Source organism: Cervus canadensis, chromosome 12 (assembly GCF_019320065.1).
Source record: "Cervus canadensis isolate Bull #8, Minnesota chromosome 12, ASM1932006v1, whole genome shotgun sequence".
Classification (NCBI taxonomy): domain Eukaryota; kingdom Metazoa; phylum Chordata; class Mammalia; order Artiodactyla; family Cervidae; genus Cervus; species Cervus canadensis.
In genome coordinates this window covers 47,526,787-47,670,965 of record NC_057397.1, presented here as the reverse complement: position 1 = coordinate 47,670,965, position 144,179 = coordinate 47,526,787, and positions in this window count along the sequence as shown.

The following is a 144,179-nucleotide window of genomic DNA, read 5'->3' as shown; positions in this document are numbered from 1 at the left end:
TCACTTATTTATCTCCCTTTCATCAGGCTTTAGTCACTTTGACCATTTGTCTCTCCCTTGAAGCTTATTTCACCAATTGATATTTTTGACTCCTTCATGAAACACTCTTCTGAAAGCATTTTATATAACTGCTCCTGTCAATTCACATCTAAACCCAGTATTACCTCTTCAGAGAGGCCGTCCTTGACCATATGATCTAAAATAGACCCTGAAGAACACTTATATTTATGAAGATTCAATTTTGTTGCTTGCTTCCCATGACTAAAACATAGGTCCACGTACAGTGGTTGTGAAACTGCTGAGCACATGGTGAGAACTCAATAAATAATTGTCAAGTTTATTAACTTATTGAATATTAGCAAGAACTAAACAGTAAGTGATTATATAATTATTTTAATTCTTACAGTAAGTTATGATGAAGAGTTTAATATCTGAAGAACATAGGTATAAGGCTGTGTCTAATTTTTATTAGATCATTGATAGAAGCTAATATTCCAAAAAGTATTGGATAGTTACCTCCATATCATATTCTCTGTTTTAACTGTAGTCATTTGATCATGGGCCTTGTATATTATTATGTGCTTTTCTAATAGTTTATATTTAAAGAGATATTTATAAGGTGGAATTATAGCTATTAGAAAATAAAATAAAATTTAATTAAGCATGCTGTTATTTATAATATATTTCTCAAATGACTCTAAATTTTGGTAATAAAGAAATAATGAAATGAGTTAGAAAATGAAGAGGTAGAAGAAGAAAAGAGGGAAGAAAAAGAGGTGTAAAGAAAGGAAGAGAAAGGAGGGAGAATGAGATCAACAGGTAGTATAAAACAAATCAGCAACCAACCTGGAATGCTCAATTTTAAATTAATGCCCCTTAATTAATTCCATCTATACAACATTAATCAGTATAGTTTAAACAATTTCAGCACAAATTTATTCTGCGATGGCACTACTAGTATCAGTCCAAACTATTTAAAAATGAGTGTGAAGTAACAAAGAGACTTTTGCTGTATGGAAACTGAGTGGCTGAAATCAGTAGCGGTGGCAGTCACTTACATTACAGTGGCACATAAGTGTATCTGTGAAGAGGTCCATTCAGTTGTCTACCTGGTTAGCAGTATGACTTGCCAGGTTTCCCAGATCAGATTTTGGCCATAGTGTATGATATACTTAATTTTTTCTAACTTCATTGAGATATAGTTGACAAATTTTTATATATTTACATTGTGAATATGTTTACATTGATATATGTTTACATTGTGAACTATTCACAAGGTCTATTCATGTTACCTTCATTTACACACCACACACACAGACTACACCTTGGCAGACACACACCACAATGACCTTGTGCTCTTCTAATTTTTTCTAGATGTTCTAAAACAGATTCATCCGTATGTGTACATGTATGTGTTATATGCCAAATATAATTTTGGGTTAATCAGTGAGGTGCTTCCCTGATAGCACAGTTGGTAAAGAATCCACCTGCAATGCAGGAGACCCAGGTTCGATTCCTGGGTCAGGAAGATCTGCTGGAGAAGGGATAGGCTACCCACTCTAGTGTTCTTGGTCTTCCCTTGTGGCTCAGCTGGTAAAGAATCCTCCTGCAATGTGGGAGACCAGGGTTCAATCCCTGGGTTGGGAAACTCCTCTGCAAAAGGGAAAGGCTACGACTCCAGTATTCTGACCTGGAGAATTCCATAGACTATACTGTCCATGGGGTCGCAAAGAGTTGGAATGACCGAGCTACTTTCACTTTACTTCACTTCAGTGAAATCACAGATTGCATGATGAATTTGGCAGTGTCTTATCTCTTGGGTTATTATTCCAGAATATTTTCAGATGTAATTACTTATTAGCAGATGCTACACTCTGATTATTGCCAATATCAAGATTCATATTGTTTATGTTGACACTTCATTTCCTCATCAAATTAAAGTGTAAGGTTTTCTAAATGAGTATTATGAGTCCATGGTTGGTATGTGTATTTAAATTTCATCATTTTTGAAAATTGTTTTTAGAAGAAAAGTTTGGTTCATATTTCTGTCCATTTTATTTCTGTACTATTTTTCAAAGTATTAATTGAAAGCATGAGGTTATTAAAGACATTTTCTATTTATAGTGTTTTTAATATTATGAAATATTTCTGAAACTTTATATGAATATCAAGCAGATGAGTTCCAAGTTCATCTATAAATTAATTAATGTGTGTGTGTTTAGTCACTAAGTCATGTCTGACTCTGCAACCCTATGGACTATGGCCTACCAGGCTCCTCTGTCCAAGGAAATTCCTAGGCAAGAATACTGGTTGCCATTTCCTCCTCCAGGGGATCATTCCAACCCAAGGATCAAACCTGCATCTCCTGCATTGGCAGGTGGATTCTTTACTACTAAGACACCAGAAAAGCCACTTAAAAATATTTGGAGACACTATTCTGTGCAATACATTGTGTGAAACATTAAGGATAGCATTGTAAAAAATATGAACTTAGACTTTCCCATCATGTTGCTTTCACTCTACCTAGTAGAACCAAAATCCATGAACACTCAGTAAAACAAATCATTACATATATTACAGAGACAGACCATGGGATACAGACATATATTCACTTTTTTGAATTGCATAAGAAAATATAGTTTTTGTCAGAGTTGAGCTCTTGGAAGTTCTAAAGTTAAACTGAAATCTACAATTATAGAGAACCAGAGGGAACAATATGTGAGAAGATCTGGAAGGCTCAAAGTAACAGTAGGATTTAGAAAAATAATAGTTCAGAATGGCTACAATTAAATTTTCAGAGGTGGACATGGAAGGAACAACACATAAAGCTATTTGAAAAGGTAAAGGAATAGATGAAAGAGGATTTTGTCACTATGTTGTCTGGAGTTTGGTTTTAAATTTAATGGCAAAGTAAGGCCAAAGTTTATGCAAAGGCTTATGTGAACAAAACATAATGTAAATTTTGCTTTTAGAAGGATCACTAATGGTGATAGTTTTAGGAAAGGTTTAGGAAGTTGTGGCAGGTACCCAGTTGGGAGATGATGCTGTGTAGGGGTAGAGATAATGTAGTTGAAGACAATAATCATTCTCTTAACACAAAAATATAAACCACCAATTTTTAGACTCTGAGAGGAAGTTTCATATAACATAAAACTCAGGTTATTTTGTTCTTTTATTAGAGTCAATAATACTAGATTATTAAAAATAAGGCATATACAATGGGCTTCCCTGATGGCTCAGATGGTAAAGAATCTACCTTTAGATAGATGTGATTCAGGAGACCTAGATTCAATTCATGGAATGGGAAGATCCCCTGGAGAAAGAAATGGCCACCCACTGCCTGGAGAATTCCATAGACAGAGGAGCCCGGAGGTCTACAGTCCATGGTATCATGAAGAGTTAGACAGATGAGTGTGTAACATATGAATATATAAAATGTGAACTATTTTAATTATCTGTTCTAAGATGATTGCACTTTGCATATGTATAGTTTTGCTTTTCTACATACATTTTGAAACAGCATATCAAAATCTCTATATTCAAAATGAGGGATTTTCAAAATAAAAGAACAAGGACATTAAACAAATAAGCTGGTAGCTATTGTAGTTTTAGCTTTCTAACATGGGAAGCCTGCCCATCAAAGAATGCTTTCTGTTTGCACAGGACCTGACACTATGGTTCTGTGTAAATTAACTAAAATATCTTGTAATGAACAAAAGCTAAGGGCTTGACTGGGATTGGTAAAGTGAAGGTCTGGCAACTTTGATATTTTTCAGGTTCACTTTTGAGTTGGCCATGAAGGGCAATGTCCTTGGGAAAGCTGTCTATTTATATTTATATTAATTTCCTAGGGCTTCCATTAAAAAATTCCACAAAGTGAATGTCCTAAATATACACTATCAAGGTTCTTGAGGCTCTAAGTCAACAAGTTGGTTCCTTCCAGGGGTTCTAAGGTGAAAACTGTTCTTGGTAGTTTCAGACAATCCTTTATCTCCTCTAACTTAAATGATGTCCTGTAGGATCAGCTATTTATTAATATAATTTATTTTAGAAGGTAAGGAAGTAATAGAAGATAAAAATACATATCATATAAATTTATTCATAGCAAATATTGATGCATACTCATAAAAAATAAATAACTACTTATAACAATTAGAGTCACATGCTCATCACTAATATTTATAACTATTTTTATCCACTACCTACTTGATATTCCCTGTGCTCTGAGCAAGCACGTTAGTTGGTCATGGTCCTTTGCTTGGTGGATTGATCCATATTTTTGTTCCTGAAAAGTGTGCACCTTTAGTGGTCCTGCCTAGATTAAGTTGTAATTTTCTATTAACTTTACTCTTAATCTCCCCAATATTTGAGGAGGAATATCATTCAGACCAGGAGTTAGGCTTATTCATTTTGGAAGTAGGTGCTACCCAATATTCAGTTGATTACTAAACAGTGTGTGTTGACTACAGCACTGACTTATTCCGTGAATATGACTTTATTCTATATCAACTTCAGATTGGAGAAGGCAACGGCACCCCACTCCAGTACTCTTGCCTCCATGGATGAAGGAGCCTGGTAGGCTGTGGTCCATGGGATCGCTAAGAGTGGGACACAACTGAACGACTTCACTTTCACTTTTCACTTTCACGCATTGGAGAAGGAAATGGCAACCTACTCCAGTGTTCTTGCCTGGAGAATCCCAGGGACGGGGGAGCCTGGTGGGCTGACATCTGTGGGGTCGCACAGAGTCAGACAAGACTGAAGTGACTTAGCAGCAGAAGCAACAACTTCAAATAGTTACTTAAATTATATTTCCCATCAAGATGAACCTTACCACTATATGTAATATCTCTGCTCCCATATTTCTACTCCTCATCCCACATCTCTTTGTTTTTATCCATAATATTTACCATTTTCTTACATATTACATATATTATGTACTTGCTAACAGAAATATAACATGTCAACATAATTAGGGATTATCAGGCAAGGCAGCAAGAAACTGGTAGTTATTGGCTTAACTCTCGTATAAGGTAGATTGCCCATCAAAGAATGCATTTTGTGTTCTAACAGGTGCTATACCCCAGTCAACATATCACGCTCTGTTACCACAAGATTGAGAGTTTCTTTATTGGAAATTTAAGTTCTTGTATCCCTCAGTAATCAGTGTATCTATTCGGTCCTAGAAATCTTTTCTTTACATTCTGTTATAACATTTGAATATGGTATCAAAATATGTCCAATAAGATGTCATAATTTCCTTTACAAAAACAAGCAAACATCACTGTTAGGTAACACCAAACTTTCATCAGTGAAGCACATTGCTGTAATCATAGATTACTTTAAACAAAATTAATTCAGAGGTTCAGTTTATTCAGGGTTCTGATAATGCCATTTAACTAAACATATTAACTAGACATATTGTTTAAAAAAAGACCTTATTAAAATATTTTCTGGCATTATCTGAATCTTAAATGTACACTTTTAATTTCTCACTTCAGTAACTCATGTGAGTGCTATTCTACTTAACAATTAATATATTAATATTTCATTATGTCAAAGCAGGATATTTTACTCAATTCTTGTTTTTGAAAACATGCTAAAAACTCTGTGACTATAGTGTGCTCATATTATTTATTTTCATTATATTTTTCATTCTGAATAAGTAACACTAGAGCATTATTGCAGCAGACTGTTTTCTGTGACTAAAACAAATATATATTATCATCTTAGGACCACCCATTCTCTGCTATGCATAGAGACTCTACTCCACAAAGACTAATCATTTTATAGTCTAAATCATAGTTTGAAAAATAACTATTAAATAAATCAAAAAATTCTTTTATGACTAACATTGGATGTAGTGAAAAAAAATTCTAAACACTTTTCCTTTTCATATGAACTACTCATATGGCAAAGTCTAATTTATTCTTAGTCAATGTTTTTGTCCAGATGCAAATTAAACCATCTTCTAGCATGAATACATAATAAAATTGCTTTTCCACATTAGAGGCATTAATATTATATTAAGTCTGTCATTTGATAGAGGAAACTTGCCGATAGCTTATTCTGCTTTCTCTCTGAAAATACTATTTTCATTAAAATTATATCTGATTTTACTAACTTCTCAGAAATACTTTGACTTGGGCATGTTTTTCTACAAATAGGATGATTTTGAATGATGTTTCTGTTCTGGGACGTCCTCTTGCTCTTAGCAACAAAACTAATCAGTTTTGTATGGATGAACATTACTTTGATTTTTCTACTAGAAAATACACTATTTGGTTTTTAGAGTATTCTCTTTGCTGTATTTGGGGGAAAAAGAAACATTTTTGATGCTTCATGATGATATTTGAAGATTCATAAAGACAACATACTGGCCAATATTTTAATAAAAATCTAATACATTTCATATTTCAGATATCACAGTTCCAATTTTCACTTTTATGTTTTATCTCATTTTAGTTAAATGTTCAAAACCATCATATTTTCACGTTAGCTTATTACTTAAGGTAAGTTTTATATGAAAGTTCAGTTTTCTCCTTAACTTCATAAACATCATCAATGATATTTATTTTCTTCATTATTTTACCTTTTCATAGCAATTTATAAAATATTTGCCTAAATTTATTAAAGCTTAGAAGTATGAAAACTAAAAACATACTAACTTAAACATAGCAAAAGTAGAAAAGCATGTTATTGAAAGTAAAAATTTTAAAGTATGGCACCTAACTGTTGGCAGGACAATCTAATAATCTTTGTCTATATCATGCAGAGGCAAGTTTCACCTACATGTTTAATAAGGGAATCAAGATATTTTATTAAAAGTCATAATCCATCATATATTTAAAATGTTCTAAATGTCAGTAAAATTGTTATATTGCTTTTCTCTTTTAAAACTACCAAATAATCTGAGAACCACACAATAGACCGAACAGTCACAGATTATCGTCTGATAGCTCATTGGGTAAAGAATCTGACTGCAAACCAGGACACACAGCTAAGAAATAACAGTATCCAGATGAAACAGGAGAACAGTCACATTGAGATAGATAAGAACAATATCCATTTACCTATATTACCCCTTTACCCAAGCCAGAACAATTCAGAGCCTAGGAAGGTTGCTTTGGCTGATGACTTCTCCCTCAGGAGAAAGAAAGAACATGCACCCAAGATTCCTGGTTGTTTGGGGTGCTGCCCCAGAAGCCATTTATTTCTCAGCACATGAAGTGCAAGGGGAACCAGCAGAGCTGGACATCTAGAGCCATCCAAGAAGAAAATAAAGGGGTAGGTAGTTTACTGCAGCAACCAGAGCTCTGCAAGATTGGGAGAAAGCATACAACCCAGGAGGGAAGGAGAGGAGTGGAGCATACATCCAACAACACAGCCTTTCAGTGGATACTGTCCCAGTACTAGTGACTGGGTGGCTTATTGTGAGTAGGATGGCTGTGCAAGGTTGGGAAAAGGCACACAATCCTGACATTCTCCGCCAAGAGGGAGGGAGAGAAATAGAGAATGCATCCAATGACCCAGACTCTCAGTGCACTGCCCCACAGAAGAGGGGTGTGAGCTTACTGCAGCTGATGCAAAATCACTAAAAGTTTGCAATCAAGAGACGTCTTCTCTGGGAAGAAAAGAGAGTGTGGAGTATATTACCTGTTTAAAAAAAGAAAGACTGAGAATCTCTAGCTTGGCTGATTGATGAAGGTCTTTCCCTGTCAAAGCCAGTCCATAAAGACTGGGAGAGGTGTCTGCTTCTTCAAATGTACAGAGGTCGATGCTGTCTAGGGGGTATGTGAATATTCTGAGGAGTTTCTTTCCAAGAAAGCTAACTATCCAATGGGGGAAAAAAAATCAAAAGATCAATCATAAAAGCAGTGAAGATTTTCACAATAAGGCAATTCTCATGAAGCATACTAGTATGAATCCTTTGGCTCAGATGCAAAATACTAAAACACTAAAACATCAATTAGCTTTCTATTATCTCAATAAATCTAGACAGCATTCCATGAATAACAAACACTTGAATAAAATGAATTAAAAATAAAAATTATATCTGAGAAAACCAGATATTCTATTTTGTAGAATAAAAATCTGTAATGGAAAAAGATTAACCTTAGTATATTTGCTGCCCTGATCTCATCAAAGGAAACTGTGATTCTTCCCACGTAACTTAATTGCATTTTGGATTAAAGCTCAAGTATATTTATGGATGTTGTAAATTATTCAGAAGTCAACAAGGTAATATTCACAATGTTAGGCATCCATCGAAAACTTCTCAGGCATGCAATGAAGCCAGCAAATACCTCCCATAATGAAAGGGAAAAGCCAAGCAATAGAAAAACACTGAGATGTTATTCAAATTAGAGAATGTCAACAAGAATATTGAAAAGTTTATTATAACTGTGGTATAGCTATATTAGTTTAACTTTATTATGACTATACAGTTACAAGTCTTTTATGGAAGTAGAGGAAAGCTTGATATGATTAGTAGATAAATGAAAGTTATAAAAAGACAGAAATAAAAAATAATAAAGAATAAAAAGACAGCTTCTAGAAACAAAATTTACAATACCTGGAACAAAAAATATCACTGAGATTAATAGCATACTATATACTGCAGAACATAAGGTGGTGAGATTCATAAAGAGCAACAAGTATTCATAGTAAACTATAGGTAGAAAAAATATGAACATGAATATCATCAGTTGTGGGGCAGCATTAGTCAGTTATATACATGAAACTGGAGTTTCTAAAGAAGAGGACTTTAAAATATTTGAAAAAAATAACGGTGGAAGGTTTTCAAATTTTAAAACTGCACCCAAGAATAAAAATAAATCTCACTCACAAGAAACATAAAGAAAATTATACTATTTCATATAATTAAAGTACTCAAAACCAATCTTAAAAGCAGCCAGAGAAAAATGGCACATTATATAAAGAGATTCTAAAAATGATACCATACCTCTGGTCAGAAATAGTACAAGCCAAAAGACAGTGGAGGATCATCTTTTAATTACAGAAGAAAAAAAATCCACCAGATAGAGTTAAATATCCAGTAAAAGTATTTTCAAAAGCAAAGAAGAAATAGAGACATTCTCGGACTGCAAAAACTGAAGAAAAAAAATAAGAATTTGTCAATAGTGGATCAGTACTGCAAGAAACATTAAAGACATGAAATTTATACCCGATAGGAATCTGCATCTACATAAAGAATGAAGAGGATTGGAAATACTTATTTTTGTGTCCATTAAACCTGCATATGATTGAATTTATACAAAGTAAAGAAGTAAGCATAAATGTCCTGAAAAATGTATATCAAAATGTTTCTAAGACCAAAATTTGTCTTTAAAGCTGAAAACAGGGCAAATTAGCAGTATAATGCATAAATAAATTGGGATCTATTGATATGATTAAATAAATTATATATAAAAAGATAAATATTAAAATAATATTAAATGATGCTAAAGAAATATACGTACACTTTCATTTTCATATAGTTCAAAACTGTAAATACTTTTGTGGCTCCAGAAGTCAGAAACTGTTTACTTTTGAAGGATCTTGACTGGAAGAGATCAAAATGAAACTTATACATTCTTGAGTGTTCTATTTTATAACTCAGATATAGGTTATACAATACATTCCCTGTGCATTTATTATATGTGCATTTACTCTATATTATGATTAAATATTTTAAAAGATTCAGTTATAATTCACTTAGGGGAATAAAAAAGGAATATTGAATTGAAATGGCAATAGTCTAAATCCTTATCTTCAACAGTAGAACTTGAGTTTGAGCAAACTCCAGGAGATAGTGAAGGACAGGGAAGCCTGACATACTGCAGTCCATGCGTTCACAAAGAGTCAGAGATGACTGAGCGACTGAACTACAATAGTAATTAACATATTTTAAAGACACCAATATTAATATTTATAAATTTCTTTTTAATCTAAAAATAGTAGATAAATTATTGCAGACTTTTTACCTCTCTGAAACAGCAATAGGGAAAGATATAGTGAATCAGGGGACTGATATTTTTAAATACAATTAATCTACTACATTTGACTTTCAAAATATGTAATCACATATTGTAATGGATGGTACAATTTGAAGACAAGTGTTTAGTTCTTGTGGACCAAGCAATGTATGAGGGGGCATGTATGCTACATTTTATCATTATAATTTTTATAATACTTTTGTTTATTAATTCTACTCTTTGCAGATTGGAAATTGCTACATTAGATCAAGGAATTTGTCTGTGTTGTTTTTTGTTATGTCTGAACAACTCAGAATAATATCTGGCATATAGTAGCATTCTGTAAATACATGTGAAATGAGTGTATAAATAAATACATTAAGGCTAAATATCAGCCTGTACATTCAGGAAAAAAACCATGTTATGGCAATATAAATAAAATATGGCTTAAAACAATTGAAGAGAAAATGTTAAGTTTAGAAATTTGGGTGCAGTCAGAATGCCAGTGTGGGACATTATGAATGAACCTTACAAAAGAATCAGTGACTTTACAATTGCATGTTGTTTTTATCCTTCTTTTGCAGGCATGGCAAATGTGGAAAAATTGGCAGCATTTGACTCTTCTGGGCTTTTAGTGTTCATCTTTCTAGCTTTTGCATTGTTTAAGGACTCAATAATTCCTAAGATTAAGCTGAATGACTGGTTTTCAATGACAAAAAATAACCTCTATTTAAAACACCATGCATTGTTGTTGCTAGATCACTTACAGTAGATTATAGTTCTTGATTTTTCAATTATTTTTATCATTTCAAATCCTCTACTACTATCACATTTGCCAAACCAGTGCATGAGTCAGATATAACTATTATTCAAAAATTGCAGCCTTATTAAGCAGCTGATCTCTTCAGCAATTCACCTTCTTTACTTATCACGACATGTGAATTATACTAACACTTGGGATTACGTAAGGGATTCCCTGGTGGCTCAGATAGTAAAGCATCTGCCTGAAATGTGGGAGACCCAGGTTCGATCTCTGGGTTGGGAAGATCCCCTGGAGAAGGAAATGGCAACCCACTCCAGTACTCTTGCCTGGAAAATTCCATGGATGGAGGAGCCTGGTGGGCTATAATCCAAAATAATTATTAAATAAGTAACACAATCATAGATATTCATTTTCATTAATAAATGTAAATCATAATGATTAATAGTTGCTCAGCAATGTTTCTCAGATGATGTCCCCAAACTCTATTAAGTACACTTGGATTTAATTATAAAGTCAGCTGTGGGGCAACTAGGCATCAGTAAAGCAGTTGTTCTGATATGTGACCAGTTACACACCAAAGTATGCAATTTAAAATTCTAATCCTACATTTAAATTGTGTTATGCCATCATATATGAGTGAGATAAATGGAAAAATGATTACATTTAAAAATATGTTGTGAAAATTATATGCTACTTATTTTAATATTTTCTAATTGCAGGTTTATAATCTTACTATATTTCAGCATGTTTTTTAGATTTAATAAAAGTGTTTGTCTATGAAAACTTTGGTGGAAATAATATGAATTTCTAAGTTTGGATATTTCCCTGATATATTGTGGGCTTTCCTGATGACTCAGATGTTAAAGAATCTACCTGCAATGCAGGAGACTCAGGTTCAATCCCTGGGTTGGGAAGATCACCTGGATAAGAAAGTGGCAGCCCACTCCAGTATTTTAGTAGAAAATTTTAGTAGAAATAATATGCATTTCCAAGTTTGGATATTTCCATTATATGTTTTTACTTTCCTTAATCTATATCCTTTTACTATACTGAGACTATGAAATCCCTTTTACAGGAAAAATCTGATTTTCTTAAAATATGTAACTTGGCTATAAAATTAAAATTAAAATCTGAAATTACACAAATGAATTAAATTGAAAAATAAGTGTATTTGTATTTGGACAAGATTGTTCTAGAGATAGAAAAAATAGATTGAAAATAACTAAATCATAGTAGAGATAAAGTAATACTGAATAGAGATTCAACATACACACTATATCTGAGTTTATTTCTCTACTTAGTCAGGTTAGCCTAACAACATATATTTATTAAGCACACGTAAGCTTCATGCTTTCAACTACTCAATATACATCAATCAAATGAAAATAAAGTACAGCAAACAAAAAATACAGAAAAATACAGTTTTTGCTTACTATATTTGATAACAGCAGTTGTTAATAACTAACCCACGAGTATACAATCAATTTAATTGATTTTATTTTTTTTCTACTCTTTTTCATTGTTATATGATTATCACATTAAATTTTAATAAAAGTGGTAATTTCTTAGAAAATGACATTTTATAACTATTCTTCATAAACTTTAAAAATCTGATTTAAATATTATGATATATGATGACAATATGAAAAAAAAATAGTTGGCTTGTTATACAATTTTTACTAAAATTTACAACTTGTCTTATTAAGTTTAACAGTTAATTCTTTTGTACTCATTGTTTTCTAACTTTAATATGAGTTTCAGTGATTATTTGCCTTACAAAAAATTTTCATAGTTGTATCTAAGTGAATTATTGGTAACATATTGTGCATTTAGTGTGGTTTCCCATATCTTACATATCTCATATTTATCTGAAACTAAAATTGATCTGAAATTGATTTTTTCATATACTTAGATTTTACTAAAATTCATTTTAGCTCAGTATTTAACTTATGTTTACAGACTTAGCAAGAAACAATCTAACTAATATAGAGCTTCAACATTCTAATAAGTTCACTTGAACATTACCTACCAATGTAGCATCCTACTAATCCCCTTAACTACCCTAAATTTTCACTCTAATTTCTTTCAATTTCTGTCTTTGCTTGTTTCTTTTCTGTAACTGACCATATTCTTTCTTGCTCTATTCAATGTGTGGCTAATGCAATAAAACATTCCTTAACTATTCAATTTAGACTGAATTCACCCATGCTAAGGATAAATTTATATTTATTAGGATGCTTTCACTTTTATACGATATATTTAATTCTACTTGAAATCATGGTACGTACATACATTTTAGGATATTGAGTCACTGAAGCCAGGTCCTGGTTTCATTTACTGTTTAATAAAATTAAATGTGTTACATGTCATTTTAGCCCCTTGACCATTTTCCCAACTCTATCCCCTAACTTCTCTTTCATGAAATTAATCTTTCATACATTTTCTTTATCAAAGAACACTGGATAATTTATCACTTCTATTCTTTGTATAACTTGCATCTGCCCCGTGTTGATTACTGCCTCCCAGGTGATACTTTAGGAGTATTTTACTTTATTTCTTTAACCTTCTTCTCACTTTATTCACATTCCTGAGTGAGGTCATTATCCTGTTCTTGGAAGTTTCCACTTCCACACATAGATTGGTTGCCAACCTTTATCTCCTAAACTTATCGTGTAATGCAAAATTCCAATTACCTTCTGGAGATGAATGGATATCACACAGAAGGACAAATTGTGTCTGAAATGGAAACAGTTACCACCATCTCTTCCATTACCTCCCCTCCTATAACCTATACACGAAGACACATATAGGTTGATTTACTCTGAGCAAAGATTGGTTTTCAGTTGTCACTTCACCTTTCATATAATAATCAGGTTCCCCTTATACAGAGTGAAGTAAGCCAGAAAGATAAAGAACATTACATATATATGTGTTAGCATACTAACACATATATATGGAATTTAGAAAGATGGTAATGATAACCCTATATGCAAAACAGAAAAAGAGACACAGAAATACAGAACAGACTTTTGAACTCTGTGGGAGAATGTGAGGGTGGGATATTTCAAAAGAACAGCATGTATACTATCTATGGTGAAACAGATCACCAGCCCAGGTGGTATGCATGAGACAACTGCTTGGGCCTGGTGCACTGGGAAGACCCAGAGGAATCGGGTGGAGAGGGAGGTGGGAGGGGGGATCTGGATGGGGAATACGTGTAAATCTATGGCTGATTCATATCAATGTATGACAAAACCCACTGAAATGTTGTGAAGTAATTAGCCTCCAACTAATAAAAAAAATAATAATAATAATAATAATCAGGTTCCAAGTACTGCAGAGGCGATATTACACCCATCTCTCAAAACTTCTCTGTCTGCATCTCCCATCTATGTCTTTAGCACAACCTCATGACTTTTCCAACTGGCTCCTAAGTTACCACTCCATTTGCTGCTTCCACTGTTCTTTTTTTTTCTTTAATATTTTTATGTTTTTAATTCTAAATTTGAAATAATTTTTGATTTGCACAACAGTTGTAAAGATAGTTCAGGGAGTTCTGTTGTACCTTCATTTAATTTCTCCTTATATAAACATCTTACCTAATTATGGCATATGATTTCTGAGCTAAAATTTAAAAAAATAATAATAACATTGGTATATTACTACTACTGGGCTTCCCAGGTGACTCAGTGTTAAGAATCTGCCTACCAATGCAGGAAACACATGTTCCATTCCTGTATTGTGAAGATCCCCTGGAAGAGGAAATGGCAACCCACTCTAGTACTCCTGCCTGAAAAATTACATGGACGGAAGAGCCTGTTGGGCTACAATCCATGTAGTTACACACTTAGCAACTGAGCACATACACATATTACTACTAATTGCAAATGCTATTAGAATTTCATAAATTGCTCCCTTAATGTCATCTTTGTCTTCTAGAATCCCATTCAAGACATCATATTACATTTAACCATCAAGTTTCTTTGTCCCCACTGTTTGTGACAGTATCTCAGACTTTCCCTGCTTATCATGACATTGACAGCTTTGAAACATTCTGGTGAGATATTTTGTAGGGTGCCCATCAATTTTTTTAATGTTTTCTCATGATTAGGCTTGCCATTTTTAAGGAATTTAATGATGAGGTGAAATGACCTTATCATTACTGTATGTCAGAATGCAAATAATACAAACATAATTACCACAAATGTTATTAATGTTGATCACTTAAAGTTATATTTGCTAGTTTTTTTTCTGCTGTAAAATTACTATTATTTTTCCTTTTCTGTAGTCTTTGTAAGTAAGTTAATAAGTCCAGCCAACTCTTGAGAGGAGAGGAATTAAGTTCTATATCTGGAGAGAAGAGGATCTACATATATTGTTTGGAATGTTGTAAGGAAATGTAAAAGTGGAAAATCCTTTCTAATTTAATGAAACATTGTTTCTGTATTTTTTGTAGTGTGAAGTACACATATAGAAAGGTTACAAAATCTTTAATCAGATACTTCCTTTACTGGCTAATGCCATTAATGGATTACTCTCTTTTGTAGTTTGTGAAGACCAGTTACAGTTTGGTGTGATTGTACCATGATTTTCTAAACTATTCTTTTTTGCTTATATACATTTTGGAATGGCATATAACTTTTCCTATTATAATTTCTCAACATGCTCAGAGAGAATGGCCAGTAATTTTTGTATGTGTGTTACTATGTTAAGACTGTATCCTAATACCACATTTACCAGTGAAACTGAAAGTGTTAGTCCCTCAGTCTGTCCAACTCTTTGCGACCCCATGGACTTGCCAGGCTCCTCTGACCAGGCAAGAATATACTTTTTCCAGGAGATCGGCCCGAGCCAGGAATCAAACCAGCGTCTCCTGCATCGCAGGTGGATTCCTTACCAGCTGAGCTATCAGGGAAGCTCACTGGAGCGGGTAGCCATGCCCTTCTCCAGGGGCTTCCTGACTCAGGGACTGAACTGAGGTCTTCTGCGTTGCAGGCAGAATCTTTATCGTCTGAGCCACAGGGAGGCCAACATTTATCAGAGCCCTTAATATTATTTAAAATAATATACTCATTCAACACAACATTATAGTCTAGACACTGAAGGTATTTCTGTTAATACTTTCATTACCAGATTTCACATTCCCTTCCACAGTTGCACTCAGTAAGTGTTTGAACAAGCAAGCTAGTGGTAGGATCTTCTAGGTCCCCAAACATGTGATTTAACTGTATTTTTATGCGGTCATAGACAAAGTTGTATAGCATTCATTACAAAATGAAAATGATTATGAGGAAGTAGGAGGAAGAGGAAGAAGTAGAGGCAGAATTCCTTTCTACTTGAGGTTTCTGTGTTATTTTCTATCTACTTTCTACTCTAAACAAGAATTTTGTATATAAAAATTGCTTTTGCCAAAATGCCATTTACAATTGATTAAGTCAGGTAGAGTGGTTTGTTCCCAGAGCATTTTTCATTAGCATTTATGTTTGAGGATATTTGTGACTTTTACATTCAAGGCATTTCTAGACCATACATGCTCTGTGTCAGCATTTTTCTTGATTTTTCATAGGATGCATATTGCTGATTATTATCCCGAGAGAAACATTTGAGTGAGGTTTATTTGTGTTCAAATAATTCACTTTTTAAAAATACTGTAGGAAATGTCACTGCCATTGACTCTTTATCTCACTTATTTTACATTTCTTAGATTACATATAAATGCATCCTTTTGCAATAATGTTCTAGTAATATTTGTGAGACCCTTGAGACAATGCATTTGCTTTTGAAAACAGCATTCATGTTTATTGCCAAAATATCCTCTGTAGTTTTAAAATTTATTTGCAGGGTTATGAAATATAGTCTTTCACAATGCATTCCAAATACATTGCCCTGGCTCAGTTCAGTTCAGTCACTCAGTCATGTCCGACTCTTTGTGACCCCTGGGATGCAGCACATCAGGCCTCCCTGTCCATCATCAACTCCTGGAGTTTACCCAAACTCATGTCCATTGAGTTGGCAATGCCATCCAGCCATCTCATCCTCTGTTGTCCCCTTCTCCTCCTGCCCTCAATCTTTCCCAGCATCAGGGGCTTTTCCAATGAGTCAGTTCTTCGCATCAGGTGGCCAAAGTATTGGAGTTTCAGCTTCAGCATCAGTCCTTCCAATGAACACTCAGGACTGATCTCCTTCAGGATGGATTGGTTGGATCTCCTTGCAGTTCAAGGGACTCTCAAGAGTCTTCTCCAACACCACAGTTCAAAAGCATCAATTCTTTGGTGCTCAGCTTTCTTTATTGTCCAACTCTCACATCCATACATGACTACTGGAAAAACCACAGCTTTGACTAGACAGACCTTTGTTGGCAAAGTAATGTCTCTGCTTTTTAATATGCTGTCTAGGTTGGTCGTAACTTTTCTTCCAAGGAGCAAGTGTCATTTAATTTTATGGCTGGAGTCACCATCTGTAGTGATTTTGGAGCCCCCCAAAATAAAGTCTGTCACTGTTTCCACTATTTTCCCACATATTGCCCTGGCTCACCATGAAAGAAAATGAAAGTGCTAAGTCACCCAGTCCTGTCTGACTTTTATGACCTCACAGACTGTAGTCTGCCAGACTCAGTCCATGGAATTTCCCAGGCAGAAATACTGGAGTGGGTAGCCAGTCCCTTATCCAGGGTATCTTCCCTACCCAGGGATCAAACTCAGATTTCCTGCATTGCAGGCAGACTCATTACCATCTGAGCCACCAGGGAAGCTTGTTCACTATTTATCACAGTAATTGATCTTTTTTTTTCCCCCTGGCATTTTAATCATTTGGAAAAAACCTATTGCTACTTGAGCAGGTATATTTTATTTCTTTAGTTAAAAACTGATACAAATGAATTTTAATTTTGTAGCAATTTGTTGTAAGGGCAAAATCTCCATGAGTTGTCTTGAAATGTATGTAACAAATCCAAATGTTCAAATGTGCTATTTTCAATTAAACCTCTCATTATAACCATTAATTTTCTTAAAATTTATGTGAAAATACAGCTTCTTTTTTATATTCCTCTAAGTAAATAGATGTATTTAAATTATTCTATTGTTATGCAATCATGGTAAAATTGCAATCTCATTGTTTTATAAATTATAAAGCTATTTCTAATGATTATCTTTAATTTTCATTTCACTAGAAGCAGAAAGCAATATAAGAATTATAACTTTATAATGGAATGAGACATGTCTATATATGTAATTAATAAATATGGTGTTGATTTCAGTGTTTACAAAGAATAGTTGACACTGTATAGAAAGCTATGGGATTTTGTCTAAATTATATCTACCTGGTAAAATGTTATTTATTAACCTATGAATCTATAATTTCTTTCTGTCTATTTAGAGCAAACAGCCTTAATTGAGCTTTTTGAAAGGCTATTTTACTTTTTTTTTAAAAAAAGTATAGTTGATGTACAATATTACATGTTTCAGGTGTACAACATAATGGTTCACAATTTTAAGGTTATACTCCATTTATAATTATTATAAAATATTGGCTATATTCCCTGTGCTGCATAATATATCTTTATAGCTTATTTATTTTATACATAGTAGTTTGTATCCTCTTAGACCCTACCGTATCTTCCCCCATTTCCTTCCCTCTCCTCACCAGTAACCACTGCTTGTTCTCCTTACCATTTTCTTTTTTAATTGTACTTACTAGTTTGCTTTAATTTTTAGTTTTCACATATAATTTCAAAAGGATATTTTACTTTCAGTGGCTACTAAGAAATTGTGTATTTGTATGAAATTCAATCACAGGATATATGTTAGTGGCCCCATGAACGGGTTAGTTGAATAGCATATTTTGTCTTAATTTTTAAAATTTGTAATTAATAATAACTGTAAGTCACCAATGATGAGTGTTAAAGAGAAATAAGAATATTCCTCTCAATATTATGTTGTGAGAAATCCATATTGTTGCATGTGGTTTCTCATTTCTTATGGCATTTCCTTGTATGAGAATATATAAATAATTTAGCCCTACTACTGATAGAAGTTTAGTTTATTTCACATTCGAGACAGTTATAAATAGTGCTCTTCAATAGTTTTGTTCAGATCTTTGGGCTTTGGTTAAAAGTGTGTGTTGAACATACATGTATGTATATTGATTACTTTATTGTTAAGATTTGGTATAAACTTGTCCAATTAAATTAAAAGACACTTACTCCTTGGAAGGAAAGATATGACCAACCTAGATAGCATATTAAAAAGCAGAGACATTACTTTGCCAAAAAAGGTCCATCTAGTCAAGACTATGGTTTTTCCAGTGGTCATGTATGGATGTGAGTGTTGGACTGTGAAAAAAGCTGAGCGCCGAAGAATTGATGCTTTTGATCTGTGGTGTTGGAGAAGACTCTTGAGAGTCCTTTGGACTGCAAGGAGATCCAACCAGTCCATCCTAAAGGAGATCAGTCCTGGGTGTTCATTGGAAGGACTGATGCTGAAGCTGAAACTCCAATACTTTGGCCACCTCATGTGAAGAGTTGACTCATTGGAAAAGACCCTGATGCTTGGAGGGATTGGGGGCAGGAGGAGAAGGGGACGATAGAGGATGAGATGGCTCGATGGCATCACTGACTCGATGGACATGAGTTTGAGTAAACTCCGGGAGTTTATGATGGACAGGGAGGCCTGGCCTGCTGCGATTCATGGGGTCTCAAAAAGTCGGACATGACTGAGCCACTGAGCTGAACTGAACTGTCCAATTAAAACAAAAAAAGCATTGACAGAAACACTCCTATGCCAAAGAATACATACACTATGATTTAATTTATATGTAGTAGCAAACAGAAAAACTAATCAAGGTGTTAGAAGTCAGAATAGTATTTATCATAGGGTAGGGATGGTCGTTATATAGGAAGTAAGCAGAAAGGGTGGGTCCAATGAAATGCAGCTAATTATCTCTCAATTTAAGTTCTGGTTCATGGAGTATCAGTTTTAGATTTTTGCAGTTTTCTATATGTATAGCATAGTTTGGCAGCATGCATGCATACTAAGCCGCTTCAGTCGTGGCTGACTCAGCGACATTGTGGACCGTAGCCCGCCAGACTTCTCTGTCTATGGGAGTCTCCAGAGTGGAGTTGGTTGCCATTTCCTAATCCAGGGGATCTTCCAAATCAAGAGATCAAACCCCCATTTTTCATGTGTCTCCTGCATTAGGAGGCAGGTTCTTTACCACTAGCGCCACCTGGGGAACCCAATTTGATAGCATAGCACAGCAAATATGCAAAGTTATTCAATGAATAGCAAGAATGGTTCCTTAAAACCCCTAGATTTCTAACTATTTGATATTCCAAAATTCTTGCTGGCCTTTCCTCAATTTTTATTAATATATATGTGCATGAAAGCAACTCATTGTACATTATATATAATGTAAGACTTTATATACTTTCATTCAAAAATATTTATTGAGACAGCTGTGTGCTAAATATTCAGATACAAATATTGATTAAATGCAGTATATGCCAGGAAGACAAGATTATTACTGACTAATAGGAAAAGCAAGTCAGCCAGTCATTTGTACTGCTGTGTGGTGTCTGCTAAAATTAGAGTGACCATACATCCTAGTTTGCTCTGTTTTAGACTAATTGTCACTTGTAGTTATTGTTTGAAAAAATGTAAACCGTTTACACAGTAATTTGTATGATCAACCTAGCCATGGTTGAATTTAAGATCAAAGTACTATGAAAATGTTGAAAGGAAATTTATAAACTTTACTACAAAGTGGGATAATTTGCTTTTTTGTCTTGGAATGATGTAGTGGGAGTTAGAAAACAAAACTGATATGGGTCTTTTAGGAATACTTTTTCTCCTCACTCAAGTCATGGTTACATTTCTTCTAGTTGCCAACACATGTCTAATGCTTTTCACACTAAGTAGTTATTAGTCTTCATTTAATCCTTGTCTTAAACAGACTGCATCCCTTAAGGACAGAAAATTGATTCATCTCTGCAATTCCAGCTCCTCACACCGGAACTATCAGAAATTAGCCCCTCTATAATTTGTAGTAAATTGGTTAATCAGCTTACAGATTCTGTTGATGTTCAAGAGTTTATGTATGACTCTATCCACTGGAAAACTATAGAGCCTAGAATTAAAAAAAAAAAAAAGAAGATGTAAAGATTTTTGTCAGGATACCTCATAGAGCAACTTAAAGCTTGTAAGCTAAATACATAAAGCCATAAGATATATTCACTTTTTACAATATTAGCACAATTGTAACATTAGCACGGTGGTTAATACCTTCATCTATGCTTTTATATCTAACATGGAAATAATTTTTTAATTACATTTAACATTAGATTTGTATAAAGAAATAGTGACTTACTGAAGCAGGTGGTGATACTCTGTGAAGGCAGTCCTCGAACAATATTCATTCACTTTGAATCCATTGCCTTTCAATGAAAAGAGCTTGTGACTGCGAATTCTAAAATCCCAAATTGATCAATACCTACCAGTATTTAATTCTTCAGTGATTTATTAAAACTTTTTTGAGTGAATGCATTCTTCAAGTCAGTAAACTGCAAGCATGAATACTGGAGTGGATAGTCATTTCCTTCTCCAGGGGATCTTCCCAACTCAAGGATCAAACCCAGGTCTCTTGCATTGTAGGCAGATTCTTTACCTGAGTTACTCGGGAAGTCTGCAAGCATAAGCTTATTTCATTAATAAGTAGATATACATCAGCACCACATCACTTGGAAAAAACTGAGCTTATTAGGCAAGATTATCTCACTATAGAATTGCTGTCTATGCTGACTGTCTATGCCACTGCAAATTCAGTGGTATGCAGGGATGAAATATAATTAATTAGTGCTAGTACAGTTAAGGTCACAGTAATTTATGTCACCAAAGAACGAGAAACAACTTTTACTCCACTATTGATTGGAGAGTTGCTATGAATCAGATTTGATTCTTATCATGGTCCTTCAGTACATACGTTTTCGTGATTTTTTTCTTAAAAGCATAAGTAAAATGATATTTGTTAATTTTTTAAACATTTTTTGATGTATACCATTTATAAAGCCTTTTGAATTTGATTACAGTGATGTTTTTTCTTTAAAAATGTTTCCCTATATTAAGCAATGTTTAGGGATATAGGCACATATGTATCTTTTCATATCAGAACTAAAAAAATTTTAACTCATTTCCTGTATAAATGATGATACATTCCAAACTGTCCCCCAAATAAAAAAAGTTTGGTTGCATTTAGTTGCCTGGTATGTGTCAGAAAAAGTCTATTGTTACAGGAACTTAGGGAAACTAAGTCTTTCATGTTTCATGAAAGAAAATTCATCTACTGTGACCCATAAAATCAACTTTATTTTTCAAGAGACAAGTTGGTCAATGAAAATTATATTTTAAGTCTTAGCCTTCCAATGTAGGGGGGTACAGGTTAAATCTCTGGTTGGGAAGTCAAGATCTCATATGCTTTTTTTTTTTTCATTTATTTTTATTAGTTGGAGGCTAATTACTTTACAATATTGTAGTGGTTTTTGTCATACATTGACATGAATCAGCCATGAATTTACATGTATTCCCCATATGCTTTGTGGTGAAAAAACCAAAACATAATACAGAAGCACTACTGTAAAAATTCAGTAAAGACTTTATAAATGGTCTACCAAAAACAAGTTTAAAAATTAACAAATATTATTTTACCTATGTTTGTAAGAAAAAATAACCAAAACAATTTCCCCTTGTTTTAATATTAAAATGTTCTTAACTAAACTTTTAGAAAGAAGAAATGAGCTAGCAATGAGGCAATTATTATTTTCATTCTTCTTACTCTACCTAGTTTTAGACTAGGACTTGTTACCTGTGGAATGCAAAGAGACATATTCAAGAATATTTAGATTGCAAACATGCAACATAGGTATGTGACAGGACTGTTGACTGCAAACTACCTTATATGTCTTGAAAGATAATTTCCCTAAATTTTAACATTTTCTCTCCACCATGTCTGGATAACCTAGGCATAGTTTATCTATCATAAGGAATATTTCCCCTTTGCCTGTGGTAGCTGTGCATGCTCTAAGTTTTAGAAAGATATGCTTGTCAAGAAAAAAAACTATCTAAAATGTGAAAATCATTAAAAATACAGCAGGTTATATCAATGTTATTTAAGAAAAGATTTAGCAAGCTCACCTGAGAGTTACTTCATATTCTAGAAAATCTTAAGGGTAATTGATTTTGTGATTTAACATTTGAATAAACTAAATTTCTGTAACTTGTATATTTCTGTTAAGTAGAAAACATACCACCAGTGTTATTTTTCATTTCTTTTGCTATAAACTCTCTATAGAACCAGTTTTGTTTCTAACTATTCTTTTAACAGTTTTTTTTTTTCACAAAATGAGCATGAAGAGCCAGTTTCTCAAAATATTGCCTTTTTAATCAACTTTATCCTCTATAATTATCTATTAATGAATTGAGTAAAATATTTTATGGTGATTTATTCTATATTTGTATGAGAAGTTATGTTTTTAACTCTGAATATTATACCTTGAATGGCATATGCAAAGTGACCTTTAACCACAAATTACCTGTAGTTGAACAAGTTGGACTTGACTCATTACAACAAGGGAGCATGCATACCTTTACTTCTGGGGTGTTTCAGTGACAGAGCTGTAGAATTACAGGATCTGCGCTTTTGTTCGGTGACTTTGGAAGGACCTAAGGGAACAGGGCTTTCCCTTGGATTGGACGCTGTCAGGAAGCAGAGGTAAATTAATGATTTGGCTTCTAAGTGGATCTTATCTAGAAACAAAGGACAAAAGAGAATGAGGCTAAAATTATACTTGAAACAGAGGATTCAGACATTCACATTTCTTTTTCTCTAAAGAAAATAATAGCAACAATTGCTAATCATTTTACAATAACAATCCACTTTTCTTCTGACTCAGAAGACCATGGTAAAGAAAAGACAGAAAGCCTAGAGTGAAGACAAATGTCTCCCAACTTTGCATGTAGGGGAGTAGCTCCTTCAGAGCAGAGGCCAGGCAGTTTTTACTCCGTTGTGCTCTTTGGTATCACTGATACCTGGCTAAAAGTTTATTAGACTGGACCACCTTTACAAGGAAGGGATGTTTCTGTGCCAAGCCCTGGCAAACCAACCTCCTGTGAGCCACAGCCAGTCAGAGTCCATCAGGGACTGCTAAGAGGTCTTGTGCAAACCTGAGACCAGACCATTAACCTTTCAACCACAGATTCAGATTCCTTCCATCGATGTCAGCAGAGCACACAGTCCTGTGTTTATAAAAGGCAGTATTATGGGGACTAATTTGAGGTAATAGATGCCTTGTTCCAGAAAATGCTTTCCTCCCACCTTGGAATTGCATAATCTGCATTGCACACATGCATACACAGACACACACACACTCTGAGAGATTGAACCCAAGACACTGAACCTTTGGTTCATAGAACCCAAAGGTAACTATCTGACTGAACTGCTTACATGATCAGAATAGCCTGTAATAAAAATTCAAGTCAACATTGAATTATTACTCTTTTTGCAAAAAAGGGAGGTTTAGAGGAACAGCAAGCATATTGATATACTCCTTATCTGAGATACAGTGTGGAGTAAAATTTTGACCCAGGAAATGGCCTCATGAGACTCAATAAATGTTAGCTCTTGGTATATTTATTATATGTATAGTTAGCCACTTATTAAATATATAATCAAAGGAAGAATAAATCAATATCTATGTTGAAAATAATTTTATTGAATTATATTTAGCAAGAGAAATCCTGTTTTGCTATTTGTTTCTGTACCAAATTGTATATACAGAATTTTTTTTTTTAATAAACCAAATCTGCATGGCATAACATTACTGAACATTTAATTTTTTTTTTTTTAATTTAGTTTTGGCTGTCCTGGGTCCTCGTTTCTGTGTGTAGGCTTTCCTTAGTAGCCTGTGAGTGGGGGAATGTCTCATTGCCGTGGCTTCTCTTGGTGGAGCACAGGCTTTGGGGCATGCAGGCTCAGTAGTTGTGGCACACAGGCTTAGGGATGCAATCTGTGTCCCCTCCATTTTCAGGCAGATTCAACTACTGGAACACCAAGAAAGTCTCTAAGCAATTTTTAAAGCATTAGATTTTCATCATAAATAGATTACAGTAAATACACATGTTTTATCATGTATCCTTTTGTGCTGCAAATGATATCTTTGGAATTATTATAAAATTTAGTGACAAAAATGTAACAGGTTAATAAAACAAATGCTCTGAATCTACCAATCAGCTTAAGAAGTAAAATAAAATATGAGTATTTATGCTATCATCTGGATTACGACTCTTACAATTTTCTAAATATCTATCATATATTAATCATTATTTAAGAACTACATTAAATACATAGATATTAATATACATTTGCCTTCATTACTCAGCATTTCTCTTCTTGAAATTTATACATGTTGATGTGTAGATTTCTGGTTAATTGTTTTTAATTGAAATATAATGTTCCTTTTCACCATATTGCAACTTTCTTACCCTTTTCCCTCCTGTTGAATATTTAGATGATTTCTATATTTGGCTGTATTAACAACTTGAGAAAAACTCTCTCCTAGATATTACTGTTCAGACTCAAGTAAAAGAAGTTTTCCTAAGTATATAGAATACATATATTCATAGCCATGCATGTATTTACATTTACAATAAATTATCAAATTAATTTCCGAAGTGTTTTTGCAATTTAAGTCTCATCTATTATAATTCTGTTTTTTTTTACTACCAACCTTTTAAATATTTTGTTTCAGTCCAATTGTACTTTAGAATTTTTCCCGCCTAAAGTTTTTGCAGAAAGTTCATGTTATCATGCCTGTATTGCAAAAAGAAATATTAGTAAAACTATATTCCTCATCCGCCTCAGTTTAATAGTCACCGAGACGGATACTTTGATGGGCTACTCTTTCTCAGCTTTAATTAAAGGCAAACTATTTTTCCCCAGGGTTATAAGCCAATGGCTAAACTCCAAAGCAGCCTTTGTCTGTCAATACAAAGTAAGTAAGAACTTTATTTTGATTTTTATTTTGGATGGAGGTGGCACTAGTACTTTTTATCACCCACAAATGAATGACCATCAAATACAGTAGATGTAAATGTTGTGGAAACTTTAAAATGAAAACTAAGAAAGAGCATTGGCAATTCCTTAACCAAAGAGAAGATGTTTAAAACACCTGTTTGCAGATTTTTCCATAACTACCTATAATTTCTTTAAAATAATGAAAATTGTGATGTTAAATTCAGTTCCATTTGTTTTGCCATGGCACTTTTAAAAAGTATCTTATCAAAATCCTTTACACTAAAGAAAACATGGTAAATTATTACTGGATATGAATGAAAGCAAAATATGCTTAGGAAGGATAATTAGAAAGATTGTCTTTTTACATTATTCATTTACTTCTCCTTTGATGCAAAGTTTTTGAAAATGGAAATAAACTCTGAAATTGACATTCAGAGTTCTCTGATGTTTGGATTTTAAAAACTTTCTTTCTTTCTTTCTTTTTTTAAAAAATATCACAGAGAGGAAAATCCAAACTCCTTAATGTGGCCTTTAGGGCTGAACGGTGGCCGGCCTCTGCCTGTTTCTCAGACCTCAACTCATGTCATGACTTCTGCCATCAAAAACTCCAGTCACATTCCATGTTTTCAAACTGTTTTCCATTCCTCAACTATGAAAATATCCTAGTATACAGTACTCTCCCATTCAGCTTTCTCATAACTAACTCTTCTTTTATATAGATATTTAGAAAACTGATGCAATGATATAGTATTGCTTAGACATCTTATTTTATATCTTTTGGAAAAGATTCCTTGAAATTGGTTAAAGATTTTTCACACAGAATGCTTCTTTTCCCATTTTTAGATATTGAAATGTAATATGCATGCACTTATCTGAAAACTATACTGTAACTCTTTACTGACTATACAGTTTCCCACACACAGATTAGAACCTGCCATTGAATATAAAACTATAATGGGTGTCAGATAAATTTGAGACCTAGTATCATAACTGAATAAAATCAAGTTTCAAAAACCTAAATGATTTCTAGCCATTTCTTTTCACCCACTTTATTAGGAAATTATTGACAAGTAAAACTGTATATATTTAAGTTATAAGGGCTTCCCTGGTAGCTAAAACAGTAAAGAATCTGTCCGCAGTGCAGGAGATCTGGATTAGACCCCTGGGTAGGGAAGATCTCCTGGAGAAGGAAATGACAACCAGTCCAGTATTCTTGCCTGGGAAATCCCATGGACAGAGGAGCCTGCTGGGCTACAGGTCAAGTACAGTACAGCAAAAAGTCGGACAAAGCGGAGTGACTAGCACACATATTTAAGTTGTACAAAGTGATATTTTGACATAAATGTACATTGTGAATTGATTATCTCCATCAAGCTAATTAACATATCCATCACCTCATACAGAGTTTTTTTGTCTATTGGAGAGAACACTTGAAATCTACTCTCTTAATGAATTTCAAGTATTGCTATTAAATATAGTTAATATAATTAAAGATGCATATTCCACATCTGAGCTTTTGATTAGAATATTTTGTCCATATTTTCTTTATTATTTTGATAAATGTATTAGGTTATACTTACACATCATGCATACTCTTCTACTTTGCACTATTTTCAATTAAATACGTCTTCAAATTTATTATCACTTTTATACAGTGTCCTTAATTTAAATGGCTACCTTGAATTCTATTGAATGTTTTTATACTAAATTAGTTAACTAGTATCTCATTTATGGACACTTAGGTAATTTTGATATTTGATTAGAATGTTTATGTTACTATTCTGGCTCCTTAATTTATAGTAGGCCATACATACGTTACTTGATGATATTAGCATTTATTACATATTTATTTGTGATGATTAATGAGAGAACATGTTCAATGAATTTCACACAGTGGCAAATTAAGTACTTCACAATAAGATAGATTACTATATATTCTGTTCATGTTTCTATGTTTTGCAGCAAATAATTTAATAATAAAGGATTTTATTCTTTAGCTTTTCTTTTAATATATCTGAAAATTATTTGCTGACCATAATGACAAGATTACCATTTAGTGGCGACCATTATGAATTAAAGACACAGAAGGAAATGGCAACCCACTCAAATATTCTTGCCTGGAGAATCCCAGGGACGGAGGAGCCTGGTGGGCTGCCGTCTATGGGGTCGCACAGAGTCGGACACGACTGAAGCGACTTAGTAGCAGCAGCAGGTCCTTGCAAAATCGAAAAGGCCCTCAGAAATATCAAGTTTAGTCACTCTATTCTAGGACTAGATTTTATAAACATATTTTAAATCTGAAGAATGATGGTGTGTTAAAAGGCATCATGAGTTACAAATTCAGTATAACACGATCTTTTCATTCATATGTATTTGTTAAAATTTACTTTTAAAAAGGGAATACATACTGCAATATATTTTGGGAAGTAAATAAGAGGTAAGCAGATCTCAAAAGTCATATGTAATATGGAGTATATATTTAAGTGATCTTACATTTCAGAGTAGAGATGGGGTACAGAATATGATCATTTAACTTTTGTTGTTTAGAATTTATAAATATATAAAGACAGTGACATATACTTTTTTTTTTTTATTTTTGTCATACATTGATATGAATCAGCCATAGATTTACACGTATTCCCCATCCCGATCCCCCCCTCCCACCTCCCTCTCCACCCGATTCCTCTGGGTCTTCCCAGTGCACCAGGCCCAAGCACTTGTCTCATGCGTCCCACCTGGGCTGGTGATCTGTTTCACCATAAATAGTATACATGCTGTTCTTTTGAAATATCCCACCCTCACATTCTCCCACAGAGTTCAAAAGTCTGTTCTGTATTTCTGTGTCTCTTTTTCCATTTTGCATATAGGGTTATCGTTACCATCTTTCTAAATTCCATATATATGTGTTAGTATGCTGTAATGTTCTTTATCTTTCTGGCTTACTTCACTCTGTATAAGGGGCTCCAGTTTTATCCATCTCATTTGGACTGATTCAAATGAATTCTTTTTAACAGCTGAGTAATATTCCATGGTGTATATGTACCACAGCTTCCTTATCCATTCATCTGCTGATGGGCATCTAGGTTGCTTCCATGTCCTGGCTTTTATAAACAGTGCTGCGATGAACATTGGGGTGCACGTGTCTCTTTCAGATCTGGTTTCCTCAGTGTGTATGTCCAGAAGTGGGATTGCTGGGTCATATGGCAGTTCTATTTACAGTTTTTTAAGAAATCTCCACACTGTTTTCCATAGTGGCTGTACTAGTTTGCATTCCCACCAACAGTGTAAGAGGGTTCCCTTTTCTCCATACCCTCTCCAGCATTTATTGCTTGTAGACTTTTGGATAGCAGCCATCCTGACTGGCATGTACTGGTACTTCATTGTGGTTTTGATTTGCATTTCTCTAATAATGAGTGATGTTGAGCATCTTTTCATGTGTTTGTTAGCCATCTGTGTGTCTTCTTTGGAGAAATGTCTGTTTAGTTCTTTGGCCCAGTGACACATACTTTATAAATTTCACTGTCTTATTGTCACTGTCTAATTTGGGGGCCTAGGCGAGTTATTTAATCTCAAGTGGTTGAAGTTAATTATCAGTTCCACATATTTGTAAATTATAGCAATATTATAAGGATAATGTGATATGATGTATTACTACTTTTACAGAACAGAGCAAGCACTCAATAACGCTATTTCTCTATGATTACCTCAATATTTTACCAAGTCTACAAATAATGCAATCATAATAATTACTCTAGTATTTATTACCCTAATGACAATGAATATATCTGATTTTTATATACCACTTCTTAATACAATGATCTAAAGAATATGATCATTTAACTTTTGTTATTTAGAATTTTTGATTAGCGTGGTGGCTCAGACAGTAAAGAATCTGCCTGCAAGGAGGGAGACCTGTGTTTGATCCTGGATTGGAAAGATCCCCTGGAGAAGGGAATGGCTACCCATTCCAGTATTCTTGCAAGGAGAATTCTATGGACAGAGTAGCCTGAAGGCTACAATCCATGGTGTCACAAAGAGTTGGACACAATTGAGAGACTAATACTTTTAAGATATTAAAATAAAATTCATATATATTTCTTAAATTTATTTATTCATTAATCTTTATTGTCAAATTCAATTAAGGATAACAACAGCGACCTAAAGCACAATGTTTGTAATTAGATATCAAATGTTTTAGCTGTTGTTTAGTCACTAAGTTGTATCCAACTCTTTTGTGACCTTACGAACTGTATCCTGTCAGGCTTCTCTGTCCATGGGATTTTCCCAGGCAAGACTACTGAAGTGAGTTGTCATTTCCTTCTCCACAGGATCTTCCAGACCCAGGGATCAAACTTGTAATCTCCTGCATTGGCAGGCAGATTCTTTACCACTTAGCCACCTGGGAAGCCCATATATCAAATGTATTATATTTTAATTCACTACAATATTGTTATAGTATAATTTCATATCCACCAAGCAAACATATGTTTATATCAACTAAAGTATATATTTTTATTTAAAATTTTGTTTTTTTCATAACTTGGTATTATTTTAGAAGAGAATTTTTTTTAATTTTTCTGTTTCTTTTTAAACTTATTTTTGTATTTCGAAACCAGCACTAACTGATATGTCTTAAAAAGCACCAAGAAGTTTGATACAAATATTGAAGCTAATTTTTGCAAATATAGAACTTACAAGTAATAACATCTTGTGAATCTATTATAGTTGACTGCTGAACATTACTGAGGGCATACAATTGGAATGGGTTTGGCATATGAAGGTGGAACTAGCATATCTTTCTGTGTATAGCTATGCATTTTTTACTTAATTGTGTAGATCTGATTGAAATAATGATGCTTTTTTCAACACTGAACACTTTGTGCCTAAATTATATTCGTTATGAACTACTCCAAGTAAACCATAAGTGTGCCATTATATATATTATGTTCTCCCTCGATTGCTGTTTTAAAATGTACTTCAGGTGGTAGAAACAATAAACTGCTTTGATTTAAGAGAGAGAGACAGGCAGATACTACTGAATATAATTATGGGGAAAGATGCTTTAAGTTTGAAATCAGAGTACATACCCAGGATTCAAGTTATCAGAAGAGTTAAGAAAATCAGTACAATTGAAAGCAATGATTTATCAGGTTTTCTTGCTTTTCTTTTTGTTTTTTTTTAACTATATGTTTGAATTGGGTATAATTTGTTGAGTTTGAAGATAAGTCTGTACCCATAAAATCATCACCTTTTAAGAACATAAACATATCCATCACTTCCCACAGTTTCCTCTCCCCCCTTTATCAGTATTAGTATTATTTAAGATTTACCCTGTTAGTAAATTTTAAGTGCACAATACAGTATTATTAGCTATAAACCATATGCCTTATAGTCAATTTCCAGAATTCTTACAGAACGGAAACTTTGCACTATCATCTTCCCACTTCCCCTGCCTCTCTCCAGCTCCTGGTACCCACTATTCTAACTCTCTGCCTCTGTGAGAGGATCTATATGACTATGTTCAATTCCACATGTAAATGTCATCTACTAGTATTTGACTTTCTGTTTCTGCCTTATTTCTGCTATCCTTAGCATAATGCTCTCCAGGTCCCTCCATGTTGTTATAAAAACAGAAGGATATTCTGTGTTGATGGATTGAAATAATTAATATCCCAAGTGGTTCAGTGGTAAAGTATCCACCTGCCAAGCAGCAGACTGGTGTTTGATCCCTGGGTGGGGAAGATCCCCTGGAGAAGGGCATGGCAACCCACTTCCATATTCTTGCCTGGGAAACCCCAAGGATAGAGGAGTCTGGCAAGCTACAGTCCATAGAGTTGCAAGAGTCAGACATGACTTAGTGACTAAACAACAATAACAAAATGCCCATACTACCCAAAGTAATCTACAAATTCACTATAAGTTCTATCAAAATCCCAGTGGCATTTTTCACAGAAATAGAAAATCAATCCTAAAATTCTTATGGAATCATGAAAGACCCCAAAGAGTCAATACCATCTTAGAAAAGAATAACAATACCTAAGACATCTTACTTTCTGATTTCAAATTATATTACAAAGATATAAAAATTAAAACACTCTGGTACTAACATAAATTTATAAACCAATGGAACAGAGTAGAGTACTCAGAAATATATTCATGTGTCTATGGTCAACTGATCTTCAAGTTTTCTACAAACTGAGTCACTTTGAGTCTTTGCAATTCCCAAGGTAGAGTCCACTCAGATTAACCTAACCAGATAAATTTCATTTCAGTCTAGTAGCCTGTGAACAAGCTATCTTATGTCATAGCAATTTCACATATGCTTAGTTAGTTAGGAACAATTTAGTTTATAAAAGGAATAAGAAGGAAGAAAGGGGGGGGGGGAAAGTTATAAGTAACAATAAAGAATTCATTTTATTCTAGAAACTTAAGTAATGTCTCTATATATCTTGGGTCAGATAGAACGGTGTCTTGACTTTACAACACCCTAATTGCTTTCCTATGTTTATTCTTATTTCAAAATTTTATAGTCATAGCTTTAAGAGATTCTGACATCCACAATATTGTAAACCCTTTGGGAAGCAAAATCTTAATTCTCAGGAAACAGATCAGTATCTGAGGAACAATGAATATCAAATGCTAATTGTTTGACTAAATACATTGGAAAGTGAATACATCAACGTTAATTTGTTGTTGCTGTTTAGTCTACAAGTTATGTCTGAGTCTTTTGTGCCCCCATGGTCTGTAGCCCACCAGGCTCCTCTCTCCATGGAATTTCCCAGGCAAGAACACTGGAGTGGGTTGCCACTTCCTTCCCCAGGGGATCTTTCCCACCCAGGTAGAGAACCTGTGTCTCTTCCATTTCCTGCATTGGTAGGTGGTTGTTTTACTGCTGAGCCACTGAGGAAGTCTGAACATATTAATACTATGGTATTAATTAAAGTAAATAAATAAATGCAATAAATAAATTACAATGGATAAATAAAATTACAATAATTGCCAATTTCTACAAATGTCTTCACTGGTGCAATGTCTTACATAGTACTGACCCATTAAGAATGAACTTAAAGCACTAAGGTGATACTGCTTATTATTTGTGGGTATTTACTTAATTAGTAAAGTAAAAATGTCTGAGCAATGCATATGAACTTCAATATAATTCTTGGTTACCTATACGAAGGGAGTAAATAAAATAGATATTAAATAATTAGATAGTAAAGAAATACATAATTTTGGCTATTTTCAAGAGCATCTTAGGAGAATGTTAATCACTGCCTGTCTTACTAACATATTTTAAAATTGTAAGGGAAAGTTTTGAATGAGGTATATCTATTTTCAAAGTTGGCTTGGAAAATTTGAAGTAATGGCATTGTGATAAAGTCTTGCAATAAAAGTTCAAAAGAGGTCAAAATATATTAATAAAAGAAAACCCACACACATGAAGTTTTGTTGTAAGCAGAGACATTCTGAATCAGTATTTCTAAAAACAGATATTGTTGCATCTAAATCAGTAAGGACTTGGGGTTGGGAGGGGAGATAGAGCAAAGTTATTGAAACCAGTCTTTAGTTCATTTTCTTTTTCCTTTCTTCTTGACTTGGTATACCTCAACCTAATATAAAGAAAGATTTAATAAATTGAAGCTCAAAGCAGGTATAATAAAGAAAAGAGGAACAACCAAAATGTTTTGCTTTGTAGAATTTAAAAATGCTTTTTTTTTTTTTAATTTTTACTATGGACCATCAGTAATAGTAAATTATTCAAAACTTCATCATAGAGCAATTTACTATAGCTGCTTCCTACTATCTGAATGATTTAGAAGATCCATTTAATATGAGAAATTCTGCTCCTGAAACAGAATGTTGTTGTGATTGAAATAAGTCGATTGTATATGTTAATTTTTTAGTAACATTTTTAATATGCTAAAAATTTTATATCATGGAAAATTTCTCTCAAGGGAAAATAATTTTAGCTACTACAAAAAGCAAAAGTATTGAAAGATTATGATATGTTTTAGTTTGACTCTCAGTACGATATGTCTTTCCTTACCAATTTCTTATAAAGATCTTTCTCATTCTTAGGTCTAAAGGTCTTTCTCACTCTACAGCCGTATTTCCTCAGAAAATCTGCACGATGATCAACTGGACAAGGTAGAGAAAAGATTTTTTATTTTTTTCACTGTGGATTTAAATATCTATATATTTGAATATATATCTTGCTATATATATATGTATGTATATATATATGCACAAAAATACATTAATATTTCAGGTATTGTCTACAAACCTCTAATTTACCTCTTGCCCCAGGTCCTCACAAATCTTATAAATTTTCACTAGGTAACAGCCTTTCTATACTTTTTGAATAAATGCACTGTACAAAGGTTCAGAGGGATTGGAGACAATTTCTTGTCTGGACTTAATTTGCCAAAAGCTATGCACTAGCTCTGGTGCTATTTAGCCTGGAGAAATCTATGTGGTTTGTAATTTGTGTGTCTTTTTGCAGTTTCCACAAATGTACCTTAGTATATTCAGGAATCAATAAGTGGCTGAATCTGACAGCAAGGATGAGTTTTGTCTGAGTGAATATCTAATTGCTGTTTAGCTTTATAGACCTAAGTTCTACCCAGGGGCCAGGGTGGAACCCCATACTCATATGTCTGAGCCTTTAAAATATTTACTTGATTCTGTACTTTAAGGTTAATAAGTTTCAGCAAGTTTCAAGTGAAAGAAGAAACTTGAAGGTAAAAAATATTCCAGTGCTCCAGAATATATTTAATGACTTTAATTTTAACATGCCTTGTGCATAAAAGATGACTTAGAGAGTAAAATTCTCAGCCTGGGTCTGAGATAGTTTGGTGGTTAAAACTACAAAAAACCTATTAGAAAAGAACACAAGAAAAATGGTTCCATTGACTTCAGAAACAGTCTTGAATCTAGGATAAAAGAAAATAGCATTAAAAGTGGTAATAAATGTGCCTGACAAAGTGGTAACGCCGGGTCATCTTGTGTTGGGTCAGTGACAGCAGGCTTATTTGTGATCATCTAGGAGTAAAAGACACCATGGCTGAGTTTATCCACACTGATTCTGATTTAGAGCTACCAGATGTTGTTGGCACCTTTTACCATGAGATTTGGTTCATTTAGTCAAAACGATTAGTAGAAAAGCACATGCTAGAGTGAATCTACTATCCTGTAAGCAAAGCTGAGGCAATGATGGAGCAAAATAGCTTATCCACCACAAGTCAGCGGGAAGTTTGATTCTGTCACCTCTCTTCATTAATCTATACACATGACTGCTTGGAGAGACAGTGAGTTGATTAGGTCTGCAGCACCATCAGCATGCAGACACTCATCACTACGTCTCATTTTCATATGACCCAGATGGTGTAGCTGCGTGACTGCAATTTTCCTTTATATGTGTTTTTAATAGGTTCCTTTTTTAGATGTTGACTTTGCACCCTCTTATGGATATTTAAAACCAAGCTGAATTAACTTCTCTTTTAGTTACAACCTGAAGTAACCACATATTGGGGGGAAAAACTTGTATATAATATATTTTTTTCAAAGTTGTTCTCTAATTATCTCTGCTCCTAAAGGAAACTCATGAGTCCAAATTATTAGTTAACTGGTTTCTATGATGTCCTAAGGAAATATAGCTGACATATATTACCAGGATGTACTTGAGGAAATGAAGGCAAAAAGTCACTTCAAGGAAGAGTTAAAGAATTAAAATGAAATCTTAGACAGGATCTTACTATTAATCTGATCCAATTAACCATTTTTACAAGTAAGAAAAAGTAAAGAGAATTTAAATTACTTGATTGAGGTTACACAGAGGGTGAGGCAAAGTTATATTTCTGCATTACCTTCTTGTTCAAAACTTAAGATCATCTGTCCTAGACATCACCTGGGGAACCCTGAGCAGTGAAACATAGTGTCTCAAGCCCACTTTTCCTGGGAAGTCCATTAACTTCTCCATTAAATCTGGGAATTACCAAAGGTGGGACCACCCTCTAGTGTGTGTGCATCTTCAGGCAAATAGTTTTTTGTTGCAACCTCTGTTTGTATAAGCAGTTTGATTTAAAGTGGATTATAAAATTCATGGGCTTATCTGAAGTATATTTATTGATGAAGGTTTAGAAACATTGAGGACAAAAAATTACATGTTTGTTTATTGTCTAATAATCAGTGCATGTAAAGATTCTTTATGGTATTCAGGCTCCAGTTTCTATTCATATGAGTCCAAGAAACATGTTTTATTGTTGTGTGTGTGTGTGTGAGAGCTCAGTCATGTCTGACTCTTTGTGACCTCAGATTTTATAGTTAACTGTACTCTTTCTGATTAACTTACTGCACTATAAAAGAGAACAATGATCTTACCACTCACAATGCCAAGACAACTTAGAACTTATTTGTATTGAAACAAGGTAGATATTTGTGCTTCTGCAGTTGCCTAATATCATTTATTTAAAGGCAGTTACATCATTACTTATAATGCTGCATTAACTAGCATGCTGCCTATGAATGTTGATTTCTACTGACTGACTCTCTCAGAGGTTGTTACTGTGGTTTATTGAAAATGACCATAAATGCAAAAAAAGTGAATATTTTGTTCTGTTCATGTTAAAATATTACTTTAACTTTTATAGCGTAAACATAGAATGAAACATCATCCAACCATGACTTCTCTTAAAATATTTAGGTTTTTATTTTATTATTATTAAGCAACAATTGTTGTTTCTAGAATTTAACCTTTTTTAATGTTGATGGCATATTACTCTTCCATATGCCACAACCAGCAGAAAGGTTAGGCAACAAGTCAATGGGAAGAACAAGAAGAGTGGTTGTGTTCTGTCTGTATCTAACCTGGCATGGCAAAAAAATCAACCTGGAAGGAAAGAGGATAATAACACCAGTTGTCCAAAGAGAGAGCACTGATTTCAATAGCCCACTGATGTTTCAGAGCTCTTGTGGGAGATAGGTGTGCTCACCCTTGGACTATTGTCTGAGATACTGTATGGAGTATATAAAAGGAGAAGGTGAACGTCCTGAATACTGGCTATGGGAGTTCAAGGTAAGGGGTACCTGCCACCACTCTTTCCACTTTGGAGTGTGTAGACTGGAGTTGCCATCACAGAATACTTACAGCTGTGGAGCTCCAACCCAAGGGTCATCATTGGACCATTGGTAGTCTCCGCCTTGAATTTTTCCTGTCTAATGAATAAGATATCCAAAATGTCACAAAAGCACTGTTCCATTGGCCCACTGTTGCACAGTCTCATGCAAGAGATTTTATATTGCTAAAAGGAAATCTCCACTCACTTGACTATTCCCCAAAACTGGGTCCACACTCCTGATATGGAGATCTGGGACTCAGAATACTATAGGACTTTGAAAGTATTTTTCACAAAGATCTGGCAAAGCATACTGGGGCCCTCTGAGGCATGGAGTCCAAGGTGAGCATCCCACTTGCTGGTAACTACAGACAGTACTATTCAAGGGTTCACGTTCATTCTGGCCGCCTCTGTCTTTGGCTTAATATTCCTACTGTTGCTGAGTGTTGGATCCTCACTCCTATTTTGTTCCTGGCTATCGCTTCTGTTGTTTATTTGATTTAATTCCACTTTAGCATTGGCCCAAGTACAAGACATTACTTCATTTATTAAATATTTATTGCACACCCTATATTTGCCACTAATAATTATAGATCCTGGAGAAAAAGCAAGTATCAAAACAAACACAACTCCCTCACCTTACAAAGCTTACATCCCAGTGGGATAGGTATGTAAGAAGAAAAATAAATAAAATGCATAGTGTACTAGATATCACGTAAAGAAAAGGAGAAAAATAGAGAATCATGGGATGAGATATTCTGGGGTGAAGAGAATGCAGTTTAAAAAGGACACCCAGGAAGGAGCTGGCTGAGAAAGTGATATTGAAGTAAAGACCTAAGGAGAAAGGGAGGAAGCCATGCAAGTGTCTGAAGGAAAAGCAAATGCATAGGTCCTCAGGCAAAGATACGCTTGCTGCCTTCAGGGGTGGTGAGGAAGCCAAGTTGCTGGCACAGAGGATGAGGGGCGAGGGGAGGAGTCATGGAGGATGAAGCCTGAACGGTCTGCTTCACAGGGGTGCAACCTGCTTGGTTACATAGGACCCCATGCTCACAGGGCTTCCCCGGTTGCGCTAGTGGTCAAGGACCTGCCCGCCATTGCAGAAGTAAGAGACACAGATTTGATTCCTGGGTCAAGAACATCCCTGGAGAAGGAAATGGCAACCCACTCCAGTATTCTTGCCTGGAGAACCCCATGGACAGAGGAGCCTGGAAGGCTACAGTCCATAGTGTCGCAGAGTTGGGCACGCCTGAAGTAACAGCACACACGCCATGCTCACAAGAGTCTTCTACTGGTTTTAATGCTTTGCTGTTGCCATCTTGACATTTTTACCAATTTTGTTGGTAAACTTGTGTTTTGTAAGTGAAGTCTAATGGGGAACCAGAACAGGCATGCGGGCGGAAGAGAAATAGTAACAATATGTTCACAGTTTTTTGCAATCACTTTCACATAGTGCAGGAATCAGATTCCTCATGAACCCAGAGTATCAGTGGACAACGACATGGGTATTCAGCAAGACTCAAAGCAAACTTGAGCTAGGAGTGAAATATCTATGACTTAGTAAGTGGGGCACTGAGAGTCTTGAGAAACCCAACTTTCTTCTTAAACTAGAACTTGTTTTAAATACAGAAATAAGACAGTTGTATTATTTAAAAAAAAATCAACCATATGACTCTATCATATCTTTCTCTCTCATTTTATTTCCCTGTATTAGCCAACTACTGCCTTGACAATGATGACAGAAAGGAAAAATTGGACAAATGACAGCTGTTTCTTTGTCTTTCCGTACACATCCATAAACTGAAAGTAGAGAATGTTAGTAAAATGGGAGCGTATCAAGAAGTGAAATAAACAGTTTTCTGCAGTACTTCAACTGTTCTGGAAGAAAGAAATATACATAAATATAGAAGTTATAAAATATCTATTATTTAATTTCAGTGTTTATGTGTATGACACATGTTCTTATATTTGCAATAAAACTAACATCCATATGGACAATGAAACTTATGGGAAAATTTTTAAAAAATTAATTATTGTTTACTTAAATGACTTTAACAAAACATAAGCTGATGGAGGGATAAAGATAAAAGTTTTATATTTAAGTATCCTTGACACATTTTTCCTGATTTTGAACAAGGAAATTTTTTACTGTACTTTTTTATTTTGTACTGCAAAATAAAAATATTTATTTTAATTTTATTTTATTTTATTTTATTGTGTGCTGAGTTGTTTCAGTCAAGTCTCTTTGCAACCCTATGGACTGTAGCCCACCAGGCTCCTCTGTCCATGGGATTCTCCAGGCAAGAACACTGGAATGGGTTGCCATGCTCTCCTCCAGGAGATCTCCCTGACCCAGAGCTTGAACCCATGTCTATTACATCTCCTGCATTTGCAGGCAGGTTCTTTATCACTAGCACCACTGGGAAGACTGGAACTCAATAATGAGTAGCTGGCCTTGCTGAAAAGTTAAAAATTTTAGGCCACATGAAACTTTTTCTGTAATTGCCTTAAATTTCACCTTTATTGTGAGATTAATAATAAACATTAGAGTTTTGAGAGAAGAATTGACATAACCTGTGTTATGTTTTAAGGAGATCCTCTGGCTGCTGAGAATACTATTCTTAGGGGCAAGCATAGAAGCAGGGAGACCAATTAGGTGTCTCTTATGCTAATTCAGGCAAAGGATGACGGTGGTTGGAATTGGGTGATGATGTAGAAGTGGTGAGAGGTTGTTAAGATCTCCACGTGTTTTTTTTTTAAAAAGTTTACCAGTTTTTATTTAATTTCTTCCCAAACTTTAAACTTTTTAATTTTATACTGGGGTATAGCTGATAACAATATTGTTGTAGTTTCAGGCGAGCAGTGAAGGGACTAAGCCATACATATACATGTATTCTCCCCCAAGCCCCCTCCCATCATATGCCATATAACACTGAGCAGAGTTCCATGTGCTATACAGTAGGTCCTGGTTGGTTATCCAGTTTAAGTATAGCAGTGTGTACATGACCATCCCAAAGACCCTGACTATCCCCTCCCCCAGCAACCACAAGTTTGTTTGGGATCTCCATGTATGCTGTAGATAGTAAACATTATTGGCTATCCAGTTGGATGAAGTTGTCAAAGAAGAGACCGATTAAACTTCAAGGATGTAGACCAACACAGGTGGATGAATTCAGGTATATACAAATTACTGAGACGTAGAAGACTGCAAAAGAAGTGGGTTTTCTTTTTACATTTTGTGGGCGAGGGAGCGGCTGGCAACTATTTTGTGAACATGTTAAGTGTTCGATGTCCTTTAGATACCCAAAGAGAGAGAGCTAGTAGGCAGAGGGATATCAAGTCTGGTTTTTGGAGGTCTGGACAAGATGAATTTGTGAAACATTCATCACCAGATTGTGTGCAATGCCATGACGTTAGAGAAAGTCACCAAGGAGTACAAGTATGTAGAGTAGACAAAAGGCCTGAGGACTAAGTTCTGAGTCTTTCCAGTGTTTAAAATAAGGCAATTAAGGAAGAAACAGCTAGAACGTAGGAAAAAAGAAAAGATACTGATATTTCTAAAACCAGTTGATTAAAAGTGGTTTATCCATTGGCAGATATCTTCTCACCTCAGGTGCAGAGGTTTGAGTTAATCATATTCACCATAATAGTACACTATCATGATTGGTCTTTGCAAATTCCTATTCCTTAATTACTTAATTCATTTATTACTTTCATTTCATTACCTCACTCATTTCTCTGATCCAATTGTATGTATTGACTTTATACATTATCTTTTTTTTTAATGTATTGTAAAAAGAGTAGAATTAGAGTGAATCCCCTACATATGAACAAGTTTTGTTCCAAGAGTATGCTCCCAAGTCCAATTTGTTCATCTTGTTCAGACCTCCAAAATCCAGTCTCAATATCCCAACAAAATTAGCCTAGATGCCCAACTAACTCAATAGGCTACACAGCCCTGTACTGTAATAGGTTTATAATACTTTCACACAAGTGATACATAAAAAATATAATAATCAAGAAAACATTTTAAACCTTATAGTACAGTACCGTGAGAAATGCAGTAGTTTACAGTACAATAGCTGACATTGAGTGAAAAGGCAGGAAGAGTTACTGACTGGAGGAGGGAGACTATCGGGGAGACGGTAGAGCGGAAGGATCGTCAGCAGTAGGAGACGGAAAGCTGCAGTTTTGTACTTGCTTACCGTTGATGGCACAGGTTCTGATACCTTGCTGGATTCAATTCTATCATCCCTGTTGGAAAAATGATCCAGTGATGTTTGGGTAGTATCTATTTTTTTCTCATCATAGATGACACAGTAGCACTGGAATGCATTCTGAATGGCTGCTTCAACCTTCATGTACTATTCTACATTTGGATTCTGTGCCTCTAAAGGTCACAGTGCCTCCTCAAAGAAAGAAAAGTCTTTTGCCATCCTGCATCATGAATCTCTTTGGTTCCTTCTACATCACCACTGCTTTTGTGATTGCTTCCAAACATCTTAGGCTCGAAATAAAGATACGGTACTACCATACTCTCCACAGTACTGTAAAGTACCCCAAAGCACAATCACTTGTAGGGGACGCACACAAGTGACAATGTCCGCCAGACGTGTGAACTAACTTTATGGGACTGGACATGCAAATGCATGTTCTTACCTTTGAAAGTTCATAAGTTGGGGACTTCCTATATCTGAGTGTACTGGGTTTTTAACATGAAAAATATCATATAAATGAAGAGTTAAATATCTCATTCAATCTCTCACTTTTTTTCAATAAGCTTTATGCTCTGAAAATCTGGTCTTTAATTATACATCTTTCCTATTGTTCCTAACTGTTGTATCATACTCCAAAGTGTGCATTGTCAAATAAAAATCAGATGGACAGATTTTAAAAGTCCAGGCAAATCTCATTCAAGATTATTGCAATAGAAGTGAAAGCTATTGTACTAGAGCAGAAATTAAACTCAACTGCTCTGAAACAATAGGCAGGAGAATTTCTAAGCCCTGCAGTGAGCTAGTGGGAAAGGGCTTGTGTATATTAAAGGGGAAATTGATCTATGTGATTAGGTCATCTGCGTTTGCTAATTGCCCCTTATCTAATTTAGGCTCCTATCCTCCCCCAGAGACTGGGGCATAGGGGTATTATATCTTTTAATGATTACATTTCACAAGGATGGCTCCCCAGGTCCTTCTGAGTAAGCAAAAGAGGAGATTTACATCTCATAAGAGAAGAGAATTTACAATTCCAAGTTTTCTAATGTAAATAAGAAAAAGAAAGGTGATAAGAAGCCTAGAGTCAGAAAGAAGTCTCTCTGAAGTTTAGTCAAACAAAGGCAAAAGTTAAGGCTGTCTCCATCAGCAACTACCACATTTTAATTATCCATTTTTTTCAGAGATGAGCAGTAGATTGTGTCCACAAATAGTGATGTGATAAACATACATGATTGATGTTCACACCCACCAGCAGTGCATAAGTCCTTCAGCCTCATGTTCCTAACCTTGTCCATTACCTAGCTTATTGTGTTTTCTAACGTGTTAAAAGTGACAGCTCATTATTTGTTTGTTTTTACTTTGTATTTCTCTAAATACTAATGGTAATCAGTATCTTTTGATATATGAGTTCTTGTAGCTTCCTGTGTTTTCTCTTCTATAAATTATCTGTCATGATGTTTGCCCATGATCTTTTCCATTGGGATTACTTTGTGATTGACATTTTGATAAATTTGTAGTTCTGTTATCTTCTAGACTAAAACACTGGTAATGTTCTAGAATATATCTTCTCCATTCTATTTTTTATAGACTTTGTCCCAGGTGTCTCTTGCACAGAAATTTGTAACTTTGCTCTAATCAAAGACAGTATATTTGCCATGATGTATTATTTTCAGGTTTTTACAAGAAATCTTTCCCCATCTGCACATCACAAAAATATTATTCTGTATATTTCTTAGCTATATAATATCTCAAATGTTTGTTTATTTAATCTATCAAAAATATGTCATCCCTTGGTATCCATGGACAACTGGTTCCAAGACACTCAAGTCCCTTAAATAAGATGGTATTTTAGGGTAGATTCCGTATTTATTTTTCTCTATATTATATGTCATTTATTCTTCATTTATTATACAATTATTAAAGTTTTCTCTTTGTATTGTGTTCTATTATATGTCAGATTTCTGAAATTTTATGGATTTACTTTTTAGCTCTCAAAATTTTCACAGTTCAATTGTATTTTTTTGCTCTTATTCCATATTAATTATGCAATAATATTTTCTGTATTTTAACATCTCATGGAGCATAATTTTTATCTTCATCTAATTTTTTAAGATTGGCATGGCTATTTTAAACCTAAAAGTCTTCATATAAATTTTAAAGTGAGTTTATAGAATTTCTCAAAAATTATTAAATTAATTACTCTTGCTTTGGCTTATCTTTTGTAATCTTAACAATCTTCAAAAGAATATTGATCAGCTGTTTTATAAAACTTACTTCAATCGGAATTTTCCAATGTTTTCTCATGATCCGTGTTAGATTCTGCTTTTTTGTCAAGAATACCACATAGATGATGTAGTCTTTCCAATGTATAATGCTAGCAGATTATGATATCAAATCTTCTGATGGTTACTGGTGATGTTTATCTTGATCATTTGATTAAGTTATTGTCTGTCAAATTTCTCCACTGCAAATTAACTATCTTTCTTTTTGCAATTGATGGGTTTCCCCTGGTGGCTCAGCTGGTAAAGAATCTGCCTGCAATGTGGGAGACCTGGGTTTGGAAGATTCCCTGGAGAAGGGAATGGCTGCCTACTCCAGTATTCTGGCCTGGAGAATCCCATGGACTGTGGGGTCTCAAAGAGTCAGACATGACTGAGTGACTTTCACTTTTAATTTCACTTGCTGTTGATGCTTAGTATCTTGTGGGATATACCTTTTTTTTTTTTTAACTGAACCAAACTGCTAGCCCCCCTGCAGTAAAGCCAATCTACTGACACTGGGTCATGGTGAAAATAAGTGCAGCGCTTACTTCAGGGCACCATGCAAGGAGCTCAGTACCACTAGTGCTCAGAGGGCCCCAAGTTTCTGATGGGTTTCTGTGATGCATTTTTAAAGGCAAAATGAAGGAGCTGGAGTCCCAAGGTATGGGATCAGCTCTTGCACAATCCTCTCATTGGTTGATAGTGAGGTAGCAGGGCTGTGTCTCAGGGTTTAGCATGATCAGTCCTTAGGCTTCAGTAGGTCTGAGGTGCTACCGGATCATCAAACAGTTAATTTCTTCGCATCTGCAAATCAACTCTGAAAATGTGCATCAGGTTCTATTATCTCTGTACTTCAGAGAGGAACTAAAGCAGAGAATATGGGGGAAAGGTCTGATCCAGGAAAGTTCCATAGATTCCTTCTGGGTTACACTTTGAGAGTATATGATTGTTCTTTCTCCTCATACTTCCAGCCACTAATTTTAGCATCCAGTGATGGATCTTGTCAACAACATTTATTACTGTGAAGCTTGCTTAATCATGATAATTTTCTCTTCTTGATAATTATTTCATAGTTATGTGAGTGGGGTAAAGAATGTTAAGAAAATTCTTCGTACTATTTGTGTAACTTTTCTTTTAGCCTAAATACAGTTTAAAGACATAACAAAAGAAATAAAAGAAATTAAAATTTTACTTGGATTTAGGTTAAATTCATAGGTTAATTGTTAATTAATTTGAGGAAAATTAACCTCTTACAATAGTGGCTCAGATGGTAAGGGGTCTGCCTGCAGTGCAGGAGACCTAGTTTCAATCCCCCAGTTGGGAGGGTCCACTGGAGAAGGGAATGGCTATCCACTCAATATTCTTGTCTAGATAATTCCATGGACAGAGGAGCCTGACGAGGTAAAGTCCATGGGGTCGCATAGAGTTGGACCAACTTAGAGACTAACATTTTCACTTTTTTCACAATATAACTGTCAACCAACACCTTATACATTTGATTGTCCTGTCCAATAGTATAAACTTACTATATTTTATAAGTGAACAATCTCACAGATAAGAAAATGATGCACTTTTTCAAATACTATTTCTATGTCAAAACAGACAAGAATTTAAGTATGATAATTCAGTTTAGCAATGTGAAGGTTAAAAGTGTCCTTCCTAAGGAAAGTTTCAATGGAATAATAGGGTTGGAACCTAAGAACATGTTCAATAGAGAATAGTGGGAAAGAAACTGAAAACAACGCACTCACACCATTATTTCAAGAAAATTTTGTCTAAAGGAAAAGAGTTCAGATCAGTAGCTGGAAACATAAATAGATTTAAGATGTTTCTTTCTTCATATCTTTTGTTTTTTTTGTATCGCAAAAAATATATAGCATGATGCTATGCTGATAGCAATCATCCAGAAGAGAGGGACAATTTGACATGGATATAAAGGGCAGAATTAGTTGAAGTAATTTCTTGAATTGTATCCAATACGAAAATGGGAGCTTGGCTAACTGAAGAAGGAAGAAATGACCAGTCAGTGTTGTGAGGGTTTTATGTAAGCCCTGTTGTATTATCCTAGTGCAGGCAAGATAAACAGAAAGCTGAATTTGGAAGTTTTAAGTTTGTTTGTTTAAAAAGCAAAACAAAATAAGAGAAGACTCAAATTCTTGAGGGTAAATACCTCTAAATAATTATGATAAATTATTACAGAAATTAAGCTTAGAAGATAAGATGTGAGAACATAAAAAAGTTGGAAACAGAAAAAAAAAAAGGTGGTGAGATCAGTGTGTTATAAATTTGTTTAAAATCAAAGGTTTATGGCAATTGGAGGATTAGAAGGAAGACAATTTGCAAATCTTTGAGTTTTATTTATAGGATTTTATTTCCCCAATTATATGAACTAAGCCTTTGCCCAGAAATGTAGAATCAATTACAATTAATTCTAGATTAAAATAACAATCCTTTTAAAGGTGTAATACTCAGATTTCTTCTACAAAATCAAACTTTGTAGAAGGTACAGGGTAGATAATAGAAAGATGAGTAGGCAGGTAGGTAGGTAGGGAGATGCATAGATACATAGAATTTACAGATAATATGTATCACACAGGAGAAAATCTATGCCTAGAATATTATAGGAAAAGGCTTTTTTAGATAACTGTAAATCTGTCTGTTAGATAAATAGATGTATGCTTATTGTGGTTTCATCTTATTGATGTTAACGTGCTTTCTGTCATTACAAACAATAACTTTTTCTTGACCAAATTTTTCTTTCTCTTACATTCTACAACAGAACTAAGATTTGATGAACACACACACACACAAACCACTTTGGAACCTATACTTTTTCAGACATAAATGCATCTGGAAATCATTCTAAAATATATGTTCTTATGGTCCACTCACACAATATTTTATATCTCGGGCATTGTTATTGTTGCTTTGCATTCTAATTATATATTTAACTGTCTCCTCATGCTCTTCTCATTATTATATATGGTATAGAGAATATCTTAATATTTATGGTTCTAGTATTAGGCCAGTGCTGGACCCATGGGAGGTACTGAATATTTATTTGCTGGATGAATAACATGAATCAAAAGAGTGAACTCAAGAAAAATCCTGAAGATATTCCCCCTAAAAATAATATGAAGTATCTTATATTTGTGAAGCACTAACATAATATGAACTGATTGTTTTTGCCTTTTTAAATTAATCAGCTTTATTAGAAGTACAGGTATATAGTTTTATGATAGTCTTCATGAGCTCTGCCAAGTTTTTCATTATTTGGGGAAGTATCAAATTAGCAATAAGAGATCTCCATGAACAACTTGAATAAAAACAAAGGGTTTTGCTCTACAAGTTGGTAACAATGACTGGTGATGTTTAACCAGTGTATCAAATCCTGCTGTGACAAAGTCTCTGTTAATACATGCCGTATTTAAATTGTTTTAAAATACTTTGTTTTAAAGTTAACTGATTACTCTGAAATTCCAGGATCCTGTCTCATGATGCTAACGATTTGTTTTCCAAAAAATGAGCCAGAAAATCATTAAAAAATATATACCATGAGAAAGTTAGGTGCTTCTACATGCCTAACTTGGGTAGAAATAATTTTCTCAAAAATTTATTCTGCTTTTACTTTAGGCCTCATAATAATGTTTACTTATCTTTACCATTGTTACTACTGCTTGTTATTTTAGCTAGCCACTAATATTTCTCCTTATGCAATTGCCACGCTTACTAATGATATAGACTACCTCTTATTTATGTGTAACCACAGCATTTAGACACACATGCATAGAAGTGAGACCCCAAGAAACAGCTTGCGCACAAATTCTAAAAATAATATAAAATGTCTTATATTTGTAAACTAATTTTTAGTATTTGAAAAAAGTATGATGAAATGATGAACTATTGGATTGTCTTTTCCCTATAGTTTGTTTTGCTCAGTGAAAGGAAAAAACAACCATTTTATGGTTTCTTTTAGATCAATAGTATGGGAATTGAAAAATTAGGTAAAAGCTGATTTAATGGAAAGAAAAGAAAGAATGCAAAACAGAACACTGAGGAGGAATATTTTAAAAATCTTTCTCCAATACTGTCTTGAAGTATACAAAAACAAAATTCCATGATGAATGATGGGATACAACATACTGCATTTTCTTATTCTTTTTTATGTTCAAGCGTTGCTATCATTAGACATAAATATTGAAGGGCTTGGTGGATAGAGCAACCAACCAGAATAATTTCTGTAACAAAGGATCATTTAGGGTATCAAACTAGAAAAAGAAGCAACTGAGGAAGAATTAAGACACCTGGATGGGGAGTAAAGTAAGTTTTTTTATTTTTTAATAATTGAAAGCAGCTTCTGTTTAAAGTGACTGTCAAGGGAACCTTCTTCATCCAGTCACTTCTATGGCTCCACCTGCCACATGGCTCACAGAGGGGCAGCTGTCCACACGGGAAAGAGCAGCGTGATTAGGGAAAGATTTTTTATTATGTTAATAAACCTAGTACCTTGTTCCCTAGTTCCCTTGTGAAATTTGCTCCTAACAAAATAATAGAGGTGGATATTAAATGCAAGGTGTGGTTTTATGGTCTTTTTGAAAATAATACAGGAAGTGTCTCTATTTTGTACACTGTCAAAGTGAGACGCAATTCTGAGAAGCAATGAATTTTAAAATAATTTAAAAATTTTGACTTTGTCACTTTTTTTTTTTAAACCAGTGATTATGGTAAGGATGGATAAAGGACTGTGATAGAGGTGTGGTCAATAAAGGTTATAATAGAGATAAGGTTAAAGGCAAAGAGAAGTTACATCAGAAAGGAAGTATTGTAAGAATGATAAATCAAATTAAGACTAAAGAACACATGAACACTGAATATCACTCAAAAAATGCAGCTGACAGGTGTCCTTATAAGAATGCCAGCATAAAATTATTCTGCTGCTAGTTATTTCATCATAATCAGAAAGTTTTGATTTATTTATAAAAAATTAACTCATATTCTGCCCCTGGATGTTTGTGTTTAATGCTCCATTTTTCTGGAAGTTTCTTCCTCTAGATTTAGGCATGTAACACTATTTCATTCAGCTCTCTACTCAACCCTCACTTGTCAGAAGAAGACCTTCCTAACTAATCAAAACACTTTGCAAAATACATTGTAGATTATAGATTTCAAGTGTTTGCCTAAATATCAATGGCAATATCCATAATATTTTTTGGTTTGACTTTGCAAGCTATACTGTAATAGACTGTTCTGATCTCAAATCACTTACTTAGTTTTAGATGCATAAGAAAATATGTCTTTCTCTGAATACTTAAAATGTTTACATATAGATTTAAGCATATAACTATTTTTAAAGTTACTTGACCATAACTATGGTAAATTATATAATTTTCAAATTTCATGAGTCCTTAGCATGTTACTTGGATGCAATTTTTGACTGCACCATTTATACTCACCAGCAACAGACATTTGAGATATCAATGTTATTTTTATTCTTGATCTATATGTCATTTAAATTTATTTTATTTTACTTTGATATAAAGAATTGGCTCAAATAATTTAAAATTAAGATTACGGTATGTGTGTATGTGTTATATACACATATATTGAAGTGTACATATATATCATAGATCATATATATATATATATATATAGCCAAATAGTCAATACAAATTTTTATAGGAATAGAATAGTTTTATTTAAGCCACACTGTGGACTATAGTCTAGATGGCAAAAATGGAACTTTTGTTTATTTTCCTAATAGTCCTGTATTCACATCCTATAATGATGATTTATAATATACATTCAGAAGATACAAATATTACCTCACAAAAGGCTATAAAAATAAAAAAGGCAACTGACACACTAATCTGTTACTGAGAACATAAAATTCTGTTGATACATATGATAAACTTTGGAAGTTATAGAATCAAACATATTTAGAATTATTAATAATGTAGATCTACTCTTAAAAATTAATATGCCATATTAGTTTTATGTTGTAATTTCTCTCATGTCTGATGAAAAGCTAAACATCTAACCAGTTAGTCCTCATTAATTATTTCCATAAACTTTTAGATTTATCACTCAAAACAAATATCTGATGTAGAGTGAATTATTAGCATAAAGCATTTTAGTCATATTTAATTCCACCTTTGCTATAAAAATGACACAATAATAATTCACAAGTTACAGCATGAAAGTTTTGGAACATAAAATTTCATGATAATATTTCTAAAAATACTTCAACCTGATTATCCACCTCTGCCAAAACAGCCACAAACTGTAATAGTTCATGGGATAGTCTTAATAAATCAAAACACATATTGCCACTTGGAAATCACTGTCTATATCCGCGGACCTAATAACAAAGTGTCCCCCGTTACTAAGATTCTAATCATCCAACCACAGTGTCATAAAAACTAACATCACACTTCCTTTGGCAATTTTGGAGAATTTGCTGAAATATGGAAGAAGTTATCTAGTCTTACTTGAGTCTTCATTATCTGAAGGGTTTATTGTAAGTCATAATATAAAAAATATCAAAGCTGAGTAAATTTTATTACTCAGCTTTCACTAGCATATGCTATAGTGATAAGGAAACCCTACATCTTGGTAAATTATACCCATCAAGCTTGTTTCTCATTGACATTACATGTTGGCTTCAGGGCTGCCTTTTTATGTGTCTTCTCAAATCTGAGAATGGGTAAATGTTTCCACAGCACAAGGGAAGCAAAATTGCATAAACATATAAGTGGTGTTAAACTTCTGCCCAGAAGTGACACACAGCATTTCAGCTCATGCTTTACTAGACAAAGCTAGTGGTTCGTCGCTCATTCATGTCTGACTTTATGCAACCCATCAGGCCCCTCTGTCCATAGGATTCTCCAGGCAAGAATGCTGCAGTGGGTTACCATTCCCTTCTCCAGGATATTAGCCAACCCAGGGATCAAACCTGGGTCTCCTGCATTGCAGACAGATTGTACACTGACTGAACCACCAGGGAAACCCTAACAAAGTTGGTCACATGGCAAATGCTGATACCAATGAAGCATAGAAGAGCAACACTCTTACAGGGATGGGCATTCAATATATAGAAGTAATAAAATTCATGAAAAATTGTATCTATTAAAAAATTAAATATGAATAACTGTCCTTTGCCTGTTAGATAAAAAATTGACTCATCATCTCATTCCGATACTAAGCCAAGATATTTTAAAAATGTCATACTCTTTTTAGTTATAATGAAATAAAAAGATTGAAAACATAATATCTTAAGAATCTCATTGATATAAAATTATCTCAATAACAAAATTCATTTGAAAAAAACTGTCAGAAGTGTAAATAAAATGATACGTGCTATGCTGTTCTTAGTGGCTTAGTCATGGCTGACTCTGTGACCTCATGGATTATAGAGTGCCAGGCTCCTCTCTCTCTGGAATTTCCCAGACAGGAATACTGGAGTTAGTGAGTAAACAAAAATAAAATAGCATTTATAGCTTTAGAAGTGATTTATCGTCACTTTGAAATTTAATTTGGCATTTCTAATATATTTTGTTTTTTATTGAAATGTATTTGACATGTGTAATTTTAATGTGTATATCATTTTGATTTGATACATTTACATACTGTAATATAATCACCATTGTAGAAATTGTTTAGCACCTCTTTCACTTCATATAGGGCTTCCTGAGTAGCTCAGATGGTAAAGAATCTGCTTGCAATGCGGGAGACCTGGTTTTGATCCCTGGATTAGGAAGAAACCCTGGAGAAGGGTTTCTAGTCCATTATTCTTGCCTGGAGAATTCCATAGATAGAGGAGCCTGCTGGGCTGCAGTCCAGGGGTTGCAGAGTTGGACATGACTGGGCAACTGACACTTTCACTTTCACTTTTTTTCATATCACATAGCTGACATTTCTCTTTTTGTGATTGGAATAATTAATATCTACTCTCTTAGTAAGTTGGATGATCATGACACAGTTTATATCATTATATTGTTAATATATACAAAAATATATTGTTTATACTCACTATACTGTATATTAATCTCCAAAATTATTCTACCAGTTTCAAATTTGTATCTTTAAGCAACATCTCTCCTATCCCACCCCTCTCCACCCCAGACCCCGGTAACCACCACTGTACTTTCTGTTTTTACAAATTTGACTTTTTAAAATTCCACATATGAATGATATCATACAATATTTGTCTTTCATATTTGTCTTTCGCTCCCCAACTTAAGTCACTCAGAATAATACTCTAAGGTCCATCCATGTTGTAACAAATGGTAGGATCTTCCTTGTTTCCTTTGAATAAATAATATTCCATTGTGTGTGTGTGTGCATATATATATACATATATATATACAGTATCTTATTTATCATTTCACTTATTACCAAAAATGCATTGTGCTGAAAGTTTTCTTTTTGCACCTACAGATCTATTCCTCTTCACCCTGTACTGGCCTCAGAAGCCTTACTGGGAAGAACTGTATCAATTGATTCTTTTGACCTCTTAAATTCCAGTTTGGTTCAGTCAATAGGAAACACCATAAAAAGAAAAGGGGTTGAAGGGACAGAAGTTAGCTTTTTCCTGCTCAGTTCCTTCCCTATTGAATTCCTCTAGGGTGGCTGTCTTCCCTGTAAGATGTAACAGGTCTTTTCTTAAAATTAATTTTAATTGGCACATAGTTGCCTTACACCAATGTCAGTCTCTACTGTACTGCAAAGTGACTCTTTTTTGGATTTCCTCCCCATTCAGGCTCACAGGGCACCTAGTTCCCTGAGCTAAACAGCAGGTTCTCATCAGTTATCTGTGTAATACATAGTATCAACAGTATAGACAGATGTCAACCCCAAAATCCCAATTCATCCCATCTCCGCCTTTCCCTGTCTTGGTGTCCCTTTATTTGTTTTATATGTCTGTGTCTCTATATCTGTTTCACAAATAAGATCATCTATACCATTTCTCTAGAGTCCACGTGTAAGTCTTAATATATATTTGTTTTTCTCTTTCTGACTTATTTCACTCTGTCAGTCAGAGTGACGGTCTCTAGGTCCATCCATCTCTCCACAACTGATTCAATTTCATTCCTTTTTAGAGCTAAGTAATATCCATTGTATATATGTACCACATCCTCTTTATTAGGGAAGCAACCTAAATGTACATTTACAAAAGAGGTAACAGCACTTACTAGATTGTCTTCTTCCAATGGCTTTTCCTAGCTGCTAGTAACCACCCTTTTCTTGTAAATTCTGGCATAGTAGTGTTAATGCCGCTCAGTTGTGACTAGATATGGGATATTGAACTCTGGTTAGTAATTTCATTAACCCTGCCTACACATTTGCAAGACTATAGCTTAGTACATTTTTCTCAATCTCTATTTTTGACTGTGACTTTTCTTCCTTGGTGGCTCAGATGGCAAAGAATCTGCCTACAGTGCAGAAGACTTGGGTTCAGTCCCTGGGTCAGGCAGATCCCCTGGAGAAGGGAATGGCTACCACTCCAGTGTTCTTGCTTGGAGAATTCCATGGACAGAGAAGCTTGATGGTCTATGGTCCATGGGGTCACAAAGAGTTGGACACAACTGAGTGACTTTCACTTCACTTATCTGCTAGTAATCATAAGTTTGTTTTCTATAGCCATGATTCTACTTCTGTTTTATAAATAAGTTCATTTGTACCCTCTCTTCCTTTTTAGATTCCACATATAAATGATATCATATGACATTTGTCCTTCTGTGTCTGACTTAATTCACTGAGTATAATAATCTCTAGGTCCATCCACGTCTACAGTCCATGGGTCACAAAGAGTCAGATGCCTGAGCGAATAACAGTTTGCTTCCTCCCAGGATCCTAAATGATACATCAATTCAGAATTAAACAGCACATCATGTCTTTTATAAAAACAGCTGTACATGATTATAAAAAGAAGAAAAACAGAAATGATGTAAAATATTTCCTATATGTCTTTTATTTCTTTATGTCAATTCAGAATTAAACAGCACATCATGTTTTTATAAAAACAGCTGTACATGATTATAAAAAGAAGAAAAACAGAAATGATGTAAAATATTTCCTATATGTCTTTTATTTCTTTTATTTCTTTTATTTCTATCAGTATGTCAATTCCAGCTAAGTTCACTAACATGTTCCACAGAGAGTATATGAACATCTAACACTTAATAGTCAGAGTCTACAGGGATTTTATATTACACATGCTGTGGATAACCATATTATTTCTCAGAGACATGTTATATACATAATCCATTAAGATCTCTTTGCTCATTTGTAGAAGGAATAAAACAAATTACTGAAAAAGAAAATATATTTATGAAGTATCTAATATATACAAGGCAGTATATTCAACAGTTTTCAAATGATATTTTTTAAACCCATACTTTGCACGGGTAAACATTTTTTCAAGTGCAGCCTAATTCTGAAAATGAGTGAAGATGCAAAGAAAAAGGATTAATTTCTTTATTGATTTCACTTGGGGTAGTAAAAAGATCTTAGAATCTTACTGGATATTCTCATTGAAGCTCCTCTAGAAATGGACCATCAGGCACAATTATTACTTTTATACCTGTTGACATTCACCATCAAGAAGGGTAATTTAGGATACTCTCAAGGTCACTGAGGAAGATAATGATTTCATTGACGCTATCTAAATTTTCTTTACGTTGTGTGCTTCTCATTACACTCTAGCATACTAAAATAAAACTAAAATTTGAATTAACTGTAAATGTACTTACCAGCAGATAATTCTTAGGAAGTAAAACCAATTCTAAAAAATTTTCCAAATGAACAGTAATATGAGAAAATACTATTACAAAAATAAGTAAAACTAAAGCAACCTAGATGGGATATTCCATTTAATATTTCATATTTTATTCATATAATTTAAAATAATGGATGTTATAAATGTTATATATATGTTATATATACTTATCCTACTATGTGGTTTTAAATGATACCAAACAGGCAGTTAGATCATCCAATATAGATTTCCCAATTAAAGTAAATCTGCTTAAAACATTAAAAGACATGCCAAATAGATATTGTTCATTATTTAATACATTTATCTTTTTCATCAACACATTCATTTTTATTTTGCAAGCCTTGGTTCCCTGTATTTTACTTCAAGTATGTTTTAAAGTAAAAATGTAAAATAATTAAATACAAAGGAAAATTCCATATCCTGACTTAAATCAGGAAGTTCCTGGGTGGTGCCTGGCTATTTGGCTGGCATGGACCTTCCTTGGAAGAAGAAGCTTTAAAGTGAAAAATAATTGTTGAATCATTAACTGTAGCATTTAATTTGGAAATCTTAGTTTCCTATATTTTATAGCTTTGAATTAATTTTTAAAACTTGAATCTGGTCAATCCACAGGATTTTTCTGATTTCTGATTTAGGAGCATAAAATTTATTGGCTTATTCTTAGACTGGAAAATGAAGACTTTTGCAGAATGTCTGACTAAAACAAAGAGCAGATCCTAGGGATGCCCTGTCCACATCTCCTAAAGGCTGAGCACTCCAATACATGCTGCTGGATTTCTTACTGCCCCCCTGTACCTCCTCTTACCTGAGGCTTTTCCCTGGCTTCCAGGGCCAACTTTGCCCCCCACCTAGCAGGAATACAATTGAGCATTCCTGTCCCCCAGAGCTGTCCTCACCCATTGACAGAGCAGACAACTTAGAAATATTTTAGCTCTTTTACCTCTGGATGTGTGTTCCGTACCATTTCCTGTCACTCCCCACTGGGATAAGGTCCTAGTTCTCAGAGTAGACACATATTTGAAATAATCCCCCATTGGCATCTTTCTTGTTTTACCCTCCCACTCTGCATGAGTTTGTTTTTTTTTTCTGAAATTACTTCTGAATTTGCATATTAATTCTGTCTCAATGATCTACTTTTGTTTGAATCCAAATAAACCTATACGTTCTATTAAATAGTGCTTATATATACAGAATTAAACAGAAAAACAAAACAGAGTTTTTCTAACATGATTAATAGATTAATACAACTTGAGTTTATATTGAATGCCATGAATACTGATGTTCAAGATCTTAATCCAGTTTCCCAAACAGTATCTGGCAGTTTACAGGTATATCACGGTTATGTTACAGTGTGTTAATATATTGATGATTTCATCCCTGGCTAGCCAGAGTCCTTGGTCAATGTGTCTCTACTTATAGGTAATCTTTGTCTGTCCTACTCTACTATAAAAATATCCCTAAATGTATCCTGTTTATGCCAAAATTTTTAAGAAGTTAGAAGGACTGGCTTGGACTATCGTCATCAGATTTTGCTGCAAGCTGTGTTATGCACACGTTTCTATGGATATAAATTTAGTTAAAATTAGAATCAATGTCATATAAAATAAAATTCTATATGAATCATCAACTATAGTGAGCATTAAATATTTGACAACTTCCCAAAGATTAAAGAAAACATAGATATACCTAAATGTGGTATTCAAGTTTATATAAATACTTACCTATGTTAGGTAAGTCTCAGGATTTTGATTATTAGTTTTGAAGATGTGTGAATTCTCAAAGAGATAGCCTACTGGAAATATTAATAATCCATGGTATGATTATTGATAAAACAGAATAGTGATAGCTGGCTGAGGCAATAGGGTCTTCAGATCTTCCTGATCACAATCATCTGGACTAAAAGACCAGATTACTAGGGGCTCCAAAATGTAGCAGCAGGGTTATTAAATTTAATAGTCTATTAAATTAAATTAAATAATCACTACTAGTGTTTTTCTGAAATAAATAAATGAATTAGAACACTACTCTCATACAGAAAAAAAGAAGAGATACTTAATATTTTTATTTTCAGTAACTGGGTCACTCAAAAAGTCAAAAATTTTTTATTACTGATAAAAGCAAATAAAATGTATTCTCCTGCAAGATATTTTATGGCATATAACTTCTAGGAAGTCAAAATATTTCAGAAAAATAAAATTTAAACCTAACATGCTTCAAGAATTTTCTTCTTGTTTAGAACTAACTATGTACTACAACTTGTAGGTGTAACTTTAGATTTTCTAATATTCATCATATTATAATTATTCACACTAATACTTAGTCATTATTGAGTTATAAAATTTTTAACAAGTTTTACATCCTGATATGAAAGAAACTTGGGAAGTTTTAATAATCTAAAATTAAATGATTAAAGTTTAAAACAAGGCAGAACCACTCTAATAGAAATTGAGAAACTTAGTGTGATTAGGTGTTTTAGTTGGATTAATTAGCAATTTTAAAATTCAACTCCATTTTTCTCTTGATTCTTCTTCTGAATTCATTGTATGACATATATACTCAAAAATGTGCATATTTTTCTGTGAAGAATTTTTGACAGGCGTTAATTGTAAAGGATATTATTACATGTATTATTGTTTAAAACACATTAGAGTAGCCCAATAGATAATGACTACACATATATGTTAAAAGACATAAAACCCCCTATATGAATAGAAAAGTAGTTTATCACTTTCAGTACAAAGGCTGAAGAAGAAAATAAAAGTATTAGTGATCTGTATATGAAAATATTGAAAGTATAATGTTTTAGTCAGATTTAATATCAGTTTGCAAAAAACATAACGCAATAATGCACAGTTGCTTGCATCGTTTGAAAGTCGTTGTGCAATAAACTGTTAAAATTCCTATTCTATTTTAAAATTTGCCTTGAAGGACATTTGGTTCTTTCCAAAATGTTCATAAGACATTTGGATTACAACAAAAAGTCCTTGAAATTTGGTCCTATCTAAAATGTCCATGAGGGACTTCCCTGGCTGTTTAGTTGTTAAGACTTCACCTTCCAGTGCAGAAGATGCAGGTTCGAACACTGGTCAGGGAGCTAAGATCTCACATGCCTCTTGGCCAAAGAAACCAAAACATAAACGGAAGCAATATTGTAATAAATTCAATAAAGACTTTTAAAATGGTCCACATCAAAAAAAAAAAAAAAAACTAAGAAAGTAAATAAAATGTCTATGAGCATGGTTGTTCAATGTCATGTGATTTTTGACAGGACTCAGTATCAAGGACCTTTTGGTGTGGACCGAATATCTCTATGGACATTTTGGACAGGATCAAATATGGCCAAATATTAAGGACAGTTTGGTGTGAACCAAATGTTATGGATGTGGCCAATAGGACCAAGTGTCTGCTAATTTAGAATTTGACTGTATCTACTTTTTTTCTTTCCACTGAAAGTAAATTGTATAGTGGGTAGGAAAGGAATGGCTAAAGTCCATTTTGGATCTAAATTCATGTTGATAAATTTCCACAAACTTCTCTGAAGTTTTTTATACACATTTTGTGAATTTGTCTTTACTTCAGAATTGTATTGCTATTCAGTTTTATGATTCATAGTCTGAGTTCAATCTATTTACTGGAATAGGTAAGCAGTATTCTAAATATTTGAAAACAAACCAATTTAATGTAATAGCAATCCTGAACTTTTGTCTTACTAAGGGTAATATATTTAATGTGATACATCTCCTTATAAAATAAATATTAATCCATATGAAATAATACATGAAATGGCAAAATCAAACTGAGACTCTGCATTGGAATCTGAAAAGCAGTATAAAATTATGCAATTGTGCTGATCTTTATTGTAATCAACAATTTATTAATTGTGTAAAGGTAAAAATAAAATAATGTCTATGAATTTGCCCAGAATAGTGCTTTGTTCATAGTAGGGATATAATAAGCTTTGGCTTTTTATACAATTCATGAGGTCCTCATGGCAAGTATACTAGGGTAGTTTGCCATTCCCTCCTTCAGTGAATCATGTTTTGTCAGAACTCTCTGCTATGACCCTCTTTCTTGGGTGGCCCTACATGACATGGCTCATAGCTTCATTGAATTATTTAAGCCCCTTTGCCACAACAAGGCAGTGATCCGTGAAGGGGAATTGAAGATCAAATGCCAACATTTGCTGGATTATAGAGAAAGCAAAGGGATTTCAGAAAAACATATACCTCTGTTTCTTCAATGTGCTAAAACATTTGAATGTGTATCATGACAAACTGTGGAAAGCTCTTAGAGAGATGGAAATACCAGTCTATCATATCTGTTTCCTGAGAAACCATATGGGGGTGAAGAAGCAACAGTTAGAACCCTGTATGGAACAAATGATTGGTTCAAGATCAAGAAAGGAGTAGAGCAGGGCTGTCTGCTTGTCATCTTGTTTGTTTAACCTATAGGCCGGCAGAGCACATCATGAGAAATGCTGGGCTGGATGAGTTACAAGCTGGAATCAAGATAGGAGGGAAAAATGTCATCAATCTCAGGTATGCAGATGATACTACTCTAATGGCAGAAAGCAAATAAGAACTAGAGAGTCTCTTGATGACTGTGAAGGAGGAGAGTGAAAGAGCCAGCTTAAGGCTAAATAAAAAAAAAAAAAAAACTAAGGTCATGACATCTGGCTCCATTGCTGCATGGCAAATGAAAGGGGAAAAGGTGGAAGTAGTGACAGATTTCCTCTTCCTGGGCTCCAAAATCCCTGTGGATGGTGATTGCAGCCATGAAATCAGAAGACAATTGCTTCTTGGCAGGAAAGCAATAACAAACCTAGAGAGTGTGTTGAAAAACAGAGATAGCACTCTGCCAACAAAGGTCCATATGGTCAAAGCTGTGGTCTTCCCAGTGATTATGCACAGCTGTGAGAGCTGGACTGTAAAGGCAGAACACCAAAGGATTGATGCCTTCAAACTGTGGTGCTGGAGAAGACTCCTGAAAGTCCCTTGGACAGCAAGGAGATCAAATCAGTCAATCTTAAAGGAGATCAACCCTGAGTATTCACTGAAAGGACAGATGCTGAAGCTGAAGCTCCAGTATTTGGGTCATCTGATACAAACAGATGATTCAATGGAAAAGTCCCAGATGCTGAGAAGGATTGAGGACAGAAGAGGAGGGTGTCAGAGGATGAGATGGCTGGATGTCATCTCTGATCCAGTGAATGTGAACTTGGGCAAACTCGGGGAGATGGTGAGGGACAGGGAGACCTGGCCTGCTGCAGTCCAGGGGTTGCAAAGAGTTGGACATGACTTGGTGACCGAACTACAACAATAAGCTTTGACTGAATCTGTAGAAAACGTTGCCTAGAAATTATGGATAGAAAGTTGTTTAGTTACTAAGCCATGTCCGACTCTTTGTGACCCCATGAACTGTAGTCCACCAGATTCCTCTTTTGGTGGGATTTTCCTGGCAAGAATACTGGAGTAGATTGCTATTGCTTTCTCCAGGGGAGCTTCCTGACCCAGGGATTAAACCCACATCGCCTGCATTGGCGGGTGGATTCTTTACTGCTGAGTCACCAGAGATAGAAAGTATATAGCACTTTCCCCACTTCCATCAGGGAGAAAATAATTGAATTAATAGAACAAAAATAGGCATAAATGTAATGATCTATTTAAGCTACTGTTTGCTATTTATATTATGCCATATGATTCAGACTGAAGTAAAATCTATCTTTGAATGATTATAGCACTTTTTATACCCTGTTTATATTTTTCATGTTAAATCTTATATCTGAAACTCACACATATGCTTAATATACACACATTTAATATTCTATATCACAAAAAGAGTTGGACATGACTGAGCAAGCATCCACCCATACTCTGTATAGTGTTTTTTGTTTTACAACTGTTCAGTGGCAATGACAGAAATAAATATACACACATATAGAAGTTATAACATATCTATTGTTTTATACAAGAAATGTAGGAAGATAGTACCATAAGTATTTAGTAGAGGAGCTTGAACTGGACCATGGCGGCTGAGTACTACTGGAAAAAAAAATATTCAGAAAACATGTATAAAACTGTTCCAAAGAGTAAAGCAGCTTGACAAAATAAAGGAAGCAGGTGTATAGGCGGCATGCTTGGGAAACAACGATTACACAAAATTGGATGGAAGTAAGAGTACTAAGAGATAAGCTGGGAGAAATACTTTTGTTTACAACACTATAGTACAAAAAGATGTTCAGATGATCATATGATAGATAAAATGTAGAGAAGTCTTATTTTCCTGATGATTGGATAGGAAGGTCACAGCCTAAACTTGGCAGAGATGCTCACAACCAGAGAAACTAAACAATTGGATCCACTCATTATTTCCCAGCTATTCTTTTCTGGCATCCATTAGAGAATGCAATGATTATGCAACTCTGCAATGTTACAGTCTGACAGCTCTCGGAAAAGTCTTTCTGGTACTGTATTTTTAAACGGTTCTGGATCAGTAGCTGGCAAAGGACTCAGAAATCTCTCTAAAATATAACCATTCTCATCTTTTAAAGTCATTAGCTTTTTGGTGAGTTAGAGCAAGCCCAGATCTCATGCTGAGGACATCTGCATCTGAATATCATAAAGCAGCCTTGAACCCAGCAAACCTTAGTTCCAAATTGGCTACTGCATTGATTCAAATGAATGCGCTGCAATGGTTTTCTTTTTTCCTTCTTTCTTTCTTAATCTTCAAATAATTTGATCTGAGGGCTATTCCAAGCTGTATTACAAAGTCATGGAAACATAATGACTCATAGAGCAAAATGTAAAAATAATATTAAGTAAAATTAAGAATGAGATTGACACAATCTCCCCATAATCTCCTCATGTTCTTTTAGCTCATCTATTATACAGAAGCAAATTTTATCAAAAAAATAAAGATACTATATGGGGGGATATGGGAAGGGGATACTGAACAAAGCTTAACATTGCAATTTAACATTATAACTTGAATTATAAATTATATACTGGAATTTCAAGCCCGTAGACACCTTTCCATTCTTGCTTGGAATTGTTTGAATTATTAGAGAAATTTTACATCATAAAATAATTCTCTATTTTTTTTTCTCCTCTTTTCAAAGTAGATAAGTTTCTCAATTTATGAGCCTAAGTAAAGCTCTGGGCCTCTTACTACTTTTCATAGGAAGTATAAGGAGAGTCAACATTACTAGACACTAAACTTCATAAGTATATGGGCATTGTTTACCGGGATCACTACTTTATCCCAGAATAAGCTAATGTCCGTGTGCAGAGCATGGAAATGAATATTCATTAAATGAATGCACCTACTAGATAATTGCAAAGGTAAGAGTTTATAAGAAGAAATGTTGAAAATGCAAACAATTGGACCAACAGGAATTCACACTTAAATTGAGTTTTGAAATATGAATGGAGATTAGTGGTGAAGACAAAAGAGATTATTGGACCATAGAGAAGAGTATTCTAAACTGAGGAAATTAATTTATATTCAACAGTTTCTCAGTTACTATAACCTGCATGTGAATGTATCTACATATACATGTGTCTAAAATAAATATATATGAAATTGTGTATGTATAAAGCATTATTTATATACATTATAAACAAATTTTAGGAATGTGAGACTCTCTTCTATTTGGAAACTACTAAAAATAAGTTTAAAGATGATTCTAACAACCCCCAAAATTAAATGGAGTCATTACAGTTGATTTTTACACCCTTTAATTTTAGTGACTATCTCCTGAATCTTTCCTGCCCTGGATAGCATGATGATAGATAAATAGATTTATTCTGCATCCCTAACTATTTCTTCTGTGTCTTTATCCCTGGCATGTGTTCTTTTTCTGATCTCCCAAATGGGACATCTCTGGACATAGTTGGGATTATATTTGTGGTCTTTGTATAGCTATGTCTGCCTCTAATTCTGCTTTTAGGGAAAAAAAAAGATAACTCTTTAATACTGTCTCATATATTTCTATTGTTTTCAACCGTCAATTCTGAGACTTGAGTCTTTTTTTTTTTAACTCTAAATGTCTGATGTCATTTTAAAGCTTCATTCCCGAGTTTCAGAATTGTCAGTAGACATTTCTATCTCCCTGAAATGCAATTATGTTAAAATCAAACAGTAAAAAAAATCAGAGATAATTGGGGAGAACATTTAGGACATAAATAGAAAAGATCTGAAGCCAAAATTCTGGGGAATAGCAACATTTCCATGTAGGGAAAGTAAAGAGCATAAAGGAATTTAAAATGAACTGATAGAGAATAATAAGGAAAACTGAAGAGTCACATCAGGGTAAAGTACAGAAGAAGAAGGTCACTAGAAAAAGCAAATCTATCTATCTGTTTAGCTTGCTATTGAGATTTTTTTTTTTAATTAAGTGCATCCATTAGCTTTAACTTTAATAAGTAGAGCATTATGTGTGACTTTGAGGAAGATTGCTTAAGAGAATTGGTAAGCACAGGATCAGAATTTGTCCAGTTGTGGAGTGAGTGGATGGGACGATACAGAGACAAAGAAGAGATCTGCTCTTTTAGGAGCTTGGCTTTGAAGTTGTCTTTGATAAAATCATCAGCAAATAGTCAAGGATGAACATCAAACTCAGCTTTGGGTTTTGTTTTTGTTAAACAGGGGCTCAGTCTGTGATCTCAGTCTTAAAGTACATGTTATGTTTTCAAGATGACAAGAGTGATCAATGAGGCATTCTAGAGCACATGAAACACAAGATATCATTGAGAAATTATAGTAGAGAAGGACCAATGCAGAGCAGGATGAGATAAAGATGAGGCTAGAGAGAATATAAAGGGTCTTATTTTCTTTCTGTAAAATATCTTATTACCTTACTGGGAAACTTTAAATATAATAATAAAATATCAATGCCAGTTAACATATAGATATTCTGTGCCAGATATTATTTTAAGTATTTTACCCATGTTATTTATTCATTTTTTTCAAAAATATTAGAGGATGTCGGCTAAGAGTTTAAACTCTGAAAATAGACTGCCTGGACAATTTACTTAACCTCATTGTGCCTGGGTTACTTCAACTGTAAAGCCAGAATAATTTTACCCTCTTCCAAAGGCTGAAGTAAGATTTAGTTGATAAAATGCTTGTAAATCACTTAGAAGGACATAGAGATAACAATGAATATTCAAATATTTACAACTATAAGTATCTCAATTTTCGAGGTTAATTCTTTACATTATTTAATTGACTGATGAAACTTGTTTAGAAAGGAGCTGACAGAGCATAGATTAGAATCTGTATAGTCCCAAAGACCATGTCTTAGTATACAAAATTCTTATTAAAATAAGGAATATAAGAAGAAGCAAGTTTTCAAGGAAACACTAATTACTTAGTTTTAGATGCAGTAATTTTGTGATGCATCTGTGATACAAAGCATAGCCTGTTCTACATCTGTGTGTTCAGGTCTGTTATTCAAGACAGTGATCTGAGATATTAACAGAGATTTTGGCTAGTCAACATGTAATTGGCATTGTTATTACAGCTATACTCCAGGCAAGGTTGAACACAGATTTCACATAGCATCAATGAGAAGTGAAATGGAGGTTCATGGGTTCCGGTATTATAAAAGAAATAAAAAGACATCAATCAGAATTCCAGGAAGAAGTAGCCCAGACCTTAGAAGTAATTTGGTCAAAGAGTCTAAGTTTGACCATATCTCTAGATTTAACCACCGATTTATAGGAAAAACAGATGTGAGAGAATGCTATCAGGAATTTTCAGGCTGCGGGAAACTTAAGGGAAATTTCCTCAATTACTTTTCCAAATTAATTGTCAGAGTTGGAATGGTGAAAGAGAGATGTGAAGCAGAGAGTCTAGAGATTAAAAACCAACAAAGACACAGTAATTCATCACAAGCTATGAGCTGTGTCTGGATCTGCTGCTGCTGCTAAGTCACTTCAGTCGTGAACAACTCTGTGCAACCCCATAGACGGCAACCCACCAGGCTCCCCCGTCCCTGGGATTCTCCAGGCAAGAACACTGGAGTGGGTTGCCATTTCCTTCTCCAGTGCATGAAAGTGAAAAGTGAAAGTGAAGTCGCTCAGTCGTGTCCGACTCTTGGCGACCCCATGGACTGCAGCCTACCAGGCTTCTCTGTCCATGGGATTTTCCAGGCAAGGACTGGAGGTGTCTGGATCTAGCTTCAAGTAAATATTTGTTTAAATGATATTTGTAAGGCAACTATAACCCTGACTAGTGACTGAAAATACTATTAAATAACTATTATTAAATTTATAGGCATCTGAATGATTTTGTCATTGTGTTTTACTTTTAAAGTACATTTATCTTTCAAAGACACACTGAGGAAATGATATCTGATACACGCCATATTGGGATTTTCTTTTAAAAATACAGGCAAGAATTGCTGGGGATAGTGTGAAATAACATTGGGTATAAGTCAAGGCTGTGAATGCTGGGTGTTGGGTACATGGATATCAATTATATTATTGCCAATTCTATATCTTTATATTTGCTTAATATAGTATTTTACATATGAATGTATATTAATATATATTTAATGTAATATGTTTAAAGTAAAAATTAGAACTCAAATTAGAACCCTTTCTGGAGAAGGAAACATAACTCAAAATATAAATTAGGGAGGAACAGATTTCACGAAAATAAGCAAGGCTGTGTATGTGTCAAGTTAAATATGGCAAGCTGGAATTCATTGAACTTGATGATGCTGAAATGATTGATGGTTCCTCTATTTTTATTACCATTCACACAACCCTGCCAATCACATAATCACACATTATTATCATAGCCTTTAATTTCTAATGCTACCTCAAACCCCACATTCATGGGAGGTATTCCTTTCACACATATCATACATTTCCGGGCATTCTTTTCTTTCATGCATCTTCTTTCTGTAACAGTTGTCAGTATGCCTTGCTTTCACTGTTATAAAAACTTAGTAATTCATTTTTTCTTAAGCATTTCCCTCCAGTACAGCAACTTTATCTACTAAACATAACATCAGTTATTTAACTGTTGGGATCCAAATCCCTTAATTTTTTCTTATTAGTGTTTCCACAAAGAAAATATTTAAACTTTTGATTCCACATCCTTCTGTGACTTTTCAAGCATATTTCTAGACTTGTGAAGAAGCTGTGAAGTCGCTAAGTTGTGTCCGACTCTTTGTGACCCCATAAACTGTAGCCTACGAGGCTCCTCCATCCATGGAATTTTCCAGGCAAGAGTACTGGAATGGGTTGCCATTTCATTCTCCAGAGAATCTTCGCCACCCAGGGATAGAACCTGGGTCTACCGCATTGCAAGCAGATGCTTTTACCATCTGAGCCATGAGGGAATGTATGTGACTAAAATAATTTGTTGATTATAATTCTTTAGAGAATAGTTTGGCTCATTAGTTTATGAAAGCCATCAATCTATATGCTAACATATTTTTAGGCTATACAGCTATTTTTATTCCCAACCCAGAAAAAATGGAACCCTCCCTAATATAAACTATTGGCTTAAAGCTAACCCAGAGAAAAATTTTGCTGTGATATAATAAATGTATTTCAAGAATATTAAGTATTATTTCTTTTAAGTTCAAAGACATTTTAAATTTTGAACTGCTACAAAGGATAGCACTTTACTAGGAATTTTAATAAATTTAATTAAGACCTTGATCAATTACATTTTTTAAAACTTTGCATTTATACTTTGATAATTTAATATGTATCACAGGCAAGTTGATAACAGAACATTCTGGATAGGTTTTTCATCAATTATTAGCCATGGAATTTTTCCTATTTGGATAGGCCATGTTTACTGTTGTAGTAGTAACTGAAAGTTGTTTTTTTTTTTAATGGATAATAAATATTCTTCAACTAAATGACATCATGCTTCTGAATTTCTCTTCTGATGTTTCTCAGTTTTACTATTTACTCTTTTCCCTTGGCACCCCACTCGAGTACTCTTGCCTGGAAAATCCCATGGACAGAGAAGCCTGGTAGGCTGCAGTCCATGGGGTCGCCAAGAGTCAGACACGACTGAGCGACTTCACTTTCACTTTTCACTTTCATGCACTGGAGAAGGAAATGGCAACCCACTCCAGTGTTCTTGCCTGGAGAATCCCAGGGACGGGGGAGCCTGGTGGGCTGCCGTCTATGGGGTTGCATAGAGTTGGACACGACTGAAGTGACTTAGCAGCAGCAGCTCTTTCCCTTGAATATACATACATTTAAGTTTGTGAAACTCTTCTAGTTTCTAAAAAATGAAATTAATTGAGCTCACATCAATGGTTTAACAGGATTGCTTTACTTTCTGGAATTCCTAGGATAGGAGAATCTATTCCTTACATTTTCTGTCTTCTAGAAACTACTTATATTCATCAGTAAGTTGACATTAGCATAACTGTCTTGCACATAGTATATGTTCAATTAAATTGTGGCTATTATTTGCTCATTAGTATTTGCCTTTAGAGTCTGCCCCTTCAAATGTTCAATATTATTTCATATTGTAATCTTTTTTTTCATTTATGTTTATTAGTTGGAGGCTAATTACTTCACAACATTGTAGTGGTTTTTGCCATACATTGACATGAATCAGCCATGGATTTACATGTATTCCCCATCCCGATCCCCCCTCCCACCTCCCTCTCCACCCGATTCCTCTGGGTCTTCCCAATGCACCAGGCCCGAACACTTTTCTCATGCATCCAGCCTGGGCTCTTTGGGGAAGGCGAGGGTGGGATGTTTCGAGAGAACAGCATCAAAACATGTATATTATCTAGGGTGAAATATTGTAATCTTTACAGAGACAGTACTGTTAGTTATAATAAATAATCCCACATTTAGTGTCTTGAAAGGACATACATTTATTATTTCACAGTTCTGGAGGGCAGATATCCAAGACTGGATTTATTGAGCTCACATCAGTGTTTTAGCACAGTTACTTTGCTTTCTGGAATTCCTAGGATAGGGGAATCTATTTCCTTACATTTTCTGTCTTCTAGAAACCACTTATATTTCTTGATCTATGGATCCATTTCTCCATCTACAAACATGCAGTGTAGCATCTTCAAATTTCTCTCTGATTCTGATCCTTTTAACTCCCCTTTTCAGTTAAAAGAATACATGATTACATCTGGATAATCTGGGATAATCTCCCTACCTCAAAATTCTTTAACCACACATGCAAAGTTTCTTTTGTCCTGGAAGTAACGTATTCACAGATTGCAAGGATTAGAATGAACATCTTTGGGAAGACATTATTCGGCAAAGCACACGGGTTTTCCATCTAATAACCTGAAAAAAAGAAAACTGCTGACTCCTATATATGTTGTTAATCAAATGTCTAGATAAAAGCTTCACTCTCCCTGCATATTTTAATTAATTTAGGTTCTCTCAGCATGCTACAGTCTCTGTCACTGTAACATGTTTCTCAAATAGAGGCAGTCTCCTGCCGCTATTACTTTTATTCAATGATATAAAAGCTACTTAATATAATGCAAATAACTTTTCTAAAACTCTTTTTACTCATATGTAAACTACAAAAAATTAGTGAGATAATACATGTAAAATGATTATAGTGCCTAGCATGAAAAATTCTTAATAAAAATTAACTGTTAGTATTGTTATTGTTATCATTACAGTCTGTTAGGCAAATATTTACAGGTTCCTCTATAGTTCAATTTCATTTCATTTACTGTGTCAGAAAATTATACATTCCTTTTGCTCCAGAATATTATTGATTTCTACTTTGTAACCATTTTATTTGAACCATAATATTCTGTACCTTAAAATAAAAGAACATTTTACTTTCCTTGAAGAAAATGCACTTAAATCAGTGAATATATAGACTAAGGACAGAAATGAGATCAGTGATTTTTTTTTCCAAGCTCTACTCAGGGTTATAACTAAAACATATAGATATAATTTCCATATCCTCCACTCTGCAGTGGCAGAAGTCTTTATCATCATCATTATCATCTTCTCTACAACCTCTACATTTGTTTGAGGTGTCATCAATATGACAATGAAACATCTACATGTTCAGACGTTTATATCCTCCAAAATACCAAAGTGACTATATAGGCAAAAATATAGTATTATTCCACTCTGTTTATTACTCCATTTTAGTGCCTATGTTGTCTGACATAGTAGCTTATTAAATGAATGTGTGGAGTTTCTTGGTGATAGCTGAAAATAAGAAGTAAATGGTAGGTTGCAGGGTGAGGGAAGAAATAATTAAAGAAACTGACATAAGAGCCATGAGAAAAACACTAATTTTACTGGGAACTGAATATATAGCATGTGCTGCTGAATGCTTTATAAGTCAAGATTAATAAATAAAAATTCATCCGTTCAGTTCAGTCACTCAGTCGTTTCCGACTCTGTGACCCCATGGACTGCAGCACGCAGGCCTCCCTGTCCATCACCAACTCCCGGAATTTACTCAAACTCATGTCCATTGAGTCCATGATGCCATCCAACCATCTCATCCTCTCTTGTCTCTTCTCCTCCTGCCTTCAATCTTTCCCAGCATCAGGGTCTTTTCCAACAAGTCAGTTCTTCGTATCATGTGGCCAAAGTATTGGAGTTTCAGCTTTAGCATCAGTCCTTCCAATGAATATTCAGGACTGATTTATTTTAGGATAGATTTGTTGGATCTCCTTGCTGTCCAAGGGACTCTTAAGAGTCTTTTCCAACAGCACAGTTCAAAAGCATCAATTCTTTGGTGCTCAGCTTTCTTTATGGTCCAACTCTCACATCCATACATGACTACTGGAAAAATTACAGCTTTGACTAGATGGTCCTTTATTGGCAAAGTAATGTCTCTGCTTTTTAATATGCTGTCTAGGTTGGTCAAAACTTTCCTTCCAAGGAGTAAGCGTCTTTTAATTTCATGGTTGCAGCCACCATCTGCAGTGATTTTGGAGCCCCCAAAGACAAAGTCTCTCACTTTTTCCGTTGTTTCCCCATCTATGTGCCATGAAGTGATGGGACTGGATGCCATGATCTTAGTTTTCTGAATGTTGAGGTTTAAGCCAACTTTTTCATTATCCTCTTTCACTTTCATCAAGAGGCTCTTTAGTTCTTCACTTTCTGCCATAAGGGTGGTGTCATCTGCATATCTGAGGTTATTGGTGTTTCTCCCAGCAATCTTGATTCCAGCTTGTGCTTCATCCATTCCAGCATTTCTCATCATGTACTCTGCATATATTCATATATTTTATTAAGTCTCATTTCCTCATAATTGCCTCATTTCTTCTATTGCTGAAGGTGAAATTTTGTCGCCAATACTTAGTTGTGTGACCTTGACTTATTTATTTATTCATTAAGCCTTCATATATCATGGAAATTAAACAAAAACTTCATCTCAGAAATTTTCTTATGAAAACTAAATGTGATTCACTAAATATGCAGTTTCTGCCACAATGTTTGTCATTTATTATCCATCACATTTATTCCCTTTCACTATTTTTTTTAACTTTTCTTCTCTTTTTGTATTTGATTTTGACCAATGTAATTTTGCAATTTTGTCTGAAAATGGTGTGAATTTTAAGAAAGGTTATGTCCATACATTAAAAGACTATAAAAGCCAATATGTATTAAATCTTAACAATATGCCAAGTAATTTTCTAAGTGCTCTACACGACCTCATTCAATTCTAACAGCAAACCCATTGAGATAGAACAAGGTGAAATAAGGTATCTGTAACTACAGGACTGTTAAATTCAGAGATTCTTACCTCACATGGTCTGATCAGAACTCTTAATCAGCTAGTGCCCAGTCAGTACAGAAATGTAAATCTCAACATTGCATTGTTTTTCTTTAAGCTCTTACCAGGTATTATATATTGAGGTCAATTTTAAGAATTCAGTACTAGGATTCATGGTAACATGTTTCATGCTTAACGTTTATGTGATTTAATTTTTAAAAGAGGGGGAATAAAATACCTATAAAAATCTTAGGGATATTATTTTACCCATGACATTTCTAAGCTATATTTTTAATGTAGTGAATCAAAGGGGCATTTTTTAATTCCTTGCAAGTATGAAAGCTAATTTGAATAAATACAGAGAAAATTTGCATGAATCAATCACAATTAAAAGTTTTTTATTCATGCCTAGGGAGGTGTATTTTGCCGGATTTTTCATATCCTTAGGTCCTGTGTTTATCACAGTATATAACCAAAGCAACTCATGTTCTGTCATAAATTAGTTTTCTATTGAATATTTTATTAGAAAATATTCTGCTTTCATAGAAAAGAAATTTACCCTTTTTCTTATTTTTTTTTCCTTTTTCTTATATTTTTTACATTCAACAACCTATATTGCCAATGCGATTTATTGTGAGTTTATAACTTTTGCAATATAATTGTTTTTCATTTTTGATACAAATATCTCCACGTAAGTAATATACCTGCATTTTTGCTTTCTTTGAAATAAATGAGATGGGTACATGGGGAGTATTCAGTTATATGCTCAAGCAATTTTCAGTGTAAGTAATACTTCCCCTTCAGTCAATAAACATGCACATATTTTCTTCTAGACAAATGGCTAGATGATTTGATATGTCTTCCACCCTGTCCCTTTTTATAAATAAAATTTAGCAATTGTTTAGGCTTCAGATCTTTACTTAAATGGAAGTGAAAAGTGGAAGTATTAGCCACTCAGTTGAGTCCAACTCTTTGTGACCCCATGGACTATAACCCTCCAGGCCCCTCTGTCCATGGAGTTCTCCAGGTAAGAATACTGGTGTGGGCTGTCCTTTCCTTCTCCAGGGGATCTTCCCAACCTAGGGATTGAACCTGTGTCTCCTTCATTGCAGGCGGACTCTTTACTGACTGAGCCATGTGGGAATCCTGCATTACTTACATAGAATCACCCAAATAAAACAATGGATAAGGCCTTATTCTGCATTCAAACCCACTTTATATAATACCCTCTACTGCAAAATCATATAAAACTCTATTTTAGAATTTAATTAACTACACATTTTTGAGCCAAAACCTTTTACTCCCTATCTGTTAAGCAGGTCACAATAATGGAATACAGACCCTGACCGTTTTTCATTTTTCAAAAGAAATCTTATTCTGATATTATAAATAAGTAAAGCAAAGGATTACCCTGAGCCATTTTGGTTTTCTCTAATACCATTAGAATCTCCTACTTAGTTCTGCCACCTGACTCTTCTCACACGATTGTCATACATATTAACATTCATTCAGTAAGAAAATAAATGGCATTATTTTGATTTATTCTCTCTGGGGTGAGCAAAACACAACACGTTTTATAGAAGCTGATAGTTACATGCAGCTTACCAACAAGATGATATAATTGATATTTCAAGCAGTTGTTTGCTGCTGGTTAGCTAAGTAGTTTTTTTGTCTGTTGTTTATATATTCTGCCTCTCATTTCTGTTATTCTATTCTTTCCCCATGTGGGTCTCTCTCACATATACACATACAGTGTAAATGATACTAGAGTGAGATAAAAGTCAATTTAGGTACTAGTTATGTCATTCACTCTTTTTGAGGCTGTGGCTAAGTTATTTAATAACTCTGAGGCTCGTTTCCCTCACTTATGAACTAATGATAAAAACTCATCTTATACAGTTGCTGCAAACATCTAATGAGGAAATATCTGTAAGTGTCCCGTGTGTGTGTGTGTGTGTGTGTGTGTGTGTGTGTGTGTGTGTGTGCTGAGTCATGTCTGACTCTTTGTGACCAGTGAACTGTAGCCTGCCCAGCTCCTCTGTCCATGGCATTTTCCAGGCAAGGATAATGAAGTCAGTGGCCATTTCCTTCTCCAATGAGTGTACAGTACTTAGACTCAATACCATATTACATAAACTGTCTAAATTATAAATTATGTAAGGGTTATTATATGTAATCAAAGTTTTCCATCCTTTGTGGATGTTGCTTATTTCAATATTGAAAAAAATTTGTTCAGTGGATCTATAATTTATAGACATATGTTTAAACTTCCACAACAGTATATTAATTTTACCAAAAATGTTGGAGTATAAAATCTAAGAAAGGGGGAATTACTAGGTTAACAATTCCTCACTCCAGCTCTATCTGGGAGGATGGCTAGATGAGTAAATGACCTCAGTGAGACCTCCATGCAATTGTCTTCAAACAAACCTCTTTTTAAACAAGTTAATGGCATTTACTAGTGGAAAACAGGGGCCCCTAGCTACAAAATAATTTAATAGGTTCTTCCTGCTCAGATTGAATTGATTATTGTAAATGAACTCGAATTTATATGTTTGAGGGACAGTAGCCATACAAGTATGTTCTATTTGGTTATTAACAGTGTATATAAAATGAAACAGTTCTCAAGCTGAAATTGCTCTACTTAATAAACTGGTTTGTTGGCAGATGACCTGGATCCCAGTTTCTCTATCAGTGTTTTCTCAGTGACCCTGACCATTTTATAAACTGCTCTGAGCCTTTTGTGTTTGTTCTGAGGATTCAAAACCATATACATGAAACATCTGTTACATACTCAAAAAAGAGATTACTATAATTTTATTAAATATAAACCAAAGAGATTCCCTGCATTATTCTTAATGCAGGGAATGAACAGAGATGTTTTATTATAAACTGCATCTAATGAATTTAAATACTTCTAGAAAATAATATCTCCTGTATGACTTGTGCTTGCCTATAAACTGAGTCTTTAGGGAAGTTTATGGCATTTGTAGTTTGTGTTATGACTTAACAATTTAACCCCTTGTGCTAACATGGAATCCAGCATCTATCTACCTATCTATCCATCTATCTGTCCAACATCTTTCTATCTTAAAATTTCCATATCATTGAGCACTATATAATACTGGCAATAATATATTTTCCCACAATTTCTCATTTCATCCTCGTCAAAATCACTGGTAAAATAAACAAACAAACAAAAAATTGTTGTCACAGACAAACATCTCCACTTCATAATTCCATGAGTTATGACTCTTTTATTACTAAATTAATCTTTATATAACTTGTCTCTGAAAGAAACACATAAATATTCCCAAATAATAACTGTCTCATCTATTGATTTACAATATTGTATTACTTTCAGTTGTGCATGCATATATATTTTTTTCAGACTCTTTCCCCTTTAGGTTATTGCAAATATTGAGTATAGTTCCTTGTGCTATACAGTAGGTCTTTTTTGGTTATCTATTTTATAATAGTAGTGTATCTATGTTAATCCCAAGATCCTAATTTATCTGAACACTTCATATTGAAGACAACCAAAAATAAACAGAAAGTGCAGTAGCTCATTCATGCTTTATGTTTATTGCATTTTGAGGTTGTAATATTTTGAGTGCGTATGTGTGCGTGTGTGTGTGTACGCATGCATGTGTGCTCAGTTGTATCTCTTTTCAACCCCATGGACTGTAGCCCAAGAGGCTCCTCGAATTTTCCAGGCAAGAATACTAAAGTAGATTGTCATTATCTCTTCCATAGGATCTTCTTGAACAAGGGATCGAACTTGCCTCTCCTGCTTTACAGGCAGGTTCTTTACCAATGAACCACCTGATAAGCCCTAGTATATTGGATATATTAGGCTAAACAAAACATACTGTTATAATTAATTATACTTGTTTCTTTTCCCTACTTAAAATTTTATTATTAGGAAATTTAAAGTTGCATATATGGCTTGAATTTGTAGTTCATATTTTACTCATTTGTACAACACTGTCACAGATATTTCACAGTAACACTTTGAGTTATATGTGAGTATTGTTCTTCCTACCTGTATCATAGGGCTTGGCCATTTGGAACTCAAGATCCTGCTTATATCAGTTTTGTTTTGCTACATAGCAAAATATCATAGTCTTAGTGACCTAATCCAATACCCATTCATGATCTCACATTTCTGCTTGTCACAAGTCCAGAAGCGGTTCAGTTGGATTCTCTGCTGAAGGTTTCATGCTCCAGATAGCAACTCAATGGGACACTTATCTGAGGACTCTAGAGATGAATCCATTTCAAGCACATTTGGGTTGCTGGCAGAACCCCCTCTACTGGGAGTCTGTCTTTCCTGGAAGCTACCAGCTCTCCCATGCCCCTCCTTCTTCAAAATCAGCAATGGGAAGTCATATCCTTCATCAGTTTTGAATAGTGTATTTTCTTCCTCTATCTCTGACTTCTAGTTGAAATTTGAAGAGATAGTGAGACTGGCAGGCCCACCTGTATAATCTCACTTTTTGTTAACTCAGGTCAATTTCTTAATAATGTAAATTACATTTGCAGTATTCTTTCTGTTATTTATTGGGTGGGCCAAATAACATAATCACCCAGATAACCATGATGGTGTGATCACTCACCTAGAGCCAGACATCTTGCAATGTGAAGTCAAGTGGACCTTAGGAAGCATCACTATAAACAAAGCTAGCGTTTCGTGATAGAATTCCAACTGAGATATTTCTAATCCTAACTCAGTGCAGTTAAAGTGCTGCACTCAGTATGCCAGCAAATTTGGAAAACTCAGCAGTGGCCACAGGACTGGAAAAGGTCAGTTTTCATTCCACTTCCAAAGAAGGGCAATCCCAAAGAACATTCAAACTACTGCACAATTGTACTCATTTCACACACTAGTAAAGTAATGCTCAAAATTCTACAAGCCAGGCTTCAACAGTATGTGAATCATGAACTTTCAGATGTTCAAGCTGGATTTAGAAAAGGCAGAGGAACCAGAGGTCAAATTGCCAACTTCCGTTGGATCGTCAAAAAAGCGAGAGTTCCAGAAAAACATCGATTGCTGCTTTATTGACTACACCAAAGCCTTTCACTGTATGGATCACAACAAACTGTTTAAAATTCTTAAAGAGATGGGAATAGCAGACCACCTGACCTGCCTCTTGAGAAATATGTATGCAGGTCAAGAAGCAGTAGTTAGAACCAGACATGGAACAACAGACTGGTTCCAGATCTGGAAAAGAGTACGTCAAGGCTGTATATTTTCACCCTGATTATTTAACTTATATGCAGAGTACATCATGAGAAATGCTGGGCTGGATGAAGCACAAGCTGGAATCAAGATTGCTGGCAGAAATATCAATAACCTCAGATATGCAGATGACATCACCCTTATAGCAGAAAGTGAAGAGGAACTAAAGAGCCTTTTGATGAAAGTGAAAGAAGAGACTGAAAAAGCTGGCTTAAAACTCAACATTCAAAAAGCTAAGATCATGGCATCCAGTTGCATCACCTCATGGGAAATAGATGGGGAAAGAGTGGAAACAGTGACAAACTTTATGTTTTGGAGCTCCAAAATCACTGCAGATGGTGACTGCAGCCATGAAATTAAAAGATGCTTGCTCCTTGGAAGAAAAGCTATGACCAACCTAGACAGCGTATTTACAAAAGCAGAGACATTACTTTGCCATTAAAGGTCCGTCTAGTCAAAGCTATGGCTTTTCCAAGAGTCATGTATGGATGTGAGAGTTGGACTATAAAGAAAGTTAAGTGCCAAAGAATTGATGCTTTTGAACTGTGGTACTGGAGAAGACTCTTGAGAATCCCTTAGACTGCAAGGAGATCCAACCAGTCCATCCTAAAGGAGATCAGTCCTGGGTGTTCATTGGAAGGACTGATGCTGAAGCTGAAACTCCAATACTTTGGCCACCTCTTGCAGAGAACTGATTCCTTAGAAAAGACCCTGATGAATGATTGAAAGCAGGAGGAGAATGGGACAACAAAGGATGAGATGGTTGTATGGCATCACCGATTCAATGGACATGACTTTGAGCAAGTTCCGGGAGTTGGTGACGGACAAGGAAGCCTGGTGTGCTGCAGTCCATGGGGTCTGGAAGAGTCAGACATGATTTAGCGACTGAACTGAACCGAATAAGATACTCATCAGGTGGGTTCCCTGATGGCTCAAACAATAAAGAATCTGCCTGCAATGTAGGAGACCTGGGTCCGATCCCTGGGTCAGGAGCAATCCCCGGAGAAGGGGATGGAAACCTTTCCTGGAGAATCCCATGTACAGAGGAGCCTGGCAGGTTACAGACCATTGTATTGCAAAGAGTCAGACATGACTGAGTGACTTAACACTTCACATTTAACAGCATAATCACTAGAGTAATACTGAAAGCATTTCTATACTCAAGGAGAGAGAACTATGCACGGATGAGTTTCATTGGCTCTGGGGTGCCTGTCCGAACCCTGCCTGCCACATAGCTCAAATAGAGATTATACAGTGTATGTAAATATGTGATATGATTGCATATGAGTCGGTTTTTCTTTTCTATCTTGTACAATTTCTGTTTTTAATATTAAAACAGAAAGTCTTAACATCCTCATTTCACATAACTCACTTCACCTGTACTGATAACAGCCATGTATGTTTATCACTGTACCATTTTGCATATGAGAAGCTAATAATAAGTAAAATTGACTACAGTTCCAGGGTACAACATTATACACTGATCCCACAGGAAATGACAATTCAGAGAAAATGTGAGAGTTCTCATCCTGAATAGGGTTATATATGAGGGTTGTGAAGGAAAAAGAGGTGGTTTTCTAAAATATCTTTAAACATTCCCAGGAAGAGGCAGGATCAGAATGTCCTGCAATATCTTTATTCTTTTACCATAGCGAGGCGTGTGCAGGCATATATCCATCTAAATCTGCTTGTTAATTAGGTTGCATAATTTTAAAAGGTGGTACAAAGGACTAAAACAGAATTAGGTCGGTTCATCCTGAAGCTTTGTTTAAAACGAGATTTGTAAGTAGCAGACTTGTTTCCATTTCTCTTAATTTTGTCTTGCTTAACAGTGTTAGAAGAAACTGTAATTTTCTTTTACCAATAAGCCCGTTTAGTATAGCCTTGGCATTCACTCTTGTAGTATTTGTTCTCTAGACAGCTGACTATTGTCTTTATTCTTGTTGTTACCTCTGCCTACAATCCTTGCCTGTCTAGACCCTTCTTCTCATTCAGATCAAAAGCAAACAACTCATTCTGGTTTGCCCCCAACTTACCCAGTTTCCCGGTCTTCCAGGAAGCCCGTCAGTCTTGGCAAACTGAGACAGCTCCACTAGGTTTCTTACCAAGTGTCACCTTGACAGAAGTCACTTTCCTCTCCATCCAACCAAAGAGTAGTTATCCTACCCCACAGCCAGTCTCTACTCATAACTCTATTTCACTTTATTAAAGAAATATGTATACTATTGTGTTATATTAACTTACTCATGTAGTCTACATTGCATGCCTCTCTTTACTTACTGAAAGTGAAAGGTATGAGGTCAGGGCAAATTTTTATTCATCCATAAAACCTCAGGGCATTAAAAACTTCTATTACCTATTGTCTTGTGTTGTCCTTGTGCTCAGTCACTAGACTGTGTCTGATTCTTTGTTACACCAGTCTAGCCCACCAGACTCCTCTGTCCATGGGGTTTTCCAGGCAAAAAAAAAAAAAAAAACCCAAAAAACAAAAAACTGGAGGGATTGCTGTATCCTACTCCAGGGGATCTTCCCAGCCCAGAGATTGAACCTGTATCTTGTGCGTTGCCTGCATTGGCAAGTGGATTTTTTATCACTGAGCCACCAGGGAAGCCCCACAGGTGGGAAGGGGGGCTATTATCACTGGGAAGCCCCCCTGTTGGCGAATACATTCCTCAAGTCACTGTGGAAGTACATGATGAGTTGAAGCCTCCAGTTGCTTGTCTCTGAGTAGTAGGATGAACACAGGTCTTCTGTATCACTGGCCCTCACTGGTCATATACCATAAGAAACAACTTTTGAAAGTGTGGGTAAATGAATTTCACTGTGTCTAAAGAACATTTCTTGCTTGGCCTTTTTCCAGTTATGCCCTATGATAAATTTAAACTGCTCATTCTCATTGAGACAATTTCCTCTCACAGTTGGGAAATGAATATACTAACACACTGCCTTTCTGAGTCCTGAGATGTTATAAGAATAAAAATAAAAACATATATATATATATGAATTTTCATAGATTATGTATGTATATATGTAATATATATACACAATAAAGTTCTACAAACATAAGTGATTACTGTTATTTAGAATACACCTTTACATGTATCTTTTAAATTCTTGGCCACTAAATATTTCCAAGTCTTTTTAGGTAATTGCTATAATTTTAGCACAAATTCCAAAATAAAATTTTGTCCTCATGGAAATCCTAGCATAAAGGAAAAGAGAAAATAAAATAGAGATGCAAATATATCTTTATAGGAAACAACCAAGCTGAATCATGTAGGAAGGTTAATTGTTCCTTCAAATATTGCATCCTAAATTTCCTCCTATATGGGACACATAAATTAATGGCATAATCTACACTTCTAAGAAAGACCCAGGTTATACTTTAGCTTTCTTCATAGTTGACAGTTGAACAACATACTTGAGACTCCTGTAAAGTGAAGACCCTTTCTTGCACATAGGTAGCAGATCAGTACAGCTCGTTCTGGCTTCTGGAGCAGTGTTGTACTTAAGCTAGCTCAGAAGGAATTCTTCAATAAAAATTCTTCTTGCTTAAATGTATATTCCAAGCAGGTCATAATTCATTAGTATTTATCTGAAAAATATTTATCATGGAAGTATTTTAAATGGGTATGAAAATGAATATTGCTCGTTAAGGCATTCAGTTTTAGGGAAAATATGAATATGACCTTCCTTATTTTTTCTTCTCAAAGCAATATCAACAGTTATTTATCAGGCCCTGGGGATATGCTTGGCACTGTCTGGGTGTTAAAAATAATGTAAGAATTAAAACAGATAAATTTCTTGCCTTGCATTCATGGATTTATATTCCAGTTAAAGAATTAAACAAATAATTTTAAGATGTAGTGATAAATGGTATGGCAAAAGGGAGAGGATGCTGTGAATAGTGAATGTCAAGGTAGGGAGCTGCTATTTTAATAAGGTCTGGGAGTAATCTCTCCGTAAGGTGACATTTGAGCGGAGACTTAAAGGGAGTGAGGAAGTGATCCATGTAGGTACATGGAGAAAGAATGTAATAAGCAAAGGAGAAAGTGAGCAAAGGCCAAGAAAAAGCCTTGTGTGTGGCCTAGATTTTGAACAAACAGCAAGAAGCTCAGAATAGCTGGAGACAGATGAGCATTCATCCTAGAAAGAAAAAGTGAATTCAGAGGGGTAGAACAGTTGCTGTGTTGCTAGGTCATTGAATAAAGTGACCTGAGAAATGTCATTGTATTTCCTGGGTTGTTTACATTTTTTATTCATCGTTTTATTCAAAAGTATTCACTTATTATATTGAATAGAAAAATAATATACAGAAATGTTGAGATACAAACAACTCTGACTTATAAAAAGCATTGACATATAAACACAGTGATAAACACTACATATATGTTGTTTATTCCCTTCTTGTGATTTGTATTTTTATTAACATAGTCATCTGAGTCTATGGGTTTGTGTGTAAAATGGAAAAAATTATGAGTATATTCCCTCTATAATTTACATCCAGTTTTTCTGGCACCAATATTCAAACTATTTACTTCTCTGTTTTAGTCAGTTAATTTTTATAGCACATATTTTAATGTTCTATAGTATTAACAACATCTTACAATTTGCATTTAACCTGTTATTATGTTATTCCACGTAATAAACAATGTGAGGATAGGCACAAACTTATACATGAATACACACATACATGCACACAGTAGAGGGAACTTAAGTTTTGCCTCATGCAGTAAAACGATGTTGATGCTTCCAATTCTCTGGTTTCTTTGTACAATGTGCATGCTACCAGCATTGATAGATACTTACTTTATAAACATCAACAGGATGTCAAATCCTTCATATGCTACCAGTCTCTGACTTCCCTACTCCTGAAGTCCGTATTCAGACTCCTATTCATGTGATTATGTCAGGCTCACCTGAATAATCTTAAGGTAACTTGAATTGGAACCTTAATTACATTTCAGTCAATACAACAACACCTCTATTAATGATTAATAGAGTATCTGGGAGAAGGTACATGTACATAAGTGGGTGGGAACTTTGAAGCTTTTACAAATAGGGTTGTTTTGAGCATTCACGTACAAGTATTTGTAAAAACATATGCTTCATTTCTCTTGCATAAATACCTGGAAGTTGAATGAGTGGATTACATGCTAAAAGTATTTTTCACTTTTGAAAGAAACTGCCAGGCTGATTTACAAAATATTTGTGCCCTCTTAAATTGCCAGTGGCAGTGTATAAGAGTTCCATTGGTCTCTCTAAACGTAAATATTCTACTGGATGTGTAGTGGTATCTCAATACATTTTTATTTCTAATTCCTTAGTAACTACCAATGTTGAGCATGATTATATGTGCTAGTTTACCATTTGTGCATGTAATTTAGTCAAGTGACTTTTTGAATCTGTGATCATATATTTTAAAATTAGTTATTCAAATTTGATTTTGAAAAATCTATCTTATAGATACTTATTTTGTATTAGGTATAAAACTTTCAAACATAATATCCTCATTATTTTCATTCTCTGAAAAATCTTAATAGAGGAAAAGTGGTTAATTTTAATGAAGTCCAAAATATCAATTTTTTTGTATGGATCACTGATGTCACATATAAAAAGATTTTCTTGGAACAACTTCATAAAGATTTTCTCCTTCCAATAGTTTAAGAGATATAACTTTTATATTTAAGGACTGTGAGTATTTGGAATCAACCTTGAATATGATATCAGGTATGGACCAAAGTTTATTTTTTGTCATATGGATATCTAATCGTTCCAGCACAGAAGCTAACTGAATATATATATATATATATATATATATATATATATATATCTCAGTCTATTTCTGCACGCTCTATCTTGTTCCATTATGTACTCTTCTGTCCTTATGCCAATGCTATACTCTCTTGATTATTGAAATTTCATAATAAGTATTGAAGTCAGATAGAGCAAATCTTTTTCATTTGTATTTCTATTTTAAAGCTATTTTGGCTTCCTATTCTTATTTTTTTTCCAATTTAAACCAAAGCCAAACAAACACACAGAAAGTTCACTAAATCCTCACCTACCCCACCCCTTTGTCTCCGGCAAGCATAGTCTATTGTCTTTATTTATGATGTTGGTTTGTTTGCTTGTAGATTTCATATATATATAAAAGATCATATGGTAATTGTCTTTCTCTGATTTAGTTCACTTACTATAGTACCCTTGAAGTTATCCATGTTATCACAAATGGCAATATTCCTTTTTATGGCTAAATAACGTTTCATTAAGCTCCCATACATTTGTCACTATGTCTTTATCTGTTCATTCATTAATGGATTCTCAGGTTATTTTCATGCCATGGCTGCTGTAAATAATGCTGCAATGAACATGCGGGTGCATGTATTTTTCTGTTGTTGTTAGTGTTTCTGTTTTCCTGGGATAAATACCTGGGAGTGAAATTGGTAGGTGATATAGTAGTCCTGTTTTTCAGTTTTAAGCATCCTCCATGCTCTTTGGGTATACTAAATTAGTATAACCTCCATGGTTATACTAACTTACATTCCCACACATAGTGCACAGGTTCTCTTTTTCCAAATCTTCATCAATGCTAGTTATTTCTAGTCTAGTCATCTTAACAGATATGAGGTGATATCGCATTATGATTTTGATTTCTATTTCCCAGTGTTTAATGATATAGAACATATTTTGTTATAACTGTTGACTGTCTGTATGTCTTCTTTAGAAAACCGTCAATTAATATCATCTGCCCGTGGACAGAAGAGCCTGGTGGGCTACAGTACATAGGATCACAGAAAGTCGGACATGACTGAAGTGACTTAGCATGCATGGATACCCATTTTTTTAATTGGTGTTTTGTCCTTTTGAGTTATGATCTTTCAATATTTTAGATACCAGCCCTTTATCAGACATATGATTTGCAAATATTTTCTTACCTTCAGTAGTTTGCCTTTTCAGCTTTTGATGGTTTCTTTTGCTGTGCAGAAGTTTTTTAGCTTGATGTAATCCAGTTGGTGTCAATTTAAAATATGATCTCCAAGACCTATGTCAAGGAACTTACTGCCTACATTTTTTGGTTGTTTTATGGTTTCATACCTTATATTCAATTCTTTACTCCATTTCAAATTAGTTTCTGTATATGATGTAAGATAGTGGTCCAAATTTTTTTCCTTTTCATGTTGCTGTCCAAATTTCCCATTTATAAAAGAGACTTTCCTTTCCTATTGCATATCCTTGGCTTCTTTGTCATAATTTAGTTGAACATATATGTGTACGTTTGCTTCTGAGCTCTCTATTCCACTCCATTGATATAGGGTCCGTTTTTATGCTGACACCATACTATTTTAACTACTGTAGCTTTGTAATACAGTCTGAAATCAGGAAGCAGTGGGCCTCTAATCTTTCTCAAGATTGCTTTGGCTATTTGGGTATTTTGTGAGTCTATACAAGTTTTAGAATTATTATCTTTTAGCTTCTATTAGCAGAAAATATCTTTTTCCAACCTTTTATTTTCAGTCTATGTGTGTTATTTATAACAACTTATATCTGTAATAGTCTAATTTAAGTTGATAACAACTTACATTAAACCCTATTCTAAAGCTTAATATTTCTCCTTCACACACATTTTGTGTTGTCACATTTTGCATCTTTTGGGGATGTCCCTTTTTGTCCAGGGGTTAAGATTCCATGCTTCCACTGCATGGGGTAGGGTTCAATCTCTGCCAGGGAATTAAGATCCTGCATGCTACATGCAAAGGTGAAACTGTTAGTTGCTCAGCCATGTCCAACTCTTTGTGATCCCATAGACTTTAGCCTGACAGGTTCCTCTATCCATGGGATTCTCCAGGCAAGAATACTGGAGTGGGTAGTCATTCCCCTCTCCAGGGAATCTTCTTGACCCTGGGATCAAAACTTCAGTCTCCTGCATTGTAGTCTCCTGCACTGCAGGCAGATTCTTTACCATCTGAGCCACAAGGGAAGCCCTTAAAAAAAGACAGACAGAAAAGATTTTACAACTTTTATAAAAAACATCTACTTTTGCTTTATTGACTGCACCAAAGACTTTGACTGTGTGGATCACAACAAGCTCTGGAAAATTCTGAAAGAGATGGGACTACCAGACCACCTGACCTGGTTCTTGAGAAATCTGTATGCAGGTCAGGAAGCAATAGTTAGAACTGGACATGGAACAACAGACTGGTTCCAAATAGGAAAAGAAGAATGTCAAGGCTGTATATTGTCACCATTTGTTTAACTTATATGCAGAGTACATCATGTGAAATGCCAGGCTGGATGAAGCATAAGCTGGAATCAAGATTGCCAGGAAAAGTATCAATAATCTCAGATATTCAGATGACACCACCCTTATGGCAGAAAGAGAAGAACTAAAGATCCTCTTGATGAAAGTGAAAGAGGAGAGTGAAAAATTTGGCTTAAAACTCAACATTCAGAATACTAAGATCATGGTATCCGATCCCATCACTTCATGGCAAATAGATGGAGAAACAATGGAAAGAGTGACAGATTTTATTAATTTTTTTTGGGGGGGGGGTTCCAAAATCGCTGCAGATGGTGACTGCAGCCATGGAATTAAAAGACGCTTGCTCCTTGGAAGATAAGCTATGACCAACCTACACAGCATATTAAAAAGCAGAGACACTACCTTACCAACAAAATCTGTCTTGTCAAAGCTATGGTTTTTCCAGTAGTCATGTATGGATGTGAGAGTTGGATGATAAAGAAAGCTGAGCGCTGAAGAATCGATGCTTTTGAACTGCAGTGTTGGAGAAGACTCGAGAGTCCCTTGGACTGCAAGAGGATCCAACCAGTCAATCCTAAAGGACATCAGTCCTGAATATTCATTGGAAGGACTGATGCTGAAGCTGAAACTCCAATACTTTGGCCATCTGATGCCAAGACTGATTCATTTGAAAAGACCCTGATGCTGGGACTGGCTAAATGTGGGAGGAGAAGGGAACGGCAGAGGATGAGATGGTTGGATGGCATCACTGACTCAATGGACATGACTTTGAGCAAATTCCAGGAGTTGGTGATGGACAGTTAAGCCTGGTGTGCTGCAATCCCTTTGGGTCGCACAGAGTCAGACACAACTGAGCAACTGAACTGACTGAATAGATATTGTGTATCAGTTCAATTTTTAAAAACTTAGTTATGTCTTCTTTAGGACTCATGATTTATTAAGTATATTATTTATTTTTACAAAATTAATGCTTTGTGAAAATATCTATTATGTTGTTTAATTTTAATCTAATTTAGTGCTCATCTAATTCAATTCCAGTTTGGTCTTTTAAAACATATTTAAATATCCACTACTTACTCATCTTATAACTGGAAGTTTGTACTCTTTCACTACTCTTTTCCCCACAATGTTCCTCAGCCCCTAACAACCACCATCCTACTCTGTTTTCTATTCTTTCATTACTTTCCTTCTCTGTGTCATTTTAGATTGCATTGGTCATTTTGAATGTTTCTGCTTTTTATTAGCAATAACTATAATTTTTTTTCAGTGTTCACTCTAATGTTCAATAAGTGCATTTTAACTTTTGTAATATTTCACCACTTCATAGTAAGATGATAATCTTCCAACTAAATTCTCTTAAATTACTTTCCAGGCTTTCTACAACTGCCATCATAATTTTTAATTTCTACATATATATATAATGTATTTATTTACACATCAGTTACCTTTAATCACTTTAAAGTGATAATATATTTTACAGTTGTATACATCTTTACTGTTTCAACTGATATCCATTTATTTGAATAGATTGAGATTTCCATATTATTTTAAGTGTTTTTCATAAATGATTTTATGTAGTACTGGTCAACAATTTATATTTGTTTCAGCCTTTATATATCTGAAGAAATTGTTCTGCTAATTTTAAAAGATATATTTACTGATTAGAGCCATCTAGTTTAACAGCTTCATTCTTTAGAAATTGAAGTGTGTAATCAATGTCTTCTGTCTTATAATTCATTGTAAAAGAAATTTGCTATAATTATTTTGTTCAGTTTTGTAATATTTCTTTTTCCTCTAATTGCTTTCCATTCTCTATTTATCACTGGCTTTAACTCTATGGGATATGCTATAATTTTCTTCTTATTTCTTATACTTGGATTTTGCTAAATTTGCTATTCTGTTTTAATAAAATTTGAAAGATGCCTACTGTTAATTCTTCAAATATTTTAAATTTTCTTATTCTCCTTTTTAAATTAAATTATTTGTATATTTGATCATTTAGAGCTGTCCCATAGCTCACTGGTAGTCTGCTAATTCATTCTTATCCTCTTTTATTTTTCTATTATTTTATTTTAGATAGACCTATTGCTTTGGCCTCAGCTCACTCATCTTGCTATTTTTTGTTTGTTTGTTTCTTGCAATTTCTAATCTATTTATTTCATATAGTGAAGTTTCTTAGATCTTATTATTTTCTTCTCTGGAATTTAATTTTATTGACTGTTTTCATGTTTTAAATATTTATTAACATGCTCAATCTTTCATCCAACTTGTTAAACATAAATTTGTAATCATAAGAAATATTTGAATGTCTTTGTCTGTTGTCTATCATGTTTTTTCTTGGTGTGAGTCTATTGATTTTTCTCCTCATCAGAGTTTATATTTCTCTGCTTCTTGAATACCTCGTTAATCTTGATTAGGAGTCAGATATTGTGAATTTTTGAATTTTACCCTGGTAGCTGCTAGATATTTATGTATCCCCAAAGTGCTACTGGGTTTTATTCTAAGACACACTAAATATCTTGTAGACGGTTTGTTTCTTTCAAGGCTAGCTTTAAGCTTTGATTTATAGGACCCAAGTAACTATCAGTCTGCTGCTCATTTTCGCCACTATTGAGTCAATATCCTTCTGAGTACTCTATCTGATGCCCTGTGATTTATGGTGTTTTTCCACAAGTGATAGAAATAGGAAATCATCTTTTCCACTTTTTTATGAGAACATTGGATTATTTCTTTTTTTTTTTTTTTAATTTTTTTATTAGTTGGAGGCTAATTACTTCACAACATTTCAGTGGGTTTTGTCATACATTGATATGAATCAGCCATAGATTTACACTTATTCCCCATCCCGTTCCCCCCTCCCACCTCCCTCTCCACCCGATTCCTCTGGGTCTTCCCAGTGCACCAGGCCCGAGCACTTGTCTCATGCATCCCTGGGCTGTATCTCCATAGATATATCACGCTGTTCTTTTGAAAACACCACCCTCACCACCCACAAGTTCAAAATCTTCTGTGTGTCTCTTTTTCTGTTTTGCATATAGGGTTATCGTTACCATCTTTCTAAATTCCATATATATGTGTTAGTATGCTGTAATGTTCTTTATCTTTCTGGCTTACTTCACTCTGTATAATGGGCTCCAGTTTCATCCATCTCATTAGAACTGATTCAAATGAATTCTTTTTAATGGCTGAGTAATATTCCATGGTGTATATGTACCACAGCATCCTATCATTCCATCTGCTGGCTGCTAGGTTGCTTCCATGTCCTGGCTTGTTGCAGTGCTGATTGAATTGGTGTATTCATTCAGTTTTAGGTAGTTGAGGTCCTTTCTCACAGCCTCTGCCAGATTTGATTCGCATAGATTTGATAAGCAGTTGAAGGAATGTATGAATGTGGATTGCTTTCTGTAATGAGTGGTTCATTTTGAAATGTTGTTTTGGTTTTTTTTTTGATTGGGTCATTATTTTTCTGGAATTGAGCTGCAGGAGTTGCTTGATTTTTGAGATTAATCCTTTGTCTGTTTCTTCATTTGCTATTATTTTCTCCCAATCTGAACGGCTGTCTTTTCACCTTACTTATAGTTTCCTTTGTAGTGCAAAAGCTTTTAAGTTTCATTAGATCCCATTTTTTAGTTGCTTTTATTTCCAATATTCGGGAGGTGGGTCATAGAGGATCTTGCTGTGATTTATGTCGGAGAGTGTTTTGCCTATGTTCTCCTCTAGGAGTTTTATAGTTTCTGGTCTTACATTTAGATCTTTAATCCATTTTGAGTTTATTTTTGTGTATGGTGTTAGAAAGTGTTCTAGTTTCATTCTTTTGCAAGTGGTTGATCAGTTTTCCCAGCACCACTTGTTAAAGAGGTTGTCTTTTTTCCATTGTATATCCTTGCCTCCTTTGTCAAAGATAAGGTGTCCATAGGTTCGTGGATTTATCTCTGGGCTTATTTTTGGTGACTGTTTTTTCTGACTTTGCATAGTATTTTAAACTCTGGTGCTGATTACTCCTTAGCTAAAATTTTGAGATGTTTTCTCTCTCTCATTGTTTTCTTAACTTTTTCTGTTTCAATATGTTTTTGGCAAACTCTTTATGACTTGGATTTTCCAGCCTTATCTCTTGAACTAATAAATTAGGGCTAATTCTCTTTGCTTCCTCTTTCTCAGAAATCAGTGTCCTGCATTGCCTACTATTTAATGTGTAAAAATTAGCTAAAATATAATACTTTTAATACTTTGACTAGATATTTAGCTTTTTCAAGTAGGAAGGCAAAAATAATTCCTCTTTTTCTATATTGGCCTGAAGATTGCCAGGAGAAATATCAACATCAGATATGCAAATGATACCACTGTAGTAGCAGAAAATGAAGAACTAAAGAGCCTCTTGGTAAGGATGAAAAAGCTGAAAAAGCCCTTCTCTTGAGGAGAGTGAAAAAGCTGGTCTAAAACTCAACATCCAAAAAACTAGGATCATAACATACGGTCCCATTACTTCATGGCAAATAGATGGGAGGAAAGGGGAAACAGTGACAGATTTATTTTCTTGGATTCCAAAATCACTGTGGACAGTGACTAAAGCCATGAAATTAAAAGGCACTTGCTCGTTGGAGGAAAAACTATAAAAAACCTAGACAGCATATTAAAAAGCAGAGACATCACTTTGCTCACAAAGGTCTAGATAGTCAAAGCTATGGTTTTTCCTGTGGTCATGTACAGATGTCAAAATTGGACCATAAAGAAGTCTGAGTGCTGAAGAATTGATGCTTTCAAATTGTGGTGCTGGAGAATTATGATTTAAATATACAGATTCAGTAACCCAGTAAAGATTAATATAAAGCCAATTGAAACTGCCAAGCAATTTATTTGAAAATTTAAAGTAATGTAGCAGATGCTGAAATTGTAAACAACCTTGCTAAAACTCACCAAAAGAAAATGAAAAGAATAAAAGAAGAAAAATTCATTTTATTCCTCTGGGTATCGTAAAAATACATTTTACCTGTCAGATTATTTGCAAGTTATATTTAAAGATCCATCTCGTGAATATTTATGTGCTGTGAACATGACTCTTCTTCTACTAGTCAGAAGTTTGTGTTCAGCTGTCACTCAGTGGTTACTTCAAGATATGCTGCTTTGAAAAAGTCACTGAAAGTTTTAGCATCTTTCTTCAAGTACATCTTTTATTGGATTCCAAAGGGAACCCTGGAAAAACACACAAAATGCATCTTTATTTTTCCTCTTTTGAGAGTAATAAGCTAATAATCGTCTAAGCAAATTTCAGTTACTATTTGCATGTTACATTTTCTGAGGGTAGTAGGAACTTGAGCCTAGATCATATATGAGAATATAGAGTATCTTTTTACATAAAGATTGATCTGTCATATTAATATTTAACCAAAAATAAAATATTTAGAATCACAGAAAAGTGAAGTTTCCAGGCTATCTTTTATACTAAAGTTAAATGGAGTCAGTTAATGTCTCTGATTTAGATTTTCCATTTACCTACCACACAGATTTTTTTCTGACAATGTTTTTAAACATTTACTATGTTATTTTAGAATGATTTTAGATTTAGAAAAGTTGCAAAGATAGATTTTCCAATACTCCACACCTTTGTTACCCTGTTATTAGAATCTTAAATTGGCATGGTACATAACAACTGAAGAATAAATATCAATGCATAATTATTGATTAAAGCCCATAAAATATTCATAATTCCTCAGTTTTTACCTAATCTCATTTTTATATTCCTATCATTTATCCTTCCTACCTAGGATACCATATATTTAACTGTCATGTCTCCTTAGGCCCCTCTTGGCTATGACACATCTTTGGAAATTTCTTGTTTTTGATGACCTAGACAGGATTGCAAAGACTGATCATGTATTTGTGGGTACCCCTCTTTAAGTTTTGTCTTAATTTTGCTCATGAGTATACTGACTATTATGATTTCATCAGGGCTTCCCTGGTGGCTCAATGATAAAAAATGTGTCTGCCAAGGCAGGGCATACAGGTTTGATCTCTGTGTCAGGAAGATCCCCTGGAGAAAGAAATGGCAACCCATTCCAATAATCTTGCCTGGGAAATCCCATGAACAGATGAACTGGTGGACTATAGTCCATGGAGTCACAGAAGCATCAGACACAACTTAGTGACTAAACAACAACTTCAGTGGTTTTATCAGATGAAGATTATAGAGGCAAAGTCATTTTCATTACATCATACTTGATATATACTATCAACATGCCTTCTCACACCTGATCTTGACCTTGATTAGCTGGCTGAGACAGTATTCTTAGGTTTCTCCACTGAAAATTCACTATTTTCCTACCTTATCATACTGGACGCTATGGAAAAAACTCACTATGTGTGGCCCAACTTAAGGGCTGGGAGTTATGAACTCATTATGCATGTGAATGCGAGCCTCTACATAAATTACTTAAGATTGTTCTACATGAGAGATTTGACTTTTTTCCAAATATATTTACTCATTTATTTTTATTAGTAACAGTTCAGTTCAGTTGCTCAGTTGTGTCCAACTCTTTGTGACCCCATGGACTGCAGCATGACAGGCCTCCCTGTCCATCACCAACTCCTGGAGCTTACTCAAACTTATGTCCATTGCTTCGGTGATGCCATCCAACCATCTCATTCTTTGTCATCCCCTTCTCATCCTGCCTTCAATCTTTCCCTGCATCAGGGTATTTTCAAATGAGTCAGCTCTTCACATTAGGTGGCCAAAGTATTGGAGTTTTGCTTCAATATCAATCCTTCCAATGAACACTCAGGACTGATCTTTAGGATGGACTGGTTGGGTCTCCTTGCAGTCCAAGGGACTCTCAAGAGTCTTCTCCAACATCACAGTTCAAAAGCATCAATTCTTCGGCGCTCAGGTTTCTTTATCATCCAACTCTCACATCCATACATGACTACCGGAAAAATCATAGCCTTGACTAGATGGACCTTTGTTGGCAAAGTAATGTCTCTGCTTTTTAATATGCTATCTAGGTTGGTCATAACTTTCCTTCCAAGGAGTAATTTTAGTTACTTTCTTAAAGACTTCCAAGGAAGTCTTTTAATTTTAAGGCTGCGGTCACCATCTGCAGTGATTTTGGAGGCTCCCCCCGCCCCCGGCAAAATAAAGTCTGCCACTGTTCCACTGTTTTTTGGTATGACCACAGGGTATTTATTTTATAATTTGGACTATAACCCATTGTTACATTATTTATTTTGTTCAAGTTGTTATACTTTTGGTCATTGGAAGCTCTTTCACTTGGCTCCTAAATCCTTTAAACACACTTCCATCACTGCATGTAGATTTGTTCTTTTGTTTGGGGGTACTTTTTAACTGTCTGGAACTAAAAGTTTCTCTGGGATTCTTATATATTTGTTATCTCCATCCTTTAATAACACATTTCTCCTTTGACTTTTTATTGCTATTTTACTGGTTTAGTTGATGCTTATGCCTCCAACTCTGTAGATCATCCTAATGTTTTCATTCTAACCACTTATTCTAACACATTGCAACTCAGCTCAGCTGAGCTCCTGACAGGTCATATTTTTATTCTCTTTATAGTGTCTTTCAGAAATAATTTTTAAAATTTTAATAAAACCAATCTACCTGTTTTTTTCCCCATGATTGTACTTTGGGTGTTGTATCTAAAAACTCATCACCAAAACCAAGGTCATAAAATTTTTCTCCTAAAAGTCTTATAATTTGGTATCTTAAATTTAGGCTCATGATTCATTTTGAGACAGTTATTGTATAATGTGTTCGTGCTGAGTCCAGGCTTAATTTTTGCATATAGATGTCCATTGTTCTGGTAGTATATGGTATAGTATATAGTTTTAATATAAAGTCTCTCCTTTCTCCACTGAGTTGTGTTTTTTAATCATGTAAGAAAAATAAATTGACTATAACAGTATTGATCTATTTTGGGGAAATCTATTTTGTTCCATTTATGAGTCTATTCTTTTGCCAATAATATTATCTTAATTATTACAAATATATAGTAAAACTTTAAATCAGAATGTATGTGTCCTTTATATCTTTTCCAGCTGTCTCATGTAGATCATTCTAGGTATTTTGTCTTTTCATATAGTCTTTAAAATCTGCTTACTGATATTGATGTAATAGTTTTCTAGGATTTTGACTGAGGTTGCATTGAATGTAAACATTAAATTGGAAAGAATTGACATTTTAGATATTCTTTCTTTCATTGAATATGGTATAATTCTCCCTTTTTTTAGATCTTCCTTGATTTTTTCATCAATGTTTACATTCAGATCTTGGAAACATTGTTAGTTTGATTAAATACATTCAAACTTGTTCCCTCTCCTTCTAATTTTCTGGGACAGAGTTTGAAGATTCAGTATTATTTCTTCAATAAACGTTTATTAGAATTCCCCAGTGAAACCAAACATTTATAGTACTATCTTTTTTAGAACATATACAATTATTTATTCAATTTCTTTAGTAAGCTCTAGACTATTCAGGATACCCTCTTCTCCCTGTGACAGTTTTCGTAGTTTTACAAAGAATTGTCCCATAGACAATTCTATGGGACATAGACATACCTAAGACAGCAAATTAATGCCTTAGAGTTCTTTGTGCTATCTTTTTATAACTTTAATATCCATCAGATTGGTAGTAATGGCTCCACTTTAACTTCTAATAGTGGTAATTTCCCTAGCCCTGTAACCCTTCCCTGCTTTTAGTATCCTTAGTATATTTTCTCAAAACACTGTTCCTGCTGACTTTGTGTGTGTGTATTTTGTATGTTCCTCTTTGAGTGTGAGTCAGGAATACTAGGATGTGGAAAGTGGAGAAGGGGAGGAACTATCTTTCTTCAACTGAGATAAGGCTCTGGCAAAGTCTTTTCTACCATAGAGGAGAATTTTGTTAATGAAGAATTTTGGGGTGTGTTCTACAATGATTATTCTTCTCCACTTTGCCACAGCCAATAGGTTTGTATGTATGTTTGTTTGTTTTTTAAACCAAGTAGGATTCCTGGATGTAAAGTCTATAAAAATGCAGGCCCCTTAAAACTTTGGTTGCTCGAGTTCCTCACTTTCATATTTGTGCATACTCAGTCTCCAGCACTTTAGCAAAATTATCATTTAAATCTCCCTACCAGTTTCTGGCTGCAGTGGTGTCTGCTCCAAGTAAACAGATCTATGTTGTAATTCTTGATTCATCTCTATTTCCAGATTTTGGCTTGGCAATTTGACCTACAAATTCATTTCTCTGTCTAGTCAAAGGCAATTTATTGATTTTAAGTTTTTCCAGCTTTGTGTTGCTTTAAAAACAGAAATTGATCACCTACCCCCCAAGTCCTTTAAATGTCACAGCTGAAATCAGATATATACAGTTGTACATTATAAAAATATATGTGCATCATTCCCACAACAAAATATACAATAAATAAATGTCATTTTCATTTCCTTCAATCAAACTAATCTGTGCCCAACTACTAAATTTCAAGTACTCAGCAAAGTGTCTAAGACCCAACAGGGACACAACCTGACCTTAGCACTTTTCAGAAGTGCTAGTGCTTTTACTCATCTTTGAAGCCACATTTAAATCTATCCAGCTGCAGATAATTCAGTCCCCATCATCCTTAAGTGTGTTATATTCAAACTGTATTTGTAAACAGTAAGAAGCAATTTAATCATTTCATTCATCTATAGATGACAGTTACCACGGTTACCAGCTAACAGTAGAAATGATATGCAGGAGCATCACAGATTAGAGAACACATCAACAATCAATGACTAAAACACAAATAATCAAACTAGAAGCTTCACTTTTTTTTCATATTGTTCAAAGTTTTAGGAGAGTTTCCTTTTTTAACCTAAACCCATTGTCTGAACCACATGGCAGAAGACTTAATAACAGAGACTTTTTTCATGTGCATCTGTAACAGGTTATCCTAACTATGAGACTCATCTAGCACCATGACACTGACAGAGATTTAAGAAGAACTTTTCAAAGATCCATTACGATATATCCTGAGTAGAATGATCCTAAGTACTACATTTTGTGTAGTTGGTGGAATCTTGTTTTTATAATTCACTGATAGTTCTCTTTTAACACATAAAGTGCTACACATATACCCAACATCACAAATAATACATAAAGATATATTAATGGGAAGAATATAAAACTAAATCATTCAAATGAAGAAAGAAAAAGGTCAGAATGATTTGAGAATTACGTGGTTTGCCAGGCAGCTCATTCCTCTGGCAAGTGCACTCAATTCTTTTCTCCCATGATTTAATTATGGGTTAAATAGCCCGCCTACCTGTCATTTCTCAAAACTTCTGAAAATACCCCACCCTCTGCACTGATGCTTGTAATTAAAAAAAAAATTATCTGAGGCAGAACACAAGAGATATGGCAGTCTATTCTGCCATTTTACAGTCTTTCATAAATAGTAGGCAGCTATTTTCTTATACCCACTTCTGTCATTTGGAATAAAATCTCATTTGTTTACCCTTTGTGGTACTCCAAAAACACCATCCTTGGAAATTTAGCCGAGGTCTTTGATAAAAGGCTCTAAACATAAGATTAGTCAACTCCGCAGACTCAGGTCTCTGTATAAGTAGTTTAGCTCAGAACCTTTTAGGAGTCAAGTCCGGGGGACTATCCCTTACTATTGTTAAAGAAAAAAAAAGAAGTATTCTGAGCTTTATCAAAATGGTTGGTTGGTTTTTGTTGGTTTAGTCGCTAAGTCGTGTCTGACTCTTGCAACCCCATGGACTGTAGCCCACCAAGCTCCTCTGTCCATGGGATTCTCCAGGCAAGAATACTGGAGTGGGTTGCCGTTTCCTTCTCCAGAGGACCTTCCTGCCTGAGGGATCAAACCCAGGTCTCCTGGATTGCAGGCAGATTCTTTACCAATTTAATGGTAAAGAAGACTTTATTTAGCATTATTGTGATAGGTGTCAGAATTATTACAATGAGGGATCAAGATCAGGTTCAACTTCTAATATAATATGGAGTGGAATTCTAAATCCAGGGAACAGACTGGGGAGTGGGTTGAGTCTGTGGAAAGATTACTAAGAAGAAACATAAAATGACGGGGGAGTTTTGCTAAATATATTTAACAAGATTCTTGTTGCATGCAGGCTAGTGCGATCAGGGTGATCAGGTATAATCTAGGGATAATAGAGGATGAGGAATTTGATCTGATAGCAAGGATGATCAGATATTAAGGGTAAGGATCCTTGCTCAACTGACCTAGCAGTATTCTATGACTGAACTATGCAGGCCCAGCAAGAAAAGGGAGCAAGGCTGAGGCCTAGTAGGAATTAGGGCTTGGAGAAGCCTGAGTAAAATTGGGAAAGGAGAGGGTCTTCATCAGTTTAATGAGTGTTTGGCCTGACTATGCAAGATTCTAGAAACTATTGCAAACAAGACATATAGTTTGAAAACTACTAGTTTTACCAATTCTGGTCCATTTTTAGTCAGTAAATTTCCTGATGTTGAGTCAAGATATAGATTGTAGACAAACTTAAGAAAGTTGCTTCTAGAATGTGAACTTTCTAATGAAATGCTAGTTTACCATAACCGTACCAGGAGAATAAATTCCTTACTAGCTTGACTGAATGCCCTGAAGCTGCAGATTAACAGAACTGTATATACATTTATTATTTAAATGGTCAATTCTGAAATCTTTTAGGTACAGATATCCCTGGTAGCTCAGATGGTAAAGAATCCTCCTGCAAAGTGGCAGACCTGAGTTCAATTCCTGGGTTGGGAATATCCCCTAGAGGAGGCCATGGCAAACCTCTCCAGTATTCTTGCCTGGAGAATCCCTATGGACAGAGGAGCCTGGTGGGCTACAGTTCAAGTGGTCACAAAGAGTTGGACACAACTGAGTGACTAAGAACAGCACAGCACATTATACAATCATACCTCTACCTTTTTTTTTTAAAAAAATAGTAAGATTAGATTATCAAAACTGGCTCAGGAAATCCAGATTGTGTATCTGTTATATGTACGTCCATGTGTGCGTGCATGCTCAGTCATTTCAGTTGTACAGCCAGCCAGACTACTCTGTCATGGGATTCTTCAGGTAAGAATTCTGGAGTGGGTACCATGCCCTCCACCAGGGAATCTTCCCAACCCAGGGATTGAACCCGCATCTCCTGTGTCTCCTGCATCTCAGACAGATTCTTTACCCACTGAAACACATGGGAAGTTCATATATGTCCCTATAAGCTACTATTTTATGGAAATCATTTTGGAGGAGATTGTCTATAGGTGTTAACCCACAAGTTGTATTTTATTTTAAAAATAGCTGTTTCTTATAGAAGTAATAGTAGCTAATATTTTTGAAGGCTTACTTAGACACTCCTCTTTGATCTTTTACTTGCATTAATTGATTTATTTCTAAATACACACGCATGTGCACACACACAGACATGAACTACATGGTATTATCATGGTTGTGCAAAAAGAAATCACTGAAGTAGAGAGTAACTTGTCCAAGGACAAGTAGCTAGAAAATTCATAAGTTCTTAAAACCTAGGTATGTGGCCCCTCAGACCATACTCTCAACTCTACATTGACTCCATTTGTATTGTAAGGCCTGGACCACCTTCACAGACCTGTGAACTATGCCGGCACACAGGGTGCCATGCTTAGAAGGGTACTGCTATTGGTTCAGTACTATGTTGTTGCCATTTTGGAATTAATAATAGTTTGTGAACATGGTATCCCATATTTTCATTTAGCATTAGACACTGCAGATTATGTTCCCATCCTGTGTGTGCCTGTTCTAACTGAAGTGTGTAATTGCTGACTTATATGTAGATAACCTTAGGAAGCTCCTCGCAGCTTACAGTTATCAGAATGTGTAATTGAAGGGGAAATGAAGCCCTCAGGAAACAAAAGATTAATATTTCTAGATATGTGGCAAAGAATGAACTGTTATTAAAAACAAATAAATGTAAAGGAAGCTAACTTATGCATTTCACGGGAATATAGGAATAACAATGTGTTAGTCGTTATGCTTACCATGAAAGAGAAGATTCAGAAATTTAAACACACTTCTGCAGCCAAAAATGTTACTAGAGGAATGAGAATCTCTCAGTGAAAATGTAAAAGATAAAGATGTGCTTGAAAATAAAACTGCAAAGAGAATCTAATTAGTGACTATGCTAATTCTTCTCCCCAGTTGAAAACATTAACAGGGAATGATATTAATGTTTTCAATAGCTGAAAAGGGATACAATTAACTTTGCATTACCATATCAAAAGAATTGCAGTAACAGTATAAAACTTAGTTTTTCATATATACATGAGGAAATGCAATATTCACTGTCTAGTGTCTTAAACATTTTAGAAATAAATTTTAGAAATTTTAGAAATAATTGTTTGAAATTAGAGATAGTATTGTTGCAAATTCACAACTGTTTCTTTTTTTTAATTTTTTTTTTTTTGGTGACTAAAAGGGAGAGATTTGTAATTCTTGGTAAAAGAGTGATAGATTTCCGGGCACATTATGGAAAGAAAAGAAAAGAATAATAAAGTAACAGGAATATCACTTTCGCATTCTCCATAGAGATTTGTAAAGAGTTTTTAGAACAACGCCTATATTTCATTTTCCTCATTTAACTCATGTGGCTTAGAAGTGCCATTTTAATAAATGTATTTCTTTTATGATAATCTCATACAGACTTTATGCGTAATATATTTACATAAATTTCCTTTACACCACCTTTTATTTGGGTTTCATTTAGTTATATGATACATTACATGTGATCAACTGGATTTTTGTCTTTTAATGTAAGTCACCTTATATTGTATAGGCATACCTCATTTGATGATTGAACTTTTCTTTATTGCACTTCTCAGATATTGTGCTTTTTATAGATTAAAGGTTTGAGGCAATCCTGGGTTGAACAAGTCTATCAGTGCCATTTTTCCAACAGCATTTGCTCCTTTTGTGTTTCTTCACCTTTTGGTAATTTTCACAATATTTCAGCTATTTTGATCATTGTTATATGTGTCATGGTGACCTCTGATCAGTGATTTTTGATGTTTATATTATAATTGTTCTGAGATGCCATGAACCCACGTAAGACAACAAATTTAATTCATAAATGTTATGAGTCTTCTGACTGCTTCACCCACACACCATTGTCTATAGTCTCTCCCTCTCCTCAGATCTCTTTGTTCCTGAGACACAGCAATATTAAAATTAGCTAATTAATAATCCTACAGTGAGCTCTAATTGTTCAAGTGAAAGGAAGAGTTTCTTGTCTCTCACGTTGAATTAAAATCTAGAAAGGAGTGAAGTATTTTAAAGCTGAAACTGTTTGTTTCCTAGTTTTCTAAGAAGTTTTAAAAGGCTTCCAAGGTGATGCAATGGTAAAGAGTCTGCCTGCCAAAGCTGGAGATGCAGGTGACGCAGGCTTGATTCCTTGGTTGGGAAGATCACCTGGAGTAGGAAATGGCAACCCACTCCAGTTTTTTTTGCCTGGAAAACTCCAGGGATAGAGGAGCCTGGCAGGCTAAAAGCCCATGAGGTTGAAAAGTGTCAGACATGCCTGAGCAACTGAGCACACATGCAAGAAGTTTTAAAGGGAATTCTTCTCATTCTCATACCAATTCCTTTCTTAGAAATGGTGAATCTTTGGAAAATCTTAAGCAAGCATGAGATTATAATATATATTCCCTTCCTTATATAATTTCTCTTCTTCCTAAATGGCTCAGGTTAAACCTTCTTTTATGGATAAATTCCCAACCAGTTCCCAAGGTCACCTTTAAATCTCTAAAAAGAACATGTAGTCTTTTAAAAAAATAATTGGTTAGATAAACCATGCTAGAAGACTGTGGATAATTCTTCCTGTTGGATTTGGCACATATACTATCCATGTTTCAAATAAACGCATTGTAAGAAGTCAGCAACACACACACACACACACATGCACGCACACACACAAATAGCTAGAAATGAGGAAGGCATGTCAAAAACCAAGAGAGGTTAAAAGCTAGGCCTCTTTCACCAAACACCTATACAAGCTGTGAATGCAAAGAAATGTCCTTGAAGGAAAGGATAAGTGCTACTTCAGTGAGCACAAGAATGATAAGATAGGGAAAGAACATAATTGCTGATATGGATAAAAGTTTTAGTGGTCTGGATAGAACCAGCTACAGCATTCCCTTAAACCAAAGTTTAATCCAGAACAAGGCCTTAAATCTCTCCAATTTTGTGAAGGCTCAGAGAGATGAAGAAACTGCATAGTCTAAGGCATTTAGTATCATGGTGGTGTGCTTGTAATAAGTCACAATTTATCAAAATAAAAGTAACTTTCAATGACTGCATCCCTGGAATATTGGAAATTTGTTTGGTATATGCACTTACTCTAACTGAATTATCTCAGACATTCTTTTACAGTTGAAAGCAAAATTCTTTTGCAAAATTTTATGGGCTAGACCAAATCCCCATAAATATTTAATAAAGCTTCCATTTTTTGAAATGTATACCAGTGTCACTAATTGTCATATGCTGATATGGAAAAGGACTAAAGGAAACTTTTTCTTTCAGGATATTCAGCTTGGTCAAGCTAATTTCTGTTCATTGATAGTATAAAATATTAGTAGTAAATATAAATCACTAAAATAAATCATTGATTTCTAAGAACCTCTCTAATGATACATTATAATTTTCCTACATAGCTCAAAATATTAGTATAAAAATTTGTATATAGAGACAAAATCTTTGGATGTGTTCAAATCACATTAACTTTGGCAGATTTCTAAAACCCTTTTAAGACTGTGTTTGATGTTTTAGTATGAATTATTCTTAATGTAAACATTACTATAATGGAGAAAAATATAAGAAAATTTGAGATTAGTAGAAAACTAGGTCCTATTGCAAGATGTTGAACTAAATAACAATAACAATATTTATACTAAGCAGCAATTGCATGCTTTTTTGCATGTAATTGTAGTTCCATCTCTAAGTCGTGTCTGACTGCTGCCTCATAGACTGCAGCACGCCAGGCTTCCCTGTACTTCACCATCTCCGAGTTTGCTCAAACTCATGTCCATTGAGTTGGTGATGCCATCCATCCATCTCATACTCTGTCACCCCCTTCTCCTCTTGTCCTCAATCTTTCCCAGCATCGAGATATTTTCTAATGAGTCACCTCTTTGCATCAGGTGTCCAAATTATTAGAACTTTAGCTTCAGCATCTAAGCATCGGTAATTCCAATGAATATTCAGGATTAATTTCCTTTAGGATTGACTGGTCTGATCTCCTAGAAGTCCAAGTTACTCTCAAGAGTTTTCTCCAGCACCACAGTTTGAAAGCATCAGTTCTTCAGCTCTTACCCTTCTTCATGGGCCAACTCGCCTATCATTACATGACAACTGGGAAAACAGCATCTTTGACTATAAGGTTGTCTGCATAGTACTCTGGGAAACTTTAAGAGATTGAAAAGAAGAAAAAAAGGTGCCTGTATTGCTATAGAGATGACACATTATGAATTATGAATACATTAAAAAACAAGATAAAAAACTTAACCATAAACATTGAATAAAACATAGGCTTTTAGGAAAAAAAAAAGGAAAGCTGTGAATAACGTAAGTGTTGCCATGGAAACCTAGAAAAATCTCCAAATAATGGCTTCCCAATTCTTATACATCTTTTATACTTTAGTGCATTATGTATGACATGGATAATACAAAATAATCCAGTGATTTATCCCTGGAATGCAAGAATGATTCAAAATAGCAAATCAATGAATGTAACCCACTACAGTAATGGACTTCCCTTGTGGCTCAGCCGGTAAAGAATCTGCCTGCAATGTGGGAGACCTGAGTTCAATCTCTGGATTGGGAAGATCCCCTGGAGAAGGGAAAGGCTACCCATTCCCGAGATTCTGACCTGGTGAATTCCATGGGGTCGCAATAAGTTGGACACGACTGAGTGACTTTCACTTCAATTCACCACAGTGATCGAATGAAAGATAAAAAATCACACGAGCATCTCAATAGGAGTAGAAAATGCTTTGGCAAAGTAAAGGCCCTCAAAAAATTGAGTATAGAATGAATATACCTCAATATAATAAAAAAAAACCATGTACAATAACCCTTTGTTCACCTTAAAACTAGTTGTCCTGCTTGTACTCTTGCCCTAAGTGTATCAAGAATATGACTTTTATCATGTAGACAAATTCTCCAGGCCAGAGTACTGGAATGGATAGGCATTCCCTTCTCCAGGGGGTATTCCTAACACAGGGATAAAACCCAGGTCTCCTGCATTGCAGGCAGATTCTTTACCAGCTGAGGTACCAGGGAAGCCCTGTAGTGGCTCAATATTGAAAACATAAACATGAAATAAGTGAATAATCTTATGACAATTATAAATTGTTCCAAAAATAAAATCATCAAGGATGAAAATTGCCCATAAGTAGAATAGAGTTTGGACAAGAATGAAGTCATGATATAGCACACTTACTATATACACTTAAGGCAAAAGTGTATGACATGACTGAGCGACTTTCAGTTTCATTGCTAAACTACATCTATGAGTATTTGAAGACTATATACATATATATATGTGTATATATATATATATATAATTTAATCTGTTACCTTTATTTTGTAACTACTATGCTATAATTCCCCCTCCCCATTGATTGTCAAGTTCCTAGAAAAATTGTGTATATTTCACTATTATTTTCTATACCAGTTCATTAAGGGCTCACAGTATGATTATCATATTTTCTCAAGATTTGTTACACTAAATCAAACATAATTCAGTTATTAGAGATTGTGATGTTGAAAATTATGAACTATACACAATCAGATAGATATATAAAAAATAAAATAAATTTTCATTTTAGACCCAAGTAATTTAAATGTCTCAAGAGGGTTTTCAGGCTTCTTGTATGAGAGAAGACAAATAATTACATAATATAAAGCTAAGATATAAGTTTTATGAGCAATTTATGATTACCATTCCTATTATAATGAATAGAGAACAGATGTATCACCAATAATGACTAAAACTCTGCTTGTTGGGAGTGTGGGGTGGGAAGATTGTGGCTTTCTCTGGTTTCTATAAGAGCTCAGCTATCTGAAATTTTCACATAGTTACTCGGGAAAATGGGCAATACTTTCCTAAGCCTAATAAAATTTACAGATAAATAAAGATGATGAATTATTTCAAAACAATATATTTAAAAGGGGTCTCCTGACAATTAGTTTTTATGTCTTTCTAATCTTTCACGTAATTTGTCCATTGGATAACATACTTGTTATTCCAGGTAAATTTTAATTAAACAATCTGAAAAGAGCTTTTAATGTAAGCTTAAATTTCATCAATAAATCGATGTTATTGCAGTATTTTATAATATCTAAGACCTCTGTTTTTATAAATCTTGCATTTGAGTAGTTGGGAAGATTTCACTAGTCAGACAATTGAGGCAGTTAAATTGAATAGTGGAAATTAACTAGGTTATAAAGTAGAACATGTGAAAAGAAGACTAAAGCTCATTTTATAGTTTATGATATGACATTAACTTTGTTAAAATATGCATTTAGAAAGTTCTTTATATCCATAAAATCCTTAAAATGTAATTTACATGTAGACTATTTAAAATGCACCTCTGTGCTTTTGAAGAGTAACTTACTTTTAATGAAATTACATGATCAAAAGTACCCTTATCTTATAGGATTTTCAGAATTTCAAATTCTAATATGATAAGAGCAATTGAGCAACTTCATATCCTTGAAAACTATTGATATATTTAATTTTCTTTATCATAGTTTTCTTGCCATAAAAATTGCTATGTTGTATACCTGAAACTAATATTGTGATACTGTTTTTTCCTTTTCTTTTTCCTTTCCTGCAATCAAAGTAGCCTTTTATCTGACTTAAACTATTTCAGATGTAGACTAGAAAAAGTATATGAAAATGCAAAATTAGTGATCTATTTTTAATATTAATAATTCTATAGTGGGAAATGCAAGAAATGATGGTTTAGGAAAGACTTTATTGCAGACTTTGAAGAAGTCTTTCCAGGATCACTAAATGCAGTATTTTCAGATGGAGAAGAGGAAAAGTAAATTTTCAGAAATAATAATCACATGATCAATGTCATATAAGTATGACAGAATATGGTTGTATTTAGGGAACTATGATGGGCCAGAATGGTTATGGTATATGATAGTTGTGCTGAAAACTGAAACAGTATATGCAACTATAAAGTAGCTTTTGCAAACTTTAAAAAAATAATGTTAAGTAATTTTGAGTAATATGAGTCATATTCTGTAGGCAGTGAGGAATCTTTGAAAATAATTAAGCAAGTAAATGTAATTTGAGTGAGACTTTTTTTAAATAGGATTAATTACCTAATAATCTCTACTTAGAAGGCAAGTCTTTTCAAAGTGTACTTAAGGCCAAGAAGTAAGAAGCAGAGCTCTATGATTTCATTAAAGTGCTGTTTGCCAACATTTTCTCAGAGTGAATAATAAGGGTCCTTTGGAGAAAGGGAATATAATCATTTATGTAAATGTTGGATAAAGTTTAAAAATAAAGAGACCAGCACAGATGACATTAGACAAGAAAAGTTTTCATGATCTTGTCCAACAAAATAACAGATAAGTATGATAATTTCTCCTAAAAATTCCAAATGAGTTTCCTTTGAAATGTCTTCACTTGGGGTGACTTTCTCAGCTTTATCATCTTTAATTTGCCATAGTATGATATGTGAAGTTATTAGCAAAAGGCTTTATTGATAGGTTAATGAATCTTCACCCAAGATAAGTGCCTTTTTCCCACTATTCATCTATAGATATCCTCGATTCATCTTCTCTATGTCACATATAGATTCACTCATATCATGTCACACAGTTATCATTTCCTTTTGTGACAAAAACAATAATATTTTTTATTTATATATATAAATATAATATTATTTATTTCTCACTTTAATTCAAGTATATAAAACAATGTTGTTAACTCTATGCTGTGTATTAGATCTTCAGACCTTATTCATCTCCTTGTTGCAAGTTTGACCCCTTTGACAACATCTTCTCAATTTACCTACTTGCTGCTAACCATCATTCTACTCTGTCTTCCTATGCATTTAGTTTCTTTAGATCCCACAACTAGGTCATATCATATAATATGTGTCATTCCCTGACTTATCCCACTCAGCATAATGCCCTCAAGTTCCATCCACACTGTCACAAATGGAAAAATGTACTTTCTCCCAGTTGAATAACATATCATTATATATGTATATCCTTATCTTCTTTATCCATTCATGCTTTATCCATTGATGGACACTTAGGTTGGCTACTATGAATAATGCTGCAGTGAATATGGGGATACAGTTATCTCTTTGATAATCCTATTTTTACTTCCTTTGGATGCATACCTAGAATTGGGATTGATTCATCATATGGTAATACTATTTTAAGTTTTTGAGGAACCTCCATACTACTTTTCATAGTGGCTACACCAATTTACATTCATCCCAGCAGTGCATGAAGGTTCCTTTTCTCCAACATTCTCACCAACAATTATTGTCTTTTTGATGATAGCCATTGTAACAAGTGTAAGGTGATAATTCATTGTGGTTTTCCATCATGATTAATGATGTCTAACATCTTTTCATGTACCTGTTGATCATTTAGATATCTTCTTTGGGGGGGAAAAATGTCTATTCAGTTTCTGTGCCTGTTTCTTAAACTGGATTTTTTCCCCTATTTGCTGCTGTTGTTATTGAGTTATATGATTTATTTCTTTATTTTGGATATTAACCTCTTATATGACATGTGCTTGGAAAATATTTTCTTCCATTCAATAGATTGTCTTTTCATTTTGCTGATGATTTCATTTGCTGTGCAGAGACTTATTAGTTTGATGAGGTCCCACTTGCTTTTTTTTTCTTTTTGCTTTTGTAACTAGTGCCTTTGGTGTCAAATTTTTAAGAAATCATTGCCAAAAAAAGACAGAAAAATAGATCAATGGAACAAAATAGAAAGCCCAGAGATAAATCCATGCACCAATGGATACCTTCTCTTTGACAAAGGAGGCAAGAATACACAATGGAAAAGAGACAATCTCTTTAACAAGTGGTGCTGGGAAAACAGGTCAACCACTTGTAAAAGAATGAAACTAGAACACTTTCTAACACCATACACAAAAATAAACTCAAAATGGATTAAAGATCTAAATGTAAGACCAGAAACTATAAAACTCCTAGAGGAAAACATAGGCAAAACACTCTCTGACATAAATCACAGCATGATCCTCTATGACCCATTTTCCAGCGTAATGGAAATAAAAGCAGAAATAAACAAATGGGACCTAATTAAACTTAAAAGCTTTTGCACAACAAAGGAGACTATAAGCAAGGTGAAAAGACAGCCCTAAGATTGGGAGAAAATAATAACAAATGAAGCAACTGACAAAGAATTAATCTTAAAAATATACAAGCAGCTCCTGCAGCTCAATTCCAGAAAAATAAATGACCCAATCAAAAAAATGGGCCAAAGGACTAAACAGACATTTCTCCAAAGAAGACATACAGATGGCTAACAAACACATGAAAAGATGCTCAACATCACTCATTATCAGAGAAATGCAAATCAAAACCACAATGAGGTACCATCTCACGCCAGTCAGAATGGCTGCTATCAAAAAATCTACAAACAATAAATGCTTGAGAGGGTGTGGAGAAAAGGGAACCGTCTTACACTGTTGGTGGGAATGCAAACTAGTATGAGACAGGGTGCTCAGGGCTGGTGTTCTGGGATGACCCTGACGGATGGGATGGGGAGGGAGGTGGCAGGGAAGTTCAGGATGGGGAACACATGTACACCCATGGCTGATTCATGTGACTGTATGCCAAAAACCACCACAATATTGTAAAGTAATTAGCCTCCAATTAAATAAATTAAAAAATAATAATAAAATAAATCAATAAAAAAGAAATAAAGATACATAAAGAAAAATCAGAAGAAATGTAAGCAAAAAGAAAAATACATAAAATCATAGACTGATTAACATTTCTCTGAGAATATTTTATCAAGTGCAGAAAAAGTAAAAATAGAAGTATCTTGAATGAAGTCATTAACAACTTAAATATAGTAGATTTCTATTTATATTAAGCTTATATCCTACACAAGTATATTTAAAAATTTGTATCTCATACATTGTTATTAGATATCCATTGGACATTTAGAAAAACTGGTAAAAAGATAGACATTACTACATTTCAAAAAGTAGAATTATTTTTTTGTGTGATTGAGTTATATATATACAATATATTATTTTTCCAATTATTTTTCGTTATAGGTTATTGCAAGGTATTGACTATAGTTCCCTGTGTTATACAATAAATCTTTGTTGCTTGTTGCAAAAAAAAAGAAAGAAATCATTGCTAAGACCAGCATGAAGGAGCTTATTTTTTAATAGAATTATGGTGTCAAGTGTTATGGTTAAATATTTTATCTATTTTGAGCTGACTTTTGTGAGTGGTATAAGATAGGGGTCTAATATCATTTTTCTATATGTGGCTATCCAGTTTTCCCAGCACCATTTACTGAAGAGACTATCTTTTCCACATTGAGCATTATTGACTCCCTAGTCAAATATTATTTGATCATATATGCATAGGTTTGTTTCTGGGTTCTCTATAGTGTCTCATAGGTCTGTAAGTCTATTTTCATCCAGTACCATAATAATTACTGTAGCTTTGTAGCATGCTTGACATTAAAACAAAAACAAAGAGCCCGTGATCCCCATGGCTATATTCTCCTTTCTCAGAAATGCTTTGCCTATTTGCAGTCTTTTGTGGTTCCATTCAAATTTGGCAACATTTTTTTTTCTATTTGTGTAAAAAATACCTGTGGGATTTTGATGGGGGCACGTTAAATCTATGGAATGCTTGAATATGTGCACATTTTAATAATACTAATTTTTCTGATCCATGAACGTTTGATAACTTTCCATTTGTTTGTATCTTCTTCAATATTTTTTTAAATTAAAGGCTTGTAGTTTATTGTACAGAACATTCACTTCCTTTGTTAAATTTACTCCTAAATAATCTTATCAACAATTTTGTTTTCTGATGCTATTGTGAATGGCATAGTTTGCTCTATTTTCTTTTCAGCTATTTTTTTTTTTTTAAGCAAGGCCAGCATTACCCTGATAGCCAAAGTCAGATCAGAACACTACAATAAAGTAAAATTATGGACCAACTTGCCTAATGAATATAGATGCAAAAATTCTCAACAAAATATTAAGTAGAATTCAGTAACACACAACTGGGATCATACTGCATAATCCAGGAATATTTATCCCTGGAATGCAAAGATGACTCAAAATAACAAATCAACAAAAGTAACCCACCACAGTAATAGAATGGAAGATAAAAAATCATAAGATCATCTCAGTCAGTTCAGCTCAGTTCAGTCACTCAGTCGTGTCCGACTCTTTGCGACTCCATGGACTGTAGCTCGCTGGGCATCCCTGTCCATCACCAACTCCCAGTTTACCCAAACTTATATCCGTTGAGTCGGTGATGCCATCCAACAATCTCATCCTGCCATCCTCTTCTCCTCCACTTCAGTCTTTCCCAGCATCAGGGTCTTTACAAATGAGTCAGTTCTTCATATCAGGTAGTCAAAGTATTAGAGTTTCAGCTTCAGCATCAGTCCTTCACTCAGGACTGATGTCCTTTAGGATGTACTGGCTGGATCTCCTTGTAGTCCAAGGGACTCTCAGAGTCTTCTCCAACATCACACAGTTCAAAAGCATCAATTCTTCGGCTCTCAGCTTTCTTTATAGTACAACTCTCATATCCATACAAGACTACTGGAAAAACCATAGCCTTGACTAGATGGACTTTTGTTGGCAAAGTATAATGTCTCTGCTTTTTAATATGCTATCTAGGTTGGTCATAACTTTCCTTCCAAGGAGTAAGCGTCTTTTAATCTCATGGCTGCAATCACCATCTGCAGTGATTTTGGAGCCCAAAAATATAAAGTCTGACACTGTTTCCACTGTCTCCCCATCTATTTCCCATGAGGTGATGGGACCAGATGCCATGATCTTAGTTTTCTAAATGTTGAGCTTTAAGCCAACTTTTTCACTTTTCCTCTTTCCTTTTCGTCAAGAGGAACTTTAGTTCTTCTTCACTTTCTGCCCTAAGGGTGGTGTCATCTGCACATCTGAGGTTATTGATATTTCTCCCAGCAATCTTGATTCCAGCTTGTGCTTCTTCCAGCCCAGCTTTTCTCATGATGTACTCTGCATATAAGTTAAATAAGCAGGGTGACAATATACAGCCTTGACGTACTCCTTTTCCTATTTGGAACCAGTCTGTTGTTCCATGTCCAGTTCTAACTGTTGCTTCCTGACCTGCATACAGGTTTCTCAAGAGGCAGCTCAGATGGCCTGGTATTCCCATCTCTTTCAGAATTTTCCACAGTTGATTGTGATCCTCAGAATCAAAGGCTTTGGCATAGTCAATAAAGCAGAAATAGATGCTTTTCTGGAACTCCCTTGCTTTTTTGATGATCCAGCAGATGCAGGCAATTTGATCATCTCAATAGGAGTAGAAAATGCTTTGGCAAAGTACAATACTCTTTCAAGGTAAAAACCCTCAACAAATTGAGTATAGAATGAGTATACCTTAATATAATTATTAAAAAAATTATGTACAATAAACCCATAGCTAACATCATACTCAACAGTTAAAACTTTTATTCTAAGATCAGGAATAGAACAAGGCTGCCCACTGCCTTGAGCAATCAGGCTGATAAATGAAAAGCATCCAAAGTGGAAAGGTAGAAGTAATAATGTCTTTATTTTCAGATGATGTAATCTTACATATAGAAGATCGTAAAGACTCAACTGAAAAACTTGGAACTAATCAACAGTTCAATAAAATTGCAAGATATGAAATCAACACAGAGGAAGCAATTGCATTTCTATACATTAAAAATGAAATGATTGCCTTTGGATATTTTGCAACCAGGGCACACTTAGTTTTAATTAAAATTTACTATGATAACATGTTAATATAAATGTTCCTTGTTTCTGGATACCTTATATCAGCTTTCATACCAGACTATATTTTGTAGGAAGTTTGTATGGCAAATGCCCTTGAAAAACATAGTGTCTATTCCAAGACATAGTATAGATTTGTTTCCTAACTAGAAGTAAAATACAGTGACTCCTTCTGAGATAAAAACTGTACAGGTTGGCTAGTGTCCCCCTTAATATATTGAGAATTTCTAAGCTCAGATTTTCTTAATTGTGATAGTACACTGTATGCACTCTCCTCCTGGACTGCTCCAAATGCTTCCATTGAACTTGAGAGGACAACAGGGACCAAAGTAAGCATGATGTTTACATTACCTGTACTGCCATCAGTAACAAAATGTTTCTGATCTAGGATTTTTATGTCTTCTGCCAGCCTTTATAGAACTGTAGCAAGGTATGTTGTAAACTTGTTTTAGGCCTTTCACAGTTATTGACATAAAATTTTCAAATTGGCAAAGCATAATAAATTATAAAGATTATTTATTATTCAGATGTGGAGACTGAGGAACCTATTTAATTGGTTTGCCAAAACCACTTAAAAATAAACCACTTGATGTTTATTTCTCGCAGATAATTCTCAGGATAGTTAAATTCTCTTGTCTTCAGTGAATATTTCTCCTTTCTCCTCTATTCTCAAAACTACACTCACTTGTCTTCCTTTCTCATCCTCACTGACCTTGCCTCTTACCTTTTTGAAAAACAGAAACCATTCCTCACTCCTTCAACCTCTAACAATATCTGAATCTGTTCTTACACAGTGCTTTACTTACAGTCAATAGACTCTTCTTGCTTCAATTGTAAGACCAGCACTTTCACTTGCAACTAAATCCTATTTTCTCATTTAGTGAAGGAAGTGATCAGATTAATACTGTTTTGTCACTTACAGCTGTAATTAACATGAGTGATTCCTAATAGTATAGCTATATGCACAATATATACAATCTTAAAATAATAACTTGCATTTTACCTAAGAGACATCCCATTATGCTCCCCATTTCATAACTTCTCCCTTGAAGTTATGACCCTTGAACTATAATTGACCCTTGAACTATAGGGGTTTGCTGTGGTGGTTAGTTGCTAAGTTATGTCTGACTCTTACAACCCCATGGACTATAACCTACCAAGCTCCTCTGTCCATGGGGTTTGCCAGGCAAGAATACTGGAGTGGGCTGTCATTTCCTTCTCCAGGGGATCTTCCCAACCCAGGGATTGAGCTGGGGTCTCTGGCAATGCAGGCAGATCTTTACTGACTGAGCTACCAGGGAAGCCTCCTTGAACTGTAGAGATCCACTTCTAAACAGATACTTTTCAATTGTGAATAATACAGTACACTGTCCTTGGTTGGTTGAATCCTCAGATGACTAAGATCTACTAATTTGGAGAGCAATTGTAAATTATACTCAGATTAATACCCTTGTTCTGTGATCAGCTGCACTTTATTTATTTTCTAATCAACTTAATCATTGATAGTCTATTAGAATATAACTTGTTAAAGTCATCAATAAACTCACATTACTAGAACCAATTATTTCAGAATCTTCTTCTCTCTTGCTGTTGTCTTACCAATGATATAGTTCATCTTTTTGGAGATAAATTCACTTGATAGGATACTGTATTCAATATTTAATTCCCTCCTTAATTAACCAATGCTTCTTAATCATGTTTGCTGCTTCTCATCAATTCCCAAAGCTCAATACTTGGGCCTCTTCTAAACATAATCCCTTTATGATTACATACAGTCTCATGAATTTAAATACTCTCTGTATGATAACCTCCATTTTATTTATTAATTTTTAAAATCTCTATCATAGGCTTCTCCCTCTAATCTCTGCCTTGTAAAATTGAATGCTAGCATTGAGGGTAGGAGCTTCAGCATGTGAATTGGGACTACACAAATATTCAGTCCACAGTAGCTGCCTTTAAAAAAATACTTATTTTTCAATTTTTGATCCTTTTGAAGTTTTAGCAGTAATTTAAAACTCCTCCTAAACTTTGTGACATGTGATTATCTCTTTCTGCTTTGTCAGTATTTTTCCTTAGTGTGTGTGTGTGTGTGTGTGAAGTCACTTGAGTTATGTGTGAGTTTTTGCCACCCTGTGGACTGTAGCCTGCCAGATTCCTCTCTCCATGCGATTTTTCAGGCAATAACCAACTGGAGTGTGTTGCCATGCCCTCCTCCAGGGATCTTCTCAATGCAGGGATCAAACCTGCATCAGTTGTGTCCTCTGCATTGACAGTCAGGTTCTTCACACCACTGCTACCTGGGAAGGCCACTTACTGATATGCATCGATGCATTTTACATACATTCTTATGTTTAATCTCTGTGTCGTTTTCTGTAATTGCTTCTTTAATTTATGTCATACTTAATATTTCCCCACTCCCAGATTAAATTTAAAAAAAATATTTAAGTACTTATAAAGTATTCTTTACTAAAAGAACTGGTGATTCTTAGTAGTGGCAATAGTAGTCATATGGTTTTGTTACTGACATTAGCAATAATTCTTGATGTCTCTCCATTACAGAGATTCTTGCTTTGGGACTAAATCATATGTACCCCACACATATACACAGTTAAACGCATGTACACAGTGCGTGTGTGTATGTGCATGTGTGTATATTTTAGTCACCAATGGAAACTAGATTAACCCCCACTCAAAACGTGATTTATAAGTCCAAACTTATGACACTGCACACACTCTCAGATGGTATAAAAAGATCATTACTGGTTTATTAATAATATGATGAAACTTTCTGGAGAGAGCAGAGTAACTCACAAGCAAGCCTGGACATAATGTGAGAAAGTAAAGAGAGAGGAGACTGGCTTGAACTTTTCATTGTGTTTAGGGATGGAGCCAGATGAAGCTTCCCTCGCACACAGTAAGGGGATTGCATGGTTTGAACCACCTGCTATTGCCAAAGAGAACACCCTAACTTTCTTATCAGCATCCTAGATGTGGAACAGAAGGTGGGGTGGAAAGTGGGGTGGGAGATGCTGTGAGGCATAGAATTGTCAGCAGTCAAACATTAAAGAATGGAATCGGGTAGTAATTATTACAGTGTGCATGTGTTATTTTAGTTTTTCTGTTTCTACTAGAAATTGCTTTTTTTTTCTGAAAAATTGATCATTTTATCTGATTGTTGTATTTACTTTAGATTATTTCAAATTACCAATACATTTATTTACATAGTCATTTTTCCTTCTATCATATGATCTTTAAATTCCTTTTGTTTTTATGAGCATTTTGAATTTAGAGTCCTATATTTTGGGCATGTGCAAATCTGTCCTAACCTTCATAGCTTCTGTTGCACACTTTTTTTTTAAGAATTATCTTTTTGATAGTTATACTATCCTTCTGTTTCAGTATATATTTTTTCTTTTACTTGTGTAATTCATTGTATTCATTTAATGGCATATTGAATTTTATATTTAATATCTTCTCTAATTGTCTTTATTAGTACTTAAATCTATGGGTTTTCCTCGGGGCATAACTAAATTAAATTAAGTAATTTATTTTAAAGTCCATTACCAATATGATTTTAAGTATGCTAATGATATTTTCTTATGTTTCCTACTTTAAAATAATTTGGCTAGATTAGGAAGAAGAAGCATTATTAAATGTCACCAAATGAAGCAGAAAACCTTCACAATATAGGTAGTTACAGAAGATTGTAAAGCACATACCAATTTTATCTTACTGGAACAGAATTGATAACCTAAAATATGAAGTAATATGTAAAAATCTATAATGACTGAAATAAAGTGAATACTGGCAATACCAAAACATGAATGTTGTTCATGTATAAAATATAAATAGGCTTAATTTGAATATCTGATGAAATCAAGCAGCAAAGTGTTGATTTCTAATTGTGAATAATATATTTCCAACACTTGTCTTTGGCTGAAATTAGTACAAGTTCTTTTGAGCTTGATACACACATGTGAAAAATCATGTGAAATTGATTTCTATTTATGATGAACTGCTTAAAGCGATGTGATAGAATTTTATTAAAATTAACTTGTAACCCTTTGTCTCTGGTATTCTCACAACCATATTACTGGTAAAACATTGCTCAGGTTTTATACCCATTTTTAAAATTTTACATAAAAAGTGTTTCTGCATAAGAAGAACTTTGAAACAAGAAGGACCATACAGTGGCTTGAGAACTGTCCAGTGTCTTAAAAAGAGGTTCATTTGCCTATCTGTCCGATGGAAGTCATGTAAATGCTACCTACGTATGATTAGGCGTGGTATCTTTTCATCTTCAAGTGGGTTGAGGAATGCCCTAAATTTATCATTACTTAAACCATATTCTTGTATTCTGTTAAATGCCATTTCACTTTCAATATTATTTTTACTCACCCCCCCCTTCTCTTTTCCTCATACTCAAGTATAGTTTCTCACCTAACTAGCCTGGCGCACTCGACAAATAATTTCTGAGTTTAGTCTTTGTATTCATCAGTACAATTTCTTTTAACTTTCTCTCCTGTGTATCCTCATGCATGCTTTTTGGTGTATACTTTTTGGTCTGTTCCCTTGTTATCCAAAAGATTTATAAATTTTGCTGCTTCTTCATTTTTCATTGCATTGCTTGATAGTTTGTTTTCCTCTAAACTATCAGTGTTTCTCAGTTGCGTACTCTTGCATCTGCCTTCTAATTTAAGTTATGCATTGATGTAGTCTTGGTTCCTTGGGTAGTACATCACTAAAGTGAAGAGGAGTTAGATAGTGAATGTTCCCAAAGCATTTTACAAAATGTGTTGCTACTTGAAATAACTTCATTTACAGCAATTTGCCTGTGTCATTACTCTGTAATACAAACTGTAGTGTACCTAGGCTTCTGAAATAGAAATGAGAGTAATAGATAAGTGAATATAAATGAATCACAGTAATGTTTTCCTATATTCAAACTAGGATCACTTTTTCCTAATATGTATTTATTTACAAAATATTCCCTAGAATGAAGTTCCTCTTAAATCTTTTTTCCCTTAATATTAATTAGTGTATGTATTAAAGGAACCAGGGTTAGAAATTTGAATGGATTAGATCAGTCTTGAATTATTTTCTGTCACTGTTGCACTAAGATATTTACTTCCAAATAGAAGATCCTGAAAGCCATTATCAAATAAAACAAAATGCATATAGAATAGCTTAACTTTTCTTCGAAAAATGTAAGCAATGCCAGGGGTCTCTGATATATGTGTGTGCATGTGTATGTATGTGTATGTGTGTGTGTGGGGGGGTGAGGCTGACAGGGGTGGTATGGGCAAGAATGTAAGATTATAAGCCTTTTCTCCTGAGTTGCAAACAAAATTTGACAGGATTTTATACTTAGCCTTTAATATTTGCACAATTATTCTGAAATCATATTCAGTTATTGTTTTACTTTCTATTAATCATAGTTTCATTATAAATGCACAAGATATAGCAAAATTGTATGTTAGGGACTCAAATACCAGAAGCCAAGTAGGAAAATAAACAGTTATCTAATTAATGAAAATTTTCACTAACCACTAAATAGACTAGTTTTGTGTGTATGTGTGTGTTAATGAGATGAACTCTCAGTTTATTCTAAGATAAGTGAAAATGAGAAAAAATTAAGCATAAAGGAGTGACTTTGGCAAAATAAATGGAAAAAAAAAAAAAGATCTGATAATATGGGGTTTGGAGAATGGCCCAAATTTAGGGGTTTGGAGACAAGAATGAAATATTTAAAAGAATGGATTGATAATCAATAAAAGCAATTTGAAGTTGAAGAGATAAGTTCTACTGCATAATTGGCCTGAAAGTGGGGTGATATTAAGTGCAAATATCCAAAGTAACTATGTAAATGACATTAAAGCATAAAATCTAGAATATGTTTCAAGGAATTTCAAATATAGTCTCAAACTACCCCCTTTTCATCTACTCTCCCATCCCACAAACCTCACTTTTTTCCTTTCAAATCAATAACATTTTCCCCAGAGTACATTTTATTAGTTCTCAATTCTAAAGAAGTCCAGATACTTTACACTCTTCCCATCTCTTTTTCTAAAGTAAAAATTCAATCCATATTTCAATTCCCAATTCTCCCACTAATCTTCCCGAACCAGTCTTACCCACAGTGGCAAAATCCTCCTCTAAACCACTAGAATCTACCCACTCTAACTTTGGCCGATAACCAACAGGATAGTAAGATTTTCAAAGAAAAAGTATTTGCTTACATTGAAAGTATCCCCTACATTATTCTTTGCTGTGATAACTATGAAGTGTTTAAGTAATATTACATTGATAAACTAGTGAGAGATGACAGTGATTAAGGCTAGTGGATCAATTTTTTGTTTATTTTGTTTGTTTCTCTTTATTGGTTGCTGGGTGGTTCTGGAAGGAAACTCCCCTGACTCTATTTTTTTTCATATTACAAATGCAGTGTAAGTAATGATCTAGGTAAATCCTTAATATCACCCAATAACATCTTCTGTGAGTTACATATTTCATCCATCTATTTCTATTTAAAAATATCCCAACAACATTTATCATAAAATATCTATTTACTCATTATGTTCAATATATAAAAATTTTAAAAATAACACCATTGTTACTTCTTTGTGTGTGTAATTAGCAGTGATGATTATACATTACTTTGAGCATGAGATTTTCAATAGAAATTGACAATTTATAGTAATTATGTAAAAATGTTTCTGAGAGGATCTGAGTTTTAATCAAAGATATATTGGGAGAAATTTATCTTGTAGCTTTTTAGTATGAAAAGAATATGATCATTTATATCCAGTTCAGACTCTGAACAGCTTCCTGGGCTTTCCACTCTTAGCACTGTCCCCTTAAATAAATCCAAGGTTGCTGCTGAAGTCCTGTGTCTTTCACCCTTTTGTTTGACTTTAACTCCCCGCCCCCCCCCCACCCCCGCCATTTATGCTTTAAACACATTCTTCTGATCTTGTCATGAGGTAAAAAGCTTTTTATCCTCTTTAAAAAGTTCACATCAAAGCTCTATTTCCAGAACTTTTTCCTGTATCATCACTTCTTCTTATAAAAAATCAAACAAATACAACTATATTAATCTTCATGCCTCCACATTTCTAAAATCTCATTTCAATTACCACCCCTTTTTAAAAAATTGACCCTTACTGTAAAATAGTTTTCCTATCATAGTTTTATATTTATTTTGGTTGTACTAGTAAGTTTCAGTGTAAGTCGATATAGGATCTATATGAACCCCATAAAGTATCTAAAAACATGTAGCACACTATACAGATGAGAATGATTTTCCCATCTGGAAATACAGTGTATCCTGTTTTCTATTTGGTAAGTTTTCTTGCTTATACTGGTTAACATTATACTTTATTAAAATTGTCAGCATTTTCACATGTACTAAAATAGCTATATATAAATATGACTTTTGATTTTGAAGAAATTACAGTTTTTGTGTATGAAGTGAAGTGAAAGTCACTTCAGTTGTGTCCAACTCTTTGCAACCCCATAGACTGTACAGTCCATGGAATTCTCCAGGCCAGAATACTGGAGTGGGTAGCCTTTCCCTTCTCCAGGGGATCTTCCCAACCCAGGGATTGAACCCAGGTCTCCCGCATTGCAGGCGGATTCTTTACCAGCTGAGCCACAAGGGAAGCCCTTTTACATATGAGGTGAATAAAAGTAGATGAACTGTACACTCCAAGGTACTAACTTGTGTAACAGAAAATGAGAACTTCTCTCCACCTCAGTGTCTCAGTGTCAAATTATTCTTCTTCACTAGGTCATTCTCTTTAACATAAAACATGTTGTTATTTCACCAACCTAAAAATCGTTCACATTATTATTTCAGTCATCAAATTATAGTACCAAATCTCCCTTCTCTTTCCAAGTGATTTTTTTTAATTATCCAGATTCATTGTCTAATTCCTCTCCTTCATCTCTTCTTGAATTGATCCTATCACATTGACACATCATTTATTCCATAGATATCACTCTTGCAAGATCATCAATGAGGCTTATCTTCCTAATTTATTCGATTCTCCCTGCTTATCTTACTTCTCCCATCAGCCATATTTGACACAGTTGATACCTCCATCATTAAACATTTCTTCATTTTTTTTTCAAGATTTTATATGCTCCTGGCTTTTCGACTCAACTGATTTCTCTTTTGTGTCTTTCCCCCTAGGTCCTCATCACAACCCCAAAGATCATGTCTCATTGTTGGACTGACATATATCTTAGTGTTTGATCTTTCCCTGTCTCTATTGACTTGTGCTTCCTGAGTGATCTCATGAGGTCTTGGGATTTAAGATAACATCTATACTTTGACAACTTCTAAATTTAAAAATCTCTTTGGAATTTATATTCTGTATTCAGATGGGCACTTAATAGCACTATTTCTGTAGCTAAAGGGAATCTCAAATTTTCTAAGACCACATTTCCAGTGTTCTTTCAACATAATCCTATAGTGTTCCCTGTCATAAGGACTAGTAACTCCACGTTTCCAGAGATGATAACTGTTGACAAATGTGCAAATACAGCCAATTTTTGGAGGTAGAAGAGAGATAATATAGTTATTTTTACATAAGAGGCTCTCAGTGGAGATTGATTGGTTTATTATAATGTAACTCTGACAAGTAAATTCTCCATTGCTGAAAATAAGCTTCATGAAGAAAGTTTTATGCCTATTTTGTTCACCTTGATATCATCACTAGTTAGAAGACAAATACTCTTCAAAGTTATATGAATGAGTGATGATGACAACTTTCACTTTTTAATGAAAATATTTAAGAAAAATTCACTTACACGTAATTTATTTTCTATCATCACAGTCCTCTTTTCTGTGACAATCTAATGCAAGACAATTGCCTTTTCAACATTTCTAACCTTCAGATATTGGTGTATAATTGTTATCCCCCATAGGCCCCTCTTTTTAATCAACACTTTCTCATTCCCTTTAACTATTCCCCTATGGCATTCTTAATTTTTAATTTACAGTGATGCATATGTATGTGCATAAACTAAAATGTGCATTTGCTTATGTATTCATGTGCAGTCTAGAGAATAGGAAAAAAAATTGAGGAGACAGTGTTCTTTAGGAAGGGAAATGAATGCTGTTTGTAGCAGTTTTGAACAGGCCCTGGGAGTTTCCTTCCTTTCAGTGAGGAAAACCAATAAAAACTTAATTTGATGTGGTAGAGGAGAAGAATGTGCTACCCCACAGTATCTTGTTGGTGTCTGGATTATTTCAAACTGAAAACATTCAAGATCCCAGACAGCCAGAAAGGTTGACCTCCCTCAACTGCCTAAAAGAACGTAGAGAGAGAACGTGCCCCAGGAAGGGAGCCATCACCATACATCACTGCAGTAAGACTTAAGAGTGGGAGACATGAAGGAACCTAGCTAAGTCTGTTAGAATCTATCTGTGTCACATTGTCTCTGAATGGTCAAGCAAATAATTATTTACCAAACATTTGCTTTTTACTCTCTATGTAAATTGCCTTCTTCATCTTTGAGGTCCCAATCACTATGGCAACCTCCTCTCTTTTTGGCATTTAAAGTGAGATGTTCAGCCATTGTGTTGAGTTACTCAGAATACTTGGGTCTCTTCCATGTATGCATGGTATTAAACTTTTGTTTTAGTTTCTCCTTTTAACCTGTCTCATGTCAATTTAATTCTTAGCTCGTCCACAAGAACCAGGAAGGGTAGAGAAAAAAATCTTTCTTCCTGACAATATCGTTTGACATCTTATGAGAGGGAACAAAATGAATTACCTGAAATGTTCAGTCATAGTCATTTTTTGATGAAGAAGGCAAGATAAAGTGCTATACAATGCACATTAATAATTTTATGTTGGATTAATGGACCTTTAAATTTCTCAATGCAATGCCTTCAAATATTTTATCATTTGGTTTTAATTTTATGTAGATTATTTATGACTTAATGTAGTTGAATTTTCAGGGTATATATGGTTTTTAGCTTCTATGGAATGTGTCATAAAGGCCCAACAATGTAAGGTGACCATTCACTAACACTTTCTACTAATGCATCAATATTATCAATATATTTTAATATTTTATCTTTTCTCTGGCTTGAAATAAGCAATGAAGTAGACAGGATCAAATTTAGCTTTGTTTCATATGGCTATTCCTTGCTTCCAACTGTAGTTGTTAAAGAAAACCTCTCCCTCCCACTGATTAATCATCATCTTTAAAATGAAGAAAATTGCCATATATAGCAGGACTATGTGTATAAGTATTGCTTCTTTTTGAGACTGTTTATATCTATATTAATTCCACACTGTAGTTTTTTGATAGGCTTTAAATTGAATTTGTAAATTTAGTTAAGGGAAACTGGCTCTTTACGTATTTTTAATCTTCTATGAAAAGAATCTATTATAGGAGATGCCATTATGGCTCCACCCATATCATTTCATATCATCATCTTTTCACTTATTTGAGTCTGTCCTCATTTCTCTGTGTTGAAGAGCTGTCCTCAGTTTGCCAGCATCCTTTGTGTTTGTATGGTTTGTACAAGTGAACAGGGATTTATGTCACAATTAGCAAATTATAACTGAAGCCTCAGAGGTGAGGGAGTACTAATACTCAGCTCTCTGACTACTGTTTGGGACACTTCCAAGATGAGACTTGCACTGTTTCCAAGGCACTCTTGTATGATTGAATCACTGGTACCCTCTCAGGGACTTTAGCTGATATTATTCCCTTGCTTGACTGCTTCTCATCCTGTTCTATTTTCTTCTCCTCTACTACGTTTTCCTGGGAACTAATAAATTACTTACACACAAATCTCCCTCTCTGGGTTGACTTCCAGGAAGCCCAGCCTAAGACATATTGTTAAGGAAACTAATTGTGGTTATACTGATATCAGGCAGAATATTAATCAAGCCAAGAAAGAATTTATTAATATATGTTATAATCAACCAATATGTAACTTATTATCCACCATAATTATTGTCAGACTACAAAGATTTTAGTCATGTTCTATAAACCAGGGATATAATAATGAAGACAATAGGTGTAGTTTCTGCTTTTATGCATTTTCCATTCCATTTGGGAGAGGCATAAAAATAAGTAAATACGTGTATACACACATACATACATATTTCCATAAATCAATAAAAAGGAAGAAAAATATCCTAGTGATGAATGCTATATAGGAAATCAAAGCAGAACATGATAGAAAAGACATGGGAGGATGTTTCTGATTTAGTAGTCAAAGAAGAACTCTCTAAGGGAGCTAGGTTATACTGAAATTGAATTCTAAAATGACAGAGTCTAAACATCTGAAGATCAAAGATGAACATTCGTCGTCCTTGATGCCAAAGGGTACAGCTGGTGCAATGTCCCTAACACAGAAAAGAATTTTTCCAGAAAATAAATAAATAAATAAAGTGGCTAGAATGCTTTGAAAAGAATGAGTGAAAAAGGAAATTAAAAAAAAAATAATATGTGAGAGGTCATCTGAGTCATTATTATTCAGGACCTTTAAAGTCATATCAAGTACCTTTTTGTGAGTATGCTAGAAAGATTTTAGATATTTGAACAGAGAACTGACTTGATTTTATTTTATTGGAAAAATATTCTATACATTCTATGGATAATGGTTCTAAAATGATGTCTTAGGTTTGGTTCTTTAGGAAAAAAAATGAGAGAAGCAGGACTGGACTAAGGGAGAATTTAGACTGTGATAAATTTGCAGCAAAGTCTTTGGACAATCCCACATGGAACTTGGGAACTGGCCCTTCTCAGCTGTCCCAGAGTTAAAAGTGGTATTTGTACCTTTGTATTCTCAGAGCAGAGAGCTCTGAAAGCAAGACGCCTACTTTTGGCTAAAGACAGTGATAAAAGAGGAACACAACCCTAAGCCACCAATTGTCCATGTTCCAAGCAGCTAGGGGAAATAAATTTCATAGAAGGGGAATCCAGGCAGCACAGCAGAGCATGTGCTACACTGGAAAATACTGGGAATATGAAGACTATAGTGGCACAGGGAGGGGATGAGAGTTAACTGGCCAAGTGCAGTCTCAGGGTTAGTGGAGTCAACTATTACATTTGAGATATATTTTGAACCAAATTCTAACTAGTTTGCTGATAGATTTGGCAGAGTGGATAAAGAAAAGAAAAGGTGACTCTTAGTTCTTCCTCTTCCTTTTCTTCATTCCTAAGCAACAGGATGAATGATGATGTGTTGTTGTTGTTCAGTTGCTAAGTCCTGTCCGACTCTTTGCCATAGCATGGACTGCAGAATGACATATTTCCCTGTCCTTCACTGTCTCCCAGAGTTTGCTCAAACTCATGTCCATTGAATCAGTGGTGCTATCCAATCATCTCATTCTCTGTCACCCCTTCTTCTGTCTTCAATCTTTCTCAGCTTCAAGGTCTTTTCCAATGTGTTGACTCTTTGCATCAGGTGCCCAAAGTATTGGAGTTTATGGATCAGTCATTCCAATGAATATTCAGGGTTCATTTCTGTTAGGATTGACTTGTTTGCTCTCCCTGCTGTCCAAGGAACCCTCAAGGGTCCTCTCCAGCACCACAAGTCGAATGATGATGTAATGATGTGAAAAAAACAAAAAACAAAAACCCAAAGATTATCAGATAGAGGAAGTTGATAGAGGGAAATCAAAAGTTTAAGATATTCTGTACTTTAGATGCACATTGTATATCCAGTATCAAGTATTCATTGTATCATGCAAATTTTGAATTTAGGGAAGCAGTTAAAGATATATATGTGGGATTCACCACATATAAATGGTATTTAAAATCATGGGACTGGATAATGACCTACAGTAATGCTTTTCAAACTTTTTTTAAAAAACCGCACTAAAAAGTATTTTATGACTTAAACCATATTCATGTATAGAAAATGAAATAAAATTTTCACAGAATTGTGTGCACTGATTATAGAGGATTGAATATTTGAAAGCACTCACAAGGCTTCACAGATTGATTACTTATTAAAGCTTTAGTAAAGTTTAAAAATGCAGTACAACTGAAGAGAGAAAAAATACACAAGCAATTATTGGTGACCTGAGAGATTTCCAGCCATAGCTCCCCAGAGTCCTCTCTAGGTTGCATCGGAGGCATTTTATCTTTGGTTTATGAACCATCAAGAGATGCACATGGAATCTGTTTCAGGGAAGCCCATGAAATAGTTTCTATTCTCAGACGTGTCTTATATCTCATTGATCACTTTCCCAAGGCAAATTGTAAAACCAATGAAGTCAAGAATAAGCTATCAATTTATATATTGGTAAATGATATACAAAAACTTGTCATGGGTGCTTTTGTTACCTGATCAAATTTGGGTCCCCTTGCCTGCAGACATCTGCTGACATCAGGTTCTGCTGAAGGAAAGTATCATTTATTGCAGGGTGCCAAACAAGGAGTTCAGGGCAACTAGTGTTCAAAATACCCAAGTCCCAGATGGGTTTCAGGAAAGCATTTTCAAAGATCAGATGAGGGAGGGGAGTCGAAAGGCCTGTGATCATCTGTGCACAGTTCTCTGATTGGTTGGTGGTGTGATAACCCGAAGGTTTCACATAATCTATACAGAGGCTCTAGTAGTTCTTAGGGCTGTGTGCTCATGGTCATCACATAGTTAAGTTCTTCCTTTTGGTGATGGTTCTAGGATCTATAAAACAGTTCAGGAATTGTTCTTCCTATGCTATTAACTGGTACTTCAGAGAGGAACTGAAACACAGGATATGGAGAAAGGATGTGTCCCAAGAAGGCTATATGGTGTCCTGCTTGGTTATGCTTTCAAGGAAATTTTCACCTTTAATTATAGCATGGTATATATTACTAATCATTAAAACACATGCAGATCTTGATCAAGAGTTAATATAAGATGTCATCATACTCAGAGGTGAGCACAGAGATATCCCAGGCCAATTGTAAGCTAACTTTTTTCTCAAACACTTATTATGTGTGATGTTCACTGTCATTTTCAATACAGTTCTTATTTTATTTCATTAATAGCAAAATCTAATCATGATCTGTTAAATGGATTTCATGACTCTTTGATTTTTTTTTTCATTGTGGGAAAAATAAAAATAACCTAAGGAGAGTTTTGAAGGAGCTGGGAAGAGAACATGAGGTCAATTTGTATACTGGTTAATAATATACAAAAGCTTGTCATGGGTGCTTTGTTACCTGACAAAATTTGGGAATAGATACCTATTTGGAGTGGATGGAGGAGAAAATGGTAGGTGACTCAAAGACTGGGGCAGTGGATCATTTCTTTGAAACTGATTTTCCCTAAAGAGGAGCAAGAAATATGGACATACATTGATTAGGTCATGAGGATCAGAGAGTGTATTTTACTGGCCTAAATAACAGTGTGCCTATAAGAACTTTGAATGCAGAGTTCCAAAGAATAGCAAGGAGAGATAAAGCCTTCTGAAGTAATCACTGAAATGAAATAGAGGAAAATAATAGAATGGGAAAGGCTAGAGATCTATTCAACAAAATTAGAGATACCAAGGGAACATTTCATGTGATGATGGGCACAATAAAGGACAGAAATGGTATGCTACCTAATAGGAGCAGATGATATTAAGAAGAGGTGGCAACAATACACAGAAATATACAAAAGAGATCTTGATGACCCAGATAACCACACTGGTGTGATCACTCATCTAGAGCCAGACATCCTGGAGTGTGAAGTCAAGTGGGCCATGGGAAGAATCACTATAAACAAAGCTAGTGGATATGGTAGAATTCCAGCTGAGCTATTTCAAATCCTAAATATGATGTTGTTAAAGTGCTGCATTCAATATGCCAGCAAATATGGAATCTCAGCAGTGGCCATAGGACTGGAAAAGGTCATTCTAGTCCCAAAGTAAGGCAGTGCCAAAGAATGTTCAAACCATCCCACAATTGCACTCATCTCACATGCTAGCAAAATAATGGTCAAACTCTCCAAGCTGGGCTTCAACGGTACTTGAACTAAGAACTTCCAGATGTTCAAGCTCAATTTAGAAAAGACAGAGGAACCAGAGATCAAATTGCCAACCTCCATTGGAAAGCAAGAGAATTCCAGGAAAATATGTACTTCTGCTTCATTGAGTATGCTAAAACATTTGACTGTGTGGATCACAACAAACTGTGGAAAATTCTTAAAGAAATGGGAACACCAGGCCACTTTACCTGCCTCCTGAGAAATCTGTTGTCAAGTCAAGAAGCAACAGTGAGAACCAGATGTGGAATAATGGGGTGGTTCAAAATTGCACATGTCAAAGCTGCATATTGTCACCCTGCTTATTTAACTTACATGCAGAGTACTTCATGTGAAATGCTGGGCTGGATGAAGCACAAGCTGGAATCAAGATTGCCAGGAGGAATATCAATAATCTCAATTATGCAGATGACACCACCCTTTTGGCAGAAAGCAAAGAGGAACTAAAAAGCATCTTGATGAAAGTGAAATAGAGGAGTGAAAAAGCTGGCTTAAAACTCAGTATTCAAAAAACTAAGATCATGGCAAATAGATGAGAAAACAATGGAAACAGTGAGAGACTATTTTCTTTGGCTCCAGAATCACTGCAGATGGTGACTGCAGCCATGAAATTAAAAGACTATTACTCTTGGAGGAGAAGCTATGACAAACCTAGACAGCATATTAAAAAACAGAGACATTACCTTGCCAACAAAGGTCCATCTGGTAAAAGCTATGGTTTTTCCAGTACTCATGTATGGATGTGAGAGTTGGACTTTAAACAAAGCTGAGTGCTGAAGGATTGATGCTTTTGAACTATGGTGTTGGAGAAGACTCTTGAGAGTCCCTTGGACTGCAAGGAGATCCAACCAGTCCATCCTAAAGGAAAACAGTCCTGAATATTCATTGGAAGGACTGATGCTAAAGCTGAAGCTCCAATACTTTGGCCGCCTTATGCAAACTGACTCATTAGAAAAGACCCTGATGCTGGGAAAGATTGAAGGTGGGAGAAGAAAGGGACAGCAGAGGATGAGATGGTGGGATGGCATCACCAACTCAATGGACTTGAGTTTGGGCAAGCTCTGGGAGTTGGTGATGGGAGAGGGAAACCTGGCATGCTGCGGTCCTTGGGATTGCAAATAGTCAGACAAGACTGAGCAACTGAACTAAACTATATGACAAGGGAAATAATCCAATTAAAGGAAAATTTTGTTGGTTTAAGAGTTAAAAGGGAATGCCTAGAAAAGACCTATAGAAGGCAAAAGAATGTATTAGCCAGATAATAGCGTGAGGTCCTTATATGGGACCAAGGGTAGTTAATCCATTTCAACAGGAAGCAGACAGAGTATGTGACAACAGATATAAAACAGTACAAAACCTGGTGTGAAAGTGAGAAAATTCTCTGGTGACTTCTGATTTCTCAGGTGTGCTTACTCTATGCGAAAGGAGACAAGGATTATTACATCTGAAGAGTGAGGTATGATGCAAAATATTTATCTGAGAAAGTGTGAGAGGTATGATGCAAAATATTTATCTGAGAGAGTGTGAGAATAAAAATAAAACAGGTTTCAAAGTAGCACTGAGGGCCCACATGAGATTTCTTAAAGACAGACCAGATGGATGTGTGTTTTTCTACAGACATTTTCTACTGTTTGAGGATAAGTAAAATGTTATTCGAGGGCTGTTTATAGCGGGGGTTAACCATCTGCTGGAGAAAGTGTGGTGGAAGGAGAGAAAAGTTCAAAGTGTATATACAAATGTGGGTGTAATTTTCTAATCTACATTGAGTCAGGAGGAGAACAAGAATGTGTGGTTAGAACATAGAAGGAAAACAATGCATAATGTTTGAATGCAATGGAATAATGTGTTGAGTGAACTCTGAAGATACAGTTACTGATGGTGACAGAAGCAATAGTATTACTGTTGGATAAGATATGAAGAAGGCAAAGCTAATTGGGATTGAGGTAATTAAAACATGAGAGTTTAGAGTACTAGAAAGATAATCTACATGGATTTTGACATCTTCAAGAATGCAGACTGAGATTAGAGGGTAGAGGACAAGCAGAGATGACTTTACTCCTTGAAGTAAATCTGAAAGAGAAAAGCAAATATCATATATTAAGGCATATATATGGAATCCAGGAAAATGGTACTGATGAACCTGTTTGCAGGGCAGCAATGGAGACACAGACAGAAAAGAGACTTGTAGACACAGTGGGGAAAGGAGGCGGTGGACAAATTGAGAGTGTAGCATTGAAACCAATGTATTACCATATGTAAAATAGATAGCCAGTGGGAATGTGCAGTGTAACACAGGGATCTCAAACCTAGTGCTCTGTGACAATCTAGAGGGGTGGGGTGGCATGGGAGGTGGGAGGGAGGTCCAAGAGGGAGAGGACATATGTATACCTATGGCTGATTCATGTTGATGTATAGCAAAACCCAGCACAATGTTGGAAAGTGATTCAGTTCAGTTCAGTTCAGTCGCTCGGTCGTGTTCATCTCTGCAACCCCATGAACCTCAGCACAACAGGCCTCCCTGTCCATCACGAACTCCCGGAGTTTACCCAAACTCATGTCCATTGAGTAGGTGATGCCATCTAACCATCTCATCCTCTGCTGTCCCCTTCTCCTCCTGCCTTCAACCTTTCCCAACATCAGGGTCTTTTCAAATGAGTCAGTTCTTCGCATCAGGTGGCCAAAACTGGAGTTTCAGCTTTAACATCAGCCCTTCCAATGAACACCCAGGACTGATTTCCCTTAGGATGGACTGGTTGGACCTCCTTGCAGTCCAAGGGACTTTCAAGGGTCTTCTCCAACACCACAGTTCAAAAGCATCAATTCTTCAGCACTCATCTTTCTTTATAGTCCAACTCTCACATCCATACATGACTACTGGAAAACTCATAGTCTTGACTTGATGGACCTTTGTTGACAAACTGATGTCTCTGCTTTTTAATATGTTGTCTAGGTTGGTCATAACTTTCCTTCCAAGGAGCAAGCATCTTTTAATTTCATGACTGCAATCACCATCTGCAGTGATTTTGGAACTGCCAAAATAAAATCAGCCACTGTTTCCACTATTTCCCGATCTATTTGCCATGAAGTGATGGGACTGGATGCCATGTTCTTAGTTTTCTGAATGTTGAGATTTAAGCCAACATTTTCACTCTCCTCTTTCACTTTCATCAAGAGGCTCTTTAGTTCTTCTTCACTTTCTGCCATAAGGGTGGTATAATCTGTATATCTGAGGTTATTGATATTTCTCCCAGCAATCTTGATTCCAGAGTGTGTTTCATCCAGCCCAGTGTTTCTCATGATGTACTCTGCATATAAGTTAAATAAGCAGGGTGACAATATACAGCTTTGACATACTCCTTTTCCTATTTGGAACCAGTCTGCTGTTCCATGTCCAGTTCTAACTATTGCTTCCTGACCCGCATACAGATTTCTCAAGAGGCAGGTCAGGTCGCCTGCTATTCCCATCTCTTTCAGAATTTTCCACAGTTTATTGTGATCCACACAGTCAAAGCTTTGGCATAGTCAATGAAGCAGAAATAGATGTTTTTCTGGAACTCTCTTACTTTTTCGATGATCCAGAGGATGTTGGCAATTTGATCTCTGGTTCCTCTGCCTTTTCTAAAACCAGCTTGAACATCTGGAAGTTCACAGTTCATGTGTTGCTGAAGCCTGGCTTGGAGAATTTTAAGCATTACTTTAGTAGCGTGTGAGATGAGTGCAATTGTGCGGTAATTTGAGCATTCTTTGGCATTGCCTTTCTTTGGGATTGGAATGAAAACTGACCTTTTCCAGTCCTGTGGCCACTCCTGAGTTTTCCAAATTTGCTGGCATATTGCGTGCCGCACTTTCACAGCATCATATTTTAGGATTTTAAATAGCTCAACTGGAATTCCATCACCTCAACTAGCTTTGTTCGTAGTGATGCTTCCTAAGGCCCACTTGACTTCGCATTCCAGGATGTCTGGCTCTAGGTGAGTGATCACACCATCATGATTATCTGGGGAGTGAAGATCTTTTTTGTATACTTCTTCTCTGTATTCTTGCCACCTCTTCTTATATCTTCAGCTCTGTTAGGTCTATATCATTTCTGTCCTTTATTGAGCCCATCTTTGCATGAAATGTTCCCTTGGTATCTCTAATTTTCTTGAAGAGATCTCTGGCCTTTAACCATTCTATTTTTTTCCTGTATTTCTTTGCGGATCACTGAAGAAGGCTTTCTTATTTCTCCTTGCTATTCTTTGGAACTCTGCATTCAAATCGGTATATCTTTCCTTTTCTCCCTTGCTTCTTTTCTCAGCTATTTGTAAGGCCTCCTCAGACAGCCATTTTGCTTTTTTGCCTTTCTTTTTTCTTGGGGATGGTCTTGATCCCTGTCTCCTGTACAATATCATGAACCTCTGTCCTTAGTTCATCAGGCACTCTGTCTATCAGATCTAGTTCCTTAAATCTATTTCTCACTTCCACTGTATAATCATAAGGGATTTGATTTATGTCATACCTGAATGGTAAAGCAATTATCCTCCAATTAAAAATAAACAAATTAAGAAAAATTAAAACAAATGACTTTACTGTTATAGCAGAGATAACCCCTGACTTTCATGGATCAATTTAAGGTTTTTTCAGCCTTCAGCATATGAGCCTAGAACTCTCTGAGACTGATGCCTAGAGACATCTACTTTTGTGAAGTTGGCAGTTGAGATACTTAGTCACAGTTTTCTTTAGTCATTTCACTTCCTGATTCCTGAAAGGTAACAAAATTTCCATAATCCTTTCTGTTCTGACCTCAGATATCAACTCTGTGCTTCTTCAATTCTTAGATATTCTTTTCTTTGCTACTTCCATATATATATGGACACCATTTTTGTAGTCTTCATTAATGGAAGGAACAGCATTTTATGATTGCTCTTTATGCAGGTTTTTCAGTCCTGTCCCCTGAATTCTCAATGCAAAGTTTTGTAGAGAATGATCAGAGCACTTCTTGGCTTTCATGACTCTCATGGAACTCTGTTGACTACAACATAAAATTGAACCTCATTGAATGAACCTACAGGTAACATGATTATAAATTTCCATGTTACTTTTCATCTGTCACTCTCTTATGTCCCTTCTACTTCATTCTTCTGATTCCCAGAGTGGGTGAGAATCTTCATTGATCTAACTACTTTCTAATGCACTAGGCTGACTTGTGGCTTCTTCCTTTAAGATACATTTTTCCCTCCCAAAATACCCCATCAGTTTATTACCTCACCATTTCTATTATTCTTTAAACTCCATTCAAACGTCATCTCATCAAGCTTACTCCAATTTTCCTATGCTAAATTCTCTCTATACAACTAGAAATATGTTATTTCTGCTTTTAAAATAACTGATTTTCATCATGATATATTGATTTACATATCTGTCTTATTCTCAACCTTGCAATTTTACCCAAGGAAAACTTTTTTTTTGTCTTTTTGTTTGTCTTTATATTGCTCAGTAGAGTCCTAGAATATAGGAAGTCTCTAGTGAAATGATTGCTGAAAGTGTGAATGAGTTAAATGACCATTTAGCTTTATGGCAAATGTCTTAGATGATCAGCATGATATGTATGTTGATTTATATATAATATATATAAAATTGAAAGACTAAAGTTAATACATGTAAATTTGGAGTCTTCTTAAAACTCATATTTTGTTTGCATTTTTCAACAAGCAGTATCAAATTCAATAAACAAATATATCAGCTGTCAAACACAATGTTTTCAGGGACATGGATAATTCAACAGCATTCTTTTTACTGGGCAGAAGCATGTGGAAGTGTCATTTTTTGTGACCAAAAATGGTTGAATATTAGCAATTTCATGTTTCAAACTAAATAGCTTTCAGTACAGAAAAAGTCATCATGTACATTTACTCTTTATCAAGCTTAAAATTCTATTTAAATTCTCTAACAGACTCTGAGTGTGCACATTTAATTTGTCAAATATCCTTTTGATGGGGTGATATAAATATCCTATTGCCTTTTGATCAAATTTTGCATAGTAAGGATCTTGCATTTGAACAATGCTGAAACAGCATAATATCAGTGTAATTGCATTGACATCAGAACAGTTCCTTGGCAGCACTTGTGCTCTCAATAATGCAAATATAGTGCATAATTAAGGTAGAGGATACCACCATGATCAGCAGAACGCCTCCTCTGCAGCCTATATAGTGTCCCTATATTATTGCTGTGAGAGCGATGATTACATCCAGTGCCTTCTGAGGACGGCATGTAATGGGCAATATGTGAAGATCGTAAATGATGGAAACTGACGTGTGCATCTTGGTTCTTCAGATGTTCATTCGTGAAATACCTATTGCTCTGGTCGATGTGCCCCTATACTTTGAATACATAGCATGGAAGAATCGATTAGAAAAATTAAACAGTGTGCTGTGTTTGAAATTGCTTTAAAGTACAAGCCATTCTTAGTCTTATGAACTATTTGCCAATTTATGTGCATAAAGGCAAAATATTTTATTAATGTTCTAAATGCTTACTTTAATACCTAATTTTTAATAGCAAATTCTACCTCATATTCATTTACTGATAATCTCTTTTCTGAGAGACATAATCTAATTTAGTTAACTTTTTATGTTTCTATTTTCTCATCTATAAACTAAGGGAGATGTACTATGTAAATATTTGGTTTTTCTTAGATTTAAATGAGATATTTCAGTGTAGTATTTATTTAGTTCAGTGTCTTATCATAACACAGATACTAAGTGAATTTTAGTTATTATTACTGGTACTGTTAATATTAGTCAATCCTGATCTACTTTCTTATAAATATTTACAATGAAAAGATAACTATTTTTACATGAATAGTATTATTGTAGAGTGGAATGTCTGTATATCTTACAGCCTTTTTCTGCATCATTCATCATGGAATCTTCAGTATCTGAAAGAGTTACTGACTTACAAACAGAATGTATTTGATATATTCTTTATGTATCAATAAATTCTCTGTAGTGTGTGCAATTTTAAACAAAAGCTCAAATCGCTGATTTCAAACTTCTAATTATACCTCAATTCTCATTGTACATATGACCCATAGGTACAGGATGTTTAAGAAATAAATGATTATTTCTTTGCAAGAGAGAGAGAATGAACCAAAAAATCAATTTGTTAACTTTTCTGGCCAGCTATTAACTAGTTATACTGTCTTCAGTGTTTAAACTTTGTAGATCTTTACTGTATTTATAAACAACAGAATTAGGGGAAAAATAAAAAAAACTTTCCATAGCATACAGTCTAGTAGCTTATAGATAATTTGACTGTCTTGTCACATACAAGATTTCAGGTTAACATTCTTTTCCTTACAAGAATTATTATTATTATTGAGAGTAATATATTGCAGGTATTCTTATTCTGTAAGTATTGGCAAATTAAAGTGGATTAGTTAGAGCATTTGCTTGAATTATGATTGGACTGAGAGGCCTACTGACTCTTTTTCAAGCCTGAAATTCTCTTTCCTATTCTGATATTTTAATGATTTTTTAAAATATTAATTACAAGGGTTTTATTTGCCTTCTATTTAAATCTTAGTCATTTTCATTTGATATATTTTCACTTGATATCAAAACAATATTATATCTTGATGGTGCTTCCACTCATGTTTATAAAACTCCTTGTTCTGAGCAAGCATTTGTTTCTGTCTTGCAGACAACAGTAGCCAACATCAGGTGAACTGAGAAATTCAAAATCACTTTCAGATATTTTCAAGTCTAGAAAATTGAATAGGTTTCTGTTATAGCCAATTGCTTTATATAATATTAATTGTTAAATACAATGATTTATTAAATCATGATTGCTAAAATTAATCATTCTCAAAAGATAAACAGTAGGTTGTGACATACACAATTGTCCATCTTTTATTTTTAATAAATACATAAATATGAATTTAATATGATAACCATACATTTATATTCAAAAATAAGATATATTGGGTTCAATGAGATTAAAAAGTTTCTGTCACTACATATTTGTAGTGGAATAGTTATTTATAGCCAGTTCTGTCTCAATATTCCCTATATTATTTCAAAGTGTATCAAACAACATTTTTTAATCCCATATTTTTTCTCTACCATCAAGGATCCATTCCTCTGAATTAAGATTTACACTTATAGGGCACTTTTATTTTTAAACAACAGTGATATAAATGATAGCTTATACAACCAGAATCAACAGATGTATAACTATCTTTGAGATTTATTCATTGAAGTATTTTCCAAGAAGTGGCAAAATAAGTTTTAACAAGAAGAGAATAATAGAATAAAAAAGAACATGCAGAAAATATCTTCAAAAACCTTTTCTTAAGGGCTTCCCCTGTGGCTCAGCAGTAAAGAATGTAGGAGACACAGGTTTGATCCCTGGGTCAGGAAGATCCCCTGGAGAAGGGCATAGCAACCCACTCCAGAATTCTTGTCTGAAGAATTCCAAGGACTGAGGAGCCTGGCAGGCTGCAGTCCCTGGGGTCACAGAGTCAGACTTGATTGAAGCAGTTGAGCATGCAAGGAAAAATTGCTTGTATCTAGTATTGCCCACAACCTCTAAGAGAAATCCTCAGAAAGGAGTGGCTTACTTCATATAATAACCTATATCCATTGAGTATTAAAAACATTTTCCTGTACTGCCAACTCTCAAAAATATAATAAATGATAATGCATTCACATTCCCAATTATTCACATAAATAATTATGGAATATAATAATGATAAAGTAGATAACTGATTTAACCAATTACTTCTGGTTTGAAGGAGAAAATCACATTTCACAGTGAACAGTGACAGCAGATATTTACTCTGCAATATTTTTCTCCCCTTATTTGGAGTGCTCAAAAGTTTTGTACCCGCAAGTCAGGACTAATGACTCTCCTTTTTACTTTTATATTACAGGCATCCTAAAATTCCAAATATCAGAACAGATCTTACTCAAAAGCCATCCTGTGTTCCCCACAGGGTTGGCAATCATAGAAATCTTGAAAGTATTACAGAAGCATGGGGGCATTTTTCAGTCTGACTTTGATTTTCTTTCAAGGAAAGTAGATACTGGCTTGTTAAGTATCAGAAAGCAAAACTGTGACATACTGCCATCTTTGCAAAAGATCCATTCTCTTATATTAACCCATTTGATCTATATTTCTATGGAAACAGGGCCCAAAAGTCAGGCAACAACTGAATAGACAGATTTTAAGTGTTGATTGTCCCTGGAAATGTACAAATTTTAATATATAGAAAAATATAAAATATTTACAGACTTTTCTCAAAAGTCAGACTGCTTTTATTTTCATTTTATAGATGAAAGACTGAAAGTAAGGATGTACTTGAATTTTTATCTTTTGCATATTTCTAAGTTTAGGCAGGTATGTTTTACCAAAATGTTTTCTAATTATGGTTTTAATATATAGTTGAATCTAAAATAGATTTATATTTGTATTTTATATGATATAATCATGTATATTTTATACAGTCATATTATATATGATACATAATTATTATATATGATAGTATACCATATATTACATATATTACATGAACATATAACTTATTTTATGTGAATATATAATCATATGCACTTGTATATTTATATTTTTCCTTAAATAATTTGATCTTATTTTCTCATAAATCAGAATATTAACTGAATCCTTGTGCATGCTATATATGTATTGCATATCCCTTAGATATAGAAAACAGGTGCTTTGTAAATTTGTAGTTTTGTTTTCACATGGGATGGTTCTTATAACCTTCAAATGATCTTATATTGCAAAATATATGGCAAATACCAAAAAGCAGCTGCTGACCACAGTCAGTTTTCTTTCCTGACTTAAATATCTAGATGATAGTGTACTCCTGTTGATCATAAACAATTTTACGAAAAACCAAAAGCTGTACTACAAGGTCATTCTTTGGGTATGATGGAGTGAAAACAGAAAAAAAGATCACTCCATAGGAATTACTGAGCACAAGGAAAGGCTGAAACACTCTACAGGCCACACAGATGAGCTAATAGCCACTTCACTCCAACCCTGATAGTATAGCTGCTGCTTCTTTACCATAGAAAGTACAGCCCCAGTTGATTTTTTCTGACTTTTAGATAAAAATTATTATGCTACTGTAGCTGTGTTTCTGGTAGCCTTTGACCAGAGAGAATTGACAAAGAAAATTGTTAAAAGATGTATGCATTTGTTGTATGACATTAAATGTGACATAGCACTGTGCATTTTCAGACAAGGAATGTAAAGCAAAGAAATCTATGGAACATCTATTTTCTACCAAACTTCTTCTTTGGCAATTTCTATATTGACTATTTTTAACCACTCTGAAAATTTACAATTTAAAAAGCTGGTTCAGCCCAGTTCAGTTCAGTCACTCAGTTGGGTCCAACTCTTTGCTTCCCTAAGGACAGCAGCATGCCAGGCCTCCCTGTCCATTACCTACTCCTGGAGCTTACTCAAACTCATGTCCATTGAGTCAGTGATGAGATCCAACCACCTCATCCTCTATCATCCCCTACTCCTCCCACCTTCAATCTTGCCCAGCATCAAGCTCTTTTCCAAAGAACTCAATTCTTCACATCACAAGGCCAAAGTATTGGAGTTTCAGCTTCAGCATCAGTCCTTCCAATGAATATTCAGGAATGATTTCCTTTAGGATGGACTGGTTGGATCTCCTTGCTGTCCAAGGGACTCTCAAAAGTCTTCTCCAACACCATAGTTCAAAAGCATCAATTCTTCGGTGCTCAACTTTCTTTATAGTCCAACTCTCATATCTATATATGACTCCTGGAAAAAACATAGCTTTGACTAGATGGACCTTCGCTGGCAAAATCTCTTTGCTTTTTAATATGTTGTCTAGGTTTGTCATAACTTTCCCTCCAAGGAGTAAGCATCTTTTAATTTCATGGCTGCAGTCACAATCTGCAGTGATTTTGGAGCCCAGAAAAATAAAGTCAGCCACTGTTTCCACTGTTTTCCCATCTGTTTGCCATGGAGTAATGGGACCTGAAACCATGATCTTAGTTTTCTGAATGCTGAGTTTTAAACCAACTTTTTCACTCTCCTCTTTCACTTTCATCAAGAGGCTGTTTAGTTTTTCTTCACTTTCTGCTATAAGGGTGGTGTCATCTGCATATCTAGGTTATTGATATTTCTCCAGGAAATCTTGATTCCAGCTTGTGCTTCCTCCAGGCCATCATTTCTCATGATGTACTCTGCATATAAGTTAAATAAGCAAGGTGAAAATACATAGCCTTGAAGTAGTCCTTTCCCGATTTGGAACCAGTCTGTTTCATGTCCAGTTCTAACTGTTGCTTCCTGACCTGCATACAGATCTTCAAGAGGCAGGTCAAGTGGTCTCTTTCAGAATTTTCCACAGTTTGTTGTGATCCACACAGTTAAAGGCTTTGGCATAGTCAATAAAGCAGAAATAAATATTTTTCTGGAACTCTCTTTTTCGATGATTCAGCAGATGCTGGCAATTTGATCTCTGGTTCCTCTGCCTTTTCTAAATCCAGCTTGAACATCTGGAAGTTCACAGTTCACGTGTTGCTGAAGCCTGGCTTGGAGAATTGTGAGCTTTACTTTACTAGTGTGTGAGATGAATACAATCATGCGGTAGTTTGAACATTCTTTGGCATTGCCTTTCTTTGGGATTGGAATGAAAACCGACCTTTTCTAGTTCTGTAGCCACTGCTGAGTTTTCCTAATTTGCTGGCCTATTAGTTAGCTGGTTAGTGTTAAATAATTGGTTAGCTGGTTAGTGTTAAATAGAGTTAGTAAAGGAATTAGTGTCTTTTGCTAAAGAGTTTCACACAGTACAACAAAAATGTATGACATTTCCCTATTTTCATGTTTTAATATTTATTGGATACCTCAGAAAAACACCTACCACAAAAAGAAGCCTCTTTTGTGTAACAGTGTCCTTTTGGACTTTTTGTTTCTATCCTACCTCCTTACTTTTTATGGATCATCCTACTTATTCTATTTTTATATTTCTGAAAGTTTTTAATTTCAATTTTAGTCACCTATATGCACATCTATACATTTATTTTATTGATTTGTGCTATTTATTAATTTAAGGTGATGTTGAGAACCCTACTATTTAAATTTTAAAGTTAATCTTGCTATCTACATTTTCTGTATTTAAATACTTATATAATTTAATGAACTTAATTTTTAACACTAAAAATGTTTAGGTAATCTAAGAATTTTAAGTTACATTTGCTTTTCAGATTACTATGATAACCAAGAGATTCATTATTATAGTTACATTATCATCATTTTCTTAAATTCATGGTCCATTTTAATCTTAATTGATTCACCCATAGTCTTTAACACAGTTTCTTTCTCACTCTAGAAGTACTTTAACTTTGTCTTTAGTACATCTTATTCTTGGCTTTCCATTATTGTATGTAAATATGGTTATCACATGCTCAGTCATGTCCAACTCTTTGTGACCCTTTGGAGAGTAACCAGCCAGGCTCCTCTGTTTCTGGGATTTTTCGGGCAAAAATATTGGAGTGGGTTGTCATTTTTCTCCTCCAGGGAATTTTCATTATTATATCACTTATTATACATCTGTCTCACTTGTGACTTCACTTTTTATTCATAAATAATAAGGACCTGATCATTTTGGAAATCAATATTGAGCCCTTCTACTTTATATTTGCTCCTATGGTGATCACATCCAGGATCATGACTGAAAATTAATGGTAGTCCATTTATTCTGAGTGATATTTTTGCACCCGAATTCTCTTTCTTCAATCCCAGTTGAATCTCTAGTAGGCATCTCAACTTGAACAAGTTCAAACCATAACTGTTGCTAACTCTCTTCAGTCATGTCCAACTCTGTGTGACCCCATAGACGGCAGCCCACCAGGCTCCCCCATCCCTGGGATTCTCCAGGTAAAAACACTGAAGTGGGTTGCCATTTCCTTCTCCAATGCATGCAAGGAAAAGTGAAAGTGAAGTCGTTCAGCCGTGTCTGACTCTTAGTGACACCATGGACTGCATGCAGCCTACCAAGGCTCCTCCATCCATGGGATTTTCTAGGCAAGAGTACTGAACGGGTTGCCATTGCCTTCTCTGCAAAACATAACTAGACCTACTTTTATTCTTATACTCTTCATAGTAGTAAATGGCAAAATACAGACTAAGTAAGTTCTCAAACATAGGATTTATGGTCAAGTTGAGACCCTTGGTGTAAAAAGCTACCAATTCAGGTGATAATTGAAGAGAGTAACCTCAAGCATCTATGATGACTCAGTCATGGATGCAATTGAAGGATATTACAAAGAATGGCTTTACACCACACATTTGGGAAGAATACATTTATTTCTTATAGCGTGATGTGATCTGTTGAAAATTTGATCTCAGGTTTCTCTGCCTTTTGTAAAACCGGCTTAAACATCTGGAAGTTCTCGGTTCACATATTGCTGAAGCCTGGCTTGGAGAATTTTAAGCATTACTTCACTAGCTTGTGAGATGAATGCAACTGTGCAGTAGTTTGAGCATTCTTTGGCATTGCCTTTCTTTGGGATTGGAATGAAAACTGACCTTTCCTAGTCCTGTGGCCACCGCTGAGTTTTCCAAATTTGCTGGCATATTGAGTATAGCACATTCACAGCGTAATCTTTCAGGATTTGAAATAGCTCAAATGGTATTCCATCACCTCCCCTAGCTTTGTTCGCAGTGATGCTTCCTAAGGCCACTTGACTTCACATTCCAGGATGTCTGGCTCTAGGTGAGTGATCACACCATCGTGATTATCTGGGGAGTGTACAGTTCTGTGTATTCTTGCCACCGTTCTTAATATATTCTTCTTCTGTTAGGTCCCTACCATTTCTCTCCTTTATTGTGCCCATCTTTGCATGAAATGTTACCTTGGTATCTCTGATTTTCTTGAAGATCTCTAGTCTTTCCCATACTGTTGTTTTCCTCTATTTCTTTGCATTGATCACTGAGGAAGGCTTTCTTATCTCTCTTTGTTATTCTTTGGAACTCTGCATTCCAATGAGTATGTTTTTCCTTTTCTCCTTTGCTTTTTGCTTCCCTTCTTTTCACAGCTATTTGTAAGCCCTCCTCAGACAGCCATTTTGCTTTTTTGCATTTCTTTTTCTTGGAGATGGTCTTGATTCCTGTCTCCTGTACAATGTCATGAACCTCCATCCATAGTTCATCAGGCACTCTGTCTATCAGGTCTAATCCCTTAAATCTATTTCTCACTTCTACTGTATAATCATAAGGGATTTGATTTAGGTCATACCTGAATGGTCTAGTGGTTTTCTCCACTTTCTTCAATTTCAGTCTGAATTTGGCAATAAGGAGTTCATGATCTGACCCAAGTCAAGCAAGAGAGTTCCAGAAAAACATCTATTTCTGCTTCATTGACTATGCCAAAGCCTTTGACCATGTGGATCACAATAAACTGTGGAAAATTCTGAAAGAGATGGGAATACCAGACCACCTGACCTGCCTCTTGAGAAACCTGTATGCAGGTCAGGAAGCAACAGTTAGAGCTAGACATGAAACAACAGACTGGTTCCAAATAGGAAAAGGAGTACGTCAAGGCTGTATATTGTCACCCTGCTTATTTAACTTATATGCAGAGTATATCATGAGAAACGCTGGGCTGGAGGAAGCACAAGCTGGAATCAAGATTTCCGGGAGAAATATCAATAACCTCAGATATGCAGATGACACCACCCTTATGGCAGAAAGTGAAGAAGAACTAAAGAGCGTCTTGATGAAAGTGAAAGAGGAGAGTGAAAAAGTTGGCCTAAAGCTCAACATTTCTAAAACTAAGATCATGGCATCCAGTCCCATCACTTCATGGCAAACAGATGGGAAAACAGTGGAAACAGTGGCTGACTTCATTTTGGGGGGCTCCAAAATCACTGCAGATGGTGATTGCAGCTGTGAAATTAAAAGACGCTTACTCCTTGGAAGGAAAGTTATGATCAACCTAGACAGTGTATTAAAAAGCAGAGACATTACTTTGCCAACAAAGGCCCATCTAGTCAAGGCTATGGTATTTCCAGTGGTCATGTATGGATATGAGTTGGACTATAAAGAATGCTGAGCACCGAAAAATTGATGCTTTTGAACTGTGGTGTTGGAGACGACTCTTGAGAGTCCCTTGCACTGCAAGATCTAACCAGTCCATCCTAAAGGAGATCAATCCTGGGTGCTCATTGGAAGGACTGATGTTGAAGCTGAAACACCAATACTTTGGCCACCTTATGCAAAGAGCTGACTCATTTGAAAAGACCCTGATGCTGGGAAAGATTGAGGGCAGGAGGAGAAGGGGACGACAGAATATGAGATGGTTGGATGGCATCACTGACTCGATGGACATGAGTTTGGGTGAATTCCAGGAGGTGGTGATGGACAGAGAGGCCTGGAGTGCTGTGGTACATGGGGTCGCAAAGAGTCAGACACGACTGAGCGACTGAACTGAACTGGACTGATATGATGTGTGGATCCATTTTACTTTCAGAAGTCTTACATGCCAAACAACTGAGCAGAAAGAAGGCTCAAAGGAAGAGTGTAAATCTATCATAGATTTCCATGGTTTGCCTTGATTATATCATTTACATAGGAGATTTGCATTTTATGTCTACACTTTACAAAATTTGGTTAATATATGGGCTATGCTTATTTTTTAAATGCATTACAGGTTTTTAAAACAATGGTACATTGTTCTCTTTTATGCACTGGTTATATATATATATATTTATGAGAACCTAACCTCAGCTTTCCATGTTATAGCCCCTCAGGAATTATGTAAATAGACTGATAAGCTTACCTCTTCCCAACTGATAACTCAGTGCTAACATTTATTACAGAATTTATGTCTCCTCCTCCTTTCTGCTTTTCCTCGCCTCCTCTTCATCCTCTTTCTTCTCCCCCTTCCCTTCTTCTCTTCGTACTCCTTCACTCTCCTGCTCCTTCTTCTTACACTTCCCATTGATCCAAAAGCCAATGATTTCACATTTGAAGATTAAAAAAAAAAGGAAGATTCAGAAATTTAAAAGATGTGCCTTAATGTGAAAAACTTTCATCGGAAGTCCCCATAGGGTTTAGATCAGTTTCAGTTGGAGAAAAAAATTGCCTTCTCTGTTTAACAAATAAGAGGTGGTAAAGATAGATATAGATATTATTTATGTTTATTATTGGACTTCCCCAGTGGTTCAGTGGTAAAGAATTCACCTGAAATGCAGGAGATGCAGGTTTGATACCTGAGTAGGTAAGATCCCCTGGAGGAGGAAATGGCAGCCCACTCCAGTATTCCCGCCTGAAAAATTCTGTGGACAGAGGAGCCTGGAGGGCTACAGTCCATCGTGTCACAAACAGTCGGACATGATTGGGTGACTGAACACACACATACACACACAACAAGTTTGTTACAGTGGTGTTAAAAATTTGAGGAAGTTACAATTCGTTGGCAAGCTAATCCTTGTGAAGTGAGATCTTAGCTGAGAGTGAAGGTGTAGAGTGTACAAAGTATGAAAACAGAAGGAAAAAACAATAATTAGTTAAGGAAGTGAGTCATTATAAATGTAAAAAATAGGCAGTAATGAAGACTCAGTTTGATGTTTGTTATGCTTTTATAATGAATACAGTGTCTTTAATTAATCCATACAGACCTAAAAGAACAAATTATTGTTTAAATATATAAATATGTGGGTGATAGGGATATCCTGACAATTTATACATAATAAGGTATGAATGATTAATAAGCACAGTGTTCAGTTTGAATAATTAGTACAGAAATTCAAATTAAAATAATAATGGAGTATTTTAATCACAATATTATAAATGTGTATGTATCATGCCACCTCTTTCTCCCTCTCTTCCTTTATTCACCTCAGTGTACTTTAATGAGACAGAATTTTTCAGAAATTATTTGTAGAGTGTCAGTTCAGTTCATTTCAGTCGCTCAGTCGTGTCCAACTTTTTGCGACCCCATGAATCACAGCATGCCAGGCCTCCCTGTCCATCACCAACTCCCGAAGTCTACCCAAACCCACGTCCATCAAGTTGGTGGTGCCATCCAGCCATCTCATCCTCTGTCGTCCTCTTCTCCTCCTGTCCCCTGTCCTTCCCAGCATTAGGGTCTTTTCCAATGAGTCAACTCTTCGCATCAGGTGGCCAAAGTATTGGAGTTTCAGCTTCAACATTGGACCTTCCAATGAAAAGCCAGGACTGATCTCCTTTAGGATGGACTGGTTGGATCTTCTTGCAGTCCAAGAGACTCTCAAGAGTCTTCTCCAACAACACAGTTCAAAAACATCAATTATATAATTCTAAGAATCATTTGATTACTTCTTAGAATCTGATCAAAGTATATAACAAATTCAAAGTTTCCTTTTAAAATTATTAATGATAGAATACTATTGAAAATTCTATAGCGTAAACTTAAGGAAATGAGTAAATATGTAGCAGAGTATTTAAATAGTGTTAACAAATATGATAATTAAGTTCATACATTAAAAAGTCATTAAATTATTTGAAGATCTGGAAGTGATCTTATAAACTCAATAAAAATAATTAAGAGCCTAAGTAAAAGTTACTAGCTACAAATGAACCAAGAAAGAATCATAATATCATACCATAAACTTTGAAATGAAGTAGCCAGGAAAATACCAAAGGTTTCTACTTTAGTTGAAGGTCTTACCACACTTCTCCCCAACAATTCCCAGAAACAATACTTGTATGTAATAAATATCTTACATTTTATTACTCATAGCTCTATAAAAGGAGCAATCTTGTAGTTGCCTTAAAATATTAACTAGCCTTGTGAAAGGTTCAAACACTACCCAGTGAATACTCCTAAATTCTCTTACCTCTTTCACTCCAAAATATAATCACCTCATTATAATTATCTATATGAATTACCCAACATTGTTCTACAGATTCATAGAATGCATTGTTCTATATATTCTTTGGACATGGCTTTCAGAATATTTCAGTTCTGAAATTGTTTATATTTTGCAATATTGTAAAGATGTGAGTATTTTCATTCTACTATACCTCTTTTAGCATTCCAATTATACTTTGAAAAGCCAAATTATTTATATGATCCCAGTCTTAGAGTCATGGTACTTGTAAGTATTTACAAATTACCAAATTCAATTTACATGAATTAAGGCATAGAATATAAATCTGTCTCTCTAATTTAAAAACTTTGAATTGCTTCCCACTGCCCTTGGAATAAAATTCAAACATTTTCCTGTGTCCTGTGATACCCTACATGAGCTGCTCTGATTATTTTTTCAGGGTCTGTTGTCTTTTATATTCTTATTCAGAACAATCTAACCAAAGTGTCATCCTTGACTTTATTCAACTTCTCAAACTTCTTTCCGCCACAGAGTAGGTGCCATGCCTTCTGCTTAGAGTCATTTTCCTTCATCACCTAATGTCTGTTTATTCCTTCACATCTCAGTGACAATAGCAATTCCTTACAGAAATGATCCCTTTCTATACACCTGTCTATTTCTATCATAGAATTTCATTTTTTTCCCTTTGTGCTATGCACCACACTGAAATTACAATTGCATAATACTTGTCTCCTCCTGTACATTATAAGCTCCAAGAAGCCAGGGATACTGATTCAACTATGTAAGGTTCTATATCCATTATTTTGGGGCTTCTACCATGGCTCAGCAGTAAACACTCTGCCTTCAAATGCAGGAAATGTGGGTTTGATCCCTGGGTGGAGAAGATCCCCTGAAGAAGGAAATGCCAACCTACTCCAGTATTCTTGCTTGGGAAATCTCAAGGACATGAGCCTGGTAGTCTACAGTTCATGGGGTCACAAAAGAGATAAGACTTATTGACTAAACAACAACAACATGGCAAGGATTCGGCCATATGGTATAAACTTAATAAATAGTTCAGTTGATTAAGTGTATAAATAAACTCCATTCTAAAGTTGTATTTTTAAAGTAGAAATTAAATAAGAACATCAAACAAATACAAATGGAGACATAGCTTAGAGATTTAACCAGAAATATCATTATGATAATGACAGTAAAATGGAAGGGTAGCATTTTAAGGTGCATGAATGATATTTTCTCTTTAAGACTGTTGTGCAATGCTGTCTTTTTTTTTTTTTATGTTTCTTGTAGAATGGAGAATATTTCTACTTTTACAATGTGACCAGTTGAATATCTATAATTTCACTGTCATTATTGAATTTACTAACATAAATTTGATGTTTTATGTATCAGTATTGATCTAGGAATTGGACTCAGCCTCTATTTTAATACTTTTATTGGCCTGGATAACAGCTGAATATCCTGAATAACAATATGACTGTGCATGAACTTTACGACCCTGTACACAAGAGAAATGCCTTCTTAAAACTAGCTTCCATAAATTATTCTCCCTAAGTAAAATTCTTTCTGTGAAATGCAAGATTGTGTAACAATAGTTTTCTCCCCAAATATTAATCTTTTGATATTAGCTATATAGGAACAATGGTCGATCTTGTGAATGTAAACTATATGTATGTATGTGTTTTAAGAGTTTGCCTAGGCATATGGCCTTTATAAGGCTCCCCAGGTGGCTTAATGGTAAAGCATTTGCCTGCCAATGCAGGAGACACAGCTTCAATCACGGGGTGGGGAAGATCCTGTGGAGAAGGAAGTGGCAAATCACTCCAGTATCCTTGCCTGGGAAGTCTTGTGAACAGAGGAGCCTCGTGGGCTGGAATCCATGGGGTCTCAAGAGTTGGACACAACTTAGTGACTAAACAATAACAATGTGTCCTTTATAATAAAGATAATTTATTTTATCAGTCTATCATCAAAATAACTTAAGTACCCTATAGGCATACTCTTTTGTTTGAAGTTTCAACATGGTGTCTTTACCATCTACTTGTCTTAATATCACTTCTGCTTCAGGAAATTAAAATTGCTTGGATTTGATCCTAACAGATTAAGCTAACAGTCTCAGCTTTAACTTTTCCTGTCACACAGCTTTGCCTTCTGCAGTGGCAAAGCTTGTGATTTGAATAACATAGCCACTAAGTATTTTAATCATCTTGTAAAATTGAAATTGGTGAAAATTAAACCATATCTGTGGCTTTTTCAACACTAATAAAAAACACACATGGAAGCAAAGGCACAAATGTATATTCTTCTGTACACCATGCGCCTTTCATTAGGCAATTTTGACTCTAATTGGCTGTGTATGGACCCTATTATCTAATTTTAATCTGATTAAAAAAATAAAAACCATTGCATAGGGTATCTCCAGTCTTAATCATGGACATTAATATACTATTCTTTGAAATTCAATCTGACAGCCTTGTCAAATTCAGAAATTGGCTTGCCAGAGACCTCCAAGGTCATGATCCTTCAAAGCACTGTTTGTCAAATTGCCCTGACACACCTCCCACTGGAAAAACTACTCTTTGATTATTAATGTGCAGTGGAAAAGTGACATAGCCTTGCATTCTGATCTTATAGATCAAGAAAAAAAATTGACAATACGAGCAGAGAAAACTACCTTGAGTTAAGCCTCATATATGTGATGAATACAAAAAAGACTATGATTTGACTTGTGAATATAACTGAAAACACAATTCTGAGTTTCTAAAAAGCATCATAAATGCTAGAAGATTTTAATAGTATATAATAATATTAGTATCATCAACATGAAACATATTAAATATCTGTATACAGATTCTTCACAACTGAAAATAATAATCAGTATTATTGATTTATGACAGATTAAACTGTATAAA